Source organism: Sinohyriopsis cumingii, chromosome 3 (assembly GCF_028554795.1).
Source record: "Sinohyriopsis cumingii isolate HCF-2022 chromosome 3, ASM2855479v2, whole genome shotgun sequence".
In the NCBI taxonomy this organism is placed as follows: Eukaryota; Metazoa; Mollusca; class Bivalvia; order Unionida; family Unionidae; genus Sinohyriopsis; species Sinohyriopsis cumingii.
The window spans coordinates 36,114,035-36,258,213 of record NC_142963.1 but is presented as its reverse complement, the minus strand read 5'-3'; the positions used below and the strand labels follow the sequence as shown (position 1 = coordinate 36,258,213).

The 144,179-nt window shown below is 35.9% G+C and overlaps 2 protein-coding genes across 2 annotated transcripts; both read left to right on the top strand.

Annotated features, from left to right (window-relative positions):
- Positions 1-69,147: 69,147 nt before the first annotated feature.
- Positions 69,148-128,054, top strand: LOC149802685 (NACHT and WD repeat domain-containing protein 2-like). The gene is made up of 23 exons (XM_089953821.1): positions 69,148-69,253; positions 69,957-70,159; positions 70,682-70,781; positions 71,362-71,461; positions 72,257-72,465; positions 73,091-73,165; positions 74,565-75,911; positions 76,935-77,237; positions 80,310-80,543; positions 81,017-81,271; positions 82,787-82,910; positions 83,492-83,679; positions 98,488-98,616; positions 108,140-108,219; positions 110,588-110,767; positions 112,948-113,065; positions 115,018-115,208; positions 115,775-115,968; positions 116,603-116,765; positions 118,349-118,544; positions 124,789-125,037; positions 126,053-126,177; positions 127,072-128,054. Exons 1-23 carry the CDS (start codon positions 69,148-69,150, stop codon positions 127,210-127,212), a joined length of 5,010 nt encoding a protein of 1,669 aa, XP_089809947.1. The 3' UTR covers positions 127,213-128,054.
- Positions 128,055-128,894: 840 nt separating this feature from the next.
- On the top strand, positions 128,895-134,761 carry LOC149802684 (uncharacterized). The gene is made up of 2 exons (XM_089953819.1): positions 128,895-131,237; positions 132,789-134,761. Exons 1-2 carry the CDS (start codon positions 129,857-129,859, stop codon positions 133,352-133,354), a joined length of 1,947 nt encoding a protein of 648 aa, XP_089809945.1. The 5' UTR covers positions 128,895-129,856; the 3' UTR covers positions 133,355-134,761.
- Positions 134,762-144,179: the final 9,418 nt, after the last annotated feature.

Here is a 144,179-nt window from a genome sequence, read left to right as displayed (position 1 = left end):
AGATTCATTGGTGTTTGGACAATATTGCGTGTATTTTCTGCATCATCGCAGCCTGGGCTATTCCTTAGAACATTTAGTGACTCATTTTGATCCTCGTTCTTCTTCTAGAAACGATGTGAAAGTAGATCGATGGTTTTGTGACCAGTATGCTTATCTTTTGTCTAAAGCTAGCAAACGTAGTGTCCATCAATGGCCTAATGACTTCCAAAAGTGGAAATCACAATTTCATTCACAATGTTGTCAGCCCTGTCCAAAATAATGTGTGAGTTGAAAAAAATGTTTGGTATTTGAAAAAGATGTTTGATGTTATATTGTTGGATTATTGTTAAAAATGTTAGAGTTGTTTGTTAGTGTTAAATGATTTTGAATAAAAAATGTGTTTTGAAAAAAATGCCTTTGTGGTTTGTTTGGCTATAAGAATTTTGATTCATGCGCTTTGACTTCTCTCTATCTCTCTCATGACACTCATTGAACGTTCCGGCTCGAAAACCGTGTAAGGATGTTTTCCTTCACGTCCGCGCTTTGACTTTAAAACAGGGGGTAGTTTCCAGTCTAACCATCCATTGTCGACTCATCCTCCTACGAAGATGTGCTCCAAACTAGCTAAGCTAAACGAAGCCTACGTGAATTTGCATAGGGTCAGACACAGTCTGATATCGAAGCCAGAAGAGATAGAGAATGTGAGAATGTTAAAAGTCACTCAAGACCTGATAAAAGAGCTCTTCCGAGAAGAAATGAACAGGGAGAAAGAAGAATGGACAGAAAAGTACAGACTTCAGAAACAGCAGAGAGAGCAGCAACAACAACAACAGCAGCAGCAGCCTGAACCTGACAGAGGCTTTGTCGATTGTCGTATCGATACCAAAGAGTTCTTCTCTTTCCGAAGAAGCAGACCTATCGTCAGAAAGTCTATCGTTAGAGGACGTCGCACTCTTAGAAACTAAAAGATCGCCCTAGCTTCAACTTCACGCAAGCAAAAAAAAAAAACAGCCCTTTTCAGGGCTACTCAAATCTCTGGAAAAGAAATAACAATCGATTTGCCAATGTGTGTATGTAGAGTGGTGTGAATATAAACACTGACTTTTTTCTGGTGTGATTGTATGTGTTTGTGTTTGTAAGCATTCACGTACGTTTGTGTGGATAGTAGATAGTGTTTTTTGATGTTTGACGTGTGGGAATAGTAGATTTGGGGTTTGTTTATTGCTGCTCCGCGTATGTGGATAGTATATTATTTTTAATGAAAATTTTTAAAATAGTAAAGGGTAGTAAAAATATTGAGTGAGTGTTTCTTTTAGGTCCTCGCGTTGTTTGGTCATAATCTAGGTAATATAAATTTTGTTTTATGGGATGTTTTCCTTCACGTCCGCGCTTTTAGTATAAATTGAAAATCGCTCGGCAGTTCTTGACTTTGAAATGAGACAATGCTAATTTCCCATGGGGTCAAGTATTTCCTGAAGTTACTTTACGTCCGTTTTTGTTTGATGTCTATACAGCAGAGTCGCAATATTAGGGCATGTATGCATTTGGAATACATCGATCACTATTGCTTTATATCGTCTTCACTTAAGATAATTCAGATAATTTAGTCTGCATGTTTACTAATACACAATTCAAATTATATCAGGTAGCAGATCAAACCCTCGTCAAGCATCCATCTTAGCGCACCGGGAGATACAGGAACAGGAGATCTAATAAACGAGATAAATATTTCTTATACAGAAATCATCTCTTCTTCGTACAAATCATTAGGTATTTTCAAAAACTTTTCTTGCAAATTTGATAATGATGATACATTTACATATGAGGCAACCTGTGAAGTCCAAGTTGGACAATTCAATTAAACTGTGCAGTATGGTGCGCCACAGCAGGACGTGGATTGCGTTGTTGGAATTTATATCATGGAGATGGGTTACTGATAAGAGTATACGTTTCACATGTACTTTCACGTAGGAAAACAACTGTCTGAATTCTCAATAACATCGTCGTATATATATACTAAAGTTTCTATCCAACAGACAGCAATGTACATGTATGGAAATTCCAATTAATTTGTAATAACTTTAATACTAGACATCATTAGCATTATCACAAAGAAAATCTTAGCAGGTGTTCCCACTGCATGTAGACTAAATTACAAAGATGTTGGCATGACTAATTATCAAATAGATAATTTTAGAAATAAAGTTGGAACTATGGTGGAATAGAGGGTAGTTTATGACACTCAGTTATTACTAAAAACAAAAGAAGAAATAGGTTGGATATACTTTCTTTTGAACGAGTTAGCAGCCGACTGACAAATGAAGGAATAGTGCGTCTAATCCAGTCAATGTTATATATGTTCCTGAACAAAATAGACAACGTCTTAATGTGTCTGTATATATACTGTTCAAGACAATTTAAACAAAAAAAAGTTTAAATATTTAATTTTAGGTGAACAAGGTTACGACACAGATAAAAACATTAAAATAAGATTTCAGCAATACATTTCACAACAATAGGTTAGATTAGACTATCGAAATGGGACGTAGGCGTATTTTTATACCCCATGATATTTTGATAGTATCGACAGTACAGTAGGTTAATAATATTAATTTACTAAAGTCATAAGATTCATTCACACTATGAGTAAATTCTCATAACATACCGACGTGATGACGAATACGACAACATATAATAAAAGGTCAGTGATAATTCGTCAAACGATAGGCAACGATGAAAGCCTACAATACCTGATAATAATGATCATCAAACAAAGAAGCATGCATTTTGTTGTGTCTATGCTTGCAGAAGTTGGGGCAGGAACCGTTTTCAATGAATACACTAGTTAATTGCTAACCCATGTTATTGCTGAACATACACCGTTTAGTACAGTTAGAGAAATGCAAGAATTAATAAAATAACATTATCGCCTATTAAATAAATATTTTGTATCCGGCTGATGTGAACAGCAAGCGTATGACATTATCAACTGTACAATGAAATGCTGCTACTCCTTATTTATGACATTATCAAGTGTACAACGAAATGCTGCTACTATTATTAATTGTCTAAGGAAATGCTGATATTGCTTATTTGTTACATTATCAATTGTACAAAGAAATGCTGCTACTATTATTAATTGTCTAAGGAAATGCTGATATTGCTTATTTGTTACATTATCAATTGTACAAAGAAATGCTGCTACTATTATTAATTGTCTAAGGAAATGCTGATATTGCTTATTTGTTACATTATCAATTGTACAAAGAAATGCTGCTACTATTATTAATTGTCTAAGGAAATGCTGATATTGCTTATTTGTTACATTATCAATTGTACAAAGAAATGCTGTTGTTGCTTATTTAATTAAGTTAACTAAATAGTGACTAATAGTTGTCCTACCTTTTTGAATTTGCCAATGAATGAACCAGGACTGTCAGTGCTACCGCCTCTGATACTGCCATCATCGTAACCACCGCTGCCACTTGTAAATCCTTAAACAAAATCTTGTATGATTATACCAATACTTGTTGTCATAATAGCTGTGATAAAAGTTGCAATGGTTAACCATTTTCTTTGAAGAACCGTTTGAAACTTGCATCTAATGGTAACTTTTCTACAAATATGAAACATATAGAACGTTTACCCGCATCACTTCCCTTTCGCTACCCTCCCTCGGTGAAGCCATTTTGTATACCTTTCTAAATCTTTCTTTACCTAGTTTATATAAATCACATATGTAAGCATAGCAAAATAACAAAAAATCAGTTATAAGATAGTAACGCTACTAAAAGTAACAATAAAAATAACACATACATATTACGTCAGAAATGTATTCAAGCATGTAAGAAAGATACCTGCACAAAATAGTGTATTCTATGGTGTAAAATAGACACATGTACATTTTTTTAAATTCAAACACATAAAAGAGATACCTGTACAAAATGTTGTATTCAGACATGTCACAGAAATAACTGTACAAAATGTTATATTCAGACATGTCACAGAGATACCTGTACAAATATTGAAATATTTGGGATTCAAATATATGTAAAACTAAATGCTTGTTACTAGCAGTTGTGTATCACTCTCAATGGGAACGAAATTCGTTCTGGGATTCATTTAATATTCGCATCGAACGAACCCTCAATATTTCTGATAATCTAATATTTCTTGGTGATATTAATGAGGAAATGAGGAATTGCAAACTTCTAATCTGAAAACCCTCAGTGGTGTTATAATACAAAACAATTTAAAATTTAAAAAATTTGATAAACAATCCTACGAGAGTAACCATACACTTGAATACTTCCCTCACTCTGTTATGGTATTACTTAATATAGAAGTGTCCGAGTGGTCTAAAGCGTTCTCTGTTACGGATCACTGCCATTTCACCTCTGTCTGCGTGGGTTCGAGTCTCGGATTTGGCTAATGTGGGTATGTAAGAAAGCTTGCCAGTAGCTTCTCGTGGGTCGGTGGTTCTTTCCGGGGTTTTCCCGGGTTCTTCCTCCACCATTAATACTGGCCGCCATGTATATCATATCGTGTGCTGAAAAATGACGTTAAACCCTACAACAACAACAACTTAATATAGAAATTCTTAATTCGAGAGTTATGTCAAATGCGACATCAGTAAGTGACCACCGGGCAATTTATTTAAAAATAAAATTATATAACATATCAGATTCATGTTTTATGAAGAATGTATGGCTTTATAAATACACGGACGTTTAGAAGCCCCATACTGTATATAACACTTTGATTGGATACAAAATTTAGTATGTTCCTATGTCAGCAGTACAACAAATCTATTTACATTCACTTATTAGATATGTCAGAGAGATGCATCCATACAAGGCTAGTAATTTTTCGACTAGGTATGATATTGTCCTACGAAGAAATTTTAGAACAATAATTCAATTAAGAAAGACTACTTTCAGAACAAATAATCTTATAGACTGGGGCTAAATAGAGGAGTTACGACAAAAGGAAAACAGTTAAAAAAATTGCAAGAAAGTTTTTAAAGGTCACGAAAATTGAAACATCCTCAGAAGCAGTTTAAATCTTTTCAGAGGCTCACTCGACACTCAGTTCAACAAAACGTATCTTGTAATATACCACCATTCATATTCACAAAATATGATGGCACGTTCAACATTGCATTATCCAGTTTGGAGAAGCCGAGTGTTTAAACTCGTTTCTCATACATGTTTCTAAACTTAACGATATAAGTGTAGCTCTTCTGGAATTACCACTTTGCACAATTAACAAATTAGCAAGCGTTCTAATAAGTGAGCGTTTTGAAAACTGTTCCTCTAAGAAAAATTCGTGGCTATGAAAAGACACGATCTTCTAAAACGTGCAACACCAACAATTATAAAAACCTTTTTATAAGGAATACAACTGGCCCCCTCCTTCCGAAAGAAGAAAATACCATACTATTTGTACTCTCGATAAAATTATTTATAATGTTTAACAAAGCTTTTAAACGAACTGCTTCCTTCTTCGGTGGTAGAAACGACCAGTAATTTACATAATGGGCAAAACTTCTCAGGATTAAATGTAAGTCTTGAAAAATGTCTTTCCTTAATTCTTGTCTTATTTGAAATACACTACCTCAAAATGTTAAAACTGGAATTAATTTGCTTCAATTTAAAAATCATATTGCTATACAAGATAACATCGTTCCTTCATGTGATCTTTTTGGTGATCTCAAATACTATGTTATTCATCCTAAGATCAGAAACCAATGCAGTGATCTTAAAAAAAGATCAGTAAGTCAATCACCTGATATTAAACCACTATGATACTGTGGGTAGAATCAGAAAATGCATGTTATTATAGTTTAATTTGATATACAGTTCAAAGGCAAAGTATGTTACTTACTAGTAACGAAATGTTTGTTCCTGTCTCTACAACAACTCACCTGTTTCGCTCATTTTGACTCGAAACTGTGCCAAGTTGCTTCTTTTGATTTTGTTTTTCTTTAGAAATACATTTAGGATACGTTGTAACTAATGCTTTTTTCTTAGTTTCTAAATATAAAGGAAATCATTTTTAGACAGAACAATAATAAATTGATAAGTTATATAAATGCATTCAACACAACAGTCTATTTCGTCTAATGTTTGCTAATACCATTGTTTATTTGCTTATCGGTTTTCCTTTTTCGAACCTTATCTTTTTGCCCTCACATCTTATTTGCTTTTGCTGGGATTTTTAGGGAGCGAGGTGGGTATTCTGTTGTTTGTCATGCTTGATTAATTTGTAACGATATATTTGCATGTTGTGAGACCTTGAAGCCCGACCCTTTTGCATAATTTAGCAAATAAAATATATTTACATCAGAGAATGCAAACAAAATTAAGTTGCTTACAAATATGACAGATATAGGCCATTCTAAAGACATATAATTATGTACAATTCCTAATTGCCGAATCATAATGCAACAACATCGTGCTATATAGATTATTTACAAGAAACACTTGTGAGATATATAAACATTGTTTTTAATACGCATCATTCCGCAATAATAGATTCTAGATTCTATGATCTTTTGATGAATTTAGATTACAGACTCATGGTGTTAAAATTAAATAAACATTCTTTATATAGTTTTAGAGAGAAGGAAAAAGATAATATCTGTTGTTCTGGTTGTCAATATTACATAGTAATTTATTGGGAGATTTTATTAATGAGAAAGTTTGGACATTTTAGTAACCGAAGATCATTTTACTATGCGAAAAGACTATAGTAGATAACGATAATAGTGTTAGATTAAACTGTTTGTCCTGGTGGATAAAAGATTTCATATTCAGAGCATACAACAAGTTCGTGTAACATTTTTATCATCGTCAGAAATAAATAAGTAGATAGGTCCGTACATTTTAGACTTAATAGATTGTAGATTGTCCACAAGTCTAGCGCCTACAGTTGCAAACCCAAATGCCAGACATATTTATTTACAAAATAACGATTTTATATCGTTGGACTGATTACTTGGCAACCTTAAAATATATTTCTATGAAACCAAGGACGCTCAACTATTATAATGGACAATATACACTCTTCACAGGATTCCTTTTTAAAAGGATTGTTTTTATCTATTTTTATTTCTTACTCTAAATGTATCTAAACCTTCACTTCTCTCTCCATTTTTGCGATTTTGATTATCAACTACAATTTCAAGTACATCTACAGATAATAAATCATCGATTAATTCTATATCCTGGCTTTCATATTTTTAAGGTATAATAGAATAAATTACTTATATGCCGACATTGTATGAATTAAATTATATATGCTTCTTAATTTTTAATAAACATAGCCTGGGATCGTTTGCGATATTTAATAGTTAAAATTTTATTTTACCAACTATGTGATTTTTTAAAATAATTTTCGTTATTATTGGTACAAAAGAATCACCAATTCTTGTTTTACCAATGCTGAAGTAAATCACACCAAACTGTGCTGTTTTGGTAGGTTATTCCAAAAATTTGGAGATCATAAAATTCTCTACAGTATATATCCACTAATAACTTATTATCGATATATTCTCTACAGTATTTATCCACTCCTCTAAGAAATTAATGTCGTTGCATTCTACAGTCTTTATCACACCTGTAATAACTTATTATCGGTACATCCTCTGCAGTCTTTATCCAATCCACTCATAACTTACGATCGTTACATTCTCTACATTTTTTATCCACAACACTAATAATGTATCGTTACACTTTACAGACTTTATCCACTCCACTAATAACTTATTATTCTTACGTTCTCTACAGTATTTATAAAATCCACTAATAACTTATTATATTCTCGTGCTCACCTCTTATTACTCTCTTAAAATATGTTATAGTCTACTTAAATCCTCATTCATATTTTTTTCCTGTATTGTGTCTTTCATTTAAACATTTTGTAAGTACTTTTTTCTCATTGAATATCCTTAGACGTCGAATATAATGAGCCATTTCTAGTAATACAAGTAGTGTACGTTTTCTAATTATATTCCGCTCTATTCTCAAATTATTACTATTTTTAGGTATATCCTATACAGTTCTCTGGTAAGGCCTTATAAGAAAACGCAGACAGAAATTACAAGCATCTAGTATTTGTTTAATTCTAATCCTGTAATTTTATTGGTCTGTGTATTGGTCCAAAATCCTTAATTAATACTTTTTCTATCTTGTTCTGTGCGAAACAAGATTTGGTTATTGATTTTGTAACTCCTTTCCACTGTAATGTGAAACTAACTTTTTAAAATATTAAATCTTCCTATATTTCTCAAAGTAATTTATCAAAAACTCTATTACTCCTTTAAAATGTGTAAGCGTGTTGGACCTTCTATTCTATACGTGGGCGAGTGGGAGGACAGTGGCCCTGCTACAAGAAATATTTTGGCTTGTGAATCAGCTTTCCCAGTTAAATTGTAACTACCAGTGACACACGTTTTCCTTATAAAAATTGAAAGGCAATTAGCATAGACGGCCCATGTTTTCAGTTGTTCTAACAGTTAATTTAAAGAGTAGCGTCTTATGTAATGGATGAGATTAAGTGGCCTAGAACCGGTGAAAAGATATATGGTCCAGGAGTCATCAAATTTATAAGGCCAGCGGCCATGTTGTTTTAACAACTACATGTGACTGCCAATAAGGTTTTTCGTTTTAAAATATTGGAAGTCAAATGCAATAGGGTGAAGGTAAGAGGTTAATCGTGAAGGTCAAATGTTAGGGGTAAAGGAGAAAATTTATAGGGTAAAGGTCGATGGATAAATTGTAAGGTTATGTGCCCCCGAATCGGCAAATCCTACATTACTTATTGTTATCTATGGAATCATGAAACTTGGCGAGACAACGCATCATGGTGCGTGCTACACTCTACATCATCAACGAGGGCACTGTGATCTATATTAAATACTTCACTAATCTTGGTAAAATGTTGAGGTTTAAGTTTTTTTTTTAAGCTCCGTTTATGCTTATCTCATCAAAATTGATGAGAGTATGCATCTGTTTTCGTAAAATAGCTTATTAAGAAAATAAGATCACAGTGACCTAAATTTCACACTCTTGTGACAAGTTTAAGATTTGTACTTACCTCATGACCAAATAGTTTTTTTTACCCTGTATACATACTGGCCATATTGATTATTTCATGACATAAACATACCGTTCTTTCTAAAATCATAAAACTTGGTTGGTGCATGCATCTTAAGGAGCACGTTGGAGCGTGCATCTCAATCATTGCAGAGGTACGTTCTTGTGACCCATATTCATGTGTCACTGACATTTGTATGTCATATTTCAAGCTCTGTTCATAGTGGAATAAATGATGCAACACCAAACTCCACTCTCTGCGAAAGCTGCCAGTAGCTTCCCGTGGGTCGGTGATTCTTACAGGAGTTTTCCGGGTTTTTCCTCCACCAGTTATACTGGCCGCTATATACACGCTATCTTGCGCTGAGAAATGGCTTTTAACCCAAAACAACAACAGCAACATCAGGTACATATCCAGCAAATCAAAATCCGTGGAATGGCTCAGCGACCCTCCCATCTTGGTTTTAAGTGTCAGAATTACCAAAAGCCGGAGTTTTAGCTTCACTAATATCTGATAAAATCTGACACCATCATCACACTTCCCTATTCTGTAGTCAGTCAAAACTTAACAGCATACGTGTTATCAGAAGGAAACCTTGTGAATGTTTGCTAAATACCATACAAGATAGCTTGGGGTGATTTAAATAAAACAATGTTTAAAAAAAAACACGCTCACTGGTTGCTTGTGTTCACTTTTTGATTAGACATCGCAAACAATTTTATATCCTTTACTTAAACAAATGCTCTTTCTATAACGTAATCTGTCATATTTCTTATCTTGTCATTTTTTAAATTAGGAATGAAAGAAAATGTTCCATTATACGCGTTGGTATGCGTTAAGGAAATCACACCTTCTGGTTCATAATTTTTGTAGGCAGGAAGTCAGCTAAGTCTTGTTTCTGCTAACAACTGGCGCTAATGGCGACTTTTTCAATCCAGCATTTGGTGGATTCTAACTTTATGGGGTTTTCTTCTGACTGCCTAAGTGAACGGGTGTATGGAATGTAGGAAGTATTGATGGACAGATGGAAGAAGTGGTATCCTGCTGTCAATAATTAGATAAATAATATCGATTAAATATGCAATTCGTACCATTGATAACACATTAGCCTCATCGACATTTGGTAATGTTCACCTCTATTTCTCACCACAGGGAAATCAAAGTAATATATTGGATTCTAAATTACCTGTGGCAATTGTAGGCAATCATCAAGGAAGATTGAATAAATTGCATAGATAAAATCGAAAAGGGCCCTGTGTCACTAATCAGTGCATTAATTCTTGAACGAACACGCAAATCATCATACCTATAAGAAGGATAGACTGATTGGGTTTTTAATTAATTGCAGACAAAGATCAGAAATAAAATTGACACATTTATTTGAAATGAATTTATACTCTGTAATCAATTCGATCCTACACTATCATAGGTAATTCTTACACCACAATCACATTCCGATCCAGTACTCAATTTAGATTCAACATATACTCTCCACAGTTAGTCTACACATGAACGACATACTACGCTTTGAACGACATACTACGCTTTGAATGGCATACTACGCTTTGAACGACATACTACGCTTTGAACGACATGCTAAATTCCAGATGTAGCATTGACACTTTTCCAGTGAACTACACACTATAGCTTGTGAATACATAAGACGTGGATTATAAATTTCTATTAACACGACGCATAAAAATTGCTCTGTTCACTTTGACAGATATTAAACTTTTCTGTTCATTTAATGACTTTGTGCGTCTGTGTTGACATCATGAAGTTATTAAACTACAATATTCGTTTATCACAGTCTTTACACTTTACATATAGTGTGTACAGTTTAATATTCTTGATATTACAACACGTCAACGTATCATTTTATGTGATTTGATTGGTCCATATAGGCCCATGAAATTCTTGCGCAACATTCTCATTGTTAATTGGCTGCAATTGTGGGAAAAATTTCGTTACCTCGCCCAAAGGAACCTTTTCTTTTTGCTAATACGATGAACATTTTGGCGACCATTTTTCTAGTCTACTGCCCAAAGGGAATCGGGACAAGAAAAGGTCACGTCTTTCTCATTATGGCGATTTTACACCTACAAGGGCTCGTTACGCCATGTATTACATATCATGCTATGAAACAATGCGTAAAACCACAAGACAAGAACAACAAAGAGTAAAACTAAGAGTATTGGTCAGTTGATAGCGCGTGTGAAGTTAGGGGTGAGTTGTATTTATACTTGTAACATGGAGTCCACCCTATATACAAGCGTGGTTTAAATATTAATTTATAGAAGTGAATAAACTCACCTCTGTTCGACAGAACTTCATCCAGCCACAACATATTCACCAGGTAAATATTGGTTTCAATTCCGACTCGCAATGAAATTTGTTTACGTCTTCTGCAGTCTGTTCCAAATGAAATAATGCAAATATCCGGTCACAAATACAACACAGTAATCTTCCTTTCACATAAATATCGCAACAATGTAATGTTTAGTTGTGAAAGTGACACTCCGGGTATACATGGACCGTCTACTGTACTCGAACCGGTACTGCATCAAACAATGTGACATCAAACGCATTGGGCATAATGTGTTGATTTAGCCTCTGTCAAATGTTCTGTCTATTCGGAAGGGTATTTATTCTTTGATTTATAATTTGTAAAATAGGATAATCTACTTTTAGACGTTTATACTTGTTCAACTTCTCTTCGAACTATTGTCACGCACAACAAATGAAAGGTACAACGTCTCAGTCAGAATGAACGAAATTATTCGTTCTTATTTCTCTCTAAATACTTTCCACTGAAATAAAACTATCTGATACAAAAGTCTCAAATAGGTAATGATTTAATAATAAATTTACGAAACTCGTTGAATAATGTCCAGCTTTTACGAGCCTTGGCGAGCAAAAGCTGGACATTATTCAACTCTCTTCAGAAATTCAGTATTAAAACATTACACATTTGAGATCACCTATATATGAGACGAATCTATAAAATTGCAATGTTCACAAAAGCAAATGAATATATAAAATGCATCGTTCAACTACAGAAATTGTGATACCGTGTGATGCATACAAAGAGCGTGAAATTGAAAATACACCATCCAAAAACGGATATGAAGTCGACCAATTTCGCTATAACAACCCGCACAAAAAGAATTATCCGTTCTGATCGATTCTTTTCCCGTGTACTGAAAGACCCGCAGGGAACTTTGTCTCCGCGCAGACAAAGGTTCAAGCATGAAATGCCGCCCATAACACACTGAACAGGGCGAATACAGCAAGTTCCAGCCACTACAAATAAACTCAGCTCGAAAAAGATACAAATGAACCGTGCAATACATGGTCATGCTCTTTAGCCTGTGTTAGTACAAATGCCGCGATACACGATATATATCCGCCATTAAGAAAGTACCTGGTTAAACGTTATAACTGTTCCCCCGTTATGGACACTGTATGAAACTGCATGATAATCAAGTCCATAGATGGATCTATCTTCAACAAGAATAATTATACAGAATTATACAAGTGAGAATTCTTCTCAATGTTTATTCTATAACACATTCATAATACAACCCAACTTGTCAATTCTAAAACAAAGTGATTATAACATGCCCTATTAAATCGGAAAGTGTTATACTAGGTGAAATTGTCTGCCCCAATGAATGTTCAGGATAATTCCGAAACATGTAAGTCAACAAACTCTCTCTCTCTCTCTCTCTCTCTCTCTCTCTCTCTATATATATATATATATATATATATATATATATATATATATATATATATATATATATATATATATATATATATATAAAGTTTGTTGAGAGAGAGAGAAGAAGAAGAACTTAACGATTATCACACAGATCTACAAAATAAAAAACGTTGTCGTTAATAAGGTATCTGTCTGACAAATTGTCTATGCAATATAACTATACAGAATAAATTAGTACTCGATATACATATACGTGGTGGACACTACAAACGGAAAACACGAGGCTAGTGAACTCGTACCTACGGGACTTGGCAAGTGCTGAAGCAAGTTGCTCTACAAAGTAAGTTAAACTACATATACCCCAATTGTTCGGCAGAACTTAAACATGCACTATGGGTTATGATATTTGCTGACAAGGTTAATTAATTTTATCACCATATATTTACACGTATATACATGCAAACATGATTCATTCGACTTAACAAGTCTATACAATCTCATAGCTAAAGCAGTTGATGCACCCTATCTCCAAATTCACACCTACATTCGTCATGGCAGAAGGTAAATTTGGAGACAAAATAACACTCACGCCGCTCGTACAGGACATTTTTTCTCATGATAATTTTGAATCGCACTGCTAAGTCCAAAATGACAATGAGCACTTGGTAATTCCAATGAATAATGTTTAAATAGGTGATTCCTCTAAAATTAGATCTGAATACAACTGAGCTTAAAGTAAGAATGACGACTTTTGTTTACATCAGAACCTTATCAAAAAATTTAAGACACAATACAATTAACAGGATGTGAGGGGGGCGCAAATTTCTGTCGATCTATGAAGAACACATTAGTTTGAGACCAGAGAACAATTAATTAGATTTATGGAGACAGGCGCTTGTTAAATCGCTATACTGCAAGAATTTCTAAATGTCTGGTCGGGGACGGTAGTGAGGCTAATTACACTTTTGTTTATATAGCAGTCAGACGGACTATTTTAGGGAGACGGTTAAACTTCAATTTCATAGTGGAACTGTCAAAAATTGAAAATTTCCATAAACCGTTTAGTCGCAACGTAGGAGGTAAAATTGACCCCAGATTTGGCGCCTAGTTATAAAAGGGGGTAACTACATTTAATCCTGATTGATTACGCTAAATAAGGGGCGTGTTTCCCACACTAAATTTCCTAGTTTTAAATATCGCCACATCGAAAATAATCTAATTCGTCTAAGCTTTGCTGCAAGAGTAAACGTACTTGGACTCCGTGAGGAATTTGACAGATATTCTCTCTCGTAAAACACTTGTCCAAGGGGATGGAAGTCTGAAGGTTCAATGATCACAATTTTTTGGCGGAAGTAGAGAAAAGCGTTTCCTTAAATTCGTTTATGCCAATATAATGTTTTGCTTGAAATATTTGATAAGATGTGCATGGATTTAGTTGTTTAAATTCGTAAATCAATTCTCTTGATATGATAATAACTGTGTTGAGTTTATATATCTATATATACGATTTATTAATAAATAGAGATAAACAGTTTTAGTAATATTAGTATTATGTATAATACACGCTTATTAGAAGAAAAGAAAATAAATTACAAAAAAAAAAAAAAAAATAATTACAAAGATAAATGTAATCAACATATACACTAGTATAATCTTTATAGCCGTTAAAGTGGTTATCAGAACTCAATTTATTTAATAAAAATATGATAAAAATATGGTGTGCATTACGGTTACTATCAAGTATTTTATAAATAATTAATCAAGTATTTTATAAATAATTAATCATATAATATTGATAATTAATTACAAATTCAATTTCATTTTTTAAAAAATTAGTAAACTTATTTTTATGTTATTAGATTATACTTTTACCAATTAAGATTTTCTGCAAAGTAAAATAATATGAAATATTCATATCTAATTGTAAACAGGGAACATAATTCAGAAAAAAAAAAAAAAAAAATTAAAAATTAATAAAAAATTACTAAATGTCATATAGTGTTTTTGAATTTAGACCTTTTGGATATACCGTATTAAGACGGTGAATCCAATAGGTTTCCTTTAGTAGACGTTCCATTTCAGAATCAGCTTTAACAATAGGTTGGAAGGAGAAATCTTGCAATGTATGGGAATTTTTGTTAAAATGTGCGGCAACATGAGATGAAAATGGTTGATCGATATAATTTTTTATATCTGATCTATGTTGGTTCATACGTTTAGATATTTGTTGACTGGTTTGTCCAACATATTGGATGCCACATTTTTTGCACGTTATCAAATAAATAACATTTGATGTTGCACAATTAATGTCACAACGCATATTAAAAATTTCTTTCGTATTATTACTATTGAAAGAAGTATTTTCATTAATAAATGAACAGTGTGAACATCTAGGTCTATTACATTTAGTTGATGATCCTATTTTATATGATGGTTTTTCTAATTTGGAATTAGTTAGGAAATCTTTCAGATTTTTAGTCCTTTTATAAGCAAGTGTGGGTTTGCTTTCGTGTAGCGATTTAACACTTGCTTTACATGATAAGTTTAATAAATCCCAATATTTATTGATAATCTTACCTATATTAGGCAAACTTGGATTATATTCAATAACAAAAGGAATGATATCTTCATTTCTATTTTTGATTTTATATTGTAAAGATTCAAGCTGTGTAAGAGAAGATACCTTTTGGAAAGCAGTATTAATGATGTCAATAGGGTACTTTCTATTTAAAAAATGCTGACCTAGCTCTGTCAAGGATGATTTAAAAACAGCATCATCCGAAATAATTCTTCTGTATCTTTTTGCTTGACCATATGGTATACCATTTTTACATGATTTAGGATGGCATGAAGAATATTCAACATATTGATGAATATTCGTGTTTTTAACATGAACCATGGTAGTAATTTCATTATTTTCATTTTTCATGACATCAACGTCCAAGAATGAAACTTTAGTTTTAGAGACATTGAATGTAAATTTTATTGTTGGATGTAATTTGTTTAAACTGTCTATAAAGTAATAAAGGTCTTCTAATGAATAACTCCAAATCATAAAAATATCGTCTAAAAACCTTAACCATACATCCGGTTTTAAGAGGCATTTATTTAGAAAATCATTTTCTAATTTTCCCATAAATAAAGATGCATAAGCAGGTGCCATAGGACTACCCATTGCTGTTCCCATTTTTTGGAGATAGTTTGTATTACCAAATTGAAAAAAGTTATTTTCGAGCACAAGTTTTATCAAATCACAAATATGTTCTTTGGATAGTTTATACGTAAATTCGTTATCTTCAAGATAATATTTACACGCTTCGACACCATCATTGTGTGGTATATTCGTGTAGAGTGAAACCACATCAAGTGTAACAAGGAATGAATTTTCCGTTAGTTTCGGTAAAGATTTCAATTTGGTAATGAAATCAAAAGTATCTTTGACGTATGAAGGTAGTGATTTCATTAGTGGTTGTAAAATGTGATCAATATATTGCGATATATTATTTGTAACTGAGTTGTATGTAGAAATAATGGGTCTACCTGGATATCCTAAAGGTAGTGACTTATCAACAGCTTTATGTATTTTTGGTAAAATATAAAACTGAGGTGTGCGTATTTTATTTGGGAAGATATCTAGTTCATCATATATAGAACAGTTGTGTACAGAGATTAAATTAATACATTGGCTTATTTTTTCTTTCGTTTCTTCAGAAGGAATATAGGAAAGTTTTGTGTAATATTCTTCATCATTTAATTGTCTTTCCACTTCTTTAATATAATCCTCCTTATTCATAATTACTATGGTGCTAGACTTATCCGCTTTTTTAATAATAATGCTTTCATCTTGCGATAAGCTACGTAAAGAATTTAATTCTTCTTTAGATATGTTTGTAAAATGTTTTCTTTTAGGACTGCTATTTAAAATTTCTTGTTTAGTTGCTTCAATATAAAAATCGAGATAAATATCACGTCCACTAGAAGGTGTAAATGTTGATTCTATTTTATTGTAAAAGGGCTTATTTTGTAGATGGAAACTATTTTCATACTGTGAAGATGTACATGATTGTGAGAAAAATTCTTTTAATTTTAACGATCTTGTGTATTTAAAAAATGCTTCTGCTAAATTAATATTATCATGCACTTTGGTTCTAGGACAATATGATAATCCCTTACCTAGAAGAATGTAATCACTATTAGTTAGAATTCGTTTAGAAAGGTTTAACACAGTTTCTTTTCCTCTTTCGATTTCCTTTATTCTTTTCTTTTCTTTCCTCCATCTGTTCTTGTTTTGTATTCTAATGAATCTCCTATTCTTTCTTCTGTTTGTGTAGTTTTCAACAGATCCTTGAGGGTTTCCATTAGACTTTGTATTGTTGCTATAACCGTTCTATTGGATTCTTGTGTAGTTTTCTTCGCCCGATTTTTTACTGCATCTGCATAGGTCGCCGTTTGTGTGCCTGGGGCTGTTAAGTTTTTTGCTTGATCATTTTTGCAATTGTTTCGAATGGATGTATCATTTTTTTCAATGTGATTTGGTTGATAGGTAATTTTTGCTCTTAGTGATGCTTGATTCATTTTCTTTTCATGTCTTGGTTGTTGGTTATTCCGTGTGTGATTTTTAGTTACTACACGTTTCTTTTTTACATTGGTGAAGTCAATTTCATCTGCTGATTTATTTGGTTGTTGATTAGGTTGTTGATTATCTCTTTTAGATTTTATATTTTATTTTATATATATATGAATTTTATTTTATTTTATATATATATGAATTCGTACAATAATCTTCTTTATATAAGATTGTCGAATTTTTCGAATTTTCGTCTTGTTTGTATAGGAATTGGGTATTCTAAGAATTTATGTATAAACTTTACTGATATGAGTTACGGGAATCCGTTTGAATTCACCGATCTTAAATGATTTTTCGTATGATGAAGACATGAATGTGTGTATTCGCTGAAATAGCGTAATTAAGACCTCTAATGAATTCCATTCATTCATTTGTGTAATTGAGACGAGAGTGGAACCGTTATAGCCATTAGGAAGTACATTAATTTTATGAAACTAGGATTGTTTTGGTCTGCCATGCCTGGCCAGACTAAATAGCCTTTGGTATCTGTTTGAATGCCGATAGTAAGATCTGATAACGAGAAGGAGAGGAATGATCTATTCCCAGTAGGATAGCCGACGGAAAATTTAGGTCGCTTTTTGTTTATTTTAAAAAGGGAAAATAGCTCTTCCGACGTATCCTCAGATGTACCTACGAACTGACGCAAGCAAGTTGCTTGGTATCTGCATGCTTACATATCCACCTACCCACACAAATAGAAAAGAGGACCGAAGGGAGGCGAGGCAGTACAAAGGTTGGAGAGGAGAAAGAAAACGGAAGGAAAGAAGGGGCGAAAGGACAGAGAACAGCTACAGTGAAATTGGAGGGAATTAGAGCTAAGCAAGTTATGCAATTGTACAAGGCAACACCTTTGATTGTTCACTCGATCATATGGTGACTAATTCTATCAGTAAAACAGATCGGCTATTTTTTTAAATATATTTGTGTTTTGAAATTCGGTGAAAGATATATTCCAAAGAAATGTCTCTTCCTAATGTATTGTATTATCTCCAGTGTTTATGTAATTGATTAAATTTTGATTCTTTTCGTACGGGGGGCTTGTGTCATTCTGTTATATATATCTGCTCAGGTCTCTATTTATTCCACCTATAAGTTTACTCGATCCGGGCAATAACACCGAGGGCGATCATCTCCTAGATAACGAGAACCGAATAAAGCAGACACCTTGAAAGAAGGTACAATCCGCCTATCAACCCACACCCCTTGCAAGTGAGGAGCGTACCTTAACATGATGTATGACAAATGTTCTCTTCCAGAACCTTGTAAGGTCAAAAGGTCATATCAATACGTTCACACATATTAAAGTACAACCCACTACCACGGACAAAAGTTAGCTATCACAACATTTGTTTACAAGTGATCATAATCTTAAACTACAACCTACAATCATGGATGCAATTTCAGCCTACAAAACGATATACATAACATATTATGTGATTTTGGAGTCACAAATTGTGACTGAATGCGAGATCCTACGTTCGTTGTCAGTGATAAAATTTCACCATTTGGGAGACGATTTTGTTAGTAAATGGTCTTAAGTGTGATAACTTAACAAACGCCACCTTACAATTAGGCAACGTTAGCAAGACGCAACAAAAGAATTTCCTAACCTCTAAATATTTGTGTGACACCGAAAGAAGCAGCATGTGGTAAGGTATTCACCATAATATAGCCAACTGAGAGAGATCAAAGTTTAGTAACAAACATAAAGCAATGGTGGAACATTTATATTCCGATGTCTGGGACCTTGCTAGGCAATCACCTCAAATAAATTCAATGATACATGACCACATTAGTTGATGATTCACACCATTATATACTTGTAGCATTTACCAATGAAATTTATATGGCAGAAAAGACCATATATATATATATATATATATATATATATATATATATATATATATATATATATATATATATATATATATATATATATATCACTTAATTTAGACTAAATGAGGTGGTGGAACCTATAGCCATACTCTACCTCCAGATTTTGGACTCAGAGTGTAGCTAATTCCACCCATTTCGTTAGTTGTCCGATTCAGTGCAAGTGTGTTTTTACCTCAGTAAGCTCAGCGATAATAAATATAAACGTCTGGGAAAATGAAATAGTCTAGATTAAGACCTAGCAGTCATTCACCCAGAAGATAAATTTTAACGTATTTCATTAACAAATAACTCTAACTCAAACATAGTCATTATAATAATTAATCAAACGTTGAAAGAGAAAGATAGAAGCAGAGAGATGCAATAAATAATAACGGACATAACACAACGGATTTGGAATTTTCATGAAAAATGTTTTTTTTTTCTTCAAAATATTTAGCATTCAAATGAAAAGGATACTCTGCGAATTCAAAAAAAGTGAAGAAAAATAATTCTAGTTCTTGGTCTAGTTTTATATCAGAAGTTCGTGGCATTACAGTTGAAATGAATCGTCCACTTAGAAAATGATTTACATTTTTTTCTCCAACATATTGCTAAATTATTAGAAATTTTCTGTAATCACTTGTACGAATAAGAAAACAATATTCGTAAACATCTATCCAGATATAATAACCAACAAAATTAACTTGCAGTTATCGCCAATACGATTATATTACAAGAAACACCTTTTCAACCAATACGAATGTGTATGTGAGTACCGTCGTTTTCTTCTCACTAAACGTGTTTGTGAATACTTTCCATAAGTTTCTTGTCTCAACATTGTTCTTTGTTTAGTAAGTACTTGTATACCCAACATGATCAATAAAAAATATGAAATATCCTGGCAAAATATCCATACAAGCTGTAAGTATTTTAGCCGCAAGAAGTAGATTTCCGAGACCTTTCGATGAATACAATTTGCATATGACATGAATATCTCTTCTGGAAAAGTAGGCACGTGACGATCTTAGAGACTAATACACTATATAAAAAGTCTAGAGTGTCAACAGTCCACATTTGGCCCAAAAGCGTCAGATGATGTATTCGATCACAATTTAATATTAAAAAACAAAACGCTAATTGACCTATAACGCAATGCATATAGAGAATCGAGCACACGCGTCATCCGTGATAATCCTACTCGTTGGCTAAGCCAACTCGTAAAGTTATCATGGATAAAGATTGTGTGCTGTTCTATGTATAGTATATTCCAAACAATTTAACAGAGAATGCCTTTTTAATATGCCATTCACTCGCACTTGAATATAATAACTGAAACTGTGTACAAAACGATAGTAAACAAAATGAAAAGCTAAATGACAAATATTAACAAGTTTGTCAATTTAGTCCAATAGATGCATTAAAACTGATTGTTTTCCAACAAGTACTTGCCACAAAACCCAACTCTAGCTGAAGCTAAGTCCATCCATCAAAGTCAATCTCTTGTGCGCTTGGATAACGATGTATATTTGCACGAGGTTCAGGTCTATACTTCTATCAATATGATCCAATTAATCATTATATTCTACCATACTAATTGAGACATGCAATAAGAAAACGAATCACGATGATGCAGTTTCAAAACTCAGAGAAAACATGACGATATCAGAATAAAACTGTATTGATAACCCAAACAAACATGTTGTACTGATTAGAGCTTTTTAAAACTCCATGAATGCAAACATTCCTATCTTATTCTTAAATTCCATAAATGACAGGACCTATGCATTTACCTACAGTAGGTAAAGGAAGAATAACTCGGATTTTGTTCTGGTCAATCACTCTATCTGTAAGAAAGAATGATTTCCCTTTTTAATGATTTACACTCTATGAGAGGAATTATCAATATACTGCTTGGGGGAAATCAGTTTTATATTTTTAAAATACTGGCAGATAGGATGAAAAAGGAAACATAACAGGAAACTATATGAAGATTCATTTTATATGACTGCTGAACCATCAATAAGCAATGCACATGCATACGACATAAACACAGCAGCTTAATATTTAACTCATAGGTCAGCTTAGCTTAATCATGATCAACAATATTTATTTTACAGATTTTCTTTTGATAATTGATCCTAGAATTTGCAACATATACCTGTGTAACATTGATGCATATATTAGCGTGGCTTCATGTGATGCATGGCTCTCTTATTCCAGCTTTGATGGCATTAAAAAGGTAGAAGGCAAGTACCAAAACTTTAATTAATTTGCCTTAATGCAGGAAATGATGGAAGCTGTTACTCCATCGTAATTCTCACGACTATCCTTGTCACGTATTTAGGCTCGAATAAACATTAACACAAGAAAGAGTGAAAACAACAAGCTTTGAAAAATTTAAATTATTTATTTCCCTGGAAAAATACTGTAAAAACGAAAAAATAAGAACTTTCGGTTTCAAGAATCAAATCCAAAAATATTCCACGAATACAATTTTAGAAGTCCTAATAATGAAATGTTCTAATGAATTCAAGTTCGAGTCCCGACGAAGAATCCAAGATGGAAGGCAATGACGTATGCTGTATCCTGTATAGTGTGGTTGTCATCAGTTCTTGTAGAAACACAAGAAATAATACTCCAGTTTTGGTAATCTGATTAAAATTGTTAAGAAATTTTTTTGTTCAAGAATTCTGTATGAGCACACATATTTTCAGGAAAAAATTAATTAATCATTTTGAATCCAAATAATTCTAATATACATTAAAATAACTCTGAATTAACACAACAAAAGAACCCCTTGACACCAAGTGTTTTAAGCCCAGACTGAGATTATTTCTCTAAAACAATGGTTATAAGTAATTTTGAGGCGCAGAATAGGTGCCCGTATGATGGTCACATGATCATATTTACATCACGTACTCAAAGCATGGCCCTGACGAAAACCAATCATTTTACTCTAAGATTAAAATATATAAAAAGAATTGTTTACTTCAATAAAACTATTTGCAAACCTAGGGTCACGTATTAAATACAGCCTCTATCTCACTCTTATTATTCCCACAATTAAAATAAATATTAAAAAAATCTTGTTCACGTGACTGGTACCAATTTTGAATTAAGGTCGGGAACCAGGTCAGCCTAAGGTGTTTACAAAGAATCAATCAACGTCAATCTATTTTCTATACAAAAAAATCCAAATCACGTAAACAAGATTATATTATAATAGCATGTACAATAAAAATAAATCTTTAAAGCTGAAAAACAAACAACAAAATTAAAATAAATATGAATTAAATTAGATATACATAACATTTCCCTCATAAAGAAAAAGAAAGATTTACATTATAAAGCTTTCTTTTTACCATATATTAATTATGCATGAGGTTAAAGAAAACACATAAGAAGAACTCTTTTGAATTATACACAGTGTACATGAAATGTTAAAAATTTACACACGGGAAAGTGCATCTGCCATTAAATTATCTTTCACTTGATGTGCCTGATGTCAATATTATATACTTGTAACAACAAACTCTACGTTAGTAATCTTTGATTTTTATTTTTCATCTTGCCGATAAAAGTAAGGGGGTTGTGGTCACTAAACGCGATAATCGAAGAAGGAGCTGAACTAAGGTAAACTTCAAAATGTTGTAATGCCAATATCAAAGCCAAACATTCCTTCTCGATTGTTGAAACATTGTATTGGTGCTTATTTAATTTCTTAGAAAGAAAAAACACACTCGATGATCAATACCATTTTCATCTTTTCGAATCAAAACTGTTCCAACCCCAAAATCACTTGCATCAATAGACAATTTAAATGATTGGCTGAACTTTGGACATGTAAGAACGGGCGCGCTTTTAAGTATCATCATCATCTTTATTTCCTTCCATGGAAGATTACATGATATAAGAATAAATCATCTGACTACAATTAATAAATAAGTATTTTAAAAAATAATAATAAAAAAATAGAATACAAATTCTTACACTATATCAGTCAACAAAGTGTTCGTCAGCTGCATAAATTGCAATTTTTCAGTACCTTTATTTGCAGAAGATAGCTGCACACTGTATGACAAAGTATGCTGCATCCAGGACGAATAGCTTCGAGTTTTCTTTGTCGATTACACCTGATGGTAACCTTTTACCTAGAAGATATTGTAGTTGCAACTCATCTTCTGCATTAAATAACGTAATGTGCAGGCTCAGTGGAAATTTATCAATAAGAAAATCCCAGAAAGAGTTTCTAAAATTCGACATATAAGGACAACTAACACAACAATGAAGTATCAAGTCTGTATAAACATCCCCACATCTAATACACATAATCAAGCTGTGTTTGAGGAACAGCAGCCCATAGTTTAGCTACATATGTAAATACCTTAGTGTGTTGTCTGGTTTAAGCCGACTGCCACACTGAGGCAGGTCGTACGTATTCGTGTTTCGAAGAGAACCTATCACAATCTGCTTGATTAGACATACGAACTCTCCAGAGGCTATTTTCAAGACCAACAATTTTCGACCTTACAATTTCTTTCCAATTTTGTTTATCTGGAATCTCAGAATGATGCAAATAATCAGTTAGATACCCGAGCAAGTCAAACTTCTTTGAGGTATAATGTAAATTGGAAATTAATCCGTAGCTTTACATGCATCCGCTCAAAATGAAGTGAAATAATGCAACGTTAAACACTCGTTTAGTATGCACATTGTTAGGCATCAAACACAATCTGTGTAAAAACATCAATTTTCTTCTATCAATTTCGGACTGCGCTGATGTCCATCCTATCATTCCCAGGACGATGTCTGATCTTGTATGTGTTGGAAAGCCTTGTGAATGTTTGGCAAAATACCTCAGAGTTTTATCCAATAAAGCAAGGTCACTTTTTGAAATGTTACACCATAATTCACTTCCATAAAATATTGAAGGGAAAAATTACCTTTTTAATTACATTTGCAGCAACCAAAGGATTTAAACCATTCGGTTTAATGCCAATACTAAACAGACCGTGAAAAGATTTTTTTCCTTTCTTGCATGCATCGAGTATTGCGTCATGCGACGTCAGCTTTGAGTTAATCTGGTGACCCAGGTGTGTTGCCGAATCAGTAACCGGCAAACATGACCGGCCAAGATACCATTTCATATTGATATAATTCTTGTATTTGGGGACCGAAAATGATAATGTATGACTTTGTAACACTAAGCTCGAACGCCACATATTAATGTAGTCGTATGCTATATCTAACAGCTTTTGTAGATTGCTAGGATATATAGCCAAAAGTGAAATATCATCAGCTAGGGTTGGATTTCCCACAGCTAAGGATCCAATCTTTGCTCCAAATCCACTATTTTCTAACTGTAGCAGCAAGTCATTTATAAATATTGTGTACATCAAGGTTGACAAAACACCCCTTGTCTCACACCTTGGCCAATTGAGAACCAATCTGAAAATTGCCCATTGGCAAGAACTTTACTCTGTAAATTTGTATACATGTTAAAAAATATCAAAAGGGATTTACCCATAATTCCCAACATTAATAATTTAAAAAGCAGTCCTTTGTGCCACACGGTATCAAATGCCTTTTTTGTATAAAGAAAAGCAACAAAAACCCATGAACCCATGTTTACATTATATTGTACTGATTGAAACAGCACAGAACTCGCTGTTGTGCAGCCTAAACCTTTTTGGTAACCATGTTGTTGTGAACTGGGTATACTAGAATTAGTATCTTTGAGCCAAGTTACCAAACGTTAATGAATAATTTTCTCAAAGGTTTTGTAGATAACAGACAGTAAAGTAACAGGCCTGTAACTTTCGAGGGAGTTCTTTGATTTTCTGTTAACTTTGTACAGTGGTATTACTAACCCTTTTTTTGCAATTTACAGGTATGTAAGATTGATCAATCATCCGAGCAAATAAAATTGTCATACACTCGATGAGGTAGTTGCGACCATAGATCAAATGTTCATTGCAAATTTGATCATGGCCCGATGCTTTTGATTTCTTTAGACTTTTAATGATTTCTCTTACTTCGTTTAAACTGATACTGGTCTGTAAGGCCTCGATATGGCTTACTCCGTCCTGTATACCCCGATTTAATTCTTTCTCTATAAATTCATAAAAGTTTCCGTCAAAACTATGGCTAAAATTCGGCGTATGAATGTCCTCATAGTGTCTGGCAAAGCCATTTGCGATGGAATCATCATCACGGTCACAAAATCCATCAGTTGATAGTTCCTGACAAAAATTTATATTGTTCCCTTTCTTAACGTTGATCATTTTCCAAAAGTGTCTTACATCGCATTCATGTGCTTTTTCAATTTCTTCATACACCTCCCCCATATATTTTTCCACAGCCAGTTTTTGAACGTTTCTGAAGTCTCTCTTCTTATCTTTATATTCTCTGTAAGAATTATATTGACTACCCCTCGGTCTTCCCTCATTTATCCAAGTATACCTAGCTTGTCTTTGAAGTTTATGTGCTTGTTTGAGTTCATTTGACCAGTATGGTTTGGCATGATAATTGAATTTAGACTTTGGAAGCGCGATGTCGCTTGACTGCTGTATTGCATTAACAATGTGCCGGTAAAATCTATCAACATTGTCCGAAATAGTATCTATATCTAAGGTTTTCAGGCGAAGGCCCAGCTCAGTTTGATAATTTTTCAAGATATCGGCGTCTAATTTATTCCAAGCTATGTTATTTCTCTTCATAGACTGTCTGAAGTCTCTCCCACAGGTCACTGTACGAAGGGAAGTAAGGATAGGGAGGTGGTCAGATACCACGTTCTCTTCGTGATCTGAAACAATGTGCACACTCCGGAATCTACATATGCATTGATCCGACAGTACAAAATGATCAATCATCGTTCTTGCTGGGGTGAATGTATAACGGGAACCAGTGCATATTATTAAATGTCCAGCACTCACTAGATTATTATATCGCAGGAACTCATGAAATACCCTATCTTTGTAATCTTTGAAAGTGTCTGGTTCAGCTACTGCATTGAAATCACCAGTAAAATACACGTCCCCCAGCTGTGAGTACTGATCATAGAGATTTTGAATCAACTTAATTTGCGCTTTGTAGTAATATATGCCACACGATATGGTCGGCATATATACACAAAAAATATATATTTTGCATATCGGGAAATTTGAATTCTATGCCAACAATTCTGTCACTATTAACTTCATCTATAAAGTTAGCATATCTCATGAGAGAAGTTTTGCAGAAGATTGCAACTCCTCTTTTACCACATTTTATTAATATGCTATTAGAGGAAATATCCTCGGCCTTAGCAGTGCATTTATAATCAGAACGAATATATACGCAAAATGGAAGTATGTGCTGTAATAGTTTATGTTCAGTTATGCAAGCTACGTCAACATTATATTTATCCAGCATTGCACTAAAGCTAAGAGCAGAGGACATAATTCCTATAACATTCCAGCTCAGTATATTAAGATTCATATTAGCTTGCAATATAAGCATATTAATACTTATGCATTGTGAAAGCAGGACTAAAATGACAAAGATGACAAAACACATTAACTTACGACAGTACATAATGGCAAATTTATGAACAATTGACTATGTCACCTTAGTCATGGAATATCGCATCCTGCACCTTCATTTGCCTCCTGGTCGCGATTGTTAAACCTGTCTCGCCAGGATTGATTCCCATACCACCTTCTTACATAAACACCTTTTGGCCATGTTACATCATTTTCAACAGTGTTGCAGTCTGAATTATATACAGTCAGCTTGGCCGATAGACAATTACGTCTACTGTGGATAAACAATATGGATAACAGATCTATGTCGTATTCTTTCAAGAATTTACTGAGGCCTACAGCAGTAGATTTGACGCCAATGCCAACCACATAAAAGCGCATTGTTCTACGTCTAACCACACCTTCGAATACAACATTCTCATCATTGTCATCCACATCCTCATGTCCAACAATACTCTCTGAGCCGATTTCTAAACCTGATTTCCCAAATGATCAAGGTCTTTCTACCTGACCCCGAATAACGGTAGGTATCTTGCTAGGAGAAATACCTTTGACATTAATGTTGCTAGCCACCAGATGCCTAGCGTGCTCTATCCTGGTCGAAGTCGAAGTCCCCTGTTCAGAAAGCCGTTCAGTGTGGCCTAACAGTTTATTTTGATTCCGAATGGAGTGCGCACGACATTTGTCACATCAGGATGAACATTGGTTTAATAAATCTGTGGAATATTTCCATTATATCCGAGCTTTTTGAAACCAGAGTTTGCAGAGCACTGACCCCCTCTTTTCCAAAGCTGGTTGGGCCGTTACATCGGTTTGTGACTCCACTGCCATTGTACCTGGGGTAGAGTCGTCAGCCTCAACCGACACGGGAGACAAACAGTTGGACACTGTAGTTCTGTTCTGAGATAGGCAGCAGTGTGTATCACAACCAGTTTTGTTAGAGTCATTAAAAACGGGAGATGAACAGTTAGACACATAAATCTTGTTCTGAGCTGCAATTGATGGAGAGCGTTGATCACCACATCCATCGGCACTACATGTTAGGTTACTTACACCTGGACTATTCGTGCGAACGACATCCGCATAAGACATGGGTTTACTCAAAGACTTCATCAGCTTAACTCTAAGTTGCTCGGTGATGGTGTGGAGAGTTTCATTTTCTTTCATCAACACGTTTTGAGTAGTTTTCAGTGACTTAATCTCATTACGGAGCAGTTCTATTGTTTGAGATTGTGCCTGTACCTTATTGTTTACATCAGCACGGAATGCATTAAGGTCATTCATAGTCACCAATGTGATTTGGATTGCCTTCAGAGATATAATCTCTTTTCTGACCGAAACAACAGATGTTGTAGATGACTGCAGTCACTCTTGATTTCAGCTAGCGAGAGTCTTGCTGAATTAATCATTTGTTCTGCTTGCCCTGCTTGCCCTGAGCTATGTTGATCGTCATGTTCACAATGTTTAGCTTGTACATTAGGGTTTGATTTCTTCTTGCTAAAAATAGAATCGATCTTGCAAGGATCCCCTTTTATAAATATAGCTAAAGAATAACAATCCCTTTGCATATTTTATTAAACTACTTACACCATTTATGTTCTTTCTAACAACCAAATATCCAGATGGTCAACCTGGAAAACCACGCGCTCTGCTAAATAAAACTGACCTATACCAGATTACAATATCTTCACTGTCGTGTGCAACCTCTAGCAATTTCTCAATATTCATGTCTCTAGGTAGATTATCTAATTCCTGATCAAGTCTTCTAATATAGTCCTGGTTGGGAACCTGAGATATGACATCTTGATATGCTGGGCTGTTACAACGGTGACACGAATCTTCGGCATCTCTGTCAAAACATGTATTGTCGACATTCTGCGTACTCATGTACTGAGCTTGCGAGCATAGATCTGCATTGTTTGCATTGTCAGACTCATCACTCCCCAAATCTGCATCATGAAAAGCATTTAAACTACAATTACCATGTACAGTACAATCACCTTCATTTGCTGTTTCCAATTCAGCATATTTCTTCCTGGAGCTAGTCTCATAAACAGAATTATCCATGATTTGCACATGAACATTGTAACGTCCATCTGAACAGTCCGCCATCTTTCCTCACGTTAAGTATCTATGTAGTACCAGACTTTAGTTAAGTATCCAGGAAGTACCTAACTTTATTTAAGCATCCAAGAAGTACCACTTTAGTTCTATGAAGTACCGCATCAAAACAATATGACCGAATAATATTTTTCAAAGTCTGACGGAATCTTTGTAATGCCCCTTGGCTGTCTGGGTGATAGGCAGAAGATTTGAATTGTTGGATGCCTAATTCGTACATAACTTGCTGGAAAATTCCAGATATGAAATTTGAGCCTTGGTCAGACGGGACAGAATTGGGAAGGCCATATTTAGTAAAATAAAACGTTATCAAAGCTTTTACTATTATTTTAGATTTTATATTCCTCCAAGGAATTGCCTGGAAATCTTGTTGACGCACGCATTAATGGTCAACAGGTATTGGTTACCTGACTTGGTCTTAGGTAAGGGACCAACACAATCTACCATAATTCTACTAAATGGGTAGTTAAAGGCATTCATAGGTTGTAGATGAGCCTTGGGAATTTTCTGATTTGGTTTGTCTACCATTTGACAAATATGACAAGATCTACAGTATTACAATACTTACCAACATCACTTTTGATTTTTGGCCAATAGAAGTGAGTCAAGATTTTGTGATAAGTTTTATTAATCCCTAAATGACCAGCCAATGGAGATTCATGGACCAGACTAAGTATTTCCTGCCTGTAAGGTTTTGGAACTACAATTTGATAGTACACTGACCACTCATCGCCAGCAGGAAACCTCGGGAGGTCTCCATTTTCTCATAAGATTTCCATTTTTATTGAAATAACAAAAAGGAACTTTAGTAGTTTCAGTTTCACTAATGACCCTTTGAAAGAAACAGTAGATCTTATGATCTTTTTCCTGTTCGACGACAAGTGATTGTCGTTTATCACCCTGATTAGAATAAAGAGAATGAGTAGTTACAAGAGGATCACTGTGATCAATACCTTCTCATTGATCCAAACAAGAAGTGAAAGTGACTTCATCAACAACTTGACCAATACATGTGTCAGCTAAATAAATATTTTCCTTATCAACATCATTCTCAAGAGTTTACTTTGCCATATCTCTGGTAACTGCACAAGCTGGGAATAAATCAGGGAATTCTTTTTCAACTGAATCGACTTTCTGATCCAAACAAGGCTTGTCCGGTACAAATGGATTAAGCACAACCTTGTCTCTGGCTATGTCTTTGATTAGTAAGAAATGATTGCCCTCAACGGGTAAAACAGGTACTGTGCCGACACTCACGGGTCCTGAGATTAAGTCTGATGACAAATTTACACAATGGAGAGGACAATTAACAAAACCGCACTATACTGCCTTAATAAGAACACTCTCATTAGAAGAAGACCTTTCAGACAAAGGCAAAATACATGACAATAAAAGATTGTGAGAAGCTTCTGTGTCAATTAACATTTTAATAGGGAAGTATTGACCGAATCACCCAAGAGTGATATAGAATCCTTCAAGAATGATTCATAATTCTCCATAATCAAATCAGACTGGGGTTTATTAGACCCAACAAATGTATTGCCTTCAATACATGACCGTGACCTTGACCTCTTAGAAATAAGAGCATTTGGAATAGGTCTGACTTGATTCTGATGCCTATTTCTCAATGTTCAGCAATCAGAAATAACGTGTCCTTTTTTCTTGCAATAGGTACACGTGGGACGAGACAAGGCTCTTGAATCAAGCTTATTAGAAGCTTGATTTTTAGAAGTTGTGCCACTTTGAGATTTAGAAGGGCTTCTATTAGGCTGAAATACTTTTCTGCCAGAACACTGTTGAGTAGAAATCTTATTTACAAAAGACACTTTATGAGCTAAGGATTTCTCATCAACAGTTCTAGCAGCATTTTCCAACGTTTCAGTATGATGCTTATCAAGATAATACTTAATACTTAATGTCACTATGTACACAGTTTTTGAAATCTTCAAGTAATACAGGTTGTTTGAGACTTTCATAATCTTGTTCAACTTTCTTGGCTAAGAACCATCTATCAAATAACTACTCTATTTTTAATGCAAATTCGAAAGGAGTTTGTCTAGCTTCTTTCTTATAGTTTATGAATTTTTGCCGATAAGCTTCACGGGCTAACTCATAACCCCTTAAGATGCATTCTTTAACTGTATCATAGTCACCACTTTGTTGAACTGACAATGAACGGTAAGTATCACTAGCTTTACCAGTGAGTACACATTGTAATAATTGAGACCATTGCTCCCTTGGCCATTTAAAATTTTCAGCAACTGTTTCAAAATAAGGAAAATATTTGTCTAAATCTTTTTCTCTAAAAGGGGGCACTAATCTAATATTCTTTGCAACATCAAAACTTAAATTTAGATTTGAAGTATGAATGTGCTTTTCACTTGCCAGTTCCATTTCTTTAATTCTGCATTGATATTCCCTCTCTTGCTTCTCTTTCTCCAACTGTAAATGCATTTGCTCCTTCTGTAACTGTATTTGTTCTTTTTGTAACTGCATTTATCTTTCTTTGTTTCTTTCTTCCTCATGCGTTTGCATCTGTTTTTCTTTCTCTCTTTCCTGTCTTTGTCTCTCCTCTTTCTCAAATTATAACCTTATTTGTTCTTCTTGTAATAGAATTTGTTCTTTTTCTTTCTCCAATTTCATTTGTTATTTCTCTTTCTCCAATTGAAACTGCATTTGTTTTTCTTCATTTTCTTTCTGAAGTTCCAGCTTCCTCAACACCAATTCCATCTTGTATTTTAATTATAATTCCTTTACTTTTATGTTAAGGTCTGATACAGACTTACTGATCGAAACCAAAGTACTTTGATCCAAACCATTATTTTATACCAGGCACTGAACCACCTTATTTCTTGTTTCGTTAAGGAAACCTCAGAAAGATCATATTTTCTGGAATGTTGAATCAAATCATCTTTTTTGAAAAGATCTATTTGTTCCTGGATAGGATTTGAAAGAAAGATTTCCACTTTGGATGACATTTTAGATAAAGCTTGCTGAATTCACTAAAGATTTCAACAAGTTTTCTGAAATATTCTATTCAAAATTCAAATATCCGGGACGAGCGACCCAATTCATATATTAGGACAGAACTTTAAGTAAAAATATTACGATTGAAATTTATTCTAAATTGTATTAAAAGTAATTTTTCATTAATTTATATTGAAAATAATTTTCCACTAAAATATATGGAGATACACTTTATATATCTGTGTAATATAACTGTATGCTATTTTATAAAGATCGCACTTTACAAGCAGGTGCAGAAATCCATACAATAATACAATACATTTCGCTCGTAACTAAATATCAACAAATTGTCAGCTTAAAATATACAATACATTTCGCTCGTAACTAAATGTCAACATTTATCAGCACAAAGTACATTTTGCTCGTAACTAAAAATCAACAATTGTCAGCACAAAATACATTTCGCTCGTATCTAAATGTCATCAATTTAGATTTGGAGGGAAGCTGCAGAACATGCAAATTATTAATATATCAATATTGGATGCGTTGCGCAGATGGTACACACGATCGCCATGGAAAAGTTAAAAAGGGCATGTTCTCACTAACGTTGAGCAAACGAAAAACTGTATAAATAGCTAATCAGGCTTACGAAGAATTAATTCGTTGCTCTAGTCAGAACAGCTCTGTCTTTTCCTTACAGCGATTCCGTACCACATTCCCCAAGATGTAGTCGTATCTTCACGATTATTTGTGACACCCTTGTTATGATGCGAACCATGCCATAACACATACAATTTTAAAAAATGTCTTTGTTCAATAATCTATCTCACTCTTATTATTGCCACAATAATTTTTTTTTTTTAAAACTTGTTGACGTGACTGTTACTAATTTTAAATTAAGGTTGGGAAAGAGGTCAGCCTTAGGTGTTTAAAAATGAATCAATCAAGGTCAATCTATGTTCTGAACAAATGTCCATATGACGTAAACAAGATTACATTATAATGACATGTGCAATAAAAATAAAATTGTAAATCTGACAAACAATAAAATTAAAATAAATATGAATCAAATCAGATATATGTATCACTGTTCCATTTGTGTTTTTCACTGTTCATAAGAGTTCTTTAAGATTTATGTGAAGTGCATGGGCTCTTGTCAGTGAAATTACTGAGAAGTCTAAAGTCTTGTTATGTTTGTTTTGTGCCTTTTTACTGACTTTCGAATACTCTGCGAGATAATTGGAAGGTGGGACTTGATACAACTATAAAAAGCACCGAAATGCATTGGAACTCTCATTATTTTCTCATCTGAATGAAGTTAAGCCCAAATATGCTTCCTTCTTTTTATGCACAATGACACGGAATATAAGAACAGTTGGGGAAGACTGTAACAACAACTAAATAGTAGTTCGTATTTAAGTGTAAAAGGGTCTATTTGTATGCACAAATTTCACGTTGCATCAACCTGTATAAACTCGATACTTATCAAAATCTGTAAATACTCCAGTTAGGTGAGAAAGCCCATATTTTTTTGCTACCTATAATACATCACAACAAAATAAAACCCAAAAACAAAATACAAAAGCAAAAACAAAAATTTCACCTGACGAGTCTATCTATACAAGCTGGTATCTAAAGAGTGTAAAAGGACGTTCAAGTGGGAACGCAGCGCCTTTTCCAACCTTCAGAAACATTTGGTACTAAATAGCTCGATGCAATTAACAATACATCCAAATATTCAACTTAGAAACCCAACGGATCTACTGCAAGTGGTTAGCGTTACTTAGCCTTTATATTTCAGTAATGTCAAAATTTCCTTATCCATTTAACTGTACGAATGATTTCAGATTTTTTGTCAGAGTTTGTCATTACTATGGTTAATTCACAAACAACTACCTCATATAGCAAGCATCATTTTGTTGTGTTAAACCTAACTTTGTTCTCCAACATGTCTATATCTGTGTTTGTTGACTCGTTCTGGCTGAACCGTGTTAAATTTACAAAGTTGTACAATGAATTAAGCCAAATTGTGAATTTGCCCTATTAAATACGGAATTTATTCCTTTCCTTTTTATAGGTATTGTTTTTAACCATTGACGTTTATGGTGCTGATCTCGATGTCATCATCTTTCAGTGATTCAGTGCAATCTGTATATCATAATATTTTCTAAAGCAATCTATTATATGCTTGAAACAAACAAGAAATCAACATTTTTATTTATGTATCTTCTTTTGTGACCCAACTACCATTGACTGCACTTTGGTCCGATCCAGACTTTTAAATAAATGCAAATTATCTCTTGATACATTGTTGCTTTTATGTTAGATCATGAAATATCTCTATCACAAACGTTGAATTAAATACACTGTGGATTTATTTATGCTATGTATATAGTTAAATCACTGTTTTGTTTTGCTTACTTTCTTTAATGTGTAAGAAGCCTATTAAATTTACTTATTTGTACGGAAACATTGTCGCATTCCCTAAATTAGACGGTAATATACAATGTATAACTGGTCTAGTTCTTGTAAACAGTTGCTTTTTAATATTCACCAGGTTTTCGCCATTTAAATCAACATGCTTTCATCGCAGTCAAGATCTTTCTATTCCTATCTCAGATTTAAAAGTCAGAACTTAATAGTTGATCTTCCCCGTGTTGAAAACGTGAATACTGACATTTTGATATATTAGATGAAATTTCTTTCTCCTGTTTGTTATCTAGTAATATTGGTCATATATGTTTTCATTAAAACAAGTTATTTTATCACTTATTTGATCTAAGCGATTTTGGTACTTGATGTCCAACTTCATTTGGTGGTGTGTTCTTCTGCTCCACATTCCTAGAGTATATAGCAGCGGAGTCACCACTATACATAGTCCTCGACGCTAGTAAGTATTCGTTATTTTTCTATGCACAATCACGTTTCTTTATTTTCATAGAAGCACGACATTCACTTAAGAAGTAGCTCCCCGTCAGTGCTTTGTTCTTTGTAATATTCACTTGTTTTCGTTTTCCGTAGAACCAGGATGTTTGTCTGCAACTACCAATGTTTTGCTAAAAGCTAGTTAATTGAATTTATTCAACTTTGATTTCAATGAAGCTGACACGTGAAAGACGATAACGTTTGTCATTATCTTAAGAAATGAAAGTTTTCATCAACAACAAAAGAAGATTTACAAAACTCTTGCTCAGCGCGTAAACGGTCGTACATTTACTCTAGAGAAAATCTTACAAAACTAGGACATATTCTGCATGGTGTTCAAGAGACTTTGTCTTACACAAGGCGCTGACATGCATGATTTTCAAAAAGACATTATCACTTAAATCAATTTAAGACCTGAAGATGCTAATTTTACAATTAATGTATTGTTTAGTTTTAATTTTAGTTGTCTTTAGTGGTTTCGTATGACTTACACGATAAATTATAGGCAAGTACACATCACAGTAATTGAGACTAAACGATAATAAACATAAAAATAAGGCGGATATATATATATATATATATATATATATATATATATATATATATATATATACAGAATGATGTAAAATTATATACATACTAGTAGTTATGTTTAATGATATTTTATGTTGCTTGATCAAACAATCATTGAGGGATGTTTTCCTTGGTGGTATTTTTTCTTTTGAGATTGTGATGATACCCGCTGGAAAATTCATTGTCGTACACACTGCTGGTACAAACTAAAGATATGCGAACAAACTGTTCGCCTGACACGGGTTAATTATTAAGACTTCGACATGTTATCAGATTGATCTGCGTTAAATTTTTCATGTCAGTTTAACAGAAGAATATTCTTCTATCTATTGATATGATGAAAGTCATTTGAGACTTTAAACCTATTCCAAATCCGATTAAATAAATGCATTTAATAATTCAAAGTTTTACCTATATTAAAGGCTGACTGCGTTTTCGTGTTTCTCAGATTCAAACAAGGGGACATCCTTTTTCTGATATTGTGTCACATAAAACAAGAGAAAGAAAGATGCCTAAGATAAAATACTTTACAAATCAATAACGATTATTTCAGTAGGTTGACAATTAAGAAGACAAAAACATCAAACACTTTGAAATTGTACAAGAAGGTTTAATTACAGTAAATTCTGTAGCGATATTTGAAGTTTGTATAATCCAGTGAATTACACGCGTGATTATTTCTGCTTGCACGACAGTCAAGGAGTTTTAAGTTGTACTTGGTTGTGAAACCTTTATGGGACAGTGTCCTATACTTTGACACAAACAGGTGTATGTAATCGACCTGAACGTTTTCACCCGCATATCAAAGACGAATGCTTAGGAGTGGAGACAGACGAACATGCCAAGGATAACAATTCTCAGCTATGCTAGAGGCGGAAAATAAAGATTACCGACACTAATACCGGAATAAGAAAAATGCAATGTTAAAGGACTCAAACTCAACTGTTACTCCATTCCAATCGTGAACTTCGACGTACTGAAGCGAGTCATTAAATCAGGCAGTAATAAAGACTTTCGTGTCAATATTCATCATCCACAAAAAATTATATATTTATCAAAGCACAAATCGTCAGTAAACCGTTAGAGAAAGTCTATTATGTTTTCTACGAAAAACGAGTGTGACCTTCCAGTTACAACAACGTACCTTTACGGCTGCCGTCGATAAACAAAACCGGAGAGTCCATCGTTAGAATATTGACATCGGCCCATATAAAACAACTCTTGTGCCTCTCTTTTCTTGTACCCTACGACAATAGCTATGTACGATATTCTCGCCCGCCCTCTGCCCCCCCCCCCCAAAAAAAAAGAATGATGTTGTCAGAGTGTACACTTTTTGTGTCAAGATGAGCATATCATCTCTTTTACAATCCACACTTCACACAACAAGCTAGCGTGATATCGATCATTTCCCAGTTATATCCGCCTTATTACAGAGAAACACGAATGAGAACAAAGTACACGTTTCCCTGACTGTATGGCTATCGTGGTTTTGTCAGTAAATTGAACACGTTCAGTGTGAAATGGCTGAAATATCTGGAATGATGGAACGACTCACTCCCAAAGTCTAAGTCAGTGCAGGATTTGTGGACACAGGAGAAGACAAAGTAGTGTTTCCGTAATGGCTTGAAACTACACCAATATGAATAAAAATAATCTGGTCTATGACGAACATGTTCAATGATCTCCAAATTGTTGTTACCTTGGCTTGGTCAATTCAGAAATTGTCTAAAGACTCGTATTCTTGACATGACACCAACAGCCTAACATGGATACCTTTTTCATCACCATACCATCAATAGTCTGGTTGAGGAAAGCTGTCTTCTAATAATCATATAATGTTTCATAGAAATTTTAGAAAAGTGTATTCGGAATTAACTTTCAGATTTCAGAAAGCACATGTACAACTGTTTTATATGTGTTCAAGTGAAACTAAAGTAACCACTTCATCTTAAATATTTAATCACCGGTGCCTCAGAAAGTGTTTAAATGAAGAAACATTATTGAAAAACACATTATGTGGACTGATCACCTTTTAAGATTATCGGTGCCACACCCCTTTAATACAGTGTTGCAATGCCACAAATACTTTATCCATTGTTGCATCAAATTCAATGGAGGAATAACAATACAGTGAATAAAGACTTGGCTGATTGCTTTTAGAATAATTAATTTTGCAAGAAGTTACTCTTTCGAATGTGTCGTGTATGTAAGTGACTGTCATTCTTTACCTGAAGATTCACTTTGGCAAATGTATCAATATTCAACGAAAGATACCATGGTCATGATTACGAAAATTCGGCTTATTCAGTTTTACCAATTTGTTATTGCTTGGACCATACTATAAATAAAGTTTCTTTTTAAACTAATTCGTCTTTTTCCACCTTCTTATACAGTGATTTGTAACTGTACCTGCTATATATAGTTCTTGACCATTGATGTACATGGTTACCGTCTCGATGAGTTATGATTAATTGTCCAGGATCACTTTCCTTAGATTGTTTATTTTAAGAGTATATTGTCGAATTTTTCAAACATGATCACGTACACCGTGCTGTCACATAGCTGAGCAAACCAAAGACGTTTCCACTGACTTAATCGTGTGAGTTCTTGTTGTGACAGATAATTAATTTGTGACGCATAGGTTCTATCTTGCACTTTTTCTAAGGATGTGTTTGACTCTTCGCGGCAGCAGCACCAGCCACAGACGAAGACGAAAAGGAAGGAAACGATTTCCATCTCCACAAAAGCGATGCAAAAGTTGATCATTATGGTTAGCTCTTTTATTTTGCTCCAAAACCAAGCTTAAGTTGATGGCAAGACAAAACTGTAATGGATAATTGGAATCCGGGTCTTGCAAAACAAAATAATGTTTGTGCTAGATACTACACATTTTTCCGGTGATAACAGAGGTATTGTACAGGTAAAGGAAGAACTGCTCTAGTCGTCCGTCTTCATATTGTTTAGATAGTACATTAGTGGAGCGATGCTTATTAAATTAAATTAGATTTTGAAATAAAAAATGTTTGCTATTTAAAAAACTGTTTAAACTAACTCTCTCTCTCTCTCTCTCTCTCTCTCTCTCTCTCTCTCTCTCTGGGTATCTGTTCCATCAAGACCGCGAGTCTGTCATGAGATCTCTTCTATCATCCCAGTGTTCTGAACCTTGTGTTTTTGTCTATTATATGTATACGAAGCGGAGAGTTCGCGCGTTTTTACGATTCATAGTCTACTAGACAAGAAGAATGAACAATAAACCAGATCAGTAATAGCACATTGATCCTAACATTGGTGCATTTGATGCAAGTCAAGAACCTCCTAGATTATGCACTTCGTGAATGTGAAATGTTCTGGAAGAAGATAAACAAAGGCGGAAGCAGGTGACAGAGCAGAGGCAGAAACAACTAAAACAGCAACATCAGGTGAAGAAGCAGCTCAAAATAACTAGATACCACCCCCACCCCCACGGCAAAGGTGATAACAGAATTGAGGCTGATCATCTTTACATTAGTCCCTCTGTGAATGTGAACCATTGGCGTTCGGAACTATGGGAGACATGTGTACAGCCAGCACAACCCGGCACGAGAGGTGACCACACGAAAAGGGGTGTGACCAATCAAGAACAACCTTTCTCAAGTTAAAACAACGATTCTTTTCAAGGCCACCCCTGAATTCTAGGAAAGGGATATTGATCTTGGATGGTCAGTTTCTCTGTGTTTGTGTTTGTGCATGTGTTTATGTAATTGAACTTATGTAAAACTATTTCTGAGCCTAACACAACTCTTTTAGTGCATGTATGATGGCATGTATGATGGCGTGTATGAATGTATGATGGCATGTATGATGGCGTGTATGAATCTATGATGGCATGTATGATGGCGTGTATGAATGTATGATGGCATGTATGATGGCGTGTATGAATGTATGATGGCATGTATGATGGCGTGTATGAATCTATGATGGCATGTATGATGGCGTGTTTGAATGTATGATGGCATATATGATTGTGTAGGCGCATATGCATTCAAAATACATTCTTTTTGTATGTTGGATATTAAATAGTTAGTGACTATTGTAGAACTCTATTTTTCATCATATATTTTATTTGTAAGGTGTGTGTTCGATAGTGAAGTTGATAGAATTAGACAGAAAGATGGACCAGAATCTCGCTGCCAATCAGAAAGATGAGAGATACAATTAGCATTAGTGATAACACGTTGCCTCATCCACTCTGTATTATTTTCTGCTTATTTTGTTTTCCAAGGTAATTTATCTGCAATTACGTCTAATACATGGATATTTCAAGCAAACATCAAGAGCGATTTGTTTTTTTGTACAAGATAATTATTTTATCTAAATAGTCCCCTGTCACTAATTAGTGCGGGGGGGGGGGGGCATTCAATAGACTTTAGCGGATCTAGCTGTACATAATAAATCAGACTGAGAACAATATTGACTCTGATCTGGCAGCCCTTTGTGTATTTACAGTGTCGTTGTTTTGGGCTTTAATGCCATTTCTCAGTGCAAGCATGTATCGACATAATCTGAGTCTACGAAAGGCATCTCATAATTTCTTCATGGTGAAAATCAGATATTTTTAGAAAAACTTCACAATAAAAGAAATAGCCAAACAAAACCTTTAACATTAAATATACAGTACCTAACAGTGTTTTGACCTGGAAGTAATTTATCTTGACCTGACCCCAGCCACATTATGTCATTAACAGGCGAGGGCGAAAGACTAGGTCTAATCGCAACTAAGAGAAAAGTAACAAAGAGTGAAACTTCCTACAACTAAGAGAAAAGTAACAAAGAGTGAAACTTCCTACAACTAAGAGAAAAGTAACAAAGAGTGAAACTTCCTACAACTAAGAGAAAAGTAACAAAGAGTGAAACTTCCTACTAGGATTAACTTATAAACCTCCCTAAACATGCTTGGATTCCTGGACTACTCGACCCATGGCAGAGTCGGCGCATTACAGTTCTCGGCCCATAATGAACTCGGTCTACCCACATCGACACATAACGTATTCGGCCCACTGCAGTAATGTGGGTGTAATGTTCTTTTTATTCAAAATTCACTTCACTTTTGTAAATCTTTGAACGATTCTTTCAACAGTCACTTATTTTGCAGTAGAAATAAGGGGGAAACATAATAATTCCATATATAACTTGGTAGTATGTGTCGATTCTACTGCACGTGATTGTAAACATGTGTTGACCTGTGCGAATCTGACTAAAGTCACACTTCCTATCCGTATACAATAAAGTTTGTATCAGCAGCAACTATTTTCATGTCTTCTAAGTTTAAAACGTTGCTGTCTTTATAAGGCCGATATGGTAATTTAGTTAATTTTTTTTTAAACCAGATAAGCACAAGACAAGCAAACATCTCTAATTCTTATGTATTTATTTTCTAATAAAATTTTGTATCTTTGCCCGTCTTTTTTGCTCTTATTCCTTCTCCTAATAATAATCGTAATTAAATATTGTATTTATATAAATTTACTATTAGCAGTGAATATTCGACCTCCACTTTTCTTTACCCAGTTTAGTACCTGTAAAAGTCCGACATGATCCAGGATGAAGTTTTAATCTGGGAGGTTTCTAATGACAATTAAGGTGCCAAGCATTCAACAATCAGGATTGAACTGATTTGGTTAAGATATATTAGTATTCAGTTTTAGAACAACAAGTACTATTAATTTAATTTGATTAAATGCTCCTGCATGACCATGTCGGATCAACTACCTCCCAACCTGGAAAATTCCATGCTGAGGATGCAATGAACAGTCTGCTCAGTGAAACTATATTTCACGTACATCTTACTTTCTTCTTTAAAATTTACAATGGAAAAGCAGTGCCATTTTGCATCATTCGACAGTAGTTCGTTTGAGAAATTCCCCAAAATATAATAAAAATGAACTGTATGAACACCATTAAAGAGTCTTTATACAGTAAGATAGAATACTCATGAGAAAACGTTCGTTCAGTTCTCTTTCTTAACTTGATGCAATTTACTGAATAACAGGAATACATTTTTGGAGAGACGTAATATTTTTCACATTAACAATTGAAATAGTATTTATTTCTGTATTGATTTGTTTCGCTTTATTAATCTTTCACCATGTGACAATACAATAAAAACCGGCACGTGCCAATAAAAATAGTGTACTAAATTTTTTAATTTTGAATGGTTAATAGAAATTACACTGATATAAAGTGTTCGGACGTAGAGATTTCCTTGACCAGTTGGTACTAGTTATCATTCAAGTGAAACAAATATAGACAAAGTGTTTGAATTAAGGCTGAATTTCAAGCAATCTTTAAAACAGAATGTCTACATTTTCAGTTCCGAGAAATGAAACCCATCACTGAGCAGACTATATTGTGACAGTCGTTGTGAACGAAATTTGGTTACGAAAAATGATTGTGACATACAAGTATTACAAACTCTGTGTTGCAACGAGTTAAGGAATCACAAGAAAGTACGTGCTACTTTGCAGTTGCTACTCTTTGCACACTCCGCAGAATGGTCAGTATCTATGGATACGTTCATATCATTATGTAATGGGGGCAGTGTGTGTGTGTGTGTGTGTGTGTATATATATATATATATATATATATATATATATATATATATATATATATATATATACCTTGAGAAACTTAGCTGGATCGTCAGAAACAGCAGAAGTAAGATCTGAGCTCGACATCTATTATTTTGTTCTTTATTTTAAAACCAGGGTTTGTCTCAACTGGTGATAACATTTATCCGAAATATGATTATATGATTAATTCACAATTTTACCTTCAGCTATAAGTTACTGAACTCTGTAAAATCAAACGAAGGCACGAGCATTCCCTTAGGTCAATAATTTACACGTTGTCCATTTACTGTTAAATTACTATGACAGATATCGGCCTTTGGCGTCGAGTATGTAAGAGCGTTCCTCTATGTAGATTAGGCTAATTTAGTTCACTGCAGAAACCTTTCTACTAACAAATGGAGACCTCCTTCGCGTTGAGATAGCTTAGATATTTTATGAAAGCTATTTAGTTGTCAATATGGCTAGTAGTGTCTTTGTTTCCATGGAAACGTGATGTTAAGCTTAGAAGGTCTGTAAATGGCTTGTTTAATATAACGACTGGATGCGACACGAGCTCACAGTCATAGAACCTTGCTGAGTTGATATGAAATTCATAGTAGCTACAGTTCCACGAATCCATACAAACATGCGAAATAGAGAAACGTTCGTAAACAAGAGATGTTTTCCTTCAATCAAGTTGACCGGAGTTAAGGTATGTTCTGCTGAGAGAGAGAGAGAGTTCTTTGACACGAATATTTCGAATATCATGTGTTATACATGGATTCATTCAAGTCAAAAATATTAGCTCACTCAAAGGTTAAAGCTGACTCTTACAACAAGTATGTTTATTTCGCAGCATAGATGATAAGCAGACTGGGAAACACGCTGAAACGGGGAGATACGTAATACTGCAGCTCTAGTTATAAATTTATATAGCATTGATGGGGAAAGAATACAAATTAATATCATAACATGATTTCAATTAAATTAAACCACGATTCAGACAACTTATCAGTTGAATAAGTTCTTCTCATGAAAATATGCATTCATTCATTCATTCATTCTATGCCAGATTAGTTTTACGTTTACTAATAACAGTATGACATCACACAGCGTAATGTTGGTTGTATTTGGGCGCTCCACAGATACTTGATACTTCTGAGAGTGCCAGGTGTAAGGCGATGTTGGTTGGATTCGCAACATACACAATGAAGAGAATATTGTCATGTCTCTATGTTGCTTTCAAGTACTATGCCTGAAATTTCGCTGGAGATTGTACTTGCGGAATCTGTATACGATCTGAGCACACAGCTAACCAAAATAACTGCTATCGTGTGCTAAAAAAAATCAGCCCGAATTAGCCTAAAGCACAACATCTTTAGCAGTTATTAAAAAAGAAAGAAAGGCATTTTAACAGAATAGATCATACCAGGCTTCGGAAACTGCGATGAATAAATTACCAAATATATAAAATATAAAAAAGTTATCCGCTCTTTTTATAATTTACCTCTGAAGTCCAGGAAGTGAAAATGACCAAGCGGGTCTAGCAGTTTAAAGCCAAGCTGTATATACTCTATAACCCAAAGTACACTCATCAAACATACACCACGATGAAGGGAATTACACATTCTTTTAACAATATCAAAGATATACAAGGTCTTTTTAAACAGCTACTATAACCTTTGAGGAAAACCTGGGAAATTCTTTCTCTGTAAAAAGCTAACTGTGCAAAATACAAAACTTTACAGCGCCACCTTAAAGCAAGTATGAAAATATTGTTACGTATATCTGATTTAATTCATATTTATTTTAATATTTTTATTTGGTTTTCAGCTTTAAAAATTTATTTTTATTGTACATGCTATTATAATATAATCTTCTTTACGCGATTTGGAATTTTTTGCAGAAAATAGTTTGACCTTGACTGATTCAAATGTGACGCATAAAGCTGACCTAGTTCCCGACCTTAATTCAAAATTAGTAACAGTCACGGGAACAAGTTTTTTTAAATTTATTTTTAATGTGGGAATAATAAGGCAGAGATCTAGGCTGTGTTGGATACGTGACCCTCGACTTGTAAATAGTTTTTAGTGAAGTAAACAACTGTTTTATTCCTAGAGTAAAATGATTGGTTTTCGTCATGGCTATGTTTTGAGTACGTGATGTAAACATGATCATGTGACCCTCATACGGGCACCCATTCTGCGCCTAAAAATTACTGTATAACCATTGTTTTAGAGAAATAATCTTAGTCGGGCTTCTAAACACTGGAACGTAAAGGTGTTTCTTTTGTTTTCTCATTTTTCGAATTACATTTTAATGTTTATTCGAATTATTTGGATTCTAAAGGATTAATTATTTTTTCTGGAAATATATGTGCGCTCATTCAGAATTCTTGGACTAAGAAATTTCATTAATTCAAACAACGGATCATTTCTTGTGTTTCTACAAGGAACTGTAGACAACAACATTGAACAGGATACAGCATATGTCATCGCCTTCCATCTCTGTTTCTTAATCGGGACTAGAACTTGAATTCATTAGAACATTTCATTATTATGACTTCGAAAATTTTATTCTTGGATTATTCTTGGATTCTATTTGGATTTGATTCTTAAAACCGTAAATTCTTATTTTTTCATTTTTACAGTATTTTTCCAAGGAAATAAATCATCTGTTAAAGTTTTCAAAGCTTGTTGTATTCACTCTTTCTTGTGCTACTGTATATTCGAGCCTAAACATAAGAATATGCGCAATTATTTGTCTTATTTCCATATCAACATGTATTGCGTTCTCAACAAAATAGTACATTAACATTGATGTTCTACATGACATTAAGCTTATTATGTTTATTTTACTCATGCTCAAACGATATGCCTCGTGGCAGTATGGTGTATGCAATGACATTAACTATGGAGAAGGTAAAAGTCTTAAAACACATTAGTAAATTCAACTTAAAATAAAAACTGTTACATTAGGTGAAATAAATACATAGAGAAATCATCGCTTTTATTTATTTGTAAGAAATAAGCGATAACAAAGCAAATCTGCTTTCTTCCATATTCTAATGTTAGAAGAATAAGCAAACATTTTATCCTTTGAACTCCATGAACTTCATCTGTTCCATCCCTTTCCAAACTGTCAAATTTGTTAGTGATATCTCATGAATAATTGTGACAAGTCCCATGCTCCTGTTTTTCAGCATAAAACTGGTTGCAATGTAGCTTACTTTTCGTCACAATGGCGGGGGGGGGGGGGGGGCTGGCTTGATTAGAGCTTGCTACATTAGAATACTGTCCTGTGGGGAAAATATGAGAATTATTGAAAATGACTGTTTTGATGATTGCTATTTAAACATTTTACCTACACAACCAAAATTAAATCCGACGATAATGCTAACTTTTTTGTTCTTTATTGGGGCGCTCTACAGCTATTTTGAACTTTTGAGGGAGTGACAGTTGTAAGTTGAAGTTGTTTGCATTTGAAACATGAACATTGGAGAGAATTAAGGCATACCTCGAATGTTACTTTCATGTAATGTGCCTGATATTTCTTTGGATATTGTACTTTCGGAAACTGTGCATGATCTAAGCAAACAGTTAACCAAAATGAATGTTCCCATGTACTAAAAAAAGTCAGCCTGAATTAGTGTAAAGTAAATTATATGTAGCAGTTATAAAAATAGAGAAACAAACTTTGCCAGACTAAACAATACCAGCTTCTGAAAGTGCGATGAATAAATTACCAAATATAAAAAATGTTAAAATATTATCGGCTCTTTTTTTAAAATATTTATGTCTTAAGTCCAGGTAGTGAAAATGACCAAGCGGAGCTAGCAATTTTTTTCAACTGCACATCGGAAGTAAGGCCAATCTGTATACGCTATTACACCCTTCAATCATACAATACAATGAAGGATATTAAAAGTTATTTTAACAATTCCTAAGATATACAAGGTCTTTTAAATAACCAATATAACCAGGTAGGAAAACCTGGGAAATTCTTTTTCATAAAAAATATAACCCTATGCAAAATACGAACTGTAGAGCGCCAACATTGCCGATGTTCATAAACATGTCTAACCTGGAACCTTTCAAAGCACTGTATTACGTTACTACAACATTATTTTCATGTTTTGACAGAATTTGGCGTTAAGAAGCAAGTTGCTTACAAGTAACTTCGTAAATCTTTGACCAGATATTGTACTTTATCGCATCTACCTAGAAGCATTTATTAAATATAATTATATGCATTTTCTAATTACACTGCATTTGATGATAAGGTTGTATCTGTCTGTCTGTACCAATGCATGCCTGCTTCGTTGGCATTATTGTGTTTTATAAACAAAGACTTCGTCATCCAATGTGTGTGTGTGTTAAAGAACATTAGGACTTCGAGATTACTTTTCTGAAGCTAGAGGAAATTGGTGCAAATTTAAAATCGCTCCTTATGGTACAAAGGATGAAGAAGAGACTATATGTTTATTCAAATTTGAACAATCAAAACAAGTAACATTCAAACATCAAAAAGTATTAAAATAGTTTTGTTTAAATCAGTAATATTTTGGGACAACAGAGGAATTAGTGACCCATTTCATGGAGATTTATATATGACTTTGATTTTATATTGCAAGAATTTGAAATTTAAATTCCTATTATTTTGACAAATAAGTTATGTCTATATACTTAAGTATATATAAAAACAAAGTGATCAATCAATAATCTCTGACATGGTTAAACTGCATATAGTAATGATCAGACATTTTACTTTGCATATCTTGTTAGACAACAGAGGAATCTGTGTCCATTGTTTGTAAAAATTTTGTTTGTTGTTATATTGTTCGGTATTTCTTTTTATTTTGTTTTGTTATTTTTGTTTGTATTAAATTCAGACTTCAAACTTTTCATTGGTTGTAAAAATGGTTTAGCTTGCGAATAGATGAATGGTCAGAAGATACACAATGTATATTTTTATGAGAAAGACAATAAAAGTTATTAAGCTTCAAAGACAAAATGGCTCAGACCTTGATTCAACAACCCCTTCTTACGTTATATTTAGATTTTACATTATTTTGCTCATGACACGTTGACATTCTTATAGATACATACACACATACGTACATACATACATACATACTGTCACTAAATGTGATATCCCACTCCTTATTGCTCTTTGCTTGTATATATACAGGAAATCCATCTAAGGGAGTGAGTCACTCGCTGATATGATGGCGAATAACTTAATTTTTGTATTAAGTCAGTGTAGGAGGGGAAGACGGTGTTTTTCTCACGTTAGCCCAGGTATCAATCACAGACCGGAGCAGACCGGAGCAGAATCAATTTGTAACGCTGGCATTTTTGTACACGCAAAGGTTTATCTGCTTTACTGTGTATTTACGATTCCGCGTCATGTCAATCAACTTTGCGTTCTGAAATTTCAAAACATCCTTTGTATATTGATTTTAAAACGATTAAATCCACAAGGTTTGCATCGGGGAATTGTGGAAAACTGTAATCAAGTATAACTGAGCATGTAACGTTCAATGGACGTGTAATGGAGGCTTTAAAAGCATTAACCTGTCCAATTACAGGTCTCACGCAATTCTAATTCAGTCTGCCATCCTTAAAACTACAGAGAAATAAATCTATAGAATTTCTTCCTGTACCTTAGGAAATGAGTTAAGTGCCTTAAAGGGCACCAAGGCAACCGATTCTAGCTGGATTGGGCCGGTATCGAATGCAGGTATAATGCCAAAAGTAACATTTATACCTCAATTTGAAAAATTCTACATTCTTTTATTGATAGTTAGTACCTTAATAAAGTAATATAATTACCTGTCATTGCATTCAATATTCAAGGCGCGGAAACATCATTTTTTTGCTTGTGGCTCGCTAAAGAAAAATTGAAAAAATAAAAAACGAAACCTACATACTGTTTTCTATCAGTCATGTCTCCAGGAAGTCGCATAGCATTAATTGCGTCATATCAAAAACGCTTGTACATGACCATATTTAGACTTCGTGTAATTTGCCAAATGTTTCCTTTGAGAGATAATTTAATCTGTGCACTAATATTTTACGATATAGGATTTCCTTTGAAATCCAAATACATTTCAAAATGACAGGACATAAAATATCCAGTCTTAAAGTTATCCTAGACCTGCTAAACGTGATATGAATATTCCTGATTGCAGCATATAACCTGACCTTCTTCTCTTGTCCCTGGTACTATATTTGTATTTTGTTTTCTTTCTTTCCAAAATCAAACAATGAATTAAATATAGCTGTCTTCAAGCTTTTTGGAAAACTAATACTCAAACATCCATCGGTATTTTTTCTGTTTCGTTTTATTTCACAAAGGACCTGGGCAATTCTTATGAACATATTATGCTGCAGCTTCACGTTTCAATCTCGATTTATTATTGATGTTTTCATTTATAGTGGCACTTTTCAATAATTCAGGCGTCATTTCGATGATAAAATTGGTCAAACTCCTGTTCAGAAATATTCATTTCAATGAGCTATTACACAACTTTGTTGAGTCAGACCACTCAAAATGCATCCAGGCACGAGTACGTGTTATAATTTTACTCGGTTCGATCAATGTTTACCCGGTCAGGACGAGTGGACGATTGGGTTTCCTGAGCCGTGTACTATTTGCGACTGTCTTTCAATTTTCATCTTCACTCGTCAAGGATTGTCCATCAGCTTCGTTCCAACAACATGCATGGTTTAAGTAACTAATCGAGACAGTATCGACTGATCCGCAGTCTGAAAGAAATTGATCTAATCGATTATCTAGATAGTTCTTGAATAACGTCATAAGCCAACACATTTGTGGTCAGCGGGCAGATTTACCGTAGACTTCATATGATGTTTGGGGTGTTTGTGTGTTGTGTGTGCCATTTGGAATTTTAACGTAGCTTTAACAATGTTCAGTCATATCGCTACGATGTCTGCAGTAAAGCAGTTTATAGTGATGTCTAAGCACTGGGGCATCATGGCGCAGACATGGTGTCCCACCCAGTCACATTATCCTGACACCAGGCCGACCAGTCCTAACACTGACCTCTTGATGCTGAGCGCCAAGCGAGGTAGCTGTTTGTACCATTTTGTAAGTCTTTGGTATGACTCGGCTGGGGATCGAACCCACCACCTCCCGCATTCGAGGCGGACGCTCTAACCACCAGGCCACCGGAGCGGTCAAATATGGTGTTTGGAAGTTGAAATAAATTCTTTGAATCTCAAGATACCTTTATGAAAAGTATATACATAAACAGAACGCAAATCAAGTTTTCCGTTAGTATCTGTATTCGTGATTTATAAATTGACTTTGCATCAGTGTGCCTTGTTAAAAAATGGTAAATTTTGGTGATCGCATGTAGGAGAAACTGCCAGGTTGCCCATCGTCCAGGTAAAATGGGCAGAATATCGTCTGCTAGTGACCTTAGAGGAGAGCATCTAATAAATACTCCTTACAGTTACCGATAAAGATAGCTGCGAAAACTCATAACGGCCGAGAATATAACTACACATGTTAAGTTCATCCAAAAATGTGATGTGATTTGGATTTTTAACGTAGCTTTAACAATTTTTCAGTCATATTGCTACGATGTCTGAAATGTGGCAGTTTATAGTGATGTCTAGCACTGGGGCATCGTGCCGCAGACATGAAGCGTAATGTCCCACCCAGTCACATTATTCAGACACCAGGCCGACCAGTCCTACCACTAACCTCTTAATGCTGAGTGCCAAGCGAGGTAGATGCTAGTACCATTTCTGTATGTCTTTGATATGATCGAACCCACGACCTCCCGCATCCAAAGCGAACACTCTAACCACTAGGCCACCGGAGCGGTTCCTCCAAAATTTAACCTTTCTTTGGAGTCAAGGAATATTAACAGAATTCAATACTCTGTACGTCACATATCAACTCTAGCTACTGAATTGGTTTTGTTTGGTACTCTTTCATCATCTAGGGGTTGTTTTCACAGACATCGTGATTGTGTACGCAAATACTCACAATGCAACGCGCTAGCACCTGGCGCCGCCATTTTGAGTCCCTGTCAAAGAGTTGGCAATATCATTCATCAAGGGGAATCAAAGATAAAAATTTGACTATCGATAACGATATTTACTTCATAGAAATGATACATAGATTATATGTGAAATTAAGAGCTCGTATAGCACGAACGACGAAAAAAATCTGGAAGTTCCCTGGCTTATTTCGAAAGACGGAATAGTGAAGTTGAACCGTAATCACGCATATTACTGCCAAACAGAAATGCAGTTATTACTGACAGGCAATATTGTGATCTCTTTGGGTTTTTAAAAAAATATCTTGTATCATGTCCCCAAGAGTCTCATCTTGAACGAATATTTCCCAACAACGATCTTCGGGACACAATATCAGCTACGGAATTAAAACTTAATGGAATGTGTATTTTGCTAGAACATTAATATACAAATACTTTTCACGAAAGAAACTCTTGTGCCAAAGACAGCTGACAAACCAATTTTATTAAATACGGTCAAATATTGTATTTGTGGTCGAGATCATGAACGGATTGATATTTGAAATAAAGTGAGAACTATTCAAAGATGATTCATCGTCAGTGTATTAAATGAAGCATGTGCCTAATAGAACATAATTTTGCGTCGAATGTCGAAATCGATTATTCTTGAAATGCTTATTGAAATATGACATTATATATTAACGATTGACTTTTTAACCTGAACGATAAGGAAATGGTTGATTTCAGCCCATGAAAATTGAAAATCATTACGTGTTGTGCTTGTTTGAACATCCATTGGTTTATGCGTCTGTTTATTGATGGATCTATTTGTTTATGAAAAAATAAAAAGATGACTGAAATATCAGTGTTTAGTTGAAGTAGGAGCGAAGTCAAGAATTCGGTCTCGTGCGGTTGGCATACACAACATATTTTAGTGTATTAGGATATCTTTAAGCACAAAATGATGCTTGCCTTCATAATTATCTTGTACGAACAATGTTTTTAAGTGTCGGTTTGTATGGCTAGGGAATCAATATGGCGTATATGAAAGTGCACACGTTTTGTGACGTCACGTGAAAAGGGGGTACTTAATTTTTTTAAAAACTTTCGGGATGAATTGGCTTTTGTAATACTTATCCAGTGTGGAAAATAACACTCTCATGTCACCTTTCGATAACAGATTGTTTAGCTGCTGGTTTGAATCAACGTTCCCTCTAAGCGAATGGTAGATGTGCGCGCTATGCTCGCTGCATTGTGCAAGCATTACGGTGACTTGAGCAAAATCGTTAGATCTTCATCGATTGCGATGCGCGGGGATGTCTGAGCAGCTGCGCGGCCGCGCGCTCAGCTTAGAGTGAACGTTCGTTTTAATGTCCTGGTTTTGTAGACGTTTTGTATGTTTCTCCTGCGGCAAATTAATTCCGGTAACGTCTCATTAGAGCGCAAACCATTAAAGCTTATCACACTAGAGCGCAAAAAATATTTTTGTCCTACTAGAGCTAATCTTATTAGGGCGCATCCCATCAGAGCGCGAAGAACTAGTATCACTAGAGCGCGAACAATAAAAAACACATTTGTTAACTGTAACTTTATATTTATTTTAAATGGGTTGATTCAGAATGAAAAACACATTTGTTAACTGTAACTTTATATTTATTTTAAATGGGTTGATTCAGAATATTGCTAATACCAGTTATCAGTTCAATAGCATCAATGCTCCCATCGTTGTACATTACCGTCAGTTTCTGAATGCGTTTTTTAATGTCCAAATATTTCTTGTTTGGACGTACCACTTCTTGTCCTGCAGTGATTTGCAGTCGTGTAACGGCGGAACTTGCCTGCTCGTCACGAACTGCTGCAAGTAGAGTTTTTATCTTCTTGTTTATTTGCGTACAAAAAGAATAAACCGGTGTAAGGTATAATAGTTGTATAAAATTATGTGTATTGATGGTTCTCTGGTTACTGTCTAGTAATTATTTTCTAATAGTGACGAGACCGCCGTTTTTGTACATATTATAAGTACAAAGACGTTTTAGTCTGCAATTTAATTTTTTTCGTGTCCTTTAAAATTTATTGAAGATAGATTAAACGCCCAAAAATGTAAACTGTATTACTGGCAAGAAAATAGCAAGTATCAGTTTTAGGAGTAAATCTGTGCTTCAGCGCTTCTGAGCCAAACATAGATAATGTTACTGTGACATAACTTCTAAAATGTCACCCTTGAGATAATGGGTTGTACACCATCAAGATTAAAAAGAGCATTCAGATATAAAGATCACAAATGCTTCAAGGTATCGATAATCGTAGCTCGATTCTAAGCGATGACTACATTCATTTCGACATATTTAACCTCAAAAAGTTTTAAAAATTTAGCTGTTGTTGCTATTGTATGTTTTAACTTTTCCTTTCTATTGTGAAATAAACTATCCTACAAATACAGGACTCACCTACCCTACTGACCATGCAACGAAACCATGTACCTGCTAAAATTAAGTCAGAATTAACTGCACTCTGCACCATCGCATCTAAAAGTAAGCGTCTCTGTTATCTAGCGATATGCTATACAATTTTTTTATATTATCAATACGCCAAAGAGTTCGGAGGACACACATGTATGTTAAAAATATAACCAGATCGTTTCAAAACTTGGTCTCTTCACTTTGTTGTGATGATTTGCTAAGGTCAGTCTAACATGTCTTGATTATGTAAGTAAAATTCTTCGTAAAATGTGTTAATGTTTTTGCAAAATATAACTTTGCTTATACTCTTTAGAGCACTTCCGTTATCAAATCTTTGGTCTCAGAGGTGCTTAGATTTGCACGTTGTCCATTCACAACTTCGAGGTAATTGTATCATTATAGAGCTTTTTATTTTTTCTTATCAATGTAGGTTAAAGCCTTCTATATCCCGAGACCTTACACTAAAATCACATGCGAGTGCGTGATTTACGCAAGTGCCCGAACCCATGGTAAGCCCCTTCCCACCATCCGTGGGCGCCTATATATGAAGCTACTATACCAGATGCCACTCTCTGGTCAATAGACTACTGAGCAGACTGATATGCAATAGCAAACAGTTACTAGATATTCACTATCGGCAAATCAATCACTTGTTTTGGGTCGCTAACTTTGCTCCGTATGTACGCATGAAGTCGTCGGATTACCATTTCTGCTTACACGATCTCAAAATCGTCCATGCTAGTTATTTTTTATTCGATAGCCACCGAGGGCAATTTACCGATTGTATTAGCATTGATTTATGCTGCTGCGAGAAGTTCCACATGAACACGTATTCGCGAATGCTGTTTTATGTAGATGGCGGAGATGATGTTGTTGCTATGTATGTGACTAGTTCTGCAATGATTATGCCGATTTTAACTGACACTAGAAACCCACGATACTTTTGACCATTTATCAACATCGCCATTTGACCCAAACTACATTTATTTCCGGTTATGATAAACACGCATGATCCGGAATTGTTCACTATTAAGGAGTCTATCAAAGCCATTTTCCAGTGAATTTAAAATAAGTCGACTATTTGTTAAGGTTAAGACGTTAGTTTGTTTCTCTGCTTCTTTGGTTACAATGGTACACTTTGAAGTTATTACAAATGTTGGTGAGGGTATCTCTGTGAACTTTACATACACATATTGTTACATCTCTTGAATGGCAGTATCAGTGTAGTCTTTTAAAAGGTAGCATACATGCCAGCGTCTCTGATTCTCCCGACTTCGCTGATTTAGATCAAGTTCTTTGCAATGGCGTATCGCAGTTTCAAAATAAAATTTTGAATGTCCACATCAGACGTTTGAAGTTTTCTAGTTTGATCTTTAAAAATCACAAGCTCGCTGGGTCGACGTCAACAACAACCTGGCTGGTAAACTCAGACAAATCCGTTTTGGTAGCAAGCCTGGTTAGATCCACATCAGCCCAGCCCCCCCCCCCCCCCGTACTGAGTACCATCTGTACATTTTAATAATCATTACTATTAAGACTACTTTCTAAGTCACAAGGTAAAATCGAGAAGCGCAATGTGGTGTTGCTGAACGCTCAAGTGCATGCAAGGCTCCCATAACAAGATGTCCACATATTGGTCCGTCTGGCCGAATTTGCAGCGACACCGTTGAATAAAGCAGCGGTAGATGACTCTGCGCCTCGGGTAGAATAATCGAGACGACTAAGGAAAGAATTGGCTTGGTGATTCGTTCCATCTACAAAACAAATGGCTAGCCAATTCTTTTCCCCCTCCCTCTGAAAGTTCCTCTTCATCCCCGGGAAAGAATTGACTAGGTGATTCTTCCCCCTCTAATTACACCTTTCATGCACTAGAACAATTAAATAACGAAAATAAATTTATAAAAACAGATACTAGTTTATTTCTAAGAATTTTATAAGAACAAATCTCCCGAAAATGAATATTTTTTTTAAAACCAACAATATTAAAATAAATATTTATGTTACAATCCACCATATTAAAAAAATTGTATTAATGCACTTTCTTCGTTGAGGGAATTGATATCTTTTTATTCTTCTATATAAAATGAGGAAATATAACCATTTTAAGTTCTCACTTGGAAGAAATATCATTGTCCCGATTTGTCAGTTTTTTAATAATTTGTTCAAAATAAGTCGGTACTTTATTGCTAATTAATAAGAAAACAATAAGAAGTTTGCAACCAATTTTTCTAGGTGATCCTTAATATATCTGTATTAAAGGAAAGGGTCACAGGTGTGATGATTACATGTGAATGTTATTGTTGTAACTGTTAATGTGGGGGTTCAATGGATCAGGGAAGGGTGGTGTCATTTGAAATACAAATAGAGCCATGAAACATGTATATTGCAAAACCCACCAGAAATCTCATATGTTGTATACATTATAATTATCACAAATAATTCCATTTGTTCCATACAGGAAAGTGTTCTGTAATCCTATTTATAAGACAATCTAGTGGCATCAAATGCTGGTATAAATCAATTTGAATTCCTTAATATTATTAATTTTTGACTCACAATCATGGACGACAAGTCATACATTGACATAGTATCGTATGTTAATGCTGGCAGCTATCAAAGATCTCATCAAGAGAAAAGAGCGCAGCATTCCTATTAAGGCTAAAGTATTTACTGCGAGCAATGGTGCACTTTCCAAAGATAACTGCCGTGTTCTTAGAAGAAATGAAGTATAAACAATCCTAGAAAGCCTTCATTATGGTAAGTAGTACATTAAACAATTAGTAATCATAATATAATATTAATGTAAAATTCTATGTTAATCAGATAAAAAGTACAGAGACCGGATCTAATGCCCAGAAGAAAAAAAAACAGAAAAAAACAACAAGTTAATACGTCTTGCTAAGTTAATTAACATATTGATATCTCCATACTCTGTCAAGATCAATTACCCATCATTACTCCAGGGAGTGATTAGATTTAATTAGAAGAACTGCTCAGTACTTCGTTAATTAACTGATTCAATTTGTAATTAAACGTATAGGGATTTTTCCTTATTAGAATGTAGGCTTGAATATATTAGCATTTAAAAGCGTCCGCTGTCTTCAAACCCTGTCAACTCTCTCTCTCTCTCTCTCTCTCTCTCTCTCTCTCTCTCTCTATATATATATATATATATATATATATATATATATATATATATATATATATATATATATATATATATATATATATATATATATCACTCTTCCTCTTTCTATTCCTATCTCTCTTCTTCTGTCTTTCTATTCTTCTCTTTATCTGTCTCTGCTATCTCGCTCTTCCTCTCTGTCTTTCTCTCTCTTCATATATGTCTTCCTCTCTCTTCCTTTCTTTCTGTTTTCCTCTCTCTCTCTCTTACCCCCTGTTATCCTACCTTCCTTTCCCTATATTCCGTTGTTTTCCTCTCTTTATTCCTCTCTCTCCTCCTCTCTCTCTCTCTCCTCCTCTGTCTTCTTTGACTTCCTCTCTTACATCTCCCTCTTCCACACGCTCTTATTCCCCCTCTCTCCCATCTTCCTTTATATTGTCCGTCTCTCTCTCTCTCTCTCTCTCTCTCTCTCTCTCTCTCTCACACACACACGCACACACCATTTTCACCATGTCTCTCTAGTACTCTAATATATACTTCCTCTTTCTCTCTGTTTTCACTCTGTCTCTGTCCCTCTATCTCTATTCTTCTGCCTTCATCTCATTCTCTCTTATCTCTAGCTCTTGCTCTTTCTCTTTCTCTCTCTTACTCATCTCAGTGGCCCCTCTACCTCCATTTCTCTCTTTTTTTGCTCCCTCCGTTTTCATCATCTGTCTCTGTAGTTCTCTTCTAAATACTCCCTTTTTTATCTCTGCGTTGCAGACAACACATAATTATAAACATTCTTTTCTTGTACTTAGAAGTAAAATTGAAGTTATTTTGTATTGTAACAGGTAAATATGCTGGGGGACACCTAGGTCATGACAAAACACATGATAAATTCCTGGAAGGGTATTAATGGAAGGGAATGAAACAATATTAATAAAATATGTCTATGACTACTATATGTAATAAAATATGTCCATGACGACAATATGTAATAAAATATGTCCATGACTACAATATGTAATAAAATATGTCCATGACGACAATATGTAATAAAATATGTCCATGACGACAATATGTAATAAAATATGTCCATGACTACAATATGTAATAAAATATGTCATGACGACAATATGTAATAAAATATGTCCATGACTACAATATGTAATAAAATATGTCTATGACTACGATAAATGCAGTAGATTCAATATACGGTCAATACAAGCAGCATACCCTCTGAATCCTCTACCAGTGACATCCAAAGTATCGACTTTAGTTATCGGTCCTCTTCCAATGAAAGACAACGGGAACAAATATATTGTTGCAGCCACATATCATTTTTCCAAGTGGAATGAGTCTGAAGGTCTACCGAACAAAAATGCTGACGAAGTAACACAATTTCTACTTAATATCATATGTCGCCTTGGTGCTATTGACTCAGTCATAACTGATGAGGGAAAATAGTTCACAAACAAGCTCATACATAACCTAACAAGTGAGTTGGATATAGACCACATGATTTCCTCTGCATACCATCCACAAACCAATGGCCAGAGATAACATGACAATAAGACCCTGAAAGAAAAGCTATCCAAGGTAACCAATGACCAAGCAAAACATTGGGATGTCTGGCAACTCAGTACACAGTTTACATACAGGACATGTGTACAAGTATCTACCAAGGTCACACCTTTAGAGATTATGAGTGGTAGGAAGGCTCGTATCATTTCTGCACCTAGCCAAAGCAGAGCTTGCAACGAGTTTTCTCATGACGTGTTGGCAACGTCTCGATTTACAACAGTTGGGGCTCCTGTGAACATGTTCGCGGACGACATCACCGAGACCAGTTCCGAATTATGTCATGTGGACGGCTTTCTCGCGTTGACAGAACGTACAGGTATCATACGTCCACATACCACCGCCATTATATTTAAATGTCAGGTCGATTTCTAAAGGACAGTGGTATTATCAAGATCGCTCCGCACAGATCCAATATGAACCCGTTTTGTTTTACAAGGGTAAAACGAAGTTGTGCCAACCGGCCATTCTGGCATGGAAGATACACGGGCGGGGGTGGGGTGGGGGATCGACAGAAGATCTCACATTTGATTCAATGGAAAAATCATGGTATATCGAAGGTTTTGTCCTATATCAGTAAGAGAAATCCAAAAGCCCTTTAATGATACTACCGAGGTCCATCCTACGGATCATACCCCGAATGTATGCTAATAACTCACATTCGGACAATATCGATTATTTACGACACAAGTATTGACCAAACGTTTGCAAATACATCGAACTAGTTTTCATTCGTACATTCTCGGTCAATATTACAGTGAATTTAGTCGTAGAAATACCCGATGTAATCCGAATATATTGCGGAATCTTCATTTGAGGAAATTTTCCGGCTTACAGAATGTATTGATTTTAAAATCAGTAACTGCTCTGACATAAATCCAATTCATTTATTTGTCTCTCAGAAATAGCCAAAGTAGTCAGAATGGCGCGTTGTCAAGCTATTCGGCTTCGAAGTTAAATAAATCTTTCACGTAGTTCGCAACCCTTTTCATGCCTGAATAGAAGTGATCGGTTTTGAACAAAACCAGAATATACGAAATTTGAATTGATTGTTGAAAGAAGTGGACATAGCCTAAGTGGGGGGGGGGGACAAATTGCTAAGCAAAGCGTCTTTAACAAAGAAAATAACTTTTTCAATAAATGATGGAAAGATCCAAAATTACTTGACTAGTTACGTATGTCCGAAGCAGTTACTATTAGGATTTGAAAGGCTGGCTAAAACAAATGGATTCTGATCCATCATGGGTACGTATAGTATTCAGAAATACAAATCGAATGACCTTGCAACATTCTCTCTCCCGTCAATTCATGAATGTAAATATTCATGTAACAATATATAGTTTGACATATATATGTTTCAGTAATAGTTCCAGGTCTATCTATCTTAAATATATTTCGCGATATACAGTTCAAAATGTCAATGTCCATCCAGCATCGTCAAAACATGCATTAAACGTGTTATATATATATATATATATATATATATATATATATATATATATATATATATATATATATATACATCTTAAAATAATTTTGCTGTGGCTTAAATCAGACATGTCAAGCTTTTTCTAGCTGTATGGAGTAATAATTGAACGTTTGATTGTTTTTTTTTTCTTCATGTCCTTGGTATTAGAGTTACTTTATCCGTGTTCGTCCAAAATTACGGTTCATTTGAAAAACAATTATTTCGACATACAGCTAGAAAAGTATGGATTATCTATTATAGTATTAATCGTAATAGAGGACATCTGGTGTGCTATCCCGATTCACAGAAATATTGTGCCAGATAATGAGTCTTACTTTCAGTCTATCTATCTATCTATCTATCTATCTATCTATCTATCTGTCTGTCTGTCTGTCTGTCTGTCTGTCTGTTTGTCTGTATTTCTGTCTTTCTGTATATCTATCTATAAATCTATCTATCTTACTATTCTATTCTATTCTATTCTATTCATCCTGATACTTCAAAACTGACTTATACATGGCTTCACGTTTACACTTAAACCGACTTTTTCGATATAGTTCTGAAAAAAAGTGTAGCAGTAGTCATTGTTATAGTAAATATATTTTTTTAATTCTCATTTAATGTAAATCTATCGTCAGGTTGTCACCGTATAATTGCAAATTGCATGCATGCAAACTGTCGTTGGGTCTAATTAGTCTTAAACGTTGACTATACCTGAGCCTGAGTGGATCGATGCATGTAGCCTGTAGGTGAAAACTGCATTGCAAGAACAGATTTATAATTATTTCAATAATGCAATAAGATAATTTGCCTATAAAGGACCAGCTGTGTCATTTCATATTGGTTTCCTTTCAGCATCGATTTTCGGCTTATTTTGGAAATATCATGTAAACGTTATTGGATGTTGTTGTTTGGCTTGATTGCAGCACGTCGTATGATGGTTCGAGTAGTTTCTAGAACATTTTAGATGAATGCCTTATTTACGCTTTGCCCTTAAAGGAATTTTTGTCTATGTCAGATCTCAACATACATATAAAAACGTTACATGTATCAAATAATCGGAATAGTTTGTTTTCGAAACAAGGTCAAACTTACAAGGCACGTGTTCGTATTCAATAAACTGGCTACTAGTGCGGTCTAATGTAGTTACTTTTTCTTCGTTATTTAAATTTGTCTTTCTCGTGAGAATTAGCAGTACAATGCGCTTATAAAGATATCGCCCTCGTAGAGTATATTTTTTGCGCATCTGTATGTTATACCATCGCTGTACTCATATGCAAAAAAAAAAAAACGCAATCCACGCAGATTTAAACACATTTTCTACCTTTAGCGAAGTATTAATAAAAGTCTTGTTCATTATATAACAAGTGTATTTTCATTTGTTCCAACACAATTCTGATTATACACACATTTCAATGGTTCATCAGAGTTCATGAATATATATATATATATATATATATATATATATATATACAGACAGACTGACGGAAAGACAGCAAAGTTTAAATACATGATACATATGAGTAAAATCATTCTAGTATCCTCATGTAAAGGTCGCCAATTATTGTCATTTTCTGACGCGACCATTCGAAGCATACATAATTATTTATGTGGAATTATAGTGATATAAGATTGTTTATCTTCTAAATATCCCTACTCCGAACTTAAATTTAATTTTAAAAAATATACTTCCTCCATTATGGTTCCATAGAGAATCACCCAATTTTACGTAAATATGACGTTACTGCCAAAGTCAGCTTATGCATTCAATACAACCATATTCATGCATATTAGTATATAGAAATAACTTGAAATGTATCATTCATTAGTTCTTAGTGCTACCACTGGGCCAACACTGTATGCTTTTGAAAGTTTAAAGCTATAGATGCGATTCAACAAAGATGTTTTCTGAATGCCGCAAATCAAACAAGAATATCTCCAAATGTATTAGTTGCTATGGGTAGGACCAACATGCATTTTTTATTCTTGATTAATTTATAATTTAGGAATAAAATGATTCCCATTCATATACAGTTTTAAGCTATTTCTTCTTTCTCTAATCTGTAGTACAAGAGAATAATTTAATTTTTGTTGTTGATGTGTTAAATCTCATTCAGTGGGGAATATGAGTGAATCCTGAGCCATATTCTTGTAAAAATTACATTCAAGCTAAATAAATACTTTACAAATTGTGTAATTATGTATATTCTGTCATATAGATGTGATTATATGATTAACCATCATACTGTAGACTTAAAAAATACGAACGTGTGTCCACCCCAATTATCTATTTTCTTCATTGCATAAGTTTGTAATAGAGTCAACGGTTTTTAAAAAGACAAAAAGTTAGAAAAACACAAGATTAATATTAAGTAGTTTGAACAGAGGCGTGCGTCAGTTAGATTTTCCGGATACAGACATTTACAAAAGTATGACATGTACCAGTGCAGTATAACATGTACCAATGCAGTATGACATGTACCAGTGCATTATAACATGTACCAGTGCAGTATAACATGTACTAGTGCAGTATAACATGTACCAGTGCAGGGTCACATTTGCTCACCCGAAACAACTTCTTGAAGATGCAGTCATCCTTCAGACACGTAACTTACTACATACCATTTCAACAGATGCCATAATGAAATTAGTGGTGCAGTGTATGTTTGTTTGCCACAAAGTCGATCACTTTGAACGCAGACGCGGTTTTCTTCCTAAGTAGTTGATGTCTGCCAATTGAATTTTTTAAGACAAGTATTAAAGATGATGTAGAAGATTTATGTATCCTCATCACAAATTAGGCCATATTTGGCGAATCACTGACTATGGTAGAATTTTGTTTTCTGTTTATTTTTCTAGCTCAGTTCATGCTTGAATCGTGAAACAAAATGACTGCATGCATCTCTATTGGCATCACACCCTTACAACAAAAGAAGGTCATTGTGACCCATATTTCAAACTTCAGTTGATTAGATTAGGCTTTCTGCGTTTAGCTCATCCTGTATACCTAGTTGTATCTGGAATCATGACACTTGGCAAGGGGATGCATCTTGATGAGTACTATACCAACAACACAAAAGTAGGTCACTATGACCCATATTGCATGCGTTCACTAGCTTTGCTAACATGTTGCGTTTTCACTGTTCATGCTATGAACATGAAACTAGACGAACGTATATTCTCTATTTGTACTACACCTGAAAAACAATAAGAGCCAGTGTTCCTACATTTCAAATTGTACTGATTTAGCTTAAAGTTCTTTGTGTTTAGCTCATGGTCACATTGATTCTTTGCATGATGTATACGTACTACTCTACCTAGAGTCATGAGAATCGATGAGAGGATGTATTTTGATGAGCACTACAACCTCATGACAGAAGTAAGTCAAAATGACCCATATTTTACACTTCACTCGCTTGAGTTAATGTTTGTGCTTGCCGTTCATGCAAGACTTTGTGAAACTGGTGGGGTATGTATATATGTATATAACATGCCCATACAACAAAAGCAGCTCATCGTTAGGAATGTTAGGTTATGACCACTGACAATTCCATTTTTTATTACAGCCTATTATGGACAGTTGTGTTGGAGGAAAGAAAACATATGTTTATTAAATGGTGATGGAGATCAGAGTTTCCTTAGTAATTTCTTGATTGGAATTAATTTTTATTAGCGTGTGGAACAAGTCTTTCAGTTTGCCTTTCAATAATTTAATCTGCTAGAGCACATTACTCTCAAATAGTTTTAAAAAGTTAAAGTTTTGATATTCTTATTCTCATTACTACAAGCCAAACATTTCAGACTTCTTAAGTATACCACCGTTTCTAGAACAATTATATTTGTATTATCCATGTTTACAGTAAGGCCACGGGGCCCCGAGTGGCCGAGTGGTCTAAAGCGCTCTTCGTTACGGATCACTGCCATCTCACCTCTGTCTGCGGCGGTTCGAGTCTAAGATTCAGCCAATGTGGGCATGTGAGAAAGCTTGCCAGTAGCTTCTCGTGGGTCGGTGGTTCTTTCCGGGGTTTTCCGGGTTCTTCCTCCACCATTAATACTGGCCGCCATGTATAGCCCATCGTGCTGAAAAATGGCGTTAAACCCCACAACAACAACAACAAGTAAGGCCACAATTTACATAAAAGTGCTCCAGTGTGTATATATTTCTTTGTAATTCTAAAATAGTATCAGCAAAATTATAAATGGCATCCGCATAAAGTAAAACAAAATAATATTTTGTAATTCATTGTGAACAAAAATTCCAGTTCAATCATTATTGGTAATAAATAATTTATAAACAATGAGAAAAGGGGAGGACTCAATATACAACCTTGTCGCATCCAGCTTAATAGAAAAATATTCACTTAGTTGTTCTTGAGAAATCTGATTTAATACAAAACTAGCATCTAACTTGCGTGAGCGCTTTCGACTCTTTGATGAGTCTTTTTCAAAGGCAAATGCAAAACATAGACAAGACAACAAATAAAACAGAAAAACGGTTATGTTTGTAAAACTTTACATGGCTATTTCTACAGGAATTAAACCTTTACATTTGTTATGTTTGAACTAAATTATTTCAACTAGTTGCGTATACTGGAAAATATTTGTATCGACTTAGAAATCGATGATCCATGACAACATCTGTTATTTTATGTAAATTTATGTAAGCTCAAATTATATCCCGGATATTTCATTGTTATAGTAGTAATTAGAGACTATTAAGCAAATTTAGAGAATTATCTAAAAGAAAATGTGTCGGCTGCTAAAGATAATTTTATTTTTGCATGGCTGTCTTTATCTAGTCTTCTTGGTTTAAACCGCTTGGTTTCAATGTACTAAGGCGGCGTATCCAGTAAGATTCCTTTTCTTTCCTGGTTTCGGAACTCCAGTTGGGAAAGTGAGCAACTGCGATAAGTGTTATATCACTGGAAGTGTGGCCAGCCTCTTTGTCATCCAATCAGATCCAAATAGATACTTCTGTACCACAGACTGCAATATAAAAATAGTATCTACTGTGAAATAACTAGCCCAGAATCCCGCCTGTTCTTCAGACATCTTATCAAAGTTCGTGAAACAAGTATTAAATCTTTCATTTAGAACTGCTTTAAATAATTTACTGCAGGCATCTATAAAAGTGATTCCTCTATAATTGTTTCTATCACATGGCTGCCTTTCTTAAAAATGTAGTATAATTAAACCCATTTTCCATCTATCAGGAAAGATAAAATTGTAGAAAACAGCGTTAAAGAGAGATGTTAAATAAAGTGCTATGATATATTTTCTGCACTTTAACAGTTTTCTTAAATGTTCCATAAAATTTATAACAAATACCACAAAGCTTGCCTTTAAGATGGATTCAGCACGCTTTTAAAATCTGTAACCATTCTAGATTTGATATCATTTTGGTAATTTCAAGTCAGGCACTCTTAGATAATGAATTTACAAGATCCCCAAAATAATTTGCCTCATCATATGAATTCTCTAATTTATACTTGACATCTTCTGCCGCTTGCAAGACATGAGAAATTTCACTGTTCAGCAAGGTCTACTCGACCATTTAGACAATTGATACCACACGTGAATCATTTTTTACCAAATTCATTCACCTCCGTATCTCTCGATTTTCAAGGCTTGTCAATGTTGTCGATCTTATAATGTACAAAAATCGAGTGATGGAACGAACTTTAAGTCATCATCAATCATATAGACATCTCTATAAGCAGTTCTAGAATTAAAATTACCAGTCCGTGTCCAGTATATTTCATATTCACTATCCTTTAACTAGTCCGTATCCAGTATATTTCATATTCAGTGTCCTTTAACCAGTCCGTATCCAGTATATTTCATATTCAGTGTTCTTTAACCAGTCCCTATCCAGTATATTTCATAATACAGTGTACTTTAACCAGTCCGTATCCAGTATATTTCATATTCAGTGTCCTTTAAAATATGAAGTCATATTGATTTCTAATACGTCGCGGCGGGAGTATTTATATGCGGCCTAGTATGACACGATAATGAACCTCAAATAATTGATTGTTCATTAAGATAAAAATACAGTTTCTACACTCGGTGTAAATATATTTCACGTGATTGAAAAGTGCGTTTTGTATGAGTACTGCAACACCGCCGGGGTTATCGGTAGCTCTTTGGTTTACTGCAAATAAAAAGGCAGTAAAAATGTAGTGATCGTAGATAGATCACATTTACTTCAGTAAAAACAACTAAGTCGTAGTATTTTACAAATTAAATTAAATGAAAGTCATACAACGTTCCTTTCATACTCTTTTTATTTCAAGAAAGTTGGTTGATACAGTATGTGTGTGATTTGGAATTTTAACTTACCTTTAACAATTTTTCAGTCATGCTACGATATCGCTACGATGTCTACACTGCGGAAGTTTATAGTGATGTCTAGCAATGAGGCATCATGCCGCAGACATGTAACATTACGTGCCACCCATTGACATTATTCTGACACCAGGCGGACCAGTCTTAATACTGACCTCTTAATGCTGAGCGCCTAGCGAGGCATCTGTTAGGACCATATTTATGAGTCTTTGGTATGACTCGGCCGGCTGCCACAAGGATTATATGTTTTGAAGTTATGGTAGGATTAGGATTATCTGAGTATGATTGCTTAACTTTTTACTTATATTTAAATGACATGTTGGCCTAAGTGGTTAGATGCGGGAGGATGTGGGTTCGAATACCGGCCAAGTCATACCAAAGACTTATAAAAATGATACTAACAGCTACCTGGCTTGGCGCTCAGCATTAAGAGGTTAGTGTTAGGACTGGTCGGCCTGGTGTCAGGATAATGTGACTGGGTGGGATATCATGCTTCATGTCTGCAGCATGATGCCCCAGTGCTAGACATCACTATAAACTGCCAGACTGCAGTCATCACAGCGATATGACTAAAATATGTGTACCTACGTTAAAAATAAAAAAAAAAACACCACACACAGACTTATATTTATGAAATTACGTGAATTCTTTTCATAGACAATATTAGACTGGCAACTAGTTGTATGGTTATTTATGGATTTCTGAAGATCACTGTCAATTCTGGATCTTATGTTGAAGGTTCCATTGACAGGCTTTGGTATTACTTAGCTGAAGTAGACCCTTTCTTTTACATTCTTTAACCTACGTTTAAGAAATCCGTGCACATTTGAATCTTTGTTATTGGTGCTATTAATATGTAGTCTGTACTTTAAGTTCTAACTCAGTTGTAGACCATGGTATGGATGGTGCTGCACGACTTCAAGAACTTGATCGTATATGATGTAAATAAGCTTCTGCTTGGATGTTTTACCAAAGCCCTGCATGATGGAATGGGTTTGTCATTTAACAAACATGTCGAGATCTTTCTCTAAAAGCAGGTAGTGACTGTAGCTGTTGATCTATTGGTACACTACGCGAGGAGTTTCTAATTGCCGCCCGTAGGCGATTTCAGAGTTGCTCCACACCCACGCCGCCATAATAAAGTATTTACTCCTTTAAAAAAAGTTAAACATGCATTTAAGAAAGTCAGCTTTTCAAACTTAAAAATTTGCCCCACCCTCCACCCCCACCCCCCACCCCAATTCTGCCACCCTACTGAGCTGCCTTGACTGCCTAATACGATACCCGCCACTGTATGTGAAAACAAAATGAATCAAAAGTATGCTTGTGCAATATGGTATTGAATTTATATTATTTCCCTGAAAGCAACATCAGTCCATAGAGTATACAACACTCTTTCTGTCGTGATCGTCATCCCAATATAAACAATTTGAACAGATCTCGATCCTGCGCTAGTGAGCAAGGCTTGCATCGTATTTTAACAGATTTTTGCTGGTAACTTTCTACGATTGTCTAGAGAGAGAGAGAGAGAGAGAGAGAGAGAGAGAGAGAGAGAGAGATGTTGTGGTGAGGCAGGGCAGGCTTACCATAAAGGCATTTGTTCATTAGAGTGTAGTATAGTGAGAAAAAAAGCCCAGAAAACACAACTTGCACCAAGTAACCTACAAGATCCTGAGACCTTGTAATGGTTAGGTGTACACGTTCCGTTGGATTTTAATACAGTATTCACAATACCAGTGATACAAAGCTGCAATAGTCTGTCAAGATTTGTACGGTACATTTATTTGTAAAGAGGAATACACATTTTGTAATCTATTTAATGGTTTTCTATTTTTTATATATTTCTTCATGCCTAAGAAAACATATCAATAGGGGTCTAAAAACATATGATTTAATATAAAAATGTCCGAAGGCCGCTCTACCCTCCTTCAACCTTTCTCTAACATTGTGTGGGTTGGTAAGGCAGCTGACTAATCGACCAATAAAGAAATATGGGGATAGGGAACGAATAAATGCCTTTATGGTAAGTCTCCTCAACCTCCCAACTACATCTCTCTCTCTCTCTCGCTCCATTAAAATACGAGTGTGGCGTATTTTCGCCTGTGTCATGCGACGATGTATATGGACCTATGAATAATTGCAAAATGTAGTCACTCGAACTTAAGGAAAGGGGAAAGTTACTCATGGAGAATATAAACAATTGTATGGTTTGTAGCGATGTTAAATAAATCATAATAATGACTTATATCAACTGCAGATACATTTAGATGTTTAAATTAACTCTTGCTGGTTCCACGTTTCGTTTAGTTTATATTTCCCACTCGTTTCAAGATGCTAGCTGGTATGTGAAAACCAGCGTGTTCAGTGTTTAAGTCTGTAACCATATTTTGTTTGTAGTGGTCTTCTGTCTGAAAACCAGCGTGTTCAGTGTTTAAGTAGGTAACCATGCTATGTTTGTAGTGGTCTTCTGTCTGAAAACCAGCGTGTTCATTGTTCAAGTAGATAACTATACTGTGTTTGTAGTGGTTTTCTTTCTTCATTTAAGCCATCGTTCATGTTTAAATCAAAAGTGTTTCATATTTATTTAATACATTTGAATGAAAATAGAAGTTCAGAAACTAAAAGAAGCAATTTTAATTTTAATTTGCAAAGGAGATTGTAACTATTCGCAAAAGGTTAAGAACTACATTTTGTAGCGGACGCACTGGACAGGTATCTGAAAAGTTCATTCATTCTGTCAGTCCAAAGTTTCTGGTAGACAGTCTTCACTGCGTTGGAAATGCAAGTATGTATATTTGTATGTGATGTACATAAAATATCTGTAGAGTAAGTACGCTATATCTTTGATATATCTCTCGTTGTACACTTTTTAATTAAAAGGAAACTTTGCAAGTCTGTATGTAAAAAACTAAATGACAGAAACTTTACGAAAACTGGTGGTTTGGGACACATGTATACTGGAAATTTAGTTATGGGTATGTTTTACTGCCGAAGGTTACAATGTCGCGTATTTCAGTTAATTAGGTGATGTAGGGGTGTGGAGGAGTGGGAGAATCGGATTAAGAATAGTTTAATCAGGTCCTATTGACTGAGGTTTTCTTAGCCTCAGTGTAATATAAATAGAATATAATTTTATAACATCATTTTATATGTTCATGTCCATATTGCTGCACTGCGTGATTAATATCTGTATCTTGAACAGACACGTTAATAAATTTATGACTGCTTTGAATAGTAACCATAGAGACGTAATTACACGATTGCATGGTATGGAGAAAAGGAAATTAAATCTGTGTGAGATTTACAGTATTTAAGTTCTCGGTTGTATGCATTAGCTTTCACTGTGTTTTGTTAGTTGGCCAGCGTCATACATTACTGATAAAAAGCTGCAGTTACGTCAACAAGTAAAAGAGAAGTATAAAAGAAACGCAGATAATTTAACACTAATCTTTTCGGTCAACATCTTGATATTGTTCACGTGTTTATTAGCCATGTGACTGAATTCTTTAAAATCGGTGAAGGTCATCTTTTAAGTGGTCTTCACATTGCAAATGTTAGATGATTAATTCATGAAAACAAGTTACATATTTTTTCAAAGTTCCGTTTCTACTGACATTCAGACAAATTATTCACTTTGAAGTTTTAGCGAATTAAATATATGCATTTTATCTTTTTTAACATAAGACTTTTCCCGTCAGTTGAAAATCCTGACAGGGATTCAGGACAAAATCCGCCCCTCCTAAACACAAAAATGAAGAATTGCACAAATAAAGCCTTCTGAACAATGTAAGCATTATGTACAAGATAACATACACAAGGTAAAGATGTTTCAATTCTGTAAAACGTACATAAAATTTTAAAAAATAACGATAAAACTTGACAAATACTATGAATATATGGCCTCCAAACAGAATCTTTACGATGAAAACAATACAATCCATCCTTTCCCAACAGTGAAGCCTTTTGAAAAACATCCTGGATCCGCCTTTTCCATCGATAACCAAAGAAAAGATGCTTGATCCGAAAGATGGTGGACGCTCGTTAACAGACGTAGCAAATCTAGAACTCTTTGCATTTCTGTCATGTGTATTTTATCATCTATATTTTCAGTATTCCATCCAAACTTTGTATCTGAAGACAGCATGGGCTTAAATATCTGGCTTTATTCAAGATGGACCAGACAGATGTGACTAAAAATGTCCTGCTTGGTAGATTGGAAGAACTGCCTCCCCTTCCACCTACGACCGTCAAACTTTATATATGTGCAAATTATGAAGGTATGTCATTATTTCAAGTATGTAGAATTACGTAAAATGTATATTTAAGTTTAAAAAAAGTATTCTTTGTTAGGAGCAGGCAATGCCCCCGCCCACCCATACCGCGGTAGAAGACAATGTCAAACGGGTTGCAGCTTGCACGAGTAAATAGCCTTGAGCGAATTTAAAATTGAAATTCAAAGTTAATTTTATTTTTCAAGATCAAGGGCTCATTTTTATCAGTTGACATCCACGATTAACGTTTCCCGACCCATTTGTAACTGGAGCCCTGGACGACCGAGTAGACTAAGGTGCTCGCCTTTACAGACCACTGACATCTCACCTCTGTCAGCATGGGTTCGAGTTTGGGTTCGACCAACGTGGGTATGTGAGAAAGCTTGCCAGTCACTGTCCGTGGGTCGTTTGTTCCTCATGGGGTTTTCACGGGTTCTTCCTCCACTATAATATACTATCCGCACATGTATGACTTATCATGTGCTGAAAACGGGCTTCCAACCCACAAAACGAAACCAACCAAACTGTATGCAACCAAATACTTCACACTAAGTTTTGGTTATTATGTACCATACGAAATCTTGCGATCTGGCTGTATGTATGTATGTATGTATGTATGTATGTATGTATGTATGTATGTATGTATAATGAAACATGCCCTGGAATAGAAAAAGTAAACTTTGACTGATTTTGTCATGACGTGTTTCAGAGTTCGATGCAGAACGGCGACTACTATGGCACGAGGTTTTGCCTGATCTTCAGAAGCACTGCGTCCGGCACGGGCTGGATGTTATACTGGTGGACATGTTGGAGGGCTGTGACCATGACCCAGTTTTGGACCAAGAGCAGCTGAAGAGAAGAATCGAAGAAATAAATGCAGCTCATAACGAGTCAATATTCCCATTCTTTTTGGTACAACGGCTTTCTGCTGTATTGCCTAAGTGGAATATATTCCCTTTTTTCTTTTTTATTACAGTGTGCTTATCATATTCAGTCGTCAAGTAGTTAATAAAAAAAATTGTCACGGTGATCATGATAGATACAGTAATAAAAGCATAAATAATGTCGAGTCACTCAGTTTCTTTTTTATATATAAAAAACTCAGTTTCAAAATAGCTCTAAATGCAAGTGTGAATTTATTGAAATTCTCTCGTTTTCTTTCAGTGCTAATTATTTCTGCAAAGAATACTTACAGAATCAATAATCCAATATTTGTAAAATACTGAAACGCTAAATGTCTTTGAGGTAAATTCACCCAGATGATGAGATTATAATTATGTTCAAGTGCTGTGAAATACATTCGAAGTTTCGTATCAAGAAAGATCATGTGCTCGCTCTCTATGATTGAGCAGGTTTATAAATAATAATAAAAACAACAGAATACAATTATTTTCGATGTGATAACCCGCACAAACGTGATATTTTTCTCATAAGGGATTGGTTGGTATGAAGTACGGTGATGTCTCTTTGCCCAGTACTTTTGATGAAAGTGAATTCCAGCACGTCAGGGGTCATGCATTTAAGTCTGGTCAAGGTACATATCTATATATATCTATATCTATGGAAAAGAGATATTACTGGATGTTATAAAATATCTTTTGGTCTTGTTTTTATTTTGAACTACATTTTTGTCAAGTTTAAAAGGGCCATGTGAAAGATTAGCATGTACCAATTATGTTACCCTCAATAAAACAAGTTGTTTATTATTATTATTATTATTATTATTATTATTATTATTATTATTATTTGTATTATTATTGTTATATTATTACTATTATTATTATTATTATTATTATTATTACTTTGTAACTGACAGATTGATTGACTGATTGATTGATTAATTAATTGATTATATACTCAGAATAAAGAAATAAGTGAGAGAAAAAGTTTGACGTCAAGAAAATTTTTAAAATCTATTTTGTATCTAGTAGCACAATTACATGAGTGAATGTGAAGGATGGACAGAGCGTCCTCGTCAAGAAATTCAGCAAAAGGCGAATATAAGTCATCTTTAATACAACAAAATAGGCACTATATTTTTAAGAAATTATTTTTGTGGCCGCAAGTAACACATTTATTATATGTGTCTAAGTTTCTCAATGGCTACCTTTCAGATATCTCTCTCCTGGATGAGTGGTACACCCTTGATAGGAATAGAATACCTCCGGTGTATGTTCTCAGGCCCGTCTCTTCAAAATTTCAGAATTTTCCGCAGTAAGCTGGTATTAATCACTTACTCTTTAGGGTGTTTATTTCTGCTGTGTCAAAATTTCATTTCAGATCGTTTTGCCGTGTTTTAATGTCGTAATGGTGTTTGCACTTTTTATTATTATAAATATTTGTGTTATGGTATCTTCATTTACTTTTTAGCTATATGCCGATTCATCGCGAATAAAAAATAAAAACACCAAATATACCATCCCCCCGAAAATAATTCGCTACAGAGTAGATGGTTATTATTCTTATCTTTTAAGATACTTTGATGATATCGAGACTCAAGACAACTGTTTCAACCGAAATTGCCAAAACTATGAACATATAAGGAAAACAATTTTCGGGCTCATGTCAAAAGATCCTTCATATTTTAGTTAAAAACATAAATTAATGTTGCTTTGGGTGGTTTTCTATTATTATTTTTTTTTTCTTCTTCTCAGGAAACTAAGTCAAATTCTATGCCTTAGTAGGTGACTTTTAGAAATCTTAATCGTAGAAAGTCTACCGATAGAATCGTGCCTGGTGGTTTGTTGGTAGAATCAGATATAAAATGGACAAAATTGCACGTTTTCTTCAGAAAAGCAACAAAAAATTCGAGCATGCATATATATTTTCTCAAAGAAATGCTCAAAATAAAAATCCTAAGCTATCAATTTGATAGAAGTATTTTATGGTCAATGCGGTGTACACTTGTAAGTCGTTACGCTCAGAATGGGTAATTTATATGTTAACGATATTTACCTTTTTTTTATAAAAGTGTCCATCAGTAATTATTCTAATTGAATTTTTTACCAGAATTTGTACAGATCCTAAGCAACATTCGGAGGAAGTGACGGCATGGTCGGACATGCGCAAACGTCTCCTTGAAATGATCCAGACGTCTGCCAGTATCTTATACGAAGAGGGGCTTATGAATGTTGTCCATCACAAGAAGCAGGCGCGTTTCTTTACATCCGGTTGGTACAACTACAATAATTCTACCACATTGTATTATACTGTGCGAAGTAAACTTCTTCTATGTGCATCATCTATATCATATTGAAACACAAACTTTATTAAATATTATATAATTCTTATCTCACATTTTTGGAACTATTGGCAATTCATGAAATAAACTACTTACTCGAAGACTTTTATATAAATTGAAGCTTAAATTAAGGATATTCTGTACGATCAATTCACCTGCTTGGACCGTTCAAACGGTCATGAATTCCTGCATATGTGAACGCGTTGCATATTACAATCAATTATGTAATTTTTGATTCCCTTTTAAAATAAGACTAGGACAATGATACATTTCTTTCTTGCTGTTTTATTGAAATGTTTTTTTTTAATAAAATTATATTTCGCATTTACGATGACATAAATGTCGTCTGCACTCACGATGCCATAAATATCGTTCCATTTGAATAAATTCTAGTTGCGTGTGTGAGTCTTTGTATTTTGATGATTGTGTTAAAGGAAGAAAAAAAAAACTGTTGAACATGTGACGACTGTTTATGTTAGTTTCAATTGTCGAGAGTTTTACAGTTACAACTCAAAACTAATGTATGTATTCTTTTATTGATTTACATTGTTCTGCCTTCCAAGAGATAGTCCCCAAAGCAAATAACGCATTTTCTTCTTTAGTTTTAGAGAGTGAAATAACGCACGCTCTTCATCTCGCACCGGAGGGATGCTTGTTTGTCTTCAGAGATGTCGTTGGTAAGCTTTCAACCAGTGACCTTCTAATCCTTTGAATTTCACCTTGCTATAGTGGATATCTATCATTATGAGGATCTTTTATTCTTGAGGCAGACGCTGGTAAAGACGTTTTAAAAGTGTAACCTTCGGCAACTCTGGTGAAATTCTTATATATAAAACAATTAGATGAATATGTGAACATAAAATAGCAAATATAAAAAGATGTAAATACTATCTAATATTTTCACAAAACTGAAATTATGCAATGCTATTCATTAGAATGAAATTTGAGGCCTTAAACCCGAACAATGGAGGCAGTGTGATTTTAGGATACTGTGCAAAAGTAATCCGAAATGGTTGGCGATTTGGAGCGAGTCGTGATTTTACTGCATGTAACAGTAGAAAGCCATGGTACATCACTCATTACAAATGGGTTTAAACATATATAGGTAAAGAAAGATACAAAACTCACAAGCATATTATGAACTAAGCCAAGTTTAAATCCGAGTATCCATGTTAAATTGCAAACAGACAGCAGAAAATCACATTTAAATGTCTTTGTCTGCTACGGATGTGTTGTTTTTTGGATTAACTTCATTTTTTAGAGCAGTATAACTGGTGGACGAATAAACCGACGCACGGGAAACTACTGGCAAGCTTTTTCACATATCCACGTTGGCCGAACCCGAGACTCGAACCCACGCGGACAGAGGTGCGATGGCAGTGATCTGTGAAGGTGAGCGCTTTAGATCACTTGGCTACCCGCTGCCCCATGATTGCGCAATATGGGTCATTAATATTTTCTAAAGAGGGCATTTGCGAATGCTTGTTTTAATTTAAAGCCGATTTGCTTTCTGTAAATCGATAAAGGCTTTTCGTTCAACCGTTATTTCCTTTGATAATAATAATAATAATAATAATGTCGAGGAAAAAACACCAAATTGAAACACTTAAATACATTATAATATAATTTTTAATCCACTAGCTCAGTATGCAAAAATTAAAAAAGGTTGGATCACTATGTTTGTTTCCCCTGGGTTTAACACTAAGAGATGTTTAATTCCTTTCTTCCTTTATTTTTCTTGTCGTTTTTAATAGTTCTCTAAATCATTGCTTATTTGATCGTCATCATTTAAAAATCCACGAACCTTCTTTAATTGCATTGAATATCTCCATCTGCTACCTATCACGAGAATCCAGGAAATGGAACAGCACCACGAATAATATATAATCTACAAAAGTAATATTTATGAGAACAATATGGCTGTATATGTTGCTTTTCCTATAGATACTTCAAACTGGCATATAGTTCATTCAGAATGCTTCTGTAAGCTGTTAAAATGCCTTGGGATGTTATAATTATTTCCTTTAAGTATCTTTTAAAATTATTGTTGCTCAATTGATTTTTTTATCTTTAAAGGCATCGAATATGAACAAAATAAAGCAGCATGCTATGTAGACATTATGCCCAATCTATCTGCAAACGAATCTAAGCTGATCAAACTGAGAAGAATGAGAGATGAAATAGAGTCAATATGCCTTTCTGAAAACAAAGTGTTGATGAAAACTACATGGAAAGACGGAGGCATCGATCTTGAGAAGCATTCCGAACACAAGGAGTATTTGGAGAACTTCTCTGCGCTGTTGTCAACAAAGCTTCGGTACATGATCGACTGTTCTTTGGAAAAGAAACAACCAATAGCAATATCCATCAAAAAGCGCCAACTATGTTTGGAATCATTAGTGAACCTCTACCACTGCAAAACTTTGTACAAAAAGTACTCAGAAACTAGTTTCGAGGAAGTCGTTGCAAAGGTGCAATCGTTACTGATAACTGGAACACGACAGGAACATCAGGTTGTTCTTATAAAAGGACCAACTGGTTCCGGAAAATCCATGGCCGTTTCTAAGATTTGTCACAGAGCCAGGGAACTGTTTGGAAAAGAGACTATTTTGATCCCAAGGTTCATAAATATCTTGCCAAAACCACCCACAGGTGAACGTTTATTTCGAAATATATGTGAACAGATCAATGTTGTTCTTCAGCAAAACATCAATATTAAAATTTATGACTGTAAGAAATTGAAAAATTATTTCAATGGCTTGCTCAATCGGGTCTCTAAAGGAAATCGGCATCTTTTGATAGTTCTTGGTGGAATAAATCAGCTTCGTGAAACAAACAGTTTTGATAATGCGGGTCTTGAATGGATTACCAACAACTTGCCACCGAAGATTCATATTATAGCGACAGCCTCGACTTCGGATACAAAGAGTTCCGTTCTGCAACAAGTGGAGGGAAAACTTAAGTCTACAGAGTCTGTTGTACACCTTGAACCTCTCACAGAAAATCTCTGTATCAAAATCATTAAAAGTGATCTGAAACAATTTAAGCAAAGGGTGACACCAGAGCAGGAAATCACACTGCGGAGAGCATTGGTCGAAAGCAGACATCTTTTACATGTCGCAAATGTGACACAAATAATACGGTGCTGGCAGTCTAACTTCGTCCCGGGAAACAACGATCTACCATCCAGCGTATTGGAATTCACCAAGGAAAAGTTGTGTTCACTAGAGAGGAAATATGGTGATCAGATAGTGAGTGCGTTTTGCAGATACATCTGTCTTTCTCAGTGTGGTTTAAGTGAAATGGAAATACTGGACCTTCTGTCGTGTAACAACGATATCTTGCTCACCTGTTTTCCAGTAACACTTCCTTCAGTGCTCCGGTTTCCACACTACATTTGGTCGGAGCTAAAATTTGAGATGGGTAGGTCTACACATTAGTTAAAGACATACTCATAGGGTGGACGCAGTGTCAAAGGTTTTGAAATTTGACAACGGTCATTTTCAATCAAGTAAACAAATAACCCCCAGCCTCACTACCCCACACCCAACAAACACCACACCCAACAAAATTTAAAATAACAACAACACAAAACATAAATATATTGAAAAACAAACACAAGGATAGTGATGAAAAATATGTAAATAATTTGTTGTCTGATTGATGAAGAAAGCATTATTCCCCGGGGCCCCGAGTGGCCGAGCGGTCTAAAGCGCTCTTCGTTACGGATCACTGCCATCTCACCTCTGTCTGCGACGGTTCGAGTCTAAGATTCAGCCAATGTGGGCATGTGAGAAAGCTTGCCAGTAGCTTCTCGTGGGTCGGTGGTTCTTTCCGGGGTTTTCCGGGTTCTTCCTCCACCATTAATACTGGCCGCCATGTATAGCCCATCGTGCTGAAAAATGGCGTTAAACCCCACAACAACAACAACATTATTCCCCCAAAATACATTGCTGGCATTGTTTCTCCTTGAAGCCTGTACACTATATATACCAGTACCAGTATCAGTTATACAATGGTATTTGTTCTATGGATGCGTTATAAAGAACTTTGTGATTAGTACAAAACGTTTACCCCTACAGTGTCAGAGACGGAGCAGTTCGCGGTGCCTTTCTTGACATTCATGCTAGGTCATGGACGTGTTTTTAATATTTAAAGTGATCGGTTGCACTATCTGTTTTCGTATGTAGACACAATAGTGACTGCTTGAGAGAGAGAGAGAGAGGGCATCTGTGCTTCAAAGCTATCCATTAGAACGTTTGCCAGTTAATAGCACCACAAATACCCTATGTGTGTTATTTCTGAAGCTAATGAACCTTTAGTTATATCATTTCATAAAGCAGCCTCATTTAGTAAGAAATGTGAAAACATTATGTATTATTATGGTAATCATGAATACGTCTTGCGCATGTCTATTCACTCTTAATCTTTTTTATATCTGACCAGGGAACTTACTGGTAGCGAGATATCTACATAGAAAGATATTGCTTTCTTGGAACAGAGCATGCATCGCTGTGATACAAGAGAGGTACCTGCAAGAACCAGAGCAGGTGTTAACCGTCCACTCGGACATCGCACATCTGTTTCTGGAGACCTGGACCAATAGCAAGTCCATTGTGGACACGGACAGAAGAATCTTTGTGATAGAGAACACCAACCGTTTCGTTAATCCTCAGCCATTGCTTTATAGCGAGACGAGATACAACGAAAGACGGGTCTATGAATTGTGGTATCAGCTTATGAAATCTGGTAAAAATATCATCTATCACAGAGATTAATTCAAAGTTTCCTTTTTAATTGTATGCATTCTGTTTCAGATGTCACAAAACTGCCCCAAACGAAGCAGTAATTTGCATAAACACAAATCTAATTTCCATCTTCCATTGTCAAACTAAATACATTCAAAACGTTTTTCACGATTGACTTTTAGTTAACATAGCCCTGTCATTATATCAATATATTCTGTTCTGTCGAACACTTAATGTTCATCCTTTTGTAGTAGTTTCTCCTAGTTTCATGTGAATATACGTTCCAAACTAGCGAAGTCGCTTTCCTCGAATAATATATAGGTCTCCACCTTATCGTAGACTGTGTACTTCGACCGTGTGTGCCAGTTGCTTTTTAAACAAAATGTGTAACCTTTCTTGAAATCGTCATCCAACACACAGCGAAACACCAAATAACTCGAATACAAGATAGAACTCGAACTGATTATTTATTCTTGCCGAATCAAACGCAACAGATTCTTCTTTCCTCGCTGATTGCCGTTTAATATGGTCTTTGCGCAAAATCCTGTTCTTGCATGAGACAGAAAACTAGAAGCAACCGAATAATTCCGCCAACAATAATTATAAATGTTATGACAGTTGCGGAGGCACAGAGGTTAGTGTACCGAACTCGAGCCAAATGTTGCGGGATCAAATCCGGCTCATAGGCTGTTGTGTTGTGTTTCTGGTCAAGGTATTTTACTCCCATTACCGCAGCGCTATTTAGCTTCTATGTGTTGATGTGCCGTGGATGTCAGGGAGGTGGTGTGCTATTTTGGTTATCATTATCTAGGACCAAGGTGTTACTGACTGTATTGGGTAAACAATAAAATAAAATATGAAATTAAATGATGGAGTAACAGAGATCTCAGCAGAGATATAGAATAGAACAACACGAGCAACCGTATTTAAAATATAACAATTACATTAACCAAAAGAAATTGAACATCACATTTGAATGATTCTCTCAGATATATAATTACAAAATTAGTGAAAAATTCATCTAGTGGTTCCGTTATATTGAAAGAATAATATTCATCACATAATCGAATGACCGAACTCAAATTGCCGACATGTCAGCATCCCTGTTCGTGATAGGTTGGAGTTCCTGAATTTATTTTCCTTCATTCTTCCACTCTCTCTCTCTCTCTCTCTCTCTCTCTCTCTCTCTCTCCTCTTCGGGTCACCAACCGTCTTGGTTTCAGATTGCGCTCCTTTCCCACTTTGCAATACAGACATGGAGCTATTTTTTCCTTCAGTTAAAGAAATAATACCCGACCTAAATACGTGTCAGATATTTCACTTTTCTAGGGATGAACAATATTCCCACTCTTTACGTCATATATCGTCTATTGTAATTAAACAGAACTAAGCTATTATTGTCAGTTCGACTCCTAATACACACTTACAACACTATTACTATAAATTAATGTCTCTTTTAGCTGCTTTTAGCATTCCTAACTGTAACAGTTACATGATTAGCCCTCTTAGATAAACCAGCTTACCCCACAATGGCTATAAATTATAACTGAATTATGCATGTAGATCCACATTCTTAATGCTAACCCCTTCAATTATGTGTTAAAATGAATGAACTTAATAACACAAATGAATCAATGGACTTTACTCCTTGTCCCAACTACGTTACCAAGCTAATTAGCAATTCATTGACACATTTCCATACATAGAAAAAAAACAATTCTCAACATACATGATACGTATCATTTAAGACATATAATTAATTATCACAATTCGTATCAGAGTAGTGCATGCAATCTGTATGATATATGATTTTTATTACATACAAAATCACTTAATCCGAACTCATTCATACCAACGAAATATTGTATGAAATTTTTACAATACATGGATCTTATAATATACACGATTATTTTCTGAACTCAAGGAAAAATTGATGTATGAATTTAAATGAATAGATTCAACACATTATCACAAACTTACATTAATGAACATATATTGTATGCAACTGAGACTGTACCTTTATGCCTTCCGGAGCCCTCGCTAGCTTATCATCAGAGAATTCCATCTGTCTCTTTTCTGGTTTGGGATCTCAAAAATTTCTGGACCCCTTTGTCCCTTGGACAATTTATTTAATGAGAAGAGTACTTTCTACTGATATTGGAGCCAACATCCCCATTTCGGCAGAAAAAAAGCTAATATCGCGAGGGGGGATTACTTTAAAACCTTGAATTTCGTCTGGGAGAGACACCCCTTCGTTCAGCTAAGTCAATCAGGATTATTTTCTCTAACCGCCAAAACATTTAATCACTCGCATCGAAGTCAGACTACTCCTTTCTAGTTCGCCATTAATAATAACTATTCAGGAAAATATTATTTTATTATAAATTGTTTCAAATGTCCTTGACTTCCTAAAATTTATCTGGTATGTTACAACTCTTGTCATTTACCGCTTCACGACCTTACCCTGATGTATCTGTCAGACCATTCTACGTACTGTAATTCAAATTTAATTCATGCTCCAGACGGAGCAGATTCCATTCATCGCAATCGGTAATTTACCTTGTATGCAAAACCAAAATATAGCAGTTTATTTGTTTCTCAATTCCCAATCATTGCATTTATATGTCGTTGTGTGACCAAGCGAGGTTGAATATGTGGAGAAGCTTTAATGATACTGTACAATATTCCAGCCATAAGATGGTGTCATCAAACAGGCAAAAATGAAGAAAACTATTCTCTCTTTTCCTGTTTAGGGTGCATAAAGAGGGTGTAATTGTCCTTTGCATAAGATTATGAATCGTGAACGGAAGAAAAGCAAACTAATTTCATGGACCTTAATGTGTTTTAATTTTTCATTTTCTTTGTCCATAACGAAGTTCAGTCAAATGTAAAGCAAAAAATGGATACTGAACTTATCTCCCTAATTTACGAAACAAGTTTTACAGATCAGATGGAATGAGACATGAAAGCAGATCAACAATAAATTGTGAAAATTTACAACACTTTTCAAACCGAAAGATGACAATATCGTATTTAAAAAATGCGAATAATGCAAATTAATCTTCTCTCCCAGGAGACATAGACACATTAAAAGAGCATGCTGTGATAAATTTTGAATACCTGATGGCAACCATTGACAATCAGTCTCTCCACGATCTGTTAGAAAACCTCCATACTGTCCTGACAAGTCATGTGGACGCTGAGATATTGCTATTGGCCAATACTTTGAGGGAAGTACGAATGGTATTGGAGGGATCCCCCATACAACTAGCCAATGAGCTTATAGGCAGGCTCAGAGAACTCAAAGGTATTCATTATTTGAGATTCGGCTTACTGTGTTTGTACCTAATTTGAAATTCCAGCTTACGATGTATTGAATGAAAAAGTTTAATAATCAATAAAATGAATGGGTATAATCACTATCTTTATGTACTTACCTGGTAAACTGACATGCATTCAGAAATTCAGAAAGTTTGGATGTGCTGTAGATTTGTTTGATCCTTTTATTTCATAATTTATTCCCAAAGCCATTTATATAATATAGGGTTATATATATATATATATATATATATATATATATATATATATATATATATATATATATATATATATATATATATATATATATATATATATAACAATCACAGAAAGAAAGGAGCAAACTTAATCCACGAAGCCCATAATCTCATCTATTAAAACCAGTAATTGAACAAAGCTTAATAATAACATAACAGTAGTGCAATTTACCTTTAGAAACATGACCTCACTCTTTTTTTACAGAGTTTTTCCCGGACAATATTGACTCTCTTGTGACACAGTGCATGGAATGGTGCGACGGTTACTGCTCACCCCTTCTCGTGCCCCTCACATCATGGTTGCCTGATTCTCACACACCCTTCATCACCTCACTTGCAGAGTTTTCCAACATTTCCTGCATTGTACCCCTCGTCAACAATCAGCATGTGATCGTCGCCCAAGAAAACGTTATTACCATGTACCACTTGGCAACAAAAAAACCGGTTAAAAGATTTGAAGGTAATGTGTAGTCTGCTAGGATATCATAAATGAAGCATCATTCATTTTTTTCTTCTGAGAACTTAAAATACTCAACTAATTTCGCATACAATTACAACATATAACTGGGACTTACTGACGTCATGAAAATAATTAACATTTGCATACTACCTGACAGAGATTTCAAAAATGAATATTTAAAATTTCGGCCGGAATCAACTTAATAAAACCAAGAGTTTTATACCCCCCTCCCATTCAAAAGCCAACGATTTTGTATCCTACAAAAATATAAAATAAACGCTATCATTTCTCTGTCAAGAAGATATTTGCATATATTTTTGTCCTCTTTAGACTTGAGCTGGGTTCTAATTTCTATATCGTAAAGTGCTCCAATCCGTTTTGAAAGCATCGTTTTGGGTGTTTCTTTTTATAGGTATCGGCAAAGTCACGTTCTAAAACGACGTCCTGAGACATCAAATAGATCACTGAGACATTGTTATATAATCTAACGCTTCTCTGTTAATATTGTGAGAGTAACAAAATAATTCACGCTACATTTCTATAGAGATTCTCGTTAAATGTTCCGACAAAAGAGTTTATTTTTAAGACAAATTTATGCATTGTAGAAAACGTTTTTCTCTTTATGCACACTTAAAATAATTAATTCAAATGTGGTAGCCATTGCCTATGTTAATTTATTTCACCATCACCACCATCTCATTATTATTATTATTACTATTATTATTATTATTATTATTATTATTATTATTATTGGTGGTGGTGGTGGTGGTAGTGGTGGTGTTGGTGTTATTGTTGTTGTTATCTCAAGCGACCGTGAGATATATAATACAGCTGAAAATATGACTCCGAATTAGAGTATGATGTCACATAAATATACACAAATACAATCGATTCTTGTGAAATATTATTTAAATCAGATCAATAAACCAAAAGATGAAACAATAAAGATCATTCACAAAATAAACGCAGTCAAATCTCTATTCTGTTCATATTCAATGATTTCATATTGTACACACATTTAATCTTTAAGAAAAACGTAACTTTTAATTTTTAATTTCGTTTTTATTGGTGTCTGATATGTGAGTTGGGGAGGGTGTAGAACGACTTTATGTAAAGCTCTATCTTGAGATTTCTTCATGGAAGGTAATTGCAATCGTTTCGGTCAGTTTTGATAAATAAAATTCATGTAAAGAACGTTTTCTTTAGCATAATAAAGATACTGAATGGATTTTTTTTTGAAAATCCTATTTTTGGAAATATTGCATTCTCGTTATGAAAATTTCAGCATATGAATTATTGATCGGAATGTCACTGTTGTCAGTAACGTGGATTCTTAATTTACCTAATAAAAGAAAGCTGTTTTTTTTATAAAAAAAAAATAATCTGTTTATTTAAAGGCGGATCTTCAGAGATTAGTATAATTCGTCATCAGATTTATTATGCAAAGGAAAAAATTCAGATTTATCATGCCGCACTAAATTGTCCTGTTTTCAAAATGTATACCGTTTTGGATAGGTCATTCTGGGAAGATCACGTGCTTGACGCTAACCAAAGCAACATGGCTTCTCGGAAGTGGATCTGAAGACTGCAGTGTGATCATATGGCATGTGAAAGTAGGAACACTGATTAAGCGAATTAGGTAAGTTTGTATTTTACAACTTGAACTACTAATTCAAATACTACTGCTGCTACTGCTATTTCCATTACTACTATAATCAATTGTAATAATAATAATAATAATAATAATGTGTTTTTAACACTGTAATTTTAACTCACTTCCATTGCTAGTAGATGTTTTAATTTATATAAATCGCTTTTAATGTTCAACAGAACCTCATATAAGACCCTGTAAATGATTGCGTGGCTTTGTGGGGACTTTAAGGTTAGACAATGACCGCAAAAATATAGTGAAACGCGAAAGCCCGCTAGAAATAGCCGTTATATAATAATAATAATAATAATAATAATAATGATGATAATACCAATACAACGAAGACTACGACAATCAGCAACATCATTTATGTGTGTAATAACTGAAGACCCAAAGTATAGCTTTACTTTTTGTGAAATCTTCACCCTTGTTGACTTCTACTTGCTTTCTTCGCGCTGTTCAATTCTCAATTTTCCATGACTAAAGAGTCTTTCCACATAATAAGTGTACTTTTAATTTTTTTGTATACAAAACTCGTCAGTTATAAGTATAATTTCATCTTGTACTAGAAAGCATGCTTCTGCAGTTACATCCCTCACCATTAACCCGGATGATGAAATCTGTGCAAGCGGACATAACGACGGCATTGTATGCGTGGTAGACATTAAGGCAGGAACGGTGATCACTAAACTTTCCATGCATAACTGTGAAATCAGAAGTGTTCTCTTCAACAACAATGGCAGTATACTGCTGTCAGGTAAATCACTCTCATAGTAAATTAAAATGTCAGATAATTATGTGTCAGAGTATTGGAACTGAAGCGTGAAAAAAAAATACATGGACGTGTAACCAGAGGATGCACCCAATCAAGCCATTCGAGTTAAAGTAACGAAAAATGGACAATACGTTGATACTTTCCAGCAAATGGTATTAGGGTGATAGTTGAACAAAGTAGTCGGATTTGCTGACACATAGTATGTATATTGGTAGCTATGCTGTCTGAAATTTAATTGTATCGTTCTTGAATAATAATACTTAAAAACTGGCCACAATCGAAAGAGAAAAAAAATTATTATTCTTATAAGAACTTTAAGAGGTAAGTGTTAGGACTGGTCGGCCTGTTGTCAGGATAATGTGGCTGGCGGGATCTCATGATACATGTCTGCAGCATTATGCCCCAGTGCTAGACATCATTTTAAACTGCCATACTGCATACATCAATATGACTGGAAAACTGTTCAGGCTACATTAAAAATCCAAATCACGTACACACAGACACACATCTATCTATCTATCTATCTATCTATCTATTTGTATTCAAAGTGTCAGATATTTTGACGTTATAGGGATGAGAAAGCGCGTTTTACAAATATGTTCCAATGTAACTCTGATCGTCTTGAAATCTGTACTATGGCATACACCTAATACATAAAGTATAGCGTGCATGAATTCATGTTCTTACGAGACGAAAATAAATAAAAACAGTGTTAGTATGATTGTTATTACCAAAACTCACAAGTTAAAGACCATAAATGAGTTCACAAACTTACAAATTCTACTTACCACCATGATAAATGACATCATGTATAGCTAGCTATTGGATGGATATACCATATTTTCTAAGACCATTGCATCAACAGCAGTATATGCAAAATGAGACCAAAATGAGGTGGTACTAATCATTTCAACTCTATTAACAGTCATTTGGGCCAAATATCTGTCATTTGTTGGAGTTAAGAAACAATTGCAAACCGTTCTGACAAACGACAGTCGACAGAAAAAAGAAAATCACGTGAGTATTTGGCAGAAGGACACACCTCCCCCTCCTCCTCCCCCTTCAACTCTGGGACGGCGCAAATTGGGTCTTTACAGGCTTTATGCTGCACTGTTGTCGATCTTTTTTTTTCTTACAGGCTAATGATAATCTGTGTACATGAAAACATGTTAGATGTAAGCTCTGCTGTCGAAAATTTACTGCTAGTTAGTGCCCGACAATGTTTAGCGATAAACCAAATATCAGCGATAATCCAAATAGATCCTTCCTCGAAAATAATCTTTTCTATGAACTTTTCAGGATCTTTTATAAATTTGTCGGAAAGTGTTTGCTTGCATTTTAGTTTGTTTTTATTGCTTTGGTTCTTGGATAACAATATTCATTCTGGAGATGAGTAACTTTTGGTTTTGTCGTGACTCAGCTGTAAATCTTTGGTTCCGGGATACATTCATTCTGGAGATGAGTAACTTTTGGCTGTCTTGACTCAGCTGTAATTTTTTGGTTCTGAGATAATAATATTCATTCTGGAGATGAGTAACGTTTGGTTTCGTCTTGACTCGGCTGTAAATCCCTGCCGCATGAGCTCTTCTCTGTAGTTTTTTCTCGGTGTGGTTATTTATCCACCTGCCTTGCATATCGAGTGTTCAGTCGCAGTACGTGGATATTTTGAGCCTGCGTTTCATTAATAAGAAAGTTTTTCAAATTATTTCTTAAATGTAAATCAACGGCGGAGACCCTAAATTTTGGTCAAGTTATTTCAAAAGAAAATGTCTTCACCAATGATAAATTTGCTCATATTTAAACTTGTGCTTAAACGATGCACTTGATTTTGGAGGTCGGCTCAAATATGGGTGTTTTATTTCTATTTTAGAAAGAAATGTGCGCACTTCTATACATTGTGCTTCCATATTAAAATTTAAAATGACATTGCCGCAGGAACCTCTACCTAACGTGCAACGATTGAGTGGGAGGTCAATGAACGTTTGTAACGAATTTATGCTAAACTTTCTTTTAATCAATTGGACCACCACCTTAGCCACCGCATATTATGGTTGTTAGGACAGTCGAGCTTTCAAAAGGCAGATTAAAAACATGTCAACTTCCCACCCATTTAGGTCTGGTATGTCATTCCACATTCCATAAAAACAAAGCGTGATAACTTTGTACAAATAAAAAATTAAAAATGTACTGTCATTAAAATATGCACCGGTGTTTACTTGTTGATGCCTTTGTGCACTTTGATTTTGGTAAAGGATGAACAGGCTATATAACACGGGAGCGATGGCGAGTGAGGTGGCTTCCATTCCCTTAAATGCAACAAAAAAGAAGCAAAAAACGAATCACAAGAACATCGCTTGTCTGATAGAACGAAAGGAATTTGTATTTGCAGCAGGGAGGGTGAACAGACCACTTGCTTTAAAGTCCATTATTGAAAATAAAACTCCACAGGAGTGAATGAAAAATACAAGCGTAATAACATTAAACCGAAGCCTCTAACCAAAACCTAGAGTTTCTCTAATTGGGTTAGCTCATTTTGTTACTTTATCTTTGTTGTTCGTGCTTTTCTAAATTGTTATGCATGTTTTTGTTTACCCACCGGGACACTCATTTTTGGTCGCACCCTGCCTGCTGCTGTAATGTGTGCATACTTAACTCATTCTTATATCAATAATGGAATCTCGCACAGCTAGATTAGCTCAAGAGCAATTAGAGGCAATTAAAAAATATATCCCTGTGCGTGATGCTGTCAAGTAGCAACTACAAGCTCGTCAAGAGTCTCAGAAGGAATTTGCAGAAGGCACAGAACAGTTATTCAAACCAATTGTCGAACCAACAAAAAAAATTGTTACAGCAGCTGAGGTGGCTCAAAAAGCTCTTGAAACATTGCCTGTTGATATTGTTGGCTGTCTTCAAGCAGCTCAATCACCACCCCAGCAACCTCCTCAACCACAACCTGAAGTTCAACCACAACTGCCAAGAGTCAGAATAAACATCATAGATAAATTCACTCCCGAAGGTATTGCCGCTATCAAAGACCCAGATCAATTACTTAATGTTTCTTCGTTTGGATATCATGACAGAGATAAATATGTAAAACCCAAATATATTAAAATTGTTAAAAATGATGATTGGATTAGGGATGTATATCGCATCGCTACTGATACTCTGCAAATCACATCTGAGGAAGATATTAATAATTTTAATATTTTTAGCCAGACAGTAGATGGTATATTGAACAAACAAAACAAGAAAGGACACAAAGAGAAGAAGAAATGAAGTAGCAACTGGAAAAAGTTAGAGCAAAAAATAAATCTTAAAAAAACAGGTAAGAAAATAACAGTCAAAACAACAAGTGAGGAAGATTAAAAATTAGAAGCAATGGAAGGTGCGATGAGGGTTGTGGGAGAAAGAAGATAAATATTGTCTGGCCCCAGTACCACTAGATGTGGTCTTGTTACACAAGGAAGTGGTCGTATTACTCCATGTCCTAGCAACATCCTTGCTGATGTTGAACGATTAGAAACTCTAACTATCAGAAAACGAGCGGGTAATAATTCCCCAGAAATCATTAATGAAGCAGCTGATATTTGTCAACGATTATTTACAAGCGGTATCATGGACATTAATGTTTATCGGTCTCTCATCGATGAAATCGTTGATGATTATCACAGTGATTGAGGGTATGTAATTAGATCAGTGACAATAAAATAAGATGATTCTACATAATGCTCAACGTGGACCTGTAATGATTAGGGTGATAAATTCGCGATTACCAACATACAAAGTTACCTACGGAGATGGACTCGGCGGTGTTGTTCAGGGTCGATTTAGAAGGATAGCCCCAAAAGCAATACCGATTGCAAAGCAACTGGGAATAAAAGCTACTGACGTTGATCGTGATAAAGGTATTGGTGTTGTTGGTGATGTTACTAGTAAAGCATTCTCCGCAATCAAGGATAGACTATCACGATTAATACGACGAAAACCGCAGCCAGTAAAATTACCCAGAACCGAAGTTATGTCTGCAAATGTTAGTACGATAATTAATCAAGCTGCAAATCAAAAACTAGCAGAGTTAGCTGGTGTACCCATGTCAGAAAAAGAAAAGAACTGCTAGCCCGATAGAATGAAGGGGTCTTCGTGTTAGACGATAATAACTATAATAAAACATTTAAACGTGTATCTGATCCAGCATTTGACATGGATGCGCCAGTTCTCAAAGATGAGTCTGTGCGCGATTTTCAATATTATTCTTATGACGCACGAGAACCAAATCAGCGTGGACGAATCGAACTTCAAGTTCAGGATACAAGCAGATATTTCTTACCCGCTGAAGCATTTATTGAAGTAGAAGGTAGACTTTTACAAGCAGATGGTACAGGAATCGGAATTGGTGATCAACTGGTTTTGTTAACAATGGTATTATGGCATTATTTAAAAGTGCCGTATACATGATTGATGGAAAACCCATTGAATCATGCCTGGAAAACATTGATATTGCCATTGCGATACTTGGCCTTGCAAGATACAGCGATGATTACTCAAGATCAGCTGGTCCGTCAATGATGTTTGCCAAGGATACAAGTAGTAGTAGGGGGCTGTTTAGGGTCTATGGAAATCCCAGTCAAAAGGTCGTGGGGCTGTTTAGGGTCTATGGGAAATTAACATGGGGCAAAATCTTGGGGTTGTATAGGGTCAGTGGAAGTCCCAGTCAAAAAGGTGTCCCGGCACTTTGGGGTCTTCGGGAATTTAACATGGGTAGGCATGTATAGGGTCAGTGGGAATTTAACATGGGAATGGCACCTGGGAAATCGAAACATGGTTGGCGTCATGCTGTTTAAAGGTTCAAAACTATTTGTAGGGTGAAATGCATTTATAGGGACAAAGGATGGTAGGGACAAGCATAGACATACAGACACAAACAACTACACATTCAAACAAAGATGGAAACACACTGAAAAGAGGACATGAATGTTCTAACGAAAGACTCACAGAAAGTATAGAGATTCGAAAAAGAAAAGAATATTTTATGGGTACAAAACATTTATTCAAGTATATACATGGGCTCTCTGACCTGTGCTTTGGTCTAAGCACTATCCATTTAACACATCAACATTTCGATACGAAACAAACCTATTTACTAGTTATTTACCTCTTGGTTCTAGTAAACTACTTTTTAAAATTAAAGTTCACGCCTTTCTAAAAATCACTTCATATACAACGTATTCACATTAAATGTTCATTTATAAGAAAAAGCTAAAACAAAACAAGTTACAAACAATCAAATAGCACAGAGTTCAAGTTGCTCTCTATATCCGTCACACACGTTGTTTAAAATCTGCTCAGCTACCACTTGTGTCCCAGCATAGATGTTTCCCATCACATACTCCCCTTCACTCGTAAATCTGCTGTTATGTCCATCTTGCTAAGTACACTTATCGGTAAACAGACCAAGTGCAATCATCGTCTTCTTCCCATGGAGGTACAGCGTATGTCATATGAATGGTCACTTTTCTATCAGTGATGTCAAATTTTTCTCTCATCGTCTGCACGTCTTCAATACTCCTCATAAGTTTGGAAGAAGTTAATTCTGCAGGTGAACTAAACCCTAGACGTACAGGCGAGTTCAAACTGTCGTGATACATAATTAGGCTTAAACGACCTCGATCTTTCACTTGGCACTGACGTTTGAGTTCCTCTGTCAGTGAGTCAAGTAGCTCCGTAATGAAACCTGCTACTTCCTCCGGTGGAACGTCAGACGCGAAGTCTTTAAATTTCACCGTGTAGGTGTAAGTTGTCGTCCTAATTGTCTCGAAGTCTGAGTCATTTGGATGCTAAAATACTCCTTTAGGTCTACTGAATCCTTTCCATTCTTGGACGCACTTTGCTGTGACGGTATGGTGGTGAAAGAGGTCAATGATGTTTGTTCCTTCTCATTTTTCATCTGCATAGAGTGAATCATCTTTCTCGTCGCTTGTCCTGGCAATGAAGTGTCGCTCTTGGAAGTCGTCCCTTTTTATACTGGGCGATATCAACATGTCCATAAGGTAAAGTCTTGTGGTCTGAAAGATGCACTGGTTGCACGTAATTTGTCAAGGAGGTAGTACATTAACAATTAAACTGTGGTACTGCATTCGTGATGTGATCGTGAGGCATAGCATCACACCTGAGCTTCTCGTTGGACTTGAGTTTTACGTTCGATACTTGCTGTTTGAAAGGATTCAACTTTCTCGATTGACGTTGGTAGTTACAATTAACTATCGGCCTTGGACGTTGTCCCTTTTTAAATGATGGCCAATATCGGCGTGACTGTACGGTTAAGTGAAGTGGTTGGGAAGCCAAACTCTCTTCTGGTACACGATTTGATAGACTTTTTCCAAGGGTCGACAGAGGATTTGGTGTGTGCGTAAACGTACAATCTTGTTGTGTTTACGGGTGGACACTTTAAAGTTTCCATCCTGTCCAGACTGCAAGGCTTCTTTCAATACGCCAAAGCTCACCAGTCGACTGTTGCGATAATTGAGAGTCACTCCTTTCACTTTATACTCCGTGTGCATTTATCCTTGAGGGTCCCGTAATTTATTGGACAGCCACTAGCAAAACGTATAATCTTGTTGTTGGGGTGCTCGTCCGTCCAGGCTCATAAACTGTCTCCTTCGATGTCAGGGTGACGTTGACCCAGGCGATCGATGTAGATGCAACTGTCCGTGTCAAAGTACAGGACGCGATTTCCTAACAGTTCTAAAGCTTCGTACATTTTTAAGCGAGCAATGGCTGTCACCTAAGCCACAATGATGACATTTCCAAATTCGTCGGCTTGTATAAAGTTCTTCTTCGTAAATAACCAGGATCAACTCCTCACGAAGGACGAACAGGTGTTTCATGTATTTAGCTTTATCGTGAATCATCTGGAAGTAGCGGAAAGGTTCTGTCAAATACTCTGTCTTGGATAAACACGTAGTTGTGCCATTTTGCCCCACAAGCAATTTAACATCACTTTGGCAAACGATCGTCTGCCTTCGTTTTTCTCCTCATGGTCTAACGTGATGCCTTCCTGCTCCCAGTATTTCCCTTTGAATTTCTCTTGGTCTTTGGAAGTGTGGCGCCAGGAAGGATAACTGCTGGGTTCTTGTTTCAGTTTCAAAAAGGCATCCATGAAGTCTGCGAAAATGCTTTTCTGAGTTTTGTCACCCTTGTGGTACTGTTCTGTCTTGGGAAAGTGGTAAATTTCGTACACTTCTAACAGTTGGTATCCCAGGTCCAATGCTTTAAACAATTCCACACTGACCCACATTCCCGTCAAGTCCTGTTCTTCATGGGTATGCTGGCAAGGATGATCTTGATTGCACGTTTCGGCATAAGTACGGCACCGGGGAAACATCAGTTTTCCTTGGCAATGGTGAGGTAAAACGGGATGGTACAAGCCGGTGGGAGGCCATACTTTGGATTAATCAAGCGTTCGTATTTTCGAATGTTGTCCAGGTTGATGTGTTCGTTCAGCAATTGCTGATGCCCTGCGGTTCAGCAACTGCGGGTGCCCTGCGAAGAAAGCTAAAATATTTGCACACGTAAGGATACAGCGAACACACATCCAAATATAAGATTTCTTCTCCAATCTCCTCGTCAGCTTGGTACAGCAAACAGGTGGCATTCGTTCGTCCTCCGTAAAAACTGTCCCGATGGTTCAGAGGGTCCATCAACATGTAACTTTCCACGATACGTTTAAACTCGAGATCGGTTTTACAAACAGTGATCGTACTCGTGTTCCCACATTTCCACTACTTGGTATCCATGCTGTTCTAACATCAAGCGTCGCTGAAAAGTGACCTGGTACAAGTCTTCCATGGTCCGTTGTAAAAACTGATGCTTGGTGTCACGTTCAGGGTAACAGAGGGGATATCCGTAAAATAAGCTACCGTTAAACTCGTACATATTTTTCGGGTTTTCTAAGTCCCAACCATCCATCGAATACGTTCCGATGGTCTTTTCGCCTCCTCCGTTGTGAGCGTGCTGAATCCATTTATCTTCCTTTTTGCACTAGTAAGGTAGCCAGCGTAGGGCTTTGACCAAGTACTGACGTTTGACAAAGTTGGTCGTTTGAGGGCTCATGACAGCCAGGGTGTTTTCGGGCATGAATCTTGTCGGTATTCTAAGGAACACGCTTTGGCGATGGTGCAAGCTTCTTTCAAAGGATCGATCCCTCCGTGTTCCATGAATAATTCTCGACATTTTCCACAGCAACGCCTTAAAATGTCCAAGTCGGAACGACAATACTTTAACATTTCTTCCTGGAACTCTAAGAGGTCCGAGGCATGAGTCTGGTACCAAATGTAGATAGCTTCTCGTTGTTCGGTACGCTTGTTGTCAGGGTCGTAGTAGTGAGCCTCAGGCAAATGGGGTAGAACGGCGTGTTGATTTATTTCTTTTATTGTATAAGTGCGTAATAGGTTTGGCCATTTTTGTCATTCTAAACGTTTGAGGCATTCGACTCAAAGGCATGGCCAAGTAACTAATCGAATCTTTAAACTGTAATTGACCCACTTGCATGGAAATGATTTTGGCTTCGTTCAAAGTCACTTTCGGACGATCGGTACATTGTTCCGTATAGAATCTAAGAAATTGCCCATTGTGTCCGGAGAAACTGTGAGCCATCGCCGTGGCATGGCGATGACAATTTCTGCAATGTTCGATGTCCTCTTGGCTCCACGTCTCGTCGATGGGGTCCAAGATCCATTGGGCAAAATCGGCTAGCATGTTTGGTCCCCGAACGATTTTTTCACGTCCTCCAGGAACCTTGCGGCAGTGAGGGCAATGACGAAATATCGGCTCTTGTATGCATTTCTCGCACGCACGATATGCCACACAGAAATTAGGAATGTGAATGCCAGTCTTTTGCATGAATTCGAAATCGAAAAAGATGAAATTCCCTTTCTTCTGGTCATCTTCCTCCTCTTGTTTGGAATTGTATTTTTGAATGCAGCATTCGTGTTCCAAGTCCACGATAAGGCGACATATGTGACATCGTTTATTTCCTCGACAAACGTGTAACTTGCCACTATTGTTACGTATTCCTGGTCCACAAGTAGAGCACAATCTTAGCAGTTGACAAGCACTTTGAACGAGGCTCCTTTTCGGTGCTGCGAAGTTCGTCCACCAATAACACCATTTTGCGTCCTGTCCCTTGGGGAAGAGAAACGTGGGGCATGAACAGTGTAGCTTTTCCATCGGTGATTTGAAACTTGTTGTTGGATTGCTGCACGTGTTTAATCTTGTCGATGACTTTGGAAGGTGTCAATTCTGCTGAGCTTCTAAACTCAATCCAAACGGGGGACTTCGAACTGTCGTGATGAATGGAAAATCTCAAACGATCGTCTTCTTTTGGTTTCATATTGCTGTTTCAGTGTAGTTAACAAAACATTCCACACATCGGTGATGAACCCCACTGCTTTCTCCACCGGTACGCCGGACGGAAATCTTTAAACTTCACCGTGTACGTGTCGGCAGTGGTTCTAAATTTTCTAGAGGACCGCTTTCCCGTCTCTCGAATGTGGTAGTACTTTTCAGGGTTTAGTGGCAGTGGTGGACTTTGGTTTTGAATAGGCTCTTTCAGTCTGGTCGAAGAAATGGAAGGTGATGGTTCAGGATCACTCTTTTCTTCGATTTGAACGAACACTGCTTTTCATCTGTGAGGCGATATGTCACGTCGCTGCCTCTTACCTTCTTCTCTCTCACTGCAATCGTTTCTTCTCGATTGCTGAATCCGAAATGATTTAACCAAGTTCGTTCTTTCTGTATATATAGACCCCATCGACGAGACGTAGAGCCAAGAGGATATCGAACGTTACGGAGATTGTCATTGCCATGCCACGGTGATGGCTCACAATTTCTCGGGATACGACAGGCAATTTCTTAGATTCTATACGGAACAGAGTACCGAACGTCCGAACGTGACTTTAAACGCAGCCAAACACTTTTCAGAAAAAAAATATAGGTTCCAACAGTATTATTACGGTATATGCTTGATATAACAATAATGTTAGTTAACAGTAAGTGAAGCAATTCTGTCATATAGTCCGCAAAAACAAGTTTGGTTACCACAGCCAATGAAATATTCTGACGAAGAAAATCCTGATATAACTTATTTTGAAAAAAAAATCGGAAAAGATTTTAGCGGAAAAATAATTGGTAAATTTACCCGAGGAGGATCATATGATCATAATTGACATTGTACAAGATTAATTATAGATGATGCTGAACTAGATTTTATGATTGCTGATACAACGAAGACAAATATGTTTATAAGTCGAGAAACAGTTTTCTTGCCAAATGGAACTAAATTAGGTACAATTGTAGTTATATTGATTGTTAGCCACCGCAATATACTCATTTAAGATCTTCAGTCCTTGCGTATGTTTCGATAAATTTGTTAATAAACAAATTTTCTGACTTTGCCGTTAGAGTCGCTACAAATACATTTAATATCAATTAAAAATATATAAAAAAATTGTTAGAACAATTACAGTATCGGCGCTTATGTACCATGGGGCGAAATGAGAATAAAACAAAATCAAAAATATTTATTACAAAAATAATAAAATATCAAAATTATCATCAACACCATCGGTATATGGTCCTGTCGCCAGACATAAGTCTGTTTATCTCAATGGACCGGGAGGTTCTAGCAACACAACACGTGTCATCAAATTATTTTGTCAGAGTTCTTCAAACTCTGTTGATATGGTTGTTTTAACAGCTAAACATAGACTCGCCAGAGATATGAACGAACGAGGAGTTAAATCTCATACTTATCACGGCTTCTTTTGGTGGAAGGGTGATACATGGACTCCTGGACGAATGGGTGAAATATATATTCCAAGGATTATTATCTGGGATGAAATATGTACAGTACCGCTATAAACACTAAAAATATGTCATGATTGGTTGTTGACAAAACATACTGCTGTAATAATGTACGGCGATCATGGTCAATCGCCACCATTTATTGGATTGTTCCCACATAAATGGCTGAGGAATTTTGTTGATTATTATGAGGAAATAAATGATGTTCATAGAGCACTTGATCCAGAATTAAGGGAATTTAAGAAATTAATCAGACTACAACCAAATAAAATTTAGTGTGAAATAATGCGTGAAATAATTTCAGAAACTCCTATTACAATTTTTGGAATTTTCGGAGACCAGATAAACTTTTAACAAAATCAACTAAACTTTGTTGCCTCGTGCGCGACCACCGGTTGTGGCATCAGTGTCCTCAACCAACTGCTGCCGGTCGGGGCAGGGCTGTTTGGATGAAGACTCCGACTGTCAGCAGAAACGTAGCCGATGTTAAGGCCTTGGAACAATGTATGGCTATTACGTTGGTTTAGGCTATATTCCAGATGGTACTGACCGGAACCCCAAAGATTGTTGTTTGAAATGTATGATGTCATGATGCACATTGACTATTTTGCACAAGAGAGCGCAGCTAACAACGGATTTATATATGAACACTTCGGCCTTGGCCCGCCCTCGTAAGATGTGACAGCAGCACAAAAGATCACCACGCAGAAAGTGCAGGAGGCAAAGAAAACTAAAGTGTTTTACGTTGCTCACCGAACTTGATTGTGTTGTTCTAGTTCCTTTGTGGTTGCATCTTAATACTTCCACTCAGTTGTCACCTCGTTGCCGCTGGCCCAATAAGAGGTTTTTAGTTGTAGCTCTTATGTCTCATTAGCTTAGGTGGTAAGTATGGTTTCGTCTCCCTCGAGTAGAACATATTTACCACTACTAAATTTAGTCGTTTCAAAGCCTTCAAACACGTTTTAGCAAGAATTCCTTTGACACAACGACGAATCTTAGCACGAACTCATATAGTACCAAACGTTTTAAAATTTAAACATGTCTCATTACGGAAACAAACCGCGCTAGGTATAGAGGCAATTCGAATAAAGGCTGTTGTGACTATGAACGCAAGCACCATAGACCAAAATGTATCTGCTTGCCGTCCGATTTTCAAACCTCACCATCAATGATATCATTATGCTCGGTATTGATAGGATGGCGCTTACAGTTGCTTTAAGCTCACCAGCGTCAAACACCAACAATACAATCATAAAAAAAAACCTCGACCGAGCTATCGTCAAAAATATAAGCGTAATGCTTGGAGAAACAAAGGGGCCTGTATTGACGTAACGCATAATTGAGGCATCCAATAAATATAGGAAACATCTACAATGAGCTCTGCCTGACTGACAAAAACAAAAATCAGGCTAATGCTCATGTAGGCCTTGTTGCCTGCAGATATTTATAACTTAGCACGTTCAGGCAAGTTTTCTACACTGTCAAATTGAAGCGAGACTGCTCGTTTGTAACTAAACACCCGTCTGGACGATAAAGCGTGAAAAACTGTTAAAACCACAGAAAGCGATCGATACTAAGCTTGCGACGATATTCTACAGCGGGCATGGTTACCGGAAGGTCTAGCAGGGTCAAGGAGCTTATAGAAGCCACCAGTCACGGAAGATGTTGCCAGGGCGTGGCTCGAAAAGCAGGGTCATACAGCAGATATAACTGACAGTACAATGTAATATCACCAGGTTGTAGTTTAATGTTTCTATTCCTAATGAGATGCATCAGACCGACCTCTTCTTTCTCTTGCACAACAAGCATGGGCGATACACGCACAACTAGGCGCTTTACGTGGATGACGTCACCATCCGTTGCAATGAGGCCGAGGCCTTTGCACTCTGGCACGTATCTACAAGTGAGAGCAGATGAAGAGCCCAAGATGGATCCTAGCCGGATGTGTATGGCCCCCGTTTGGCAACTCTTGGCCAATCACAGCTTACGTGTGAGGCTGAGAGTAACCGGCGACTACAGTACACAAGGAACTGTGGAACGACTTAATCGTACTCTAGTCAAGCGCCTCTTTAGACACTAGAACGCCCAAGAGATTGTTATTTCAGTTGGAACGATAAAAAGCTAGACTACAAGCGAGCGTAGCACTGAATAGGTTATGTGATTTAACCCCGTTGTAACGGCCATAAATGGCGATATAACGCAGCGCAGAGGTAAGAGGCCTACTGATGCATTTCGTAAAACAGCGTATGTGACGCGGCCGATGGGTCTAATATAACGCCTGCCTTCAAACATCTTAGCGCACTACCTATAAGCATCTGAAGAGGTGGAAGGTGGGCGACGTCACGCCACTAACATTGTGTGGCTACTAAAGGTTTTCAACGTGACTGACATATTTGACGTTGCAGACCTGGCGTCTGTGTACCATCTTTCAGGTAGTTATGATTCTCTGCGTGGAGGCTTCGTTCGCGAGGAACTTGTGATTGTAACTGAAGGCACTCAGTTACCATCTACAGGCATTTGTATCCATGCATCTGGCCGAAGATCTCATTAAGATACTCCTCTGCCGCGATTCCCGAAACGCGTTGTTATTGTGCGATGCTTAAATCGTAATACCGGCCGGTGTCATCCACTTTATGTGTCCAATGGACTAATGATCGTCTTCTTTATGAGTTGCATCCCTGCTTTTGGGTTGTCGCTATATATGGCGGTCATAACTCTTTTTCTCAGAGGCACTCGCGATAGAGCTGATGTCTCAGGTGGGCCCTTACAACTGCCTTTGAAATGCTCTTGACTCTTCGTTTCTCTATGCTGCCCACTTCCCCACCCCCGTTGTTCACGCTGGAACAGCAAGTATTGAGTACATCCCCGTGCGGGTCTGGTACTAGCCATGTATCGTGTTGAAGTTTATGTGCTGAAATGGGTCTTCCAGCTGCTGCAAATGGTCTGAAAATAGCTGTCCACTACAAGTCAAAATAGGTCTTCTGGAAGATGGAACGTATCTACTCGATAGTAGAGCATCCAACAAGTTGTCATATTCAAGGTGAACTATTTGCCCCAGGGTCGGCCTTTGGTCGATTCGACCGATTTGGCCCATTCAGGCTCCGCGTTCACAGGGTCTCCGCGCGTTACTAGTTTTTTAAAATGTATTTATAGAAAGAAAGTATTTTAAAGCGACGGAAGAAATTTTTAAGTTCAATATCATACAGAACTTGTTTAAAAGTTTATTTCCAAATGCCGTGCTCACAGGAGGTCCCGCGCGTAAATCGGTGTGGGGGTGGGGGCCACCAAAATAATCTGCGAAGCAACTCGTTCAAAGCTTTTTTGTCCCAGTCATTCACTCACACCTATTTTTGCTACTAATTACCATAGCTGAAGATCTTTTTATATGGGTATACAATGACCAAGTGCATTATGTCTTTTTATCCATTCTCTACAGTGATTGTTTTCGCAGACTCTTTAGTTCTTTGTTCACCGCACAAGTGCAAGCGATAGCTTGGACAGTAAAATTCCCATTTTCCATTCCTCGAGGAGGTGGGTACTGTCAAGTTGTTGACCTCGCCTTTCCACCTGTCAACTGTTTTTTTCGGCACGACTTGCACTTATGCCATCACTCCAACAAATGACAGATAAATGGACCAAACAACCATTAGTTTAGGTATAGATGATTACTGCCAGAATTGCTCATTTTACGTCCAGAACGGTGAGAATATCGTCGTAACCTGTGCATTTGTTTGCTAGGGTAATGACCTATATCTAAGTTGTGAGAACTATAACCTGGCCCCATCTGCTGTGTATGTGATAATAATATATACTGAAGCCAATAAATGACAAAACATGCACACTCACACAATGTTTTCGGGATATTTGTATATGATACTATAGTTTGGGTGTTCCTTTTTATTTTGTTAACTATTTACTTTTTTATTTCAGCATCCGCGGATGGTATGATAATGACTTGGTGCACTGATGATTGGTTGAGATTATCCTTGATTGAGAATGTTCAGATTACATCAATTCGCTGCCTTGATTTGTCAGAAGACAACACCTTTATTCTCACGGGTAAGTGCGCTTCACAGCAGAAGCTGCTACAGCTGAAAAACATTTATTTGTTTGACAGCAGAAGCTGCTACAGCTGAAAAACATTTATTTGTTTGAAGTACACATTAAAAGTAATATTCTCTTGCCAAGGATTTATTGTGGCTTACCACTTCCATGCGATTCCACGGCAAACAGATAGCAAATAAATAATGTTGCATATTGCAAAGCCAGTCGAAGTGGTGAGCTGTGACCAATCATATTATTTCTTACATACACACGAAAAGTGTTACCTGTTTTCGCTTTGGTTGCTGAAAGTAGGACACTATTGCTATGAAAATAACTGGAAATTTCATAATATGTTCAAGAGTTATATCTATCAACTAGTTTCATTGGTGGAGATTTTCAGAACTCTTTCATAAAAGAAATGTCTACAATACGTACAATGTGCATGCACATCGTCGCAAGTCACGGGCGACAATCCGCTACGCTGCTTTTATTTCCCGTGACTGACTGACCCGAGATGTTCTCGTTTTGGTGAGGAAGCATAACAAAAATACGTCATCAACAACACAAAATTGCAACCTCCTATGCATCAATGAATGTGGACGTTTAATCGATCAATAACTGACTGTTTGGAGAGAGAAACTTTGACTCATTCGCATATCAACAGAAACGAAATCTGACAATGGACAGCCACGGGTGACAGAGGAACGTGGCGGATTGTCGCCCCTAGCATGTGGCAATATGGCGAATCGTCGCCCGTGGCCTGCGGCAATGTGCAAAACATTGAGACATCTGTTGCAGCTTTGCCCGTGAAAAAGTAAGTATACCCTTAAAATTCGCAACAAAGCATGTTTGATACTACTTCTAGCTCGAGTATAAAACCGTTCTTGCCTTGAAATTTAAAAAAAAAAATTTAATCTTGAAAAAACTAATTTCAGTCGTTGTGTGCACTTGATGAGAGGTCTTACCGTTTATGAAAGACGTATGTTCCACAGGAAAATGTAATGACAGACTCTTCGATCGCCTCATAAAAACACATTTCATATCCATTATTATAGTAGAAACAATGTAAAGGTCTCGTAGACTACCTTAGGTTGGGGTGGGGTGCTCCCACTATTATCTTTAATTATTACAGAAGACCCACTCTGGCTCGTTTTTGTTAGAAATTGAAGTAGTTATCGAGATGCAAAGCTCCGAGCCCCCAGTCAGCGATGCCGACAGTTAAATTACTGAATACACAAAAGGTGAAATTCAAATAAACAACACATTTAATGCCATTCAATAACAGATAGTCATTCCTCAGATGAAATTCAATATTCAAAACCCTATCACTCGTCTTTCACTCGACCAAGTGACGGCCTATTTCATCATCTGACTTAGTGTGATAGATCTTCCTCCTGTCCTGTGTATTCATCTGTAGTATTTATTTCTTGACTGGTACCCATTACCCCTTCAGTCCAACAACCATGTCCTTCACCCTTCCACTTTCTCCACTTCCGTTCTCTCCTTTTCTTGTCTCCCAGAGACTCGGGACCAACTGTACCAGGGTATTTCCCTTCTCTGTCTCATACAGCTCCTCCGGTCCCTAAAAAGCTTCCTATCCTAACACACACAAGGACACAAGTATATTCCTCTAGCTGTCTAGTCTCACACTAAACAACAGTATATCATCAGATAAGCCATTACGTTCTTTGGTCACGCATTCGTGCACATCGAAATACCCATACTTTCTGGTATGGTATACACGGTATCAACTGCTTATCATGCATATATCAATAAATTTCATCACATCGGTATACATAGATTCTCAATCTTATTATACAGAACAATAACACATAATCAGACGTATTTCTGTACATTACACTTCTACAAAGTGTACACAGATATCCACATATCCATGCGCTAATATATCCTCACACATTATACTCCTACAAAGTATACACAAATAGTCAAATACCCCTATTAACTAATGTTGCACACTGCAACCATTATACAAAGTTATAATTCAATTCAACATTGGCAAATCTAGAATATCACAATAATAACTGCACGAGGTTACTACGAATTAACCAAACAGCGAATTACAATATTAATTTGTTACATGAACGTTGTTCATATCTCAAAATATGCATATAGATCAAACACTACAAATGAATCAAACCCTACTAACGATTCTAGTAATGAAGTATACATACTGCACATAATTAAAGTACAATTACCTTGCCGTAATAGATTGCGACCATCGAGCAAATGAGTCACTGACCTATCCGAACCTCCTTTGTAATTCCCAGAATAACAATGTTTCCCGCCAATTTCAAATGACGTCGGAGTAGCTTATTTTTTTTTGGGGGGGGGGACACCAGACAGATGCCTCCCCTATCCTACTAAAGTCTAAATTTTTTTTATGTGTATTTGTTTTCCCCCAGATGTGTTGCTCTGTATTATTTTAGCGTTCTTTTGAAGCGAAAAAATAGGATCTGGTGTATCTATAGGGTGTACCTCCGAGAGTGATTTCTGTTATCCTCTCAGATTACTTCCCTTAGTATTTGGGTGACCTTGCTAGGGTCTCCTATGTCCCGTGTTTGTTATGTGTTTGTGGTATGTGTTATGTTTGCTATATTTGTGTATTTGTTGGGACAGCATTCTTTGTCAAATTCATGTCATGAAACAGTTGTCTTATTAAATCCCGTGTTGATAATTACCACGGGAATGTATATTAAGAATTTGGAATTTTGAAGATCGGTGATATTCCATCTAAGAATTTGAAACCTTATGGTTTTTTATGTGTGTATTAAGATCACCTCTCAAAAACGATGATATGACTGTGCTCCAGGAGGGGTTCATACTTTTGATATTTTTTGTATGTCTCCCCCATGGAGCAGGTCTATCTATTATTATGGAAAGATCCGAAATTTTCTCAGTATATAAGTATTGTAGCACAGTAAGGAGCTGCGCTAATGTTAGTGTTATATAGATTAAGATGGAAAGTCAGGGGTTCTTTTGTTTATTTCGCCTATCTCAAGAGGTTTCTTTTCCAGTCTTTTTCATGGGCCTGTTCACTTCGCGTAGTGCCATGTGACATAACCCCAGAACGTCATTATGCGTACTTTTCCTCCTGAGGGCTCCTATTTATCAAAGATTACTTGGCCACAACTTTTAATTGTATTTACTATATAATTTGTTATTTTATATAACGTTTGCTTCCCAAAATTTCCATCTAGGTACAGAAGATTTTGTGGTTTATACTTGTCTGTTTTATTTATTTCAGTTATTAATTCTTTTCTGCTGTACTCTGTTTCTCTACATTGTAATATCACATGTTTTTTTTTTGTGTAGGGACCTATTTTGCACAGCGGGCATTTAGGCGGTGCTCTGACCATTTGCCTTCTCGCTGCCGCCTCTCCCGTCAACATGCATCATGCATGTATTTGAAGGAGAGGCTTTGGATTTTAAGGGAGCCTAATTGAGACCAGTGCCCCCATGCCCTCTTCCAATTTATATATAAATTTTTCCTCTCAATTTTACTTGGTAATTTTCTCGTGATATCATTCCTAATCCATTGGTAAGTTAGCTTCTCCTCCATATCCCATAATTCCTTCTTATCCCTATATTTTATCACTAAATCTTTAATACTTTTAAATTTCCTAGGGGCTTCTAATAATTTTGTAGGTTTATTGTTCTTGTATATGTCCTCCCTATTTCTTAAAATGAACCCAAACCAATATATATAAATCCCCTCCCACGGTAATTTAGACTCAGCATTTATTCTTTTAAACCTATTTAAAATATTTGTAACTTTTAAAAGTATGGGGCTCGGTAGCCCAATTCCCCCCCCCCCCCATTTCTTTAGATTTTTATAAAGTCTCCTTATTAATGTAATGTAGTTTAAAATCCCATATATATTTGATAATTGGTTTATCTATGTTATTAAGAGTAACATTGTTTATATGTGTTGATTTCATTATATAGTTTAAATTTGTATACATGTAAGTTTTTGCCACTTGGGCTCGTTCCATTAGACATAGTGGCGTAAGTGCCTAGATACTACACATTCCTTTTTATTTCATTTTCCATTTTGTTTACAGTTTTCCTTTTCTTCATTTTTTCCAAAGTATATGCCTAGTGCTTTAACTGTATTTTTAAACAGGTGGGCTGGTATGGTCGAGTGTCTACCACGCCAGTTGCCTATCTCTAGTATTTCTGTTTTATCCTGATTTATTTGCGATCCTGATGCTTGTCCAAATTGTTCATATTCCTTTATGAAGTACTCAAAGGACTTCGGATCGTCTAGAAAGTTCGTGCAATCATCTGCATTTTGTAGCATTTTCACTTCGTCTTTTATATTTGGAACTTTTATACCTTTTATTTCCTTGTTTAGTTTTATGCTGATGCTTAGCATTTCGATTGCTATTACGTATAATAGCATTGACAGGGGGCACCCTTGCCTCACTGATCTTTTAATTTCAAATTTTTCTGTCATAGCTCCGTTATTCTGTGCTCTAGAGGTTATATTATTGTACAGTATTTTAGTCCATTTCCGGAAGGTTTCTCCGAAGCCAAATTTTTTTAAGACTTTCTGTATATAGTTATGTTCAATTCTATCAAAGGCTTTCTCCTGATCAAAAAGTACCATGGCAGCTTTTTGTCCTTTATCCTGTAAATAGTCTATAATAGTACTAATGTTTAATATATTACTTTGAATATCTCTCTTCTTGGGTCCACAAGATTGGTTTATATTGATTATTTGGTCTATACCCTTTTTTAACCTATTTGCTAGTATTTTACTTAATATCTTATAGTCCATATTAAGGAGGGAGATGGGCCTCCAGTTTTTTAAATCATCTCTATCTCCTTTTCCTTTGTATATAAGAATTATTATACCTTCTCTCATTGTCTCAGACATTTCATTATTTTTTAAAAGAATATTATTATATAACCATTCAAAAATGGGCAACAACTCTCCACAGAAATTCATGTAGAATTCTGTAGAGAGTCCATCTCCTCCCGGTGATTTTCCCTTATTCATAGTCTGAATACTTTCAGCTATTTCATCCTGTGTTATAAAATCATCGCATAATATTTTGTACTCGTTTGTAATTTTATCACATGGGATTTTTTTCTAAATATTCATCTATTTTCCTGCGATGTTCTGCGATTTGTATAATTGTGTGTAATATTCCTTTTTATATATTTTCGTAAATTTACCCGCCCTTATTTCTTTCCCCCTAGTTTCTTCCATTAATAATTCTTCCAATCTGTTTTTTATTTTGGTCTCTAAGTCCCTATTATTTGTTTTTTGGAGTTGGTATCTAATTGCTTCTCTTTCCATTTTCAGTTTCCTACTTTTTATGTTTGAGTATTTTATGGCAATCACTTTAAATTTTAATTTTAAATTTTCCCATTCTATCATTACATCTAAATTCCCATTATTTTTAAACTTCTCTATTTCTTGTTTTATTTCATGTGTAAAATTTATATCTTTTAGTAGCGAGTTATTTAACATCCATCTTCCTTTTCCCCATTTTATCCTGCTGGTTATTTCTATAGTCATATTTATGAGTTTGTGGTCGGAAATTTTAAAATCAGTTATATTCGTTTCTTTATATATTTTCTCATCATAGTTGGTGCATAAAAATTTGTCTAATCTACTTCCTTTGTTTACTTTATAATCGTGGGTGTATTGTTTTCTTAGTAAGTTTTGCCTTCTATATATATCTATTAAATTATATTTTTTAATAAAAAAAATCCATTTCTGGTTTTATCCTTATGTCGTTTGGCGCTAAATCTCCCTCTCTATCTATATTATCACCCACCCAGTTAAAATCGCCCCCTAAAATAAAATTTTCCATGGCATACTTTTCCATATATTTTGTCAAATGTTCTAAAAAAGTTTTCTTTTGTTCCCTATTTGCTGGCATGTGTATATTAATAAAGTGTGTGTTCTCAATTATTATATGTAACAATCTCCCTTTAAAAAATTTCCCTTCTTCCAATCTTTCCCACACCAGACCCCGTTTATTTTTTATTAAATTTGCTACTCCCCCCTTAACATCCGTACCTTCATAATTACTGGTTAAAAGTATCCCATCTAAATAACTTTCACATGTTGTATTATTTCCATTATTAAGTCCATTGTGTGTTTCTTGAATAAAAATCACATCATATTTTAAGTTTTTAGGAAATTTAAAATTTTTTTCCTTGTTTATTCCATTTACATTAATAGACAGGAGCTGCAAGTTTATTTCCTCCATTCCTGTCTCTTACTAGGGTGTTGCGTTGATGGTTATCTTTTATATATTATTTATTTGCTTGAAATTTAAAATTTAGATATTAGTTGAAGATTTGCTTGGAGGGGCACTGGTTTCCCCACCCCCCTCTGACGAGCTAAGTGTGTTTTCATTTTCTGTATTGATTGGGATTGTTGTTTCCTGCAGTGTGTTGTTTGTTTCTTCTGTGGTGTCTGTTTTTACTGTTTCTGTTGTCTCTTCTTTCTCCGTTCGTTCTTCTGTCTCGTTTTCCATTTCGGTCCCTGTCTCATATTCTGATTCGTCTTCCGGGTTGCTGTGTAAGTTTGTTTCTTCTTCTTCATCCATTGTGTCTTTTTCGCTTTCTTGGTCAGTATCCTCTTCCCTTATCTTTTTTTCCGTTGTTTGGTGTTTTTGATTGGTTTTCTTTTTTGGCGATGTTGTCCTTTCTTGGGGGGAAATGGAGTCTGCCTTTCTTCTTTTTCGGTTTCTTTTCGGTAACGGTGTTGATGTTAAGGGTGGGTATGTTTCTTCTTGCTGGCTATGTTCCATCTCTAGGCTTCCAAATTTATTCATCGTGGTTATCCCCTCTTCTGTAATCTGTGTGGGGACCCTACTGGTCTTATTTGGACTTAGAAAACCTTCCCATTCCAGAGTTTTTTGCCCTTCTATCTGTGTGATATCGAGCTCTGGTAGTATTTGTATTTCTTCTTCCTTTTCTTTCTCATCTCTTATTTGTTTAATCAGGTTTAGTATTTCTAACCCTTGTTCCATACTTTCTTTTTGTTGTTATTGTTGTTGTTGATTTTGTTGTTGTTGTTGCTGCTGCTGCGTATATGTCTGGGTGGCTACCTTGCTTGCATAGGTTCCTGGTTGGGTATTACCCCCTTGGCAGTCTCTAGGCCCATGTCCTGTTTGGTGGCACATGGGGCACACTCTGTCATTTTCGCTTCCCTTGTACCATGTCTTAAGCCGGAAGCCAAGGACGTAGAAGAAGACCGGAATTTTTTTTGCGTCTTTTCTGCTTACGTATACCAGTCTGTTTCCGGATTTGATTGTTGCAAACCCCCATATTGTAGCCATCTTATGTGTTATCACTTTTGCTCCCATCTTCTTTTCAATCTTCTCTATTAGTTCGTTGTTGTTCACCTCGAGCGGTAGTTCCATTACATGCACTTCCGTCGCTCTTGGTTCAAACTCCCTAATGAAGGGGGCTGTTTTTGTGATCTTCACCGTCAGCCCTTTTATTTCCATTTCTTCTGTCTCTAGAAGAGGTTGATTGCCCTTGGGGTACAAAACATACTTATTTATTCCTCCGTTTTGTAGGGCCTCTATCTTCCCTATATTTAATCCGAGTGTATGCAACGCCATTAGAATTTCACTTTGCCTCGGCGGTGCTGTTGCTCCCCCAAAGTCTAGGGTCTGGCATCCGTCAGGGTAATTTACTATCATCCTCGTATCCTCTATTATTGTCTTGAAATATTGCTTAATCTTTGATCCTCTCGGTCCTGTATGTATGTTATCCGGGTCCATTGTTGTCTTGCTTGCTTGCTTGCATACAATAACACAGACTGCAGGTCTCACAACACTATTACTAATATGTAAGAAACTTGTAAGTGTTATTCTAATAAAATTAGGCGGATAGTACCTAATTTTCCCAAGCAAATTTTTAATATTGTATTCTATCAAATGTGAGTAGCTTATAACTTCCTTATGTAATACCCGCAAGATGATTTAGCGACTATTGACGTTTAGTTTCAAGACACTAGATTTAAACTTGCGATTCCAATGGTGGCCACGCCTTGCTCAATTCCGAGTGGATGTCGATTCACCCATGGTCTACATAATTAGCAGACATTGCCCCCTCCCCGGCAGTCTGTCAAGGGTGGATTTACGACCCCCACTTGATGTTCCTTTGATCCCAACACCGGCAATTTATGCCACTTACCTGTGAATTGCACGCAGCCAAATAAGGCGCCAGTAACAAGTTCCTATGGACATGTTATATACAACTGGCTTCCCACCCGTCCTTTTGATGTCGGCTTACACTATCGTACACATCGATTTGACACTCATTGTTCGCAAGGCTGACACTCGCAATATTTATGAAGCGAATAATTAGCCTCAGGGTCTAACATATACATGTTTCAATCTGGCTATTGTTCTTTACTTATAACGTGACAAACAAATTTATGAATTTTAAAAATACAAAAACCTTGTCTAGCAAATGTCTAGCACCATCAGCATGTTTAGTGTATTCAAATCAAAAATAAAAATCGGTATAAAATACTACATATATTTGCACAAAATATAGCCTGCCTGCCTTAAAAGTAAAACTATACTGAATGTTACACAAACCATCTTCGCTTCCCAAGGGGTATCGATCCACTTTGATATACATCGACATGGAACAAAGTGGACCGGCGACTTTTGACAAGAGCAGATGAAGTCGAACAGGAGTTACTACTAATTTATAAACAAGGGTTGCCTTTATTATATTTTAAAAGTACATCGCGATATTACAAACACACATGACGGATTCTTGAATGCTTATTCCAATAATATGCATATCTTTTATGGAGCACAGTCGAATAAATTAATTTCTGATCGATGAAAAATAAAAGAGAACATTCGAATGAATAACCCAATTCCAGATGTAATGTTAGTAGTCTTTTGTTTATTGATCTTTTGTTTATTGATCTTTTGTTTATTGATCTTTTGTTTATTGCTCAGCTTATACTCGCACATTTCTGAGATACTCCAAAAGCGCCAACAAATGTCTAGCGCTGAACTGACTCCGACTTTAGTCTGTTTCAAGGCAAGGTGGATCTCAGGCTTTATATATATATATATATATATATATATATATATATATATATATATATATATATATATATATATATATACTCAGGCTTTATATATATATATATATATATATATATATATATATATATATATATATACTCAGGCTTTATATATATATATATATATATATATATATATATATATATATATATATATATATATATATATATATTTATATATATGTGTGTGTGTGTGTGTCTGTGTCTGTGTCTGTGTCTGTGTGTGTGTGTCTCTGTGTGTGTGTGTGTGTGGTTTAAAAGGCCGTGTTGCACGAATTAAGTACACATATAGCAATACTGTAAAAGTCCTTTAATGCAAATGAACATCACCACAGAGTGATTAATGCATGTAATGTAGATAATTATTCAAATGTCCATGATATCGAACTAATATAGGGAGTAAACTTACGAAAGAAACAAACTTTTCTGTAGGTTCAGAGGATGGTGGACTACACGTGATCTCATTCACAACTGGATCATGGATACAAGAACTGTCTGGGCATCAAGGCAAGGTATCCCATTTATTCTCATTCCTTTATTATCAATTTTTATACCGTTGTAAATAAAAATTATCAATGTGCACTCAAATATGCTTGCCTCGTTTCCTTTTAATGAAAAAAGTTTATAACGAGTGGTATATCATTGATAAATAGTACATACTGTACATATATTTTTTTATGCAAATACATATATTTGCTCTTTGAGCAAAGATGTACTACTTACAGCTGTGTATTGACCGAGTGAATGAACTCCTCACATCCCCGAGTGTGTCCGCTACAAAATGTAGTTCTATGCCTTTTGTGGCTACTCACAATCACCTTTGCATATTGATAAGTTGATTGTTTTCTATTTTAGTTTCTATTTTACTTCACATTGATTAGATCAGTTTAATACACTCTTATGATTTAAACATGAAAGATCGTTTTAATGATAAAAGTAGAACACTACTTAACACATGGTTAGCTACGCCATTCACATGACAATTTAGCCAGTCACGTACCGGCGCATGGAAATTAATGTGGAATAGAAAGTAAGCAAAATGACGAACCAGCAAGAGGTAATTAAAATATTTTAATATATTTACAGTTGATGTAAGTCATTATTCTGCTTAAGTAACAGTACCACCGACCATAAACTCTCTCTCCTCTCTCTCTCTCTCTCTCTCTCTCTCTCTCTCTCTCTCTCTCTCTCTCATCCTTTGGTCTGTTTAATTTAACTTTTACCATCATTCATAAATACAGAGACATCGTGGGATGACACGAAGGAAAATCCTCTACGTTCGTCATTTCATAGATTTTATCCCGTATCTTGCTACGGCGGTCGAGAGAGAGAGAGAGAGAGAGAGAGAGAGAGAGACAGACAGACAGACAGACAAACAGAGAGACAGACAGAAAGAGGGGGCGGCCTTTTGAACATTTACATATTTAATTAATAATAATCGATTTTTAAACTATTTTAGTATGTTTAAGAAATAACAACAACAAAACATTAAATACATCACAGTATGTGTAACCACGTAACCGAGAAATTTACCGTATAATGTCGACATGATTTGCAACTTTATATCATTGATAAGCACTGTAGACAGATCCCAAGGAAAGTGCACACATATCGTTACGACGAACCATATTCTTGTAGTTTACCTGGAGTAATTTCTATCTCAAGGTTTTAATCCAGCCTAAATTCCTTTTCTCTCACACTCCACATTTCTGCGTAGTTTGTCCCTTATGCATGGGGTGGGAGATGAAAGCAAAAAGGGTTGTGATGCAAATGTGTACCATATTAAATTCATTTAGAAAACGGGGATTATTAATACTTTTTATCGTTATTTTCATACGTCACTTATGATTAATGTGTGGAAATTGATCATTGATCTAGAATCAACTGAAGACTCTCGCAAGAATGTTTATATAAGAGTGTTTTTGCGCCATATACCAATAGTGTATATATATATATATATATATATATATATATATATATATATATATATATATATATATATATATATATATATATATACGCTGTATCAATGGTATACCACAAGATGTATCAATTATTTATTAGAAGGAAATGAGATATACCGAGTTTCCTTTTAATGAAACATTGATACATCTTGTGGTATATCAATGATTTAGCGTACATACTATACATATATTTTATTTATATCACACACAAATACATATATTTTCCTTTAACGGAGTTAAGATTTACTACAGGCAACTGTGTATTGACCGAGTGAATGAACTCCCGAGTGTGTCCGCTACAAAATTTAGTTCTATGCCGTTTGTGACTTTTCTCAGTCATCTTTGCATACTGATTAGTTGATTGTTTCCTTTTTTGAATTTCGTTTTTTCTTCACATTGATTAAATCAATATAATATGCAATTATGTTTCAAACATGAAATATGGTTTTAATGAAGAAAGTAGAGCATTACAATACCGCTCCGGTGGCCTAGTGGTTTAGAGCGTCCGCTTCGGATGCGGGAGGTCGTGGGTTCGATCCTCGGTCGAGTCATACCAAAGACTTACAAAAATGGTATTAACAGCTGCCTCTCTTGGCGCTTAGCATTAAGAGGTTAGTGTTAGGACTGTTCGGCCTGGTGTCAAGATACTGTATTATTTATATATATATATATATATATATATATATATATATATATATATATATATATATATATATATATATATATATATATGGTATTATTATTATTGTTGTTGTCAATTAAGCTTTAACTCGTGTCAACATTTCTTTAAATCAAGAAAGCACTATCTAGAGCTGTAGAAGGTTGATAAGTGATGTGTTCATTATTTGTTTCTTTTGTAGCTAATCTTTTATCATTGCGTTTCATTGTTCTAAAAAATGTTTATCGTTCTTTCCAGATACAAAGTGTGAAAGTCTGCAGTGACTGTCACCATGCTATTGTGGCCTGTTCTTTTGGATTTGTCTATCTTTTCAACTTTCGAACCACAAAGCTAATGACCACATACAGGGGACATCACTCTGATGTAAACTCAGTTTGCCTCTCGGGTAATGAGAGGCTGATTTTTAGTGCATCCAAGGTGTGTAGGAGTAATAATGGTAACGACCAAACTCTGACTTGTTTACATCCAAATCTTCTTCATGGTTATAGTGTGCATTAAAAATATTGCTTTCAAAAAACGAACCTTGTAATGACTTCACCAGACTCGCTCCCCCCCCCCCCCCGGTCATGATTCATTCAGCAAAGGTATCGTCAGAATAAAAGTGTATTCAAGGCAGAAACACGCAGCGAATATATTTTCTATCGTTACATATGGTTTATTGAACTCTAAAGAAAGTTATATATTTGAAGCAAAACTTGGAAATTAAGAGAAAATACTCTTTCGGTTTTGTCATATAAATTTTGATGTAAGAATGTAAGATCTGTTTTCTTTTTTCTTCTCTTTTTGTAATTATACTTGCACTTGAACGAAAGTTTCGTATATATCGATATCAAGAGGTGTTACCGTAAGGTACATTGCCTTTATACTTACTGAAACGTCCAATAATCATCAATATTCAGCAATAGGAAAACGTCCAATAATTATAGGTTACTGCATTTGTATGGGAAAATATGAACGAGTTTTGGGATGGAATACTGCACGACCTTGGGAGTGAAGTATATCCTTCCGACAATACGAGTTCATATTTTCCCATACAAATGCAGTAACCTTTTTATTATATGCTCATTTTTTTATTCTACAAAAGGTTTAATTATATAAATAAAATACACTACAAGAAACAACGTAAATGAATGAATGCCGTATTCCAAACTAAATACTCAAGCGCAGATTTGTCATTACACAATGACATCATTATTAATGCGCACATAACTCCGCCCAGATAAATTTGAACTTAGTCGCGCGTTCGACATAACTTTCGAAAGAAAATGGCGTGTGTAGTTAAAATCGAAATTTGCAGTCATATTGTGAATGAATACGCATTGCAACAACTTTTCCATTTGATCTGGAATGAATATTTTTTGGTATTTTGTTTCGATTCGACGAACGTTTGTGATTTTGGACTGGATTCATCTGTGCAAATTATACATAAAATACATCGGATTGATGTTGCGCGGGAGAAGCGTGTTTACATCTGCAAATGTGTTTCTGTTTCTGTCATTGACTGTTTGAAATCATAATGTGGGAAAAATATGAAGTCTTTCAATTGCAATTATCAAAAAGACGCTATGGAATTTAATGCTTATTTCATTTTGAGTGCAGTAAGGAGGATGCAAATTGCACTTATCATCGTAATTACAGCACAATTTCGAAATGTGTAATCTAGATTGAAAACCTATGACATGGCTCATGTAATTCGGATTTGCAGAATTAAGAAAATACATTTTGAGGAAATTCAGGATGTAAAACTGTAAGTATATTTTATTTTGCCATTCTTATCACCAGCTAAAGAAGAGAGTATATGACTTGTCACTTGTATGTTATTTGCAAGGACCTTATCTTCTGTCTGTTATATAATGTGGCTAGCCTAAATCCGTAACATCGTATCAACGCGGAATGTGCCAAAACAGCTGGGGTTTTTTGCAGTCCACGAAACATGTTTTAGTTCATTCAGAAACAAATTTAAACAACCACAACGTAAAGGGCCTCTTACGCGAGTGTACATGATTTGTGTACAAATCAAAAGTGCTGGCGTGTGCGTACATTGTTTGTTTACAATATAAAGTAGTTCCTTTATGCACGTGAATGCTATATGTGTATTGTCGCGCGAGTTCAGTATCGGGTAATATTGAACGATTCTGACAATGTAGAGTTAACGGGGAAAAAATGAGCATATAATAATCATTAATATTCAGCAATGGTGAAGTTTCCAATAGTCAGTAACATTTAGCAAATAGGAAAGTGTCCGATATTCAGCAAACAGTAAAGCGTCCATTATTCAATAATATTCGGTAAATAGTATCGTGTCCAATCTTTAATAATATTCAGCAAATAATAAAGTGTCCATTATTCTGCAAATAGTAAAGTGTCCAATATTCAATAATATTCCGCAAACAGTAAAGTGTCCAATATTCAGCAATACTCAGGAAATAGTAACGTGTCTGATATTCAGTAATATTCAGGAAATAGTAGTGTCCAATATTCAGCAAATAATAGTGTCCATTTTTCAGCAAATAGTAAAGTGTCCAATTTCCAGTAATATTCAGCTAATGGTAAAGTGTCCATTATTCATTAATGTCCAGGAAATTTATCTATTTAAGGAGGAAGTAATAGTGTGGAGCCTGATAAAGCGGTGTGCGGCAGATCTTCAGATGGATTACCATAGTGGGCCAATAAGTTGTCTGGCTATAACTAAGGACAATAAACAAGTCATATCTGGTAATTACAGACCTATTTTAAAAAAATGCAATATTAATAGTGGTCAGTATGATATTAATATAATTAAACTGTTTGCAGTTTCTTATTTTCATATGCCAATTTTTGTTTACCATAATAGAGACTAAGATCAAGACAAATAAAGAATATGAGGTGCAAGTGCATGGTAGATAAATCAATGGCAAACTAAATTTTCTGAAAGTGTCCACTTATCTTCTTTGTATTTTTGCATTTGGTGTAATATCAGTGCGAATGAACCCAAAAGATATCAAATTCAAATTTTAAAGGAAAATAGGGTAGTACAAGTGAAACTGTAAATGCAAGAACTTTTAAAGAAGTGTTAAAATTAGCAATAAATAGAAACAAGAAATATCAGCTTATCTAAATTGCAATTATTTGGCATTAATATACATGCGCACAGAGCCTTAACTCTAGGTACGATTTCTCCTTGAACCTCAACGTACTTTGTTTTACCTTTTTTTCACTCTTTTGCAAGATAAATTATACTTTATACTTTTCTTTTCCTGTAGTTCACATACGGATGTCTGCACTATTTAAATATTTCAAATCATCGATATTTTTATATGTAATGACACCGTTAAAATATATGCCATCTTCCAGCTACGTAACCTATGAACCAGTTCAAGCTAAAGAGAAATAAAAGCATTAGTTTTTTAACTGCTTGTCAACCCAAAGTGGCATTATTTTGAACTTGCTTGTGAATATCAATTGGTGTAGTCCTTTTGGACTAATCATTAATACAAATGGCAGTATCCTGAACTTGATTGTGAATATTAATTAGTGTAGTCCTTTTGGACTAATCCTCAGCGCAAAAGGCAGTATCTTGAACTTGCTTTTGAATATTAATAGGTGTTGTCCGTTTAGACTAATTGTCAATACACGTATCACTATCTTGAATTTGGTTGTAAATATTAGTTGATGAAGTCTTTTTGAAATACTGGTCAACCCAAATGGCAGTATTTTGAACACGCTTGTGAATATTTGATTTTAAATATTACCATATGTTTAACCTAAACTTTTACCGTTTTCATTGTCTTCGCAACCATCATGTAAACCATGATTCAGATAGGCATCCTAATCCAGACATTAGGTACAATAGGCATCTTATTTCAGAAATTAGATACAATAAGCATTATATTTCGGGCATTAGGTACAATAGGCATGCCATTCCAGACATTAGGGACCATAGGAATCTCACTCCAGACATTAGATACAATAAGCATTCTATTTCAGACATTAGGTAAAATAGGCATCCAATTCCAGAAATTATGTACAATAGGCATCCTAATCCAGACATTAGGTACAATATGCATTCTATTTCAGACATTAGGTACAATAGGCATCCAATTCCAGACATTAGGTACAATAGGCATCCTATTCTAGACTTTAGGTACAATAATATTATCAAGCTGGACACGAAACCCTATATTTCATATTTCAGATTGGATTCGAATTTGTTAAGTTACCATATGCATTCAGCCTTTTTTAAAATAAAACATTCTGGATTTCATTCATAAGTTTTATCAATCAAAATCATTTTTAACTTTTATGTTTATTTTATATTTGCCGTTTATATCATACAATCAAATATAACAAATGGAAAAAAGCACATTCTTGTATAAATATGCATATATGATAAAACACACACAACATGCATTGATAATACATCATCCCATATACATACACGCACAAAATATACTACAGTCTCAACAGTTCTTTAAAAACATTTATCAAATTTTCCAACTCAAAATAGTGCACTCTTCTCCAGCTCTTGTAAAAATAATATATTCTAAGTTACGTAATATTTATTATATTTTTAAATTTTCAGTTAAAATTTGTCCATTTTAGGAGAGAAATATTTAAGAAAATATGTACCTTCTTACCTCGTGATTTTTCTAAGTTTGTATAAACTCTGCGTGCGCAATTTACTCCAGGAAGTGTGGATGGTTTGCTGAAAACGTGGAATCTTGACGTCGGTGATTTTGCCGATAATTTAATTGGCCACAGTGGACCAATTACTTGTGTTGCTGTTGCTCCTGACAACACTTTTGTGGTATCAGGATCACGTGATAAAACCCTGAGAGTCTGGAATCTTATTTTAGCCAAAGCCATCAATATATACAGGGTAAGTAATGTAACTGCCAGGATCGTTTGTGTTTCAGCGGAAGAGTAAAACACAGAAATAATTCTTGGAATGGGAATAAATTTTAAATTTTAAATTTAATTTCTAATGCGCTTTAAATTAGTGAATCAAAATCTTGGCTGTGTGCATTGGAGGATGTGACATTTGTGGGACAATGCATGATAAAGTGAGAAAAGAAAACTTTCAAGTATGTTTCTGATTGTATTCCTATAGAACAAGTAATTATAATGTAATATTTCACCGTCAGCATTGGTATTCATTTCCTGTAAAGGCAATTAATTTCCATATTTAAAATACTAGTAGGTTAGAAGTGTACAATAAATCACTCATATTTGTGCCATGATGAAAAGTTAGGGATTTTTCAGTTGTTTTGTTTGTTCTTTTTGTTTTGTTTATTGTTTTCCAATATATAACCGTCTGCGTGGATTCGAGCATGGGGCACAGCCAATGTGAGTATATATATTAAATTGTTTAAATTCTCACTTACCAGCAAGGATTTAAATAGGATTATTTCATTTAGCTTTAATTTCCCCATTATACGATTTCAGAATCACGAGTACGAATTAAGTAATGTGTACGTACTGTCAGAAAGCAAGCTGGTGCTCTCCATTGACGTGAATCAGACGCTACACGTGTGGCGTGCGGATGACGCACAAAGTATACACGTTTATTCCACTGCCTTCCACATCCACACAGTTTCTCCAGACAATCGATACATCATTTCAGGAGTCGGGGATAAAAGGTAGGTAATTATTTTTTTTTTAAATAATGCAAATTATTAGAATTTGCGTCTTTGGTTTACAGACGTATGTAATGTTGAGATACTTATAAAATATAATTTTGGTAAATAAGGAAAGAAACTCAAGGAAACCATAAAAATAAAATTTAAAAAAAATTAATATAACCAAATCCCACATAGATTTAGACGAACAAGTAGATTTTTTCGTAAAATAACGATTTTGAATTGAGCAATGTATTTTCAGAAAAGGTGTCAAAACAGAATAGATATACTGGCATCTTGACTGGGGGTTAATTTAATAAAATATGTAATTCTTTGATGAGCGAGTAAAATAGAGGCAATGTGATTTTTAATAATGTAAAACCCATCCAGCCTTGGAGTTGATAATAAATAATCCTTTTCAATGAGCACACATCAGTTAATATAAACATTATGATCTGTACTTTATCATGATACAACATTTATTTGTTAAAATAGTTATTAATCATTCTGGCTTCATTCAATGCTGTCAGTTGTTTATAATACTTTGGAAATATGATGAAACAAATAATTATATTCGCTGTTCCTTCGCGCATGATTATAAAACGTCTCAGAATGATTTATCCATATTATTATACAAGCATCATGTATATTCTAGTGTTCGAATCTGGAAACTATTGCACGGGCTTGACGTTAAGGTGGCAAGTCATTCGGAGAATATCACGTTTATTACTTGCACACAGGATAGCAAATATCTGGTGACAGGGTCAGAGGATAAGTCACTCAAAATCTGGGAGCTTGAAACTGGAAAGCTGACTCAGGTTAGTGTCAAACTATACAGCTGGGGTGTGTGTGGATATGTGTGTGTGTGTGTGTGTGATTTTAACGTAGCTTTTCTTTAATAAAAAATCAGTCATATCGTTACGATGTCTGCAGTGTGTCAGTTTACAGTGATGTCTAGCACTGGGACATCCTGCCGCAGTCATCATGTCCCACCCAGTGACATTATCCTGACACCGGGCTGACTAGTCCTAACACTAACCTCTTAATGCTGAGCTCCAAGCGAGGCAGCTGCTAATACCATTTTTATAAGTCTTTGTTATGACTCGGCCGGGTGCGAACCCGCAACCTCCCGAGCCGGACGCTCTAACCACTTAGGCCAGCGGAGTGGTCTCACCGTAGGCCGATAAATATGCCCCTCACCCGTGATGATATTGTCTGGTGGTTTAAGGGTTGATATCACCTGTTCATTAAAACATTCAAAAATCGGCAGATAATTTTGGCTGTACACATCAGTGTACATTTTAAACATTTACTGGTATTTCTCGCGACTATGGAGCTACCTTCGGCTAAAGGGTTCTTTTGGTTGCATGTATATTATATTTCTGGAGCAAATCCTATGTTTGATGACTTGTAAATCGACGTGGAATAGCACAACCCTCCATTCTGTGTCCATTTTGAATTTCGCGCCACATATGCCAATTACCGGTATGTGTCTAACGTTTACGTAAGTTTGTTACGGAAAGATTTGCATGCAGCAAAATTTCACATTTTAATGAACAGGTGCCATTAGACACAGATATCGTCCATCAGTATCGGCACATATTTGGGGGTGGGTGTTGATTTATCGGATTAGTCACACCGTTGATGTAAATATCACTGAAATATTGAAATAATTGTGATTATGTGGCATTGTTGGAAACCCCTGCGTTTTTCTAAGTATTAGGTATTGTAATCATCAATAAAGGGACATGTAAGGTCATGTCTATGGGTCAAATCTTGAAGGCATATAAAAAATTTTTCGTGTTGAGTAAAAGGACATTACACAACTGAATATTTAAGGCCCAAAAAATTCACGAAATTACTGCACATTTACATTTACTTGTATATATGCAAAAGTTTACCCTACTCCACAGCAACGCCACCTGGGGATATATAAAACTTCAATTAACTATTATGCACATGTGCAGACAAATACGTCTTAGTCACATTCGTTTGTTTGAAGTCCTTATTTCAAAAGATATAAAAATAGTTGATTGACATTCCGCACGCGTGCAAAGAAGAACATTGTTGCATTAATCCCCTCCTTTTCTTAGAAAAACGCAGGATTGTTACAACTTTTGATTGGTTTCCTTTTTACTCGTAGTAAATATTACAAAGTTATATTGTAATGTCACTGAAAACAAAAAGTACAGCCAAGTTTTTTTCCCCAAAATCATAAAAAGACTTGCTATCAATATAACAATATTCAAACGTAGATAAATAATAACCAGTTTGGCACAATAATCTTCTTTACTGTTACGCCACAAGAGCTATAAATTACTAGGTAACTGAGTTGATCAAAGAAACTCAGCAAAGCAACGTTAAGATCGAAATTAATGTTTTAATTTATTTTAATTATTAGGTTTTGGTAGAACATGGTTCGGCTGTTAGGTGTATAACTGTAACAAGTGACAACGTCAACGTCATTTCCGGTGGAGACGATAGCATGATCATGGTATGGAACTTCTATCTGGGCTCACTCGACAGAAAACTAGTCGGACACAACCAGTCTATCTCAAATCTCAGATTGACGTCAGATGAAAGTATCCTCGTTTCAGGTAAGTTGATTGAGACTGTGATACATGCTCTCTTTTTGAATATCTTCCCGTTATCCTATTCGTCACTAAAAACATTGTAAAAATATTTGTGGGACACGACACAATTACAGACTAAGGTGAGTTTCCTGACTTCGAAGTCTTTTAGTATTCAGCTATTGCTGTCCATTTCCAAGATAGAGCGTGATGCTCATAAAACTAGATTGGGGATGGTGTCCCTTTGGGTCCTAATTAGTCACCACAGACTCTATCCCCGATGAACTGGCAAGCAAGCTACATACAATGGGCAACCAGTGGATGATTAGCATTAATAGTCCACGAAAGTGAAGATTTTTTTAACTCGACTTTTATTGTGTGTAAATCCGCAACCGCATGGTTCCTTACTTGTGCACGGAGTTGCCGGTGATTTTCCATTTCCGCCATCACTGTCTCGAATTCGACCGCGCTAATTATTTTATCCTCGATAGCCACTGAATACAGTTTACAAATCGTGTTGAAACTGTTTTGTGTAGCTGCAAGTTGCTGCTGTGAATAGGAACGTACTCGTGAATGTAACCGTATCAAATTTAAGTTGCTAGGACCATCAGAGACACTATCAATATAGCCCCTACAATAATTCCGATTGGTGCTCTAGTACAATTGTTGCTGATGGAGGCAGAGTAAACTCTTCGCTTTGAGGTGCACGTGCTACATGTTTTAGTTGTTCTGATATCTACGTTGTTCCTTCTACATACCTTGCAGATCATCCTCTGTAAAAAAAACAAATCATTCAATGTCGGGGTCGGGGTCTCTAGGAAGTTGTTGTGGTTCCAATTGTATCTATATCTGAGGTACGAACCATGTCCTATATTCTCTCCATAAATGTTCACCTTCTTCAGTTCTTCCACCCATAAATGAATTAAACGTTTGTATAAAAAAGATGACCTCCCTCCGCCTCATGCCAGTAAACGCTCAGAATACCATTTTAGGCCAGTCAATGTTCATATACTTATCATGTGTTTTTGATGGCATTTGTACCAAGTACTCTTTCCAGTTTCTCGTAAGAGCAATATATACATGATGCTTGAAGATAATCTGGTGAATATCTTTTTTAAAGTATTGAACTGGTGTTTGCATCTCTGACTAATAATTTGGTGGCACGTGCGTATTTTTCAACTGTCTTTTTAACGTCTTCATCAAGTAAACGGTGTCTTTTGCAAGTACACTGAAGGTTTTTTTCAATTTCACCAATGTCTTCTTTGACTTACCAAATCGCCTGTGATAGATATCCAATAGTCTTTGTCATCCCAAGTGTGGTCGGACACACGCCAAGTCCAATTAATATTTCCAAAGCCTTATGCATCAATGCCATGAATCATCAGCATGTTACACTTGTCACGGAACATTTTAGTCCCATGTAAGTACCGTTGAGTCAAATAGATTACATAGGTGTTTTTGTGCCGACCTCGCGAAAATATTTGCGCGGGATTTAGTTGGTCCTCGTCATACACTACAATGATAGGTGCTTCACCGATGGTGGAAAAGAAATCGAATGGTGGCGTTGCCACTCTTGTCACTAAACGTTTTTTGAAAATCTTTTAAAACATAATAACACGGTGGATGATCAGCCGATGGCACAATCACGTACAACTTTAGCCATCGTAAAATCATATTCAACAACAGTTGAGTTTTTTTTTCTGATCCAACAGGGCCAATGATCAATTCACGGACTGAGTTTGGAAATATATCATCATGCTTGGATGGTTTGTGTGTTACCTGCGCAGAAAAGTCGATGACGGTGAAATCTTTGATTTTATTTTACTCTTTGTTTTTGTTAAAAGTCTCTGTGAATTTCCTTTTTGTCATGCCATTATATAATTGTATGTTGTATAATACAATTATGTATTCATATTGTGTATGATGTCGCGAAAAACACGTACCGCAAATCCAACTCGAGTTCACACACGTAATAGACGAGCTGAGATTACTGTAATTTGTGTTCGATGTGGAGAAAAGATGTTCGCGTTTATTAGATCTTCAAGGTCTATCGTTGGAACTAAAAGTTCCGGGTTTTAAAAACAAAGTTGGGGTGATATCGCTCCTACATTAAAAACGCTACCTGAACACCATGGAGCAAATATCCCGGTAAAACAATCTCTGGATACAATTATTGTGGGTCTGGAACACGGCTATATATACGACTTGATTCTAGCAACTAACCAAAACATGATGAAGCACCTGTGAATAGTAACGATAAGTGTTTCCTGCAATACCTTGCTTATAAAGTATCAAACGATATTCATGCTTGTCAACATGCCGATGTCGAGCTCATTCATACCTTGAATGCAATTGCAGGACCACGTGCTGATAGATCATAAAAGAATGTATGAAGGAATAGATTGCTCAGAGAGGTTCTGCCTCTCGTGAGCAAACGTCCACTTATTAAAAGTTATTATTATATTGATACAAACAATCACTGGGTATTGGAGATGTGACGCCGCTTTGAAAACGAAAGCAAGTGCGACAAAGGTCACTCATGGTGCTGCTCGAACATGGTTGGCCACACAAGTGTTGTGGCGAATTCACTTACCAGTGAATCAATGCGGATTCATTTTCGCAGATTCTCCATGGTTTTGATGAAAATGAGCATTGTTCACAAGTTTGAAAAAGTCCTCTTCAAACTCATGTGTGGCCTTTGTTCTCAGATCCGTATTCATTTGTATATTCGGTGCCATCGAAGTATGGATACACACTTTTTTCGTTAACAAAGCTGTATTGGTTGTACAATGCCTGCGACTAATTGCGAAGTTTTCTGTCGCTATATTTCTCCTTAACGTGTCCCAGGAAGAAAGCAGAAACTGTAAAGAAACAATTAACTGTAATTGTCCGAGCCTAAACGTTATATATTTTTTCCATGTTGTTCTGGAATACACTTATTTGTTGATTTTGACGCAGTGCTACTTTTTGCATCATTAAGTGTCCAACATACCTAAGCAAGTTACGAAACACTACAGAGGTTATTGTTTGCGTAGGTAAATTTTCAACTGCAGATTACAAAGTTGTGTGCGGCTCCTCTGTACGCGCCAGTTATGTGGCAATGGTCGCGATCTTTGGCCTTAATCCCAAAGAGGCCATCACAGATCCAGCAATGAGTGGCTGAAAAAAAGTCACAAATGTTATCTTGCAGGTAATAATCATGACTGCTGGTGAATAGAGCTGTTGTCGAATCCATTTTGCTGTAATCTCAAGCGATTTAGGAACACCTCAACTGAGTCCTTACCAAGATACCGCATTAGTGGTTCAGTTTGCCCGTCACGCCTAATTACTACATAACAAAATCAAAATGGTGGTTGGTCAGCGATTTGTATTATTTGGTTCTTATTGGACGCGTTCTTTCACTTCAACGTTGAAACATTCCAAATTCGCGTAAACAATATAAGGAACATTCGTCTTTCATTGCATCATAGTGAATTTGAGATTGTTTTTGCATTGCTTATTGTCCGCTAAAGTTTTTCACAAATCCCAACACAGTAAAAGTCATGGTTGGTATGCAGCTGTTGGGTGTTCAATACATGCATGTAACGTCTGCATATTTCTTACCGTGATGCTTGCTTTGCCAGTTAAGCAAGCGATCAACGTTGTGCGATACCGACTCTGATTTTTTTTATGTCATTCAGAGGCAAGAAATCAAACTGGGATCGTCCATGTTGTCGATGTTGGGATAGTGCAAACGGGTTAGGCCTTTCTCCCAAGTTAACACATTAACAGCAATACCTGTGTTAAATGTTTCAAATTTTTTTAGTGTGCATTTGGTAACCTGCACGGGATATTCAATAGCAACAAAGTTGAGTTCACCCAGCCATTGACAGTATGTTCGAAACAGGTCTTATTTATCACTAACTGGTTATGGCGCCGACAAAATTAGCCATTCAAAACATATATAAGCTGTCTTTACGTTTATATCTGACCTTGGTGTAGCCCACAATGGAGCTGTTATGTAACTGGATGATATAGTGAAATAAGGTCCTCGACTTTATCACATCTTTTATGAGTCCACCCCAATCCTACAATGGTGTTTTTATCCAACGTCTCAATAATCTTGTCAATACATTTATCAATTTCTTCATTGATGGCGCTGGTGATGCTATGGCTCAGGATTGTACGTGCACACCTGTAAATCCACAGTGTAGTAGTTTTAAGTCCATCGTTGTAGTGATTGAGCGGTATAGCCAGATGCGCATTAAGGACAATATCTGCTTTATCTCCAGAGCGGCCGAAGTTTTGTAACATCGATATGATTCCATGGATCATTTTAGCAGTTGTCCAGCATCTTGACATGGTTTGTATGTGGGTGGGATAATTGCCACGTGATTTCCTAATTCACCACTACCCGTATGATATTCGAATTCATATGCTTGTGATTGCTGACTTTTGCACGTACATACTTAGCAGCTTCAGTCACAATAGCAGATGCAATACGTTTTTGTTCATCCAATGATGGTTTTGTATTTCAGTTTTTCTTGCATCTCTTGGTACTGGTTTTTTAAGCATGCATGAATATTGTTTAAGTTTCTATTCCGCTGCTGCTGTTGCAACAACTGGTGTTGGAGCAGGCTGATTCAATACAGGTATAGATCTCAGTAGATCAATTATGTCAACTTTTGCATGCAACGTGGTATTCGAATTCCATGCTGGTGTGTGATTTGCTTTTCTTTGACACAACAACCAGTCTAGTGGAAAACAAACTCCATATAAACATCTACTCAAAACCAACTGATAAACACAAGTATATGTGCACTGTTCATTTGCAGTTTATTGCATATATATATATATATATATATATATATATATATATATATATATATATATATATATATATATATATATAGTTTTTATATATTTGGCAAATCCACATCGCTATGTTAACAACCTTCTCCCATTTATTCAACCAGAATTAGTATGGATATTTACCGCTATTTTCCCTCCTCTTCCGCATCAAATGGTACACTGATTTCAAGGCTATGTGGATAGAGAACTTTACTGAGTTCATTACGCGACTGTATGGTAACTCGAAATTTTAAATCAAGCTCTATCAGAAAAATAGGCTCTTTCTATTTGGTATCGGTAGCAAACGTTTGCCAACGTAGATATAAGTTCATCTGCAAACGCGGGTAAATTAAATTACAAAAACAATGGACAATGAAAAATATATATCTTTGGATATAAAAAAGCCCAAACATATGCGAAGAAATTCCAACAGAACATGTTGTAAGACTGTATGAATGCCATGCTTTTTCTGTCTTTTCTCCAGTAACTTAGTCGTGTCACATGGTACGAAAGATGGCTTTAGGAAGTGTAACAGTATAACGTCGATTATCCCACCACGCCCGTGTAGATTCGTCCAGGTAATTGAATTCTGGAGTAAAAGTTGAACTGCGAATGAACGTATTTAAATTAAATTGATGAAAAGTCGTACATTTGACTTTATGTACCTGTAATTAAGTAAACATTAATGTTTCAAAGACATTTTAAGTTTTAAACAGAGAAAAAGGAGAAACAGTACAATATTAGTTTAATTAAATACGTCCCATTAGAGATTAAGTCGGGTTATCTATGATGGAATGATAACGTATTCGTTTTATATGATCTTGTGAACACAAATGTCAAATGGATTTGATCAAGGTAAACTAGGCTGACATGGATTCTGTTCACATATGTACCGGAGGTGACGAATTTATATTACCTGCTAAGTCACCATTGATCATTTGTCCACATTTAATTGCATAGGTTTGGACTTCATATTGCCTTTGATGAGACCATTCCAACTCTTTAATCATCCTGGGTTAGTTGGAATTTCTGTATGACACATTATATTTGGACGTAGCCACGCTTTCTTTCTTTGTATATCCCTCTCTCCGATCTTCTCCTCTATAATGTTATTAGTTATGCAAAATGCAATTAAACTTATACTTGTCATTGATTATTTTACGATTGCTTTTGTTTCTGATTTATGTTGATCTGTTCTATTTTGGTGTCTAGATCGTCAAACTTAGCTTCGTTTCTAGATACATGGATATTGTAATAAATACAAATTCGGGGGGATACGGTAGTAGTCAGTGCGAGTGAATAATCTGGATAAATGACGTCCGGATAATTGATATTCTACCATTTATTCATTTTAGATTTTGTACAGTGAATCATTATTTTCTTTTCTTTCAGCATTTAATTTTCTTACACTTGTTAAATTGAACATTTTCATTTCTTTCAGCCTCGATGGACAACACAATTCGAGCTTGGGATTACACCAGAGGCAATCAGATAGCTATGTTCAACATGCATGGCGTGATCCTTGATTTTGTTATGTCCAACACAGCACACCGTATTATTGTACAGCTGGCAAATATTAACAAGTTGGCCACACTGTGTCTACATAATACACCGGCCACTGAGAAAGATAAACTCAACGGTAATGTCCAATTACTAAAGACGTGTGATGACATGAATGATAATACATCAGGTAATAATAACATAACACACCAAAATATATTTCGGTAGAACAAAGTACGGTATAACATAGCATATAATTGCATGGCACACCATTGGATAGCATAGAAAAATGTCAAGTATAGCATAGTATTAGGTGTTGATATATAAGTTCTGCTTCTGACCAATCGTTGAGAAGATTTTCATTTTCACCGTATGCAAAACAGGTCAACAATATGAATATATTTTGAAAATCTCCATACCATTACATAAGTTCTCAACATGGGACACGTGTTCATGGTGCTTTTTTCTCTCAAAAGTATCAATTTACATTTCATCAGATGAGAAATTTCAAATATTGCGATCGATTTTAATTGTTATTATCTTATATAGCGTTTAAACTGAAGCGTGATAACATTGACAATGCTAACATAAATGGCTAAATCCGGTATTTATTTTGTATATTTAGATTTATTCCAATAAATATATACAACACAAGCTGAAGTTCTAACTCTTTTATCTATCCGCTCTCTATCAATGCTGGTATCTTCATGATTTTTCTATTTTTCTTTTTCTTGATTTACAAGTATACAGTAACATGTTCCTGTTGAAAACGCTTAGTTTTTGTATGCCATTATTACAGCGTTGTATGTGTAATTTACAAGTATACAGTAACACGTTCCTACTGAAAACGCTTAGTTTCTGTATGCCATTATTACAATGTTGTATGTGTAATTTGCTTCAAATACCTAATTAACATGTTTCAATATTTGCAATAGTATGCCTTCATTATTCAAAGGAACCTCAGTATATAAGTAAATATTGTTGTTAAGGTGAGAGTTTCAAATTGTTACATATTATGTACTTTCTACGATGACTTCTGCAAATAAATACTGTTTAAATCCAATTCTGTTATAAGTGAATAACGTTTCACGCTTTCCGTCTGTAATAAGAAAAATTATACATTTTGCATTCTTAATGTATAATCGAAAGTTTCCACCTTGCGTATTATTATAAAGATGAAATATTTAATTGCTTATCTTTAATAGAAAAATCACCAACATTGCCCATCAAACCGAAACCACCGATGACACATCGCGTGTCTGCAGTCTATCCTTTGCCAGCTCGCCGCCGCCGATATTCGTCTGAATCGAGTGATCCCCAGATTATTCAAGTGGGTAACACACATTTCCAATACATGTAGATATACTTGCTTGTTTATTTTTCTTGACTATCTGCCAAACTACTTTCACATACATACAAATCTACATTACATACATACATACATACATACATACATACATACATACATACATACCATACCATACACACACACACACACACACACACACACACACATCGGGGCCCTGAGTGGCCGAGTGGTCTAAAGCGCTTTCCGTTACGGATCACTGCCATCTCACCTCTGTCTGCGTGGGTTCGAGTCTAGGATTCGGCCAATGTGGGTATGTGAGAAAGCCTGCCAGTAGCTTCTCGTGGGTCGGTGGTTCTTCCCGGGGTTTTCTCCCTCCACCATTAATACTTTCCGCCATGCATAGCCTATCGTGTGCTGAAAAATGGCATTAAACCCAACAACAACATACATACATGCATGTATGCATACATACATACATACATACATACATACATACATACATACATACATACATACATACATACATATGACAAATATATGAAAATAAAACGGATGATAGCTAACAATGATCGATATAGAAGGAACTTACGTTTTTATCGAAAAAATAAAAATGGCGTTGTGTAATAGCTAAAACTGGCTTGTCACACTATACAGTAATACCTCCAGTTAATCTCCCGACAAAGATGTAATAATTCAAAATTGAAGTTTACTGTCCATAATTATATGTGCATAACGCAGACTAAATGTGGTGAATACTGTCTTAGATACGGAAACAGTTACTTATTGCACTTTAAGGACTCCTTTTTATTTTGCATTTTTTCAGTTATCAAGTAATATCATTTATCTAGAGGTGCTCTGCTGAAGTGATACTAGTTTAATTAACATTTTCAATAATTAGTCGCTCTACTTTTGCAGCATTCGCCAATGAAGGCATCAATTCAGTCCACATTCAGAGCCCACGAGAAGAGCAAAACCAAAGCAAAGATGGATGGAACAAGGAGAGAATGTCGAGCGGCTGCAACACTGCAACCTTCGGGACTTTGTAACATTTTGTGATAAGAGGACAATCGATAAAATACAGTTGCTGTTTTTTTCTAGAACACAACGCGAATCTGACAGCAACCCAAACATACCTAGATATTGCCATTGCTTAAATCCCTTCACGATCAGCATCTTAATCATCCGTTTACAGTCATAAGCACAGAGATCAGAATAGACCTTTGTACGGATCATCACGGTTACCCTTAGATGCATGTTATACAAAGGCAGTTATCAGTAAGTGACAGACCATAACAATAAGAAGTTTTTTTTTAAATTTATAAAAGAATGGGTTATCTTTATGAATTTATTGTTCAAGGAGATTTCTGCCCCTTCCGTCATTACACTTTGTTCGACTCCAAATCATTCTTCAAAATATTCTTACTAACCATTTGTCGATTTCGAGTCAGATTTCCAAGAGTGATATTGGTTACTCTAAATGAGGAGCAAAGTTTTATGATGGATTGTTAAGATTCATTGAGTTAACAACTTAATCATTTTTTTCCTGAAATTAAATTCAGTATTTTAAATTTTTAAAAAAACATATTTCCTATTGCTGAATTTTGAAATATATTTTTTTCTCAATGAAAACTAAGCAGATTTTAAGGACAGTTATAATATCCTGCACTTTCCGAAAATGAGTCTTATTTATATCTTTCAGAAAAAACTGGTGTGTGTGTGTGGGTGTGGATGTGGGTGTGGGTGTAAGAAATATCCAGTATTGTCAGAAATATCATAAGCTAGATAATAAATATCTCAGTTTGAGAAAATATTGTGAAACCGAGACTGTACCCTAAGGCATGTATATAGACTACCAAGTATAGGAGCTTTATCAAATTCGAATAAAGCCTTGTACATTATTTATTTGTCATTTCACCAAAATCATTGTGTCTGTCTGCATGTTATTCTTGAAAAATTTTCACAATTGTAAATGGCTTTGAGACTTGTAATCAATGCAGAACATCGAGTCTAGGTGACATGAAATATGGGTAAACAATCTCGGAAGAAAAGTGAATCACCGATAAACAATTCTACTCTGAAAATTACTGTAGCACGTTTTAGAAGGCATGTAATTTATCTCAAGCGTGTTTACAATCTGTAAGACTATGGCATATTTTAAACCTGTGGAGCCGGGTATATTTAGTAATATGACATTACGATAGTATGGTGAACCGCAGTGGACAAAAGTTTTATAATGAAAGAGAAGTAGTTGCAATTTCTGTGTCGAGAATTCATATTTCAAATATTGAATCAAGCAGTTGTTGCTGAAAGTTATATTTTTTATGTTGAATTACACATCGGTGGATGAAACCTTCATTTGCTGCGTAGATTTTTTTAGAATGTATCTTTAAAATTACACAGAGGTGGTAGAAACTTCAACATTGTATGTTGACAATTCCGATTTCACATGTTAAATCTATTTGGTTGTGTTGCTACTATTTGGCGTTCATACATTCATGCTCAAGGACATGTTATTATTTTTGTCCATAAATGTAAAGATAAGATAAAGTACTGTGTGTATTCTGGAAATTATGATATTCCGAATGTTTGTCAAAATCAGAAGCCAATTAAATATTACCAGATTTAATTGCACTTGATTATTACCATATTACTCAAATGTTTAAGCAAAGAAAATTGATTCAATTGTTATTACTACTGTTATTATTATTAGTAGTAGTAGCAGTAGTTTTGTTGTAAAATTGGAACTCTGCAAGGAGAGTGATTGATTTGCAGAAGTCGAAAAATCCAATGTTCAACCTGAAGTTCAATGTTTGCAAAGACAATTTCCGTTTGGTCATCTCTACTAAGCTGCATGTCAGAATGTTCTCCGTTGAGTGCACACACCACTAACAGCAATAATTTTAATCACTAAAGACTTTTACGCATCACCGCTTGGTGTTAATCAGTAGTGCCCTGTTGCTCATGTATCCAAGCTTATGGCACATATGCATTTGCTACTTACTATCTTTAAAAGTGCTGAACCAAGCAATTAAGAGAATGTTTAATTTCATGAGAAATGAAACGGCGCTTGGCAACTGAAAATAGGGCCAACTGTTGTGAAACAGGCCCAGCACAATGTAAAAGAACCGGTTCTATGATGGCAAAGAATAGCATGTCAAGGTGACTGGCAAATGCTACTAGAGTAAGGTAGAAATGCAGCACTTATGGCACACTCTGTACACTTTCGTGGTGCACAATTGAAGTGCGTTGATTTTTTTTGGCCACAGAAACATTTGCTAGAGCCTCTCATAAATAAGGCTATATTTGGTAATAGTGTTTTGCACTCACCAAGACATATCTAACTACCAAGACACGTCTAATCACCAAGACATATCTAACTACCAAGACACGTCTAATCACCAAGACATATCTAACCACAAAACATATAATCACCAACACATATGTAACCGCGAAGACATATCTAACGATAAAGACATATTTAATATCAAGACGTATCTAATCACCATGACATCTAATCACCAAGACATATCTAACCATAAAGACATATTTAATATCAAGACGTATTTAATCACCACGACATCTAATCACCAAGACATATCTAACCATAAAGACATATTTAATATCAAGACGTATTTAATCACCACGACATCTAATCACCAAGACATATCAAATAACCAAAGTCTATTCAAACGTACAGGATATGGCTAAACAAGCCGATTTCTATGCCGAGGCTCATGAGGGAACCCAAAACGTGGTTTCAAAAGATTTTAAGTCTGGAAACCAGTCTACGAGACCGATGCCTAGGGAGCTTGTGAAATCAGCTGAGGTAAGTAGGTCAGTTAGGGATACAGGTCGTCAGGGTATACAATGTTACTTGTGTAAGGAATGGGGTCATGTTCAAGCTAAATGTCCTAAAACAAAGGGACTTATGCATAAGGTAGCCGTGGCTATACAGAATAAAGGTGTATCTGATAATCTTGTGCAGGTGGAACCAGGTATTCATACACTTGGCACGTGTATTTTCCCCGAAGCGCGAGTACCAACCGCGAGAGGTTTCATGAACGGTCGAGAAGTCGTAGCATTACGTGACACTGGTTGCACGGGTGTAGTGATCAAACGTAGTCTCGTACAGGATAACCAAATGCTCGGGTGGGAGTCCCCATGTATGCTACTCGATCAGACGATCGGTCCCATTCCCGTAGCAAGGATTACGGTAGAAACGCCTTTCCTAACCGGAACTGTAAATGCCCTTTGTATGGAAAACCCTATTTACGATCTGACGATCGGTAATGTTGAAGGTTCCCGTCTTCCAATCATGGCAGATTTCAGGATACCTTTGGCACAGGCAGTCGAAACGCGAGCGCAAACCAGACGAGAGAAAAACGCGTTTCAGAAATTAATAGTCCCTGAATCGATCTCCGGAATTTCGCTTGATGAATTCAAACGAGAACAAGAACGTGACGAATCCATCAAAACTGTTATTGAGAAAATCGCGTCCGGCGCAATTAGACACTGCAAGGGTGGGGGCAGCTCGAGATTCGTTCGTAGGAACGAGCTAGTTCATAGGGAGTTTATCACTCCGGAGGGTAAGAGGTATTGGCAAGTGGTCGTACCCCAGAGATACAGATCTCAAGTACTTAGGGTGGCCCATGAGTCTAGCATGGCAGGACACCTAGATAAGGCGAAGACCACCAGCAGAGTAGTCGCTGAATTCTACTGGCCTGGTGTTAATGCCGATGTCACACGGTTTTGTAGGTCTTGTGACGTTTGCCAGAAAACCGTATGTAAGGGAAGGGTCACAAGGGTGCCCTTAGGACAGATGCCATTAATAGATACACGGTTTAAAAGAGTGGCGGTGGATATTGTAGGTCCAATACAACCAGTTACCGAAAGGAAGAACCGGTATATTCTTACTCTTGTGGATTACGCAACCAGATATCCCGAAGCCGTAGCGTTACCGACTATTGAAACGGAACGGGTGGCTGAAGCATTGGTTGACGTCTTCAGTAGGGTAGGGGTGCCGGAAGAAATCCTTACGGATTGTGGTGCCCAATTCACCTCCGACCTCATGGGTGAAATAAGTAGGCTGTTATGAATCAAACAGCTAAACACTACCCCATACCATCCGATGTGCAATGGACTGGTAGAGAAATTTAATGGTTCCATAAAACATATGCTACGAAAGATGTGCGCGGAACGTCCGCAAGACTGGGACCGCTATTTGAACGCGGTTCTGTTCGCGTACCGTGAAGTACCGCAAGATAATTTAGGGTTTTCACCCTTCAAATTGCTGTACGGAAGAACAGTTCGAGGCCCGATGCGGATACTACGCGAACTATGGACAGGTGACGTCGCGAGCGAGGAAAAAAAACTACCTACCAGTACGTGTTAGATCTGCGAGAGAAACTGGAAAGTACATGCCATATGGCACGTGACGAATTAATGAAATCGGGACGCAGATATGCCAAGTGTTATAACCGCAGAGCGCGCAATAGGAAATTTCTTGTAGGAGATCAGGTTATATTGCTTCTTCTTACTAGCACAATTAAGTTACTAATCCAGTGGAAAGGTCCATACGAAGTTAAAGAGGTCAAGAATGACATGGACTCCTAAAATTGACATAGACGGTAATTTAAAGACATTCCATGCTAACATGCTTAAGTTGTACATCAAGAGACAGAGCGACAATGTAGAAAAAGGGGTCTTGAATGTCGTTTGTACGGCAGTCATCGACGACGACGTGGGAGAATGAGAACACGAGGTTTCCCTTGAGTGTCCCTTGGGTGTTGCAAGGGAAGGGCTAGATCAAGTCGATGTCAGTGCAGAGTTGACCAAAGACCAGCGTCAACAAATTAATGCGCTTTTGTTTAAATACTCGGTTGTATTCACCGACAGACCAGGTTGTACAACCTTGGTAGACCTCAACATTAAACTGAATACATCTGACCCCATTAGAATCAAAGGTTATCCGGTATCATGCAACTCACGAGAAGCTGTAGACGAAGAGGTGAGTAAAATGTTACATCTGGGGGTGATTGAACCCTCCAACTCGCCATATTCTTCTCCCGTAGTGCTAGTCAGAAAAAAGATGGGACGAACCGATTCTGTATCGACTTTCCACAGTTAAATAAAATCACGGTGTTCGATGCAGAACCAATGCCTGATACGGAGGGTCTACTTGCGAAGTTGTCGGGCAACTGATGGATTTCCAAACTGGATCTGCCCAAGGGATATTGGCAGGTTTCCATTGTTCAAGAGTACTTTGCATTGACAGCATTTGCGACCCAGAAAGGATTATATCAATTCAAGGTAATGCCATTCGGGTTAGTAGGTGCCAGTGCCACCTGTTGTCGTTTGATGCGCAAGTTGCTAAGAGGTTTAGCAAGCGTTGATAGCTTTGTAGATGACATTTGCGTACACGAATACTTGGAGTGAGCGCGTGTCCGTCTTGGGGGAACTCTTCGATAGACTCCGCAGAGTGACCCTCACAGTGAGACCCACTAAATGCAGTATTTGCTAGACAGATTTAGATTGTTTGGGTCATAGGGTCAGTGGTTCGGGTCAGTTGAAACCTCATCCCAAACAAGTGGAAGCGATTAGGAACGCACCTAAGCCGGGTAACAAAACGTAAGTTCGTTCATTTCTAGGTCTAGTAGGGTTTTATAGAACGTTTATACCAAACTTTGCAGCCATTGCTAGCCCACTGTCTGATCTGACAAAGAAGGGGCAACCCAACAAAGTAGAGTGGGGACCACCACAAGATAGAGTTTTTTGCGCGCTGAAAGAGAAACTAGTCAGTGCACCTATATTAAAATTGCCAGATGTTAGCAAACCCATTATTTTAAGAACAGATGCCTCTGAACCTGGGTTGGGAGCAGTTTTACTGCAAGAGCAGGATAACAGTAAGTTACCCGTAGCTTACTCGAGTAGGAAATTGCTACCCAGGGAGAAAAACTATTCCGTTATTGAGAAAGAGTGTTTGGCCGTAGTGTGGGGAATTGGGAAGTATCATGCGTATCTTTTTGGGAGAGATTTCGTTCTCGAGACTGATGACCAACCCCTATTGTATTTAAACGAGGCCAAGGTCGCTAACGCTCGATTGATGCGTTGGGCGCTGACACTACAACCATATCGCTTCCGTGTAGAGGCAATAAGAGGAGTTGAAAATATAGGGGCAGACTACTTGAGTAGGGCATGATTGGAAATTGATAAATTTTTACCCAGTATAGTAAATCCAGATTGCAGTATAACCGGTGTAAATATTGTAACATATCATTGGTAGTTAATTTTCTTTTATTCTGTGAGGGTTTTTAAAAAAAAAAATGTGTACATTTTTTTTTCTCTTAGTGGGGTGGTATTGTCACAGAATTAGGCGAAGAAATAACTTGGTTTTGCCTTAGAACTATTTGACTATTTCTCGTTGTACATGCGTAGAACGTTATCTAGGGTGAATACATGTTTTTCCAGGTAAGCGACTGTATTAACATGTACCTAGCCAGAAATTACTTGTGACCAAGGAACATTAATAACATGATATGCACGGGTATTCTACCTTGACTTTTGCTCACTCTCCTATGGATTTAAGTAAGATCAGTTTCTAAAACCGACACTGGTCGTTTTGGATCACGCCAAGGAGTGTACGCTCTCCATTGTTCTCCAACCATAGGGGTAAGTGTTAAATTTACATTTTCATTTGATATGCGAAGCTTATTCGGTTTGTAATGTCTTATCGCGTAATAATGCATTTATTACAACGCAGATTTGAACTTTGAATTACAAGTCACTATTAGAGGTTAAAGTATTATAATATATCTAGAGATTTTACAGAAACTATTATTATGACCAATTTGGTTTTATTGTAGCTGATTGTGACTGTCGCTGTGATTGTGTCTGTCGCTGTGATTGTGACTGTCACTGTGATTGTGACTGTGAATATGATTACAGCTGTCTGAAGCTGTCTAAAGTTGTTTAGAGCTGTCTGGAGTTTCCAGAGTATTTAAGGCTGCGTGCTGTCGATACGTATGTATGTATGTACATACGTATGTCTGTGCCACGGACGTAGACGTAGCAAATTAAAAAGGGTTGTATGCTGTCTGTACGTGTGTATACGTATGACTGTACACGTGGTGGATCCATAAAGGGTGCGAGCGGCCGATAAGAGTGTGGGCCAACCCAAGGAATCGTGCGACTGTACAAGGGGTCTAGAAGCATACGTTTGGTTCAATTGTTGTTCCAATTGCATTTTTATGTTCATAAGATTATTTTGAATCTTAGTTGTGTTCACAAGATTATTTTGAATCTTAGTTGTGTTCATAAGATTATTTTGAATCTTAGTTGTGTTCATAAGATTATTTTGAATCTTAATAGAGTTCATATTCGAGATTATGTGAATCTCTCTTATAGTGTAAAATACTGTTTGAAGCGTATCTGCAGTCCATGAGGTTTCTTGGATCTGTACTTCATATTGATTTAATATTTTGGTTTATTTTCAATGTGTGAATGTTGTGTAGAGTGATTTGAGTCAATCGTATGTTGAGTGCGTGAGAGAATCATTGTATTTTTACATCATGTATTTTTCTTTATTAATTCATTTCATAAATTTCCATCTTTCTCACATTGTGTTTGTCTTATTCATTTAGTCCAAAAACCCACCCGGGTTCTATTCTGCGACAATTTTATGTAAACGTTTTATTACTCTGACCTTTTCTCTAATGCCATAGGGGTGACCAAGTATCTCACAGAATGAATTTTCTTAGCTTCATAATAAAAATCGATCCTGAAGTTTGAGAAATATTAGAAAATGAAACAACTAACCACAACGTTAAAGCACGTTTTGTTTTGGTATTAGATTCATAAAGATTCGGATGCGGGAGGTCTCGGTTTCGAACCCCGACTGAGTGATGCCCCAGTGCTAAACGTCACTATAAGCTGCCACACTGCAGACATAGTAGTGATATGACTGAACATTTTTAAAGCTACCTTAAAAATCCAAATTACACACACACACACACACACACACAGATTCATGCCAGTTATGATGTGAAGCATGAGATCTGAGATCTATGCAAACTAAATTGCATCAAAGACCTTACCTGTTAACAATACAAGATGCCACGCTTTCCACCAACATGGGCTCGATAATCAAGCTTGACGCACGGAAGGGTACAAATAAGAAGAGGTGTCCTACTTTAATTGATATTTGTGGTACTCACCGAGATGCAATACTCGGAGACTAATAATGCCAGAGAAACTGTAGTAAACGAAAAACTAAAACGAAGTAACTTTATCTATTTTCTGGAATTCAAACAGACTCTCATTATGAGGATTTCATCGATGAATCTAAAAATATATTGCAAACATAATAAAAGACACTTTAGACCTTGCTTAGGCAACCTTTTGTTGGGTCCCAGTCATTTGCCATATCAAGATAAAATGTACAAACTTAACCCCACCAGGGTCACCCTGCGAGAAATGAGGAATTCAAATTTATTTAAAATATTTATTTTCGGTGTGCAAGCAATTTAGAAAATAATATGGATATCCTATCTGCAATAAGTAATATTATAAAAACAAACTGATTTAGTTTTTTGCAAGTGAGATGCTACTTAAAGATTGGTCAGTCATGAGCTGCAGTCGAATGTCCATATTTGGTTCGATGACATTGGACCTGCACTGAAAATCATTTGAACTAGCATACGTAGAAATACATTAGCATCATATGAAATTAAAAACACAACCTGTGAACATTGATAATTCTCTACTATTTAAACAAATACGAACCGCTTAACATGAGACGATATTAATTTCACCTCTAATGATTCCATTTCATATAGGTCGAGACATAAGTGTCTGCGCGAGTTCGAGCCTCGGCTCGAAAACTGGGGATATGCGAGAAAGCTTGCCAGTAGCGAAACGTAGTCGGTGATTCTTATCGGGGTCCTCTCAGGTTCTTCCCTAACCAGAATTTACTGGCCGCCATGTATAGCCTGTGATGAAAAAAGGCTTTAGCCCCAGAAAAACAACTCAACAATCTAATATCAAACGCATCCTTAAAAAAGAAACCTCAATCATACTCTCTTCGATCCATATATATATTATTTAGTCCCATATACACGTGTATTTAGTCTCAGATACACATGTATTTAACCATACAGTTTTATATAAGTCTTCCAGTACATTTTAGAATATGACACGATGACGCTCTTTTCAGCAAATTCAGTTCGGCTCCATCTCGATTAAACCGAGAATGTTTTCATTTTTAAAAAAATGAGTCACATGTATATTTTTCACTCGCTTTATATATATATGGAGATAGATAGATAGATAGATAGATAGATAGATAGATTCAATGGCTTTAACATATAACCAGTTTAAATATACCCTGCGAAGGTTCATTCAGCGTGCTTCGAAACTGGGTCACTTTAGTCTATTTTCAGCAGCTGACTCAATTTAACCCGAAAATAATTCATGTCATATCTTCAACGTCTGTGGCTGAGTATACTGTCACGTGGTTGTAACTTTGAATAAAGTGTTCTATATACTAACCTTCTGCCATTCGAAGAGGGTACGTTAAGGTCTGCATATACGGTATAGTAGCTGAATAAACCGTGCTAAATACACCTTGTTTATATTCCTTGCAGGCTCACAAGTCCATGCATATAATATATTTCAAGCTCTCTACATTTGGGGTTTACTAATTCTGTGATTTTTATGGCCCGATATTTGATTGGTGAAACAGACAAGATTAGTTAATCTCGTTGTATAGATTATAACTTGCTTTATTCCAAATTTGAAGTTATATATGCTGTATATTTTCATAACTTTTCCAACGCTAATATAAAAGTCTCCAAATATGCCCATTGTTGCATCTTAAAGTGATGTTAGCTTTGTCCTTTATGCATACTTGCTGGTTCACGCGAATCACGAGGGGAAGACCTAATTAAATACATACGTTCGTCAACTTTATTCTGTGGATAGTTGACCGCACAATTCCGAAATTGAACCGACGTTTATTTGCGTAATGAAAACAAATGTGTTTTTTTTTAAAATAGAAAACATCACGGTAGTGATACTATCCACTCTAAAGGTGAATATTTAGCTTTCCTACTGATAATTCTTCACCAAACAGACGATGCGACCAAAATTTAAAAGAAAAAATGGGAAAAAGACTGGATTTTCCGTTAAGAATCTTGCCATTAAATTGACAATCAGTGAAATGGGAAGAAATGACTATTGGAGAACACTGCATCATGAAAACAAGCAAATATTGTTATTGGCACAGAATCATTACTTGACATGAAAACATCAGATCCACGGAGATCAGCCCACACATTTTTAGTGGAATATGACAGCGATGAACCAGAACGATGAAGGTAGACGACCAACATGACCTGATGAGCGAAACAATGGAGATAAAAAAATGGGCTGAAGATGTGAATAACAACGTCAGCTCCAGCCATATATATTATGCCCATTTGTGGCTTGGAGTTGACTTCAACCTTGCAGACATTGATTTGAAGGATGAATGTGTCAGACCTCATGAAAGCAATGGACCATAATGTCAGCAGCCTGTGAGAGTTGCAACAGACTTATTCCCTGACGAACGGTACATGAGTAAAATCGATCAACTGTACAACACTCGTACAAAAAATTCATAATTCACTAACACGACGCCAATAAATAAATGTGAAGTATGGTCCCTTAATTGTTCATGAACAATTTTACATTTAATCAAAGCCAACGAAATAAATTAGATCGAGGAAACTACTTAGGAAGGTTAGTCTTTACAAGAATGTCGATTATGACAAGATCCAGGAGGAACTCACTACATTTGAGACTCATTTCTTGTAATCAAATCAAACAGTTCAGTACATGAAACGTGGTCCCTCTTTGAACAGAAAACGAAGAGTCTAATTTATACACACATCCTAACGCTTGCATGGAAATAAAAAAAACGGAAGGTAAATAAGGTCAGCGCTAAGCAGAAGACTTCAGACGAGGCGTGAGATTGAAAACTCGACAAAGATGCAAAACTAGATCCCAGAAAACAGACAATCGTACTGGCAGTACTTAGAGAATTTGTTCAAATCTGGTGACAATAATACAGCTCAACCCAAGAAACAAAACTCTTTTTGAACCTGCATCAAAATCCCTGAGAAAAGATCATAGATGTGTGGTGTCACTAAAATACCATGATACACTTCACTCTAGTCCGGTAGATAAAGTAAATATTCTGAAGCACCAATATCAGTTTTAACCAAAGTAGACATGAGAAATCTACCTTCAAAAATGGAAACGTTCTCAAGAAGAAGAATCCTCAGAAAGGCTCAGCACCAATATGTCACATTTATGCGTGCTTAAAGAACAAGTTGATGCAAAAGCACCACTCCTGATTAGCATTTTCATGCAATGCCTCGGAAATGTCAAACTTTCCGATGTATTGAAAACAGGAATTGCCGTGGCCTAATTTAGAAAGGCAGACAGGTTCAAAGCCAATAATTACCGACCAGTACCCCTAACCTGTTTATTATGTACAGTGCTTGAACACATCGTCATGAAACACATTCACCAGCCTAATATCATTTCCGATTGCAAGCATGGGTTTAGGGCTATATAAAGCCGTGAAACTCAACTTTTAAGCTTTGTACATGAGTTAGCAGCATCTCCCAACAAGGGCAGGCGACATGATCCCGCACTCCTAGATTGCAGCAATGACTTTGATCATATCCCTCTTGAACGTCAGCTGCTTAAGGTACATACCAACGTGGATCACTACGGCATCAGAAGTTACACACTTCAGTGGATACGAGCCTTCCTCTCTGACAGGACAGAGTCTTCTGGGCCACCTCAAATGCTGCATCAGCCGTCAGCGGAGTACCACAAGGCAGTGTATTATGACCTGTCCCATTATGCTTGTTTATAAATGAGCTTTCTGTACGTATTTGCTCAAGGGCTAGAGTATTTGCTTTTCACTGTTTGATCTACAAGGAAGTGACCTGAAATAAAGACTACAATATTCAACAGAAACCGTTAGGCCGAACATGCCATATAGGAACGAACCTTGGATATACACTTCAATACTAGGAACTGTAGCATTCCACAATTATGCAGATCAAGAACTACAAGCTACCATACCTCTCCAAAACTCATAATAAAAAAACTGCAGTCGTCACTGGAAGATGCGACAAGAGACTTAAGAATAGAAATCTCACTCGACTTGTCCTACATAAAACACATAGACAAAGCAGAAGAGCACACTGGAGTTTCGGAGAAGAAATCTAAGAGTCGATAGCTGTCAGGTCAGTAATGATACAAAAAATTGAGATGGTACTGAGAAGAGAGCTGCCGGCTCGTAAACAACCACTACAGAAATACCAGCCAGATAACATCCATGCTCGAATATCTACTGCTGAAATTCCTCTAGTTGCGTCATAGCAAAGCACAACTTCTTTTATTATGTACAAGGCAACCAGCAACTTAATGGATATTCGATTCATCGGACGTGTTAACTCATATTCAAGGCGTACCAGATCTAACCATTGCAAGAAATCCAGACAATTTTGTTTGCTTAAAGATTAATTAAAGTACAGCCTTTTCCCGGGTCAGTAAACTTTGGAATGTTATCCAAAAGGTTGCTGCTGAGAGCTCCGACTCGGTATCTTTTAAATTAGAGCTGGCTAAAATCACCATCTAAATCCCAATTAATGCCCTTAACCATTAGTTTTTAGTAATCTGGGGCTGTGCCAATTGAGATGTATTACATCTCTACGGTGCTGCTGTGTGCAGCTTGGTCTAGGATTGCAAAGATAAGTAATTGGCACATATGTTCATTCCTTCCAACTGTTATCGATACTTTTCACACGTACATGTTCTCTTTCAACATTTTTGTTGTACCACACGCCACACATTACGCATGAATCAAAGGTGATTGATGTGAGCGAGGGAAATAAGGGTAGAATCTGGCATGGTGTCAATAACCGAGTCGTCGTTTCCTGAACCAGACGACGCATCTATTCGAGGGCGGAAGGTTGTACCATCTCAACATTATTCTCCTCCACTGATGTTACTGTGGCTGACAGTTGCAAGCAATGAACTTTATGTTGGGAGGGGGACCCAGTGTCCCCAACAAGAGGGTAACTTTGGATGTATACTAAGGACGTCAACATTATCTTTCCTCGACTTATCCCGTCTTTCCTTCCCTTTTGATGCCTTCTGGACTGCTGTAGACCAGACTTTGTCTAAGTATTACAGACGATGCATGGCATAGACAATGTACACTTAGCACATACGATACAAGAGTCATAGCTGTCTTCCTTTTCTTTGAACTTTTTGCATCTCATATATTTGGTTGAAATTTCTACTTAAACGAATCAACAAGGGAAAACCAAGCATCAGTCAGCAATTCAACATGTTACTAACTCGCTAATACCAACCCCGTCACTAACGGAGAATACGATAAGAGTGTCGCGTAAGCTCAAACACGAGTTTAATGCGCGTTGTAAGGAAGTCTTAAATGGTCCACACAAAGGCGACACATGGCGGTGGCAAGGGGAAGTAATGGGCAAGAGTTATTGCCCTTTGTCTGTATGAGATAGGAAAAGCAGGAAAAAACCATTTTGGTCTTTTTGTAGGGATGGATGAACATTGGGAAACGTATTTGATGAGAAACATGTAGATAAAGATGCAGATAGACTATATTTACAGAAATGCGGTACTCACCTATTCAACACCAAACTTTAATTTACTGTCATCTGAAAGCTTCTCATTAATATTTCCGTTGTTATAGATTATGGTTAAGTAAGTGAAAAGGCTTATACGTGAGATGGTAACTCAAACGGACGTAGGATCAGGTCACATTAATATCAAAGAATCTTCCATTGTATAACTCTAAGTTAGAAACTGTATATTTGAGGAGTGCAATTAATACTTGTCAAGAATGCCTTCCTCACCCCATACGTCTACACTTCGCCCCTTTTCTCCATTTTTTTTTTCCTCAAACTTTTGGTACTATTTGAAAAGATCAATAGCTGTGATGTGATTTGTGATGTGATTTTGATTTTTTAACGTAGCTTTAACAATTTTTTCAGTCATATCGCTACGATGTCTGCAATGTGGCAGTTTATAGTGATGTCTAGCACTGGGGCATCATGCCGCAGACATGTAGCATGATGTCCCACCCAGTCACATTATCCTGACACCGGGCCGACCAGTCCTAACACTAACCTCTTAATGCTGAGCGCCAAGCGAGGCAGCTGTTAGTACCATTTTTGTAAGTCTTTGGTATGACTCGGCCGGGGATCGAACCCACGACCTCCCGCATCCGAGGCGGACGCTCTAACCACTAGGCCACCGGAGCGGTTGATCAATAGCTAGGAACTATCGAGCAGTGGTTGAGTTAAAAAATGATCTGAGTTCACGTATTGCAAAGTCTGGATATAATTTGTCTACACTACAGAAGTTTAATATTGCCGATGTCCATAAGGATGTTCTGATTACCCGGATTACTCCTGATGAACTTCCTCAGTCTTTACTTTCGGGGCCAAACATATCCCTAGGTACAACATATCAAAGAACGCTCCATGTCCAAATCTTTATATTGGTGCACTGTAGGGCCAATCAGGGCATACAAGGTGGGGGGGGGGACGGGGGATATATCACACTTTCTAATTTCATAAAAGAAAAATGTTCTTTGAACAAGAACTGGGACATGCCCGGGTGTTTCTTACCCCAGGGCCTGTGATCGCTCTCTACAGTCCTGGAGCCCATGTATCGACTTAAGGGGTAATTTCCTTATGGGTATTGTTATACCTACCATACATTTATCAGCGGTTATTTCTTGAAATCGACTCAAAGAATTAACTTCAAACTTCTGATACTCTTCGAACTGATGACTAAATAGGAAACTCAGACAGGAACTGAGATCAAATTTCTCCAAGTAGGGATATAGGCACTAACTGAACGGTTTGGATATAGTCTGTTCACACTAGCGGTTTAATGTTACAGGTATCCATAAAGACCCTCCAAATTCTCCTGATAGATCTAGGGAATTAAAAGTTCTTTGAACAATACCAAAACTCTACAAAGTCTTTTTTTTAAATAGCCAGTATAACCAGTGAGGAAATAATTTTTCTTTAAAAATCGAACCCTACGCAAAATACAAAACTGTAGAGCGCCACCTAGTGGTTATTAAAGGATCTGTAAAGTATTTTTAAATCACTGACTGAAGAGAATCAGCAGGGAGCCAAATTCCAAGCTGCAAGTGTCTGTCACCTTCTGCAAATTTGTTAATTTAAAAAAAAAAGGGAAGTGGGTATTATCAACAGTTTCCTTTTATCACTAACAAAAATGAGTGTCTGTGGTTGAAGAAGTTGTTTTGCATCTCCAGAAAATATAATGTGATAGATTTTATTGATATTAATCCTGTCACACACCCATCGGCAATTCCCTCCCCCCCCCCCCGGACTTGATCTAGATGAGAATTTCCTTGCATAATAGAAATTGCACTATTTCTTCTGTTTGGAGATAACACAGTAATGTCTTCCAAATTTAGGTGAAGATATGAAACTGATAATAGGATGTTTTTAAAGCATCCATGCAGTGCAAAACAAAGGATTTTGTTGCCAAGACGAGTCATGCATCTGATCAAATAGAGTATCCTGAGACAGCCTAAAAGGATGAATAAAAATCATATCCCTTACAAGTAGTCTGTTTGAAACTATTTTTGTTATCTTGTCATGGATGAGAATGGCATATAGATAGATGTCTCTATACTGGAAATACAACCAGTATGTCAACACATAAAAAGAACAATGCCTACCACTGATGGACCTTCTAAAGATGAGCCATGCATCAAGTTGATAAGTGACAAATAATGTGTCATATCATAAGCTGGGTATCAAGAATCATAGTCATATGCAGAAAATGTGTATTGCTTCACTCCACCATAAATGGATGTAACAAACCTGGCTGCTCAAGTTTGGATTTTTCCGTTCATCCAGCAATACTTTGGAGTTGGGGTCCCAAACTGTACAAGCATATTCTGAAATAGGCCTAACTAAACCAGATCTTGAACATTTTGAGGCCAAGATGAAAGTTAGGTCGTAACAAGCAAAGCAAGATTTACCTATGTGCATTTTAGTAAAATTATGAATCCTAAATAATTTGTTCGACTTATATTTTCTAAAGAAATTCCTTCCCCAAAATATGACTTCCTAATTTATGACACATATTTTTTTCTTCTCATTTGCATTATACTGCATATTGGGAGGTTTGAACTGTATACCACATTTATGTGCCCATCAAGAATCAGATTTCAGTTATAAACAAGAAAAAACAATTCAGCAGTACATGTAGCTTTATTTTCAAAATTATAATAAAAATTACAACTGAACTGACGGAAATGTATCATATTAACTCCTTACTTCAAAATCTCATGTAAAGTGGTGAGTTGTAAAAGTATATGTAAAAAAAAAATGGACAAATATAATTTTACAAGTTCATACTGTCTCCAATTGTGAAAAAAATATAAGCAGTAAAATAAGCTGAATTCAAGCCTGCAACATTTAATTTTTTTACCCAATGTCAATACTCTTCTGTATATTTATCTACACGTTTCTCTTCTGTGTCCATTTGGCAATGAAATTGATTGGTTTCTTCCTTATCCCAGAATGCAAGTTATTGTGCAGAAACAAAACAGAGAAAAGACAGATCAACAGATGTCATAAAACAAGGCATTTCACCTTATGGCTGTTAAGTAAAGAATCAGTAAAAATGTTGAAAATTACCTGTAAATTTGTTTTAGTCATAAAATCATTTTAAAAAACTCACAAAATAAGAGCTACACAATTCTAGGAACTATTATCCCCAAAAGCAACAAATATAATTTCAAATATCTCTATTTCCTCTATCAAGGGATAAATATCTCCTCTCTGCAAGTTAATATAATTGCATTTAATACCTGTTTTAAGCATCCATTGTATTAGGTGTGCTTCTAAGAGGACAGTCTCATAAACACTGGACAGCTT

What these genes read in the sequence shown, in the direction of transcription:
- LOC149802685 (XM_089953821.1), top strand. Translation starts at nt 69,148, where the DNA reads ATGGACCAGACAGATGTGACTAAAAATGTCCTGCTTGGTAGATTGGAA. An exon ending in TGTCTTCAGAGATGTCGTTG is followed by an intron (nt 73,166 to 74,564) that starts GTAAGCTTTCAA and finishes TTATCTTTAAAG; the next exon opens with GCATCGAATATGAACAAAAT. An exon ending in CATGAATGATAATACATCAG is followed by an intron (nt 125,038 to 126,052) that starts GTAATAATAACA and finishes TATCTTTAATAG; the next exon opens with AAAAATCACCAACATTGCCC.
- LOC149802684 (XM_089953819.1), top strand. Translation starts at nt 129,857, where the DNA reads ATGGCTAAACAAGCCGATTTCTATGCCGAGGCTCATGAGGGAACCCAA. An exon ending in CGACCTCATGGGTGAAATAA is followed by an intron (nt 131,238 to 132,788) that starts GTAGGCTGTTAT and finishes ACAAAACGTAAG; the next exon opens with TTCGTTCATTTCTAGGTCTA.